Source organism: Rutidosis leptorrhynchoides, chromosome 2 (genome assembly GCF_046630445.1).
Source record: "Rutidosis leptorrhynchoides isolate AG116_Rl617_1_P2 chromosome 2, CSIRO_AGI_Rlap_v1, whole genome shotgun sequence".
In the NCBI taxonomy this organism is placed as follows: domain Eukaryota; kingdom Viridiplantae; phylum Streptophyta; class Magnoliopsida; order Asterales; family Asteraceae; genus Rutidosis; species Rutidosis leptorrhynchoides.
In genome coordinates, this window is record NC_092334.1 from 428,436,636 (window position 1) to 428,580,814 (window position 144,179).

The window sequence follows — 144,179 nt, forward strand, 5'->3', positions numbered from 1 at the left end:
AAACTATGAACTCACCAACTTTTGTATTGACACTTGTTAGCATGTTTATTCTCAGGTTCTCTAGAAGTCTTTCGCTGTTTGCTTATATGTTAGACAAGCTATGTGCATGGAGTCTTACATGGCATATTTGTAGAGACCCATCCTAATCCATCCGGACGAAGTCCATATCGATTATAAACGATTCACAATAGTTAATTTCATCGCGAGGTACTTGACCTCTATATGATACATTTTACAAACATTGCATTCGTTTTTGAAAAGACAATCTTTCATTACATTGAAAATTGACAACATGCATACCATTTCGTAATATATCCTACTAATATTGACTTAATAATAATCTTGATGAACTCAACGACTCGAATGCAACGTCTTTTGAAATATGTCATGAATGATTCCAAGTAATATTTCTAAGATGAGCAATTGCACAGCGGAAGATTTCTTCCGTACCTGAGAATAAACATGCTTTAAAGTGTCAACCAAAAGGTTGGTGAGTTCATTAGTTTAACATAAATAATCATTTCATAATTTTAATAGACCACAAGATTTCATATTTCCATTTCTCATAAACATACGTCCCATGCATAGAGACAAAAATATCATTCATATGGATTGAACACCTGGTAACCGACATTCACAATTTACATAAAAGAATATCCCCATCATTCCGGGATCCTCCTTCGGACATGATTTAAATTTCGAAGTACTAAAGCATCCGGTACTTTGGATGGGCTTGTTGGGCCCGATAGATCTATCTTTAGAGTTCGCGTCAATTAGGGTGTCTGTTCCCTAATTCTTAGATTACCAGACTAAAAAGGGGCATATTCGGTTTAATAATCCAGCCATAGAATGTAGTTTTAAGTACTTGTGTCTATTTCGTCAAACATTTATAAAAGTAACGCATGTATTCTCAGTCCCAAAAATATATATTGCAAAAGCATTTAAAAAGGGAGCAAATGAAACTCACGCATATAAATATTGTAAAACAGTTAATAAAGCATTTGCATGTATTCTCAGCCCAAAAATGTAATGAGTAAAAGGGAGCAAATGAAACTCACGCATATAAATATTGTAAAACGATTAATAAAGCATTTGCATGTATTCTCAGCCCAAAAATGTAATGAGTAAAAGGGAGCAAATGAAACTCACCTAATGTATTTTGTAGTAAAAATACATAGAACGACATTGAACAAGTATAGGGTTGGCCTCGGATTCAAGAACCTATATCAAATATATATATATATATATATATATATATATATATATATATATATATATATATATATATATATATATATATATATATATATATATATATATATATATATATATATATTAACACATATACTCGTAGTCAAACAAGTTATATATTAATATATATATGTTATTTCAATTGCTTATATTTTTAGATATACTTTTATATATATATGTGTTATATAAGTATTTTAATAATAATTCTTATTGTAATCATAATAATAATAATATTAATAGAAATCTTGTAAATAATAATAATATAGTTCTTATCACATTAATAATGTTACTAGTAATAGTAAAAATGGTAGTAATGATAAAAATGTTAATAATAATATTGTTGTTAAAGATTATAATAATAATAATAATAATAATAATAATAATAATAATAATAATAATAATAATAATAATAATAATAGTAATAAATATTCATAAAATTAAAAATATTAATAATCATATTCATAAATATTAATAATAAGGATAATAATAATAAAAATAATGATAATTTTAATAATAATACTAATAATAATGATAATGTTAATGATAATGTTAATGATAGTAAAAAGATTAGAAAGGCTACCTTTATGAATAAGGCCTTTAAAAAAAAAACGCCTCTGCATGGACTCGAACCCACGACCTCCCGCTTAAACTCTCAAACCCTTAATCCCTGCTCCGCTTAATATTTTCTGTTTCTAATACCGAATTATCACCATATAACTCATGATTATTTCGGCCCATCAGACTCATCGTTTAAATTTTGATAAGCTTTTTTATTAGGCCCAATAAATAAATAACGGCCCAAGTCTTATTAAAGAAGTCCAACAGATGCAGTTATTAGTTGAGAAAGATAAAAATAACTGTGGTAGCCAAGATTCGAACCCAAGACCATTCGTTCAGCACTTCCCATACCAAACCACTTAACTGCTAATTCATATCTGATTTAGTCTTGCTTTTAATTAAAATATGGGCATTGTTTATCATCATTATCTTATACATAATCATCATCGAAGGATCATCATTAACAGTTTTCATGTTACCATACCAATCACATTATCTTCATTTTGTTTCATAAGATCATAATATTACTACCATCGTGATATCATCATGATCATTATCATCACAAACATAAAACATCACTCGATATCAATCTTCTATCCTAATCAACCTCGTAATCTCTATTCCTCGCCTATAATATCTAATCTTAATCTGGCCCAACTGCTTAACACAAGAACTTTGTATTCGGCCCAACAGTGACTAAGCCCAATTACCATCAAATTACACAGCAATCCATAGTTGTTGTTTGGTTCGGTCCAGGCATAAAATAAAATAAAAAAAAATGTACCAATTTTTCAAGTTACACCAAATTGGTAGGCCATGAATTCTTCAACTTGTTCCTCATGCAATCATTTTGTAATGTGCTGTAAAGTATTACTTTTATCCACTTGACAAAACCTTTAAACAATCGGCCCACTTAATTGTTTTAGTTTACACGACATCTTCACTTCCCATATCATTTCATTACTTTATCTATATATTCCTTTTGATCATTTAATCATCTAGCTTTTATCATGACTGCCACGTTGTTAAACAGAAATATTTTACCGGTTTCGGTTTAACAGAAAAATATCGAGTAGTAACAACAATGAATACAGCAGAAACAATCGTGTAATAGCGATGGTGTTTTGATGTAGGTTTATTGGTTAAATGGGTTAAATTTTGATGAAGATTGGCAGCTGTTTGTGGGTTAAATCGAATATAAAACAGAGCTAGCATGGCAGTAGAAATGACAATAGGCTTGTGGTTTGTAAACGGTTTCGTACAGTAGAGAAAACACAAAAGAGCAGCTGTAACAACGACTTGCAAGTGGTCCTTGGTAAAGGGTGGTGCAAGGTGGTTCTTTGGTCAAGAATAGAAGAGAGAGAAGGAAGAGAAAAGAGAGAGATAGAGTGGTTTTCTTAAAGACTGGATGGTTTTCGATTAACAAAAGGTATGTAAATGTATATCTTTAGTATGTACGTGTATATATATATATATATATATATATATATATATATATATATATATATATATATATATAGAGAGAGAGAAATTGATTTTATGGTGTGAAGGTGGTTTGTAGTTGATAATGATGATGAGTTTGTAAATGGGTCTTGTTTGAGTCACGCTGTAACAAAATTGATTGTTTGTTGTATAGATTGGTTGCAGTCGACAATCTTATTCCAGCCAAAGAGAAGACAACAAAAAAATATAAAGAAGATAGGGATAGCTAACAGATTTGTACGAGTGATATGGACGTGTAGGAAGTAATCAGACAGGAATATCAATCAAGAAGAAAGAACAAAAAAAATTATCATATTGTGATGTGTAACAATATTTGATTCTTTAAACATAATATTAGTAGTTAATAAATGTGTAGTTAATTATAATACTTGTTAATAAATTTGTAATAATAATAGAATTTATAATAAAGATACTAATAATGATAATAATATCAAAATAATACTAATATTATTAATACTTATATTAATAACTAAGATCATAATTTTTAATAATGATAATATTAGTAATAAAAATATAAATGATAGTTTTATAATAATACTTATTTTAATTTAATAATGATGATGAATAAATAATATTAATAACATGGATAATGATAATTATTAATAATGATATTAATAATGATATTTTTAATCACAATAACTAATGACATTTAAATTACAACTAAATTATACTCTTTAATCATTCTTATAATAATATTTATAACTATATATATATATACACACCTATTCAATTAAAATTAATTGTTCGTGAATCGTCGGTAATGGTCAAAGGTTCACTGAATCCACATAAGTAGTTCAAAGGTAGAATGTATGCATGAACACAGTTCAATGTTTATGAGACTTCAATATTACAAACTTTGCTTATCGTGTTGGAAACATATAAAGATTAAAGTTTAAATTTGATCAGAAATTCCCGGGTCATCACAGTACCTACCCGTTAAAGAAATTTCGTCCCGAAATTTGATCGAGGTCGTCATGGCTAACTATAAAAATGTTTTCATGACGAATATGAGTTGATAAATAGAGTTTTATCATCATTGAATAATATAGATAAAACCATTTGATTTTTGTGAAGAGTACAAGTGAAGCTATCACCAAAGAGTGAAATGAGTAGGTATAGATTCGTCATATCTTTTGACATAGATAGGATTGATTTCCAAGTTCAAGAGATTTGGAGAAAATCTTCGTAATAAGATTTGATTCTTTGATAATCAAGGAAATTAGGATCCGCTTTAAATGCGATCATCTGTTCTGATTGCTCTGTCGGATATTTTACTATAAATTCACCCCTGTCGTTTCTTTATTTTCCACAACTCACACCTTCTATTCTTTCTCCCTCAACTCATACTTTAAGTATTCATTAATATGCTACATCCCGTTCTGATCCTGGATATACTCCTAACTTTCATATCTGTCATTCTTCTCTTTCATCTACCACTGGAAGAATCTATTTACTTCTACTATACTCTTGGGTTTATAGTGTTTCTAGTTCTCCCGTGTCTTTATATTGCTATACGCATTAATATACACGGTTTGTAATTTCTAGGTTGTTGCTGGGTTTTATATCTTTCCTTATATTTCGAAGTTCTTTGCCTTTTTATTCCCTTTTTGATCTCTAGTAAAGCGAGTAATGATCCAGAATTCGTACGTATGAAGTTTTGGATGAACATAGTTAATGTTCTAAGAAGGAAATCGTAATGGCACGATCTTGATTCGTCAAATTACCAGAATATCCGAAAAGATAGAATTATCAAGAATATATGTTCTAAATATGTTTGGAGATTGGTCAGAATGTAAGAGTCATGTAAATGGCACATGATGACGGTATGTTCTGTGAATCATCACGTTCCATTAGAAACTCAGCATGACTTACTATAATATAATCACGTTGATCAAGTGTCATTATATTATACTAACTCATGCTTCAGTTCCCAACATTACTTCAATAACATTCATATTTTAAGCTCGAAAGTTTACAGAATATAGAAACTAACAGTTTCTATATGATGTAATACTAATAGCACGAAGAGATTAATGATTTCAGGAAAAAAAAATTATAAAAATATCTCCAGAAACATGGAGGATTTTTTATAATGAACGATACGATAATATCTCGGAATATCTAAGATCAGAGGATGATAGAAACTATTGTCTGCAATGGTTTAGAGTAAGGAGCAAAATATTCCCTAAAGACTTTAGCAGACATTGAATCATTTGAATTCTTTGAAGTCAAACTTATTCTTTGTGATTTGTCCACGGCTTTCTTCATAGTTTCGCATAATCTGCTTTCCGGTACTAAATTTTCTCTTAAATGTTTCCAATATAATGATACACAGGAAGCACGAAGAGGTATATAATTTCGGACGAGAATATTTATGAAAATATCCTCAGAAATATCGAAGATATTGATGATGATATTTTGGAATTTCTAAGTTCGATGGTTGATGGAGAAAGATTTTTCCGTAAGATTTTAACATGACTTCGGAGCAAAATATTCTCTAAGGATTTCAACGGATCCAGAATTATCTGAATTCTTTGAATATAGGGTATGGTCCTTGTATTTGTCCTTGGTCTCCTTCATGAGTAGCTCAATCTGTTTTTCAATACCCAATTTTCTATCGAGCGTTCCTAACACTCCTTTCTTTATCACTAAACTTTTGCTCGTTTAGACCATCTACCATTTTTCTGTTTCCTCTGCATTTAATGCTATGATATCTGAATGATCGGTTATTAATCCGAGGTGGTTTTAGAAAAATTGTGTTTTTAGATGATTAAATGCTGATGGTAATATGGTGGAATATGAAAGGTTCCCTGGTAACAATAAAAGAGCATGCGTATAAATCAACGTTATAATAAGGTTGTTTCGTACGAAAAGTCGAAGTTGTCTTGCTGGAGCCGTGACAAAACTGGCTATCTCGAATAGCAGATGCAAAGTTATTTTCGGTAATAATAACGCTAAAGGAATTAGCATAGCTATGTGTTAAACGTTTACTCAGGTTCCGAGTGTTTTCAGGTGCATAACTATATGCATTAATCTTTTCTCCCGTAAATGAAGTGCGGTTGATTCATCCTCTCGATTGAGATGTTTTCAAGAATCATGAAAGGTTTGAACGCAGATTGTAATCGTCCAGATACAAATGAGGTCTAAGATGAAATCAAGTGGCAAACTTGAAGAATCGTTTAGTTTCATATGTTATAATCAATATTTTAATTCATTTTAATTGTCCAATGTTATTAGTCCACAGTCGATAGTCCACAGTTGACAGTCCAATAATTCTTATACAGTTTAATATACAATATTTGAATTAATTAATGTGTATCGTGACCTGTATACGTCTCAGACTCGATCACAACTCAAAGTATATATATTATTTAAGAATCAACCTCAACCCTGTATAGAGAACTCGATCATTACTGCATATAGAGTGTCTATGGTGATTCCAAATAATATATATAGATGTGTCGGTATGATATGTCAAAACCTTGTATACGTGTCCCGATATTTAAAGTGCGTAAAAAAATAAATAACAGAAATTTAAATGACGATAAATAAAGTGCGTAAAGTAAATAACAGAAATTAAATGACGATAAATAAAATTGCGAGAATGTAAATTGCGATAATTAAATTGCGATAAATAAAATGTAATCAGTTAGCTAGGAACAATTAGCTAGGAACAGTTAGCGTGAATTCTTAACAAAATTTCTCATAGTTAATTTGTTTGTTTCTAACAAATTTTATTTTGTCAAATGTTTTCTTCATTATGCCACTTGTTGGATTCTGATAAATCAAAATTCAAATATGAAATTGGATGAATATGGTTATTCTGTGGTGAACGGATTTGTATATCGGTGGATGTAAGTAGGATAGTATATGACTGTTGAAACAGATTCGAAGAATGTACAATCTAACTTATTAATGTGAAATTTAAATATTCCTCAGGTATTACCTACCCGTTAAAATATTTTCACCATTAACAGTTTGTACAAGAGAATTTTTAATTACAATCTTTATGAAAACATATATACATATATATTTTCTTCAGATGTATTCATGGATTTAATGAGTTAATATGATATTAACTCATTTGCTTTTCGGTTGGAACTAGAATAAATAATCTCTAAAACTTTAGAGATTACATATTCGCCATGTCGAACGAAGATAAATGAGGTAGAACGATACGTAGAACGAAGATCATACTCAAAGTACAGATGATGATATTGAAGTATGGATTGTTGATGGTACTGGTGCTGTTATTGATGGTACTATTGGTGCCGGTGATGTTGCTGAAGCTGGTACATTTTGCACCATATTCTCCGAATTGATTATTCGAGCGTGAAGTTCATTGACTTATTATGTCAGGATGATTGTCGGTCGGAACGAGCGGATGAATAAGGTTCAGAATTGTGGATAGAATATAATCTTGTCGAGTTACCCTGGAAATGAGACTGAAAATGGTGTCTCGAACAGGTTTGCCGGTAAACGCTTCAGGTTCATTGTCAAGAGGTGAATTCGGTTGGTGGAAGGGATTGCCTTCTGCGAGTTTCCATTAATTAAGTCGACTACGAACCCATCATATGAATTGATAATGGCTGATTGGTTGATTCATGCCGATGACGCTGTTTTCGGAGCTTAGGTGAACATCTATGTCGGAATAGCTGTCGGAATAACTATCGGAATAGCTATCGGAATCTGAGGGACTCGAACTGGTTACAGGATTCATCTCGTACGATCAGATGGAGGATTTTCGATAAGAAATAGATTATAGGATGTAGATTAGTACCCTGCAATACATAATTTACATATGCATATATAATACTAAATCTCATAAGTTACGGAGGAATCTACGGAAGTTGTCAGGCAAGGTTACAGTAACAGATATGCTAAGATATAAAGTAGCAGATATGCTAAGATATGAATTTTGTCTATACACTATTCATGCAGTAAAACGTGTCTAGACTAAGAATGATAAGCAAGTGATTCCCTAAGAATGATAAGCAGGAAATTTTTGACACGAAATGATAAGCAAAACTTTTGACATGCAGACACGGTTGGAGTCCAGACTCACTAATGCATCCTAACGACTTATTAGTTAGAAACACTAATGCAGACCTGGTTCGCTAAGACCACCGCTCTGATACCAACTGTAGAGACCCGTCCTAATCCATCCGGACGAAGTCTATATCGATTATAAACGATTCACAACAGTTAATTTCATCGCGAGGTACTTGACCTCTATATGATACATTTTACAAACATTGCATTCGTTTTTGAAAAGACAATCTTTCATTACATTGAAAATTGGCAACATGCATACCATTTCGTAATATATCCTACTAATATTGACTTAATAATAATCTTGATGAACTCAACGACTCGAATGCAACGTCTTTTGAAATATGTCATGAATGACTCCAAGTAATATTTCTAAGATGAGCAATTGCACAGCGGAAGATTTCTTTCGTACCTGAGAATAAACATGCTTTAAAGTGTCAACCAAAAGGTTGGTGAGTTCATTAGTTTAACATAAATAATCATTTCATAATTTTAATAGACCACAAGATTTCATATTTCCATTTCTCATAAACATACGTCCCATGCATAGAGACAAAAATATCATTCATATGGATTGAACACCTGGTAACCGACATTCACAATTTACATATAAGAATATCCCCATCATTCCGGGATCCTCCTTCGGACATGATTTAAATTTCGAAGTACTAAAGCATCCGGTACTTTGGATGGGGCTTGTTGGGCCTGATAGATCTATCTTTAGAGTTTGCGTCAATTAGGGTGCCTGTTCCCTAATTCTTAGATTACCAGACTAAAAAGGGGCATATTCGGTTTAATAATCCAGCCATAGAATGTAGTTTTAAGTACTTGTGTCTATTTCGTCAAACATTTATAAAAGTAGCGCATGTATTCTCAGTCCCAAAAGTATATATTGCAAAAGCATTTAAAAAGGGAGCAAATGAAACTCACGCATATAAATATTGTAAAACAGTTAATAAAGCATTTGTATGTATTCTCAGCCTAAAAATGTAATGAGTAAAAGGGAGCAAATGAAACTCATGCATATAAATATTGTAAAATAGTTAATAAAGCATTTGCATGTATTCTCAGCCCAAAAATGTAATGAGTAAAAGGGAGCAAATGAAACTCACCTAATGTATTTTGTAGTAAAAATACATAGAACGACATTGAACAAGTATAGGGTTGGCCTCGGATTCACGAACCTATATCAAATATATATATATATTAACACATATACTCATAATCAAACAAGTTATATATTAATATATATATGTTATTTCAATTGCTTATATTTTTAGATATACTTTTATATATATGTGTTATATAAGTATTTTAATAATAATTCTTATTGTAATCATAATAATAATAATATTAATAGTAATCTTGTAAATAATATTAATATAGTTCTTATCATATTAATAATGTTACTAGTAATAGTAAAAATGGTACTAATGATAAAAATGTTAATAATAATATTGTTGTTAAAGATTATAATAATAATAATAATAATAATAGTAATAAATATTCATAAAATTAAAAATAATCATAATCATATTCATAAATATTAATAATAAGGATAATAATATTAAAAATAATGATAATTTTAATAATAATACTAATAATAATGATAATGTTAATGATAATGTTAATGATAGTAAAAAGATTAGAAAGGCTACCTTTATGAATAAGGCCTTTAAAAAAAAATAAACGCCTCTGCATGGACTCGAACCCACGACCTCCCGCTTAAACTCTCAAACCCTTACCCCCTGCTCCGCTTAATATTTTATGTTTCTAATACCGAATTATCACTATATAACTCATGATTATTTCGGCCCATCAGACTCATCGTTTAAATTTTGATAAGCTTGTTTATTAGGCCCAATAAATAAATAACGGCCCAAGTCTTATTAAAGAAGTCCAACAGATGCAGTTATTAGTTGAGAAAGATAAAAATAACTGTGGTAGCCAAGATTCGAACCCAAGACCATTCGTTCAGCACTTCCCATACCTAACCACTTAACTGCTAATTCATATCTGATTTAGTCTTGCTTTTAATTAAAATATGGGCATTGTTTATCATCATTATCTTATACATAATCATCATCGAAGGATCATCATTAACGGTTTTCATGTTACCATACCAATCACATTATCTTCATTTTATTTCATAAGATCATAATATTACTACCATTGTGATATCATCATGATCATTATCATCACAAACATTAAACATCACTCGATATCAATCTTCTATCCTAATCAACCTCGTAATCTCTATTCCTCACCTATAATATCTAATCTTAATCCAGCCCAACTGCTTAACACAAGAACTTTGTATTCGGCCCAACAGTGACTAAGCCCAATTACCATCAAATTACACAGCAATCCATAGTTGTTGTTTGGTTCGGTCCAGGCATAAAATAAAATAATAAAAAATGTACCAATTTTTCAAGTTACACCAAATTGGTAGGCCATGAATTCTTCAACTTGTTCCTCATGCAATCATTTTGTAATGTGCTGTAAAGTATTACTTTTATCCACTTGACAAAACCTTTAAACAATCGGCCCACTTAATTGTTCTAGTTTACACGACATCTTCACTTCCCATATCATTTCATTACTTTATCTATATATTCCTTTTGATCATTTAATCATCTAGCTTTTATCATGACTGCCACGTTGTTAAACAGAAACATTTTACCGGTTTCGGTTTAACAGAAAAATATCGAGTAGTAACAACAATGAATACAGCAGAAACAATCGTGTAATAGCGATGGTGTTTTGATGTAGGTGTGACAACCCGGAAATTTCCAACCAAATTTAAACTTTAATCTTTATATGTTTCCGACACGATAAGCAATATTTGTTAAGTTAAATTTCAAGAATTTTAAACTATGTTCATACATTCATTCAACCTCGACCAAGTTCCAACGATTCACGAACCATTAAACAAATATGATTATATATGTATATGTGTATATATATTATGACTTGAAACGTAAACAAAATATTAGATTAAATACTTTATATGATTGTATCTGTTTCAAAATGTTTATCAATGGAATTAGAAGATACGATCAAATGATTGAATTATCAGATATATTGATTTATGATTACAAGTCTCTATTGAAAGGCCCACGTTGATTTGAGAAATCTTTTCATTTTAACAATATTCGGAAAATGGTAAAGTGATTTATAAATATGAACAAATTGTCAATCATTGAGAACTAGACAAAGGATAGTGGAAGACTGAATCTCATAAAGACTCGATTAATCTATTTAGTTTCAAACGTACAAAAACGTTTTCAGTTTAAAAAGAACTTTATTATTAAAACGTATATAACTTTTATAAATATCTAGAACCACTTTTGACAACTCATTACTTAACTAGTATGATAAAGATAACGATATTTATATTTTATTTTATTAAATATATATAACGATTTAAATTAATATTATATATATTTATACGCGTATTATACGTACATAGTTTTATACTTTTACTATACTTAAACTTTACCTTTACTTTATTTTTACTTTACTTTAACTTTAATAATTCATACTTTAATAATTCACTTTAATAATTCATACTTTAATAATTCACTTTAATAATTCATACTTTAATAATTCACTTTAATAATTCATACTTTAATAATTCACTTTAATAATTCAAAAATCTATTATAAATAGAATTCAATAGGTTTCATTATTTCATAGAAACTTGAAAATAGTTTTCTCTAAACTCTCTCAATCGATTTACATATATATATTTACTCCGTATTATCTCAAGATATTATTAGTATACATAAAATATTACGACGGAGTGCTGTCCGAGTGATTTCGAAGTTGTTTTTTCAAGTGGGATAGGATTAAGGAAATTATGGGTTATAGCTATGGAGGTGATTGAGTATGGTTCATGGGTATGCTCGTGAGGTCAATATAGTGTTTATCATCTCCGTTGCGTTTACGTACCTTTCCTGCAATATTGAATCTCAATATTGATATGTGAGTACTCATAATTTAATTTTTACATACTAATAGTGTATCCCTGACTAGTGCTCGAGTATATAGGATTATGCATGCTTGTACTTTTGATATTGCCATTAGATAGGTTATGTTGATTACTGAATTAGTTACATATACGATTGAGATAAGGTATAAGATATGCATGTCGTTGGAAAGCTAGCGAAAAATAGTTGAATTTTGGTTTAAGAATCACTTGAATCCAAGTAACGGTTAGAAAGTTATGAAATAAACAAATTGCATAATTAATTTCGTAATTAAAATTGCTGATGATAATTAGTGAACTAATTTTCTGGGTTATAAAAAGTGGTTATTTGGATTCTACTCGTCGAGTAGATGAATTTTCATATAAAGCACGTCTCGTTTCGTTGAACGGTTGTCAAGTTATGGACAAAAGAAGTTTTGCAAATTTTGATGAAATGTCGAAACGGGAACTGAAATTCTCGCTGATCTGCGTTGTTTCATATATAAAAAAATACCACTGAATTCTTTGCTGTAAGGTCTAACAAACGACTCTATCCGTTTGTCAATTCGAGTCTCGACGATTTTTCTAAAAATCATCAAAGTTGACGGTTTGGTCACATTTTAAAATTCTAAAGAGCTGAAATTTTTTTATTTAAAAATGTCAGTTTTGTATCAGTTGTCATGGTCGGCCTGATATGTGTTTACTCTTGCCAAAAATCATGTTATATCTTTGTGGTAACGAGAATTTGCAGGCTTTGACCGTTTGTCAATACGAGTTTTGAGGAATTTTCTAAAAATCTCCAAAGTAGGCTACTCGGTCACTTTTGTAAATTTATTAAAGCTGAAAAATTAACTTTGAAATGCCGAAAACGCGTTGGCAACTACGAGTTGTCTAGGTTTAGTTTACTTCTGTAATATTTATGCTTAATCTTTTTGGTAATGTATAACTTTTATCTTTGGCCGTTTATCAATCGGAGTTCCGATAATTTTTCTAAAAATAGCTGAAGTGACCCGTTTAGTCATGTTTGACCGAAAATCATTTTTGTATAAGTTATTATATATTTGCATGCGACCTCATTTTTACTTTGACCTTTGACTTTTGACTTTAACCTTTGACTTTTGACTTTGAACTTTGACTTTTCCTGTTAACTTTTCAGTTAACTTTTTTTGTTGATTTTCTCAAAAAAAAAAAAAAAAAAAAAAAAAAAACTAAAATACTATTTTATGATTATGAAACCATTTGTATTACGTTGTTTCACACGTCACCTTTTACTAGAATCTTAATTGAGCATGAGTAATATAACATGTTACTATACTGTAGAGTCAGACTCGAGCTATAGGATAGGATTACACTATGACCTGACCTAAATTGCTATACAAATATTGACCAACATATAAATATATATAATTAATATAGGTTCGTGAATCCGAGGCCAACCTTGCACTTGTTCAATGACGTTATATGTATTTTTACTACGAAATACAGTATGGTGAGTTTCATTTGCCTTTTTACCCTTTATATTTTTGGGACTGAGAATACATGCGCTTTTATAAATGTTTGACGAAATAGACACAAGTAATTGAAACTACATTCTATGGTTGAATTATCGAAATCGAATATGCCCCTTTTTATTAAAGTCTGGTAATCTAAGAATTAGGGAACAGACACCCTAATTGACGCGAATCCTAAAGATAGATCTATTGGGCCTAACAAACCCCATCCAAAGTACCGGATGCTTTAGTACTTCGAAATTTATATCATGTCCGAAGGAGGATCCCGGAATGATAGGGGATATTCTTATATGCATATTGTTAATGTCGGTTACCAGGTGTTCACCATATGAATGATTATTTTTGTCTCTATGCATGGGACGTATATTTATGAGAACTGGAAATGAAATTCTTGTGGTCTATTAAAATGATGGAAATAAATGATTATGATAAACTAATAAACTCACCAACCTTTTGGTTGACACTTTAAAGCATGTTTATTCTCAGGTGTTAAAGAAATCTTCCGCTGTGCATTTGCTCATTTTAAAGATATTACTTGGAGTCTTTCATAGCATATTTCGAAGAACGTTGCATTCGAGTCATTGAGTTCATCAAAGATTATTATTAAATCAATTTATAGTTGGATAGTGGATATTATGAAATGGTATGCATGCCTGTCAATTTTTGATGTAAAGAAAGATTGTCTTTTAAAAACGAATGCAATGTTTGTAAAATGTATCATATAGAGGTCAAATACCTCGCAATGTAATCAACTATTGTGAATCGTTTATAATGTATATGAACGGGTCCTTTCAGTTGGTATCAGAGCGGTGGTCTTAGCGAACCAGGTCTGCATTAGTGTGTCTAACAGATAAGTCGATAGGATGCATTAGTGAGTCTGGACTTCGACCGTGTCTACATGTCAATAGTTTTGCTTATCATTTTGTGTCAAAAATTAACTACTTATCATCCTCAGGAAATTACCTGCTTATCATTTTTAGTCTAAGACACGTCTTGCTGCATTGATTGCATGAATAGTGTATAGACAAAAATTCATATCTTAGCGTATCTGCTAAATCATATCTTAGCGTATCTATTACTGTAAACGTTGCCTGATATATCCCGTAAATTCCTCCGTAATTTACGAAATCTTTTGTTCTATATATATGGATATTCTATGTAATTAGAATACCATCCGATAACCGAAAAAATCCTTATTCAATCGTACGAAATGGAATTCATCATTAATTCAAGTTCCTCGGATTTCGAAATGGAATCCCACTCCATCTCCGAAAGCAGTGTGACCGGAATAGATCAACCAATCAGTCATCACCTATTCTGGATGAATTGGGAATGGGTTCGTAGCCTCCTCAATCATTGGAGACAAGAAGAAGGTGATCCCTTCCATCCACCACATTGCCCTCTTGACGAAGAACCTGAAGCACTTACCGGCGAACCTGTCCGAAACACCATTTTCTCGCTCATTTCCAGAGCATCTCGTCACGATTATATATTACATCAAATTTTAGATTTTATTTATCCGCTCGTCCGAACCGACAATCACCCCGGTGTAATAGAAGAAGTCAACGAGCTTCGCGCTCAGGTAGTGGCTTTGGAAAATATGGTGCAGAGATTACAAACACCAGCAACAGCATCAGCAGCATAACCAGTAACACCATCATCAACGCCAATAGTACCATTACCACCCCAACCACAACCACGTCGTAAACCTCAACTTTACACAATGTCCCACGAGCACCAATGTCATACGCCCTGTAGATACCAAGGAATACCAACAACAATAACCGACGAAGTATTAATTCATAACTTCATTGGAGAAACATTCCGCGCAGATTATGTAATCTCTAAAGTCTTAGAGATTATCTAATCTAGCCCTAACCATAAATCAGTTAAGCGAACCAAAATGATAGAAGGAAGAGTAGAAACCCTGACAAAAATGGTGTGTGATTAACAAGCTAAACTTGTTTTACCAACAGCATCAACAGTACCGTCAGCGTCACCAGCATCATCAGTACAGTCAACATCAGAATCAACAACACCTATAACATCACAAACTCCGCCAGCTCAAGAATCACTATGGACATCATTACGAATCAATAACCCGTATATTGTATCAACGAGTTATGAAGAATTAACTCATTCCCTTTGAAGAAATTATATGTATATTTTATATATTTTGAAATAAAAATAAATCTTTCCATGCTAAGCTATTGTGTGTGAATCTTAACTACTCGGTTAATTCATATTACAAATATGCAATAATGTACGTCCTTCGGCCGCAACTTAACCAGCGTTAACTACAATCTCTGTCGCAATTCAACAAATTCCAATTCATAATAAATCAGGTATATATTTGATTTTACACTTTCATCATCGATGTACCCGAAACTTTTCAGATAACATCATTCGTACTTTGCGAAATTCACAAGAATTCCACGAACCGAACATCATACATCAACAAATAACGAAGTATTGATTAATAATTTCAATGTCATTAAAGAAATACTGCGTAAAAGTTATGTACTTTTTAAAGCCTTTAGGGATTATTCAATTCTAGTTTCAACCGTAAATCAAATGAGTTTAATTTAACATTAACTCATTAAATCTATGTTACATCTGAAGAAAATATACATACATATATTTTCATAAAGACTGTAATAAAATTCTTTTGTACAAAATATTAATTGTGAATTTTTTTTAACGGGTAGGTAATACCCGAGAGATATATAAATTCACAATTAATATATTACATTCTTCGAATCTGATTCAGCAAATCATCCATTATACTCCCTACTTTCACAACAATATACATTCTTTTATAGAAATCAAAACAACCATACTCATTCAAAATTTAATTACATATTCTGATTTTGAAATCTCAAAAATTCAACTTGAGATATGACCAAAATCATCACTCTTAGATCCTTACATCTTTCACAAGCTATATTTTGACTTCAAAACTGTGTTAGAACATCAAATGTATGTTAACGATTACAATCTGTGTTCAAACCCTTCGAAAATTTCTGAAGACACTTCGAATGATGAGCAATCGAGATGATGATCCAACCACATGTTACCCACAGTTATGTACCTGAAAAACTCTTGAAACCAAAGTAAAAGTTTAAACAACGTATCCGCGTCAGATTCTTTAGCATTTATTAGCAAAAATAACTTTGCGACTCCTATTCAAAGTAGCCAGTTTTGTCACAGCTCCAGCAAGTCAACTTCGACTTTTCAGTCAGACTAACCTTATTATAACCTTGAGATATACACCATCGTTACCAGGGAACCTTTTACATTCCACCACATTATTAACAGATGTATCAACAACTTCATTACCCTTTGACTTTAGCCTCTCCAAAATGTCATTATAATTATTCATTGAAACCCCATCATTTACTCATTCGCATCTTGAAATGAGAATTTCCATACGAATCATTGGGAATTAGCAATCAGTATTTTGAAATCTCGCAGCATGTCTACGCCAACAGTTATATGTGTATATATAACGTCTATCTTCTGGACTTAGTTTGAATGTGAAGATTCTGAAAAACACTTCGAACTACGAATTGGTTCTTCGAAAATGGAAAAATACTGATGAAGCAGCAAAAAAAAAACTATAAACGACCTTAACAGTAAAAGTTTGATGATAATGAATAGGTGTGCTGGCAAAGCGCAGAAAAAGAGAAGTCTTGGAACTGGAAAACGGATTGAGCAAAGTAGGAAGGAGGCTGTGGACAAATTACAAAGACTGAACCTGACTTCAAAGGATCCAAATAATTTAGTATCTGCTGAAGTCATTAACGAATACCTTGCTCCTGACTCTAAACCCTTGCGGACAATATTCTTCATCATCCTCTGATATTAGAAATTCTAAAATATCATCATATCTTTCATTATAAATATCCTCCATATTTCTGAAGATATTTTCTTAATTTTTCTTATTTGAAATCATTTACCTCTTCGCGCTATCTGTATTACATCATAAAAGAAACTATTTTAGTTTCTAAATTCTGAAACATTCAAGTTTAAAATAGGAATATTTTGAAGTAGTGTTGGGAACTGAAGCATGAATTAGTATAATATAATGACACTTGATCAATGTGATTATATTACAGTAAGTCATGCTGAGTTTCTAAATGGAACGTGATGATTCACTAATCATAACATCATCATGTGCCATGTTATACGACTCTTGTATTCTATTTAACCTCTAAAATATCAAGAAAATATTTCTTGATGATTCGGCCTTTTCCAAGGTATTTTAGTAATTTGACAAGTCAAGATCGTGCCATCACAATTTCCTTCCTAGAACATTAACAATGTTCATTTCGAAATTCGTATCTGTGAATTCTGGACCATTACAAGCGGTGCTTAATCGCAAGAAGAAGAAACGAAAGGACAAAACTCCGAAATAGAAATTGGGGTATAAATTGCAGCAAATAAAAGAGAGCATTAACTGTGAATGATAATGATTATAGAAGACAGAAGCAGAGACTTTGAAATATAAGGGAACATATAAAGCCCAACGACAAACCAGAAATTATAAACCATATATATCGATGCATATAGCAATATAAAGACACATGAGAACTAGGAACACTATAAACCCAAGAGTATAGTAGAAGTAAATAGATTCTTCCGGCGGTAGATGAAAAAAAGAAGAATGACCGATATGAAAGTTAGAAGTATATCGAGAATCAGAACTGGATGGAGCATATTGATGAATACTTTAAAATATGAGTTGAGGGGGAAAGAATAGAAGGTGATGAAACATGACTAGGAACTTAGAAATCAATAGATTTAACTCACACAATGGCAGAATAAGTGAATCAAACCCTCTAGTGAATAGTTTAAGTTTTTTTTTTTGATTAATTTAGTCAAACCACAACTAAATCAAGTGTGATTAGATCAACACCTAGAGCTATTATTCACCACCTGGGTGATTTGGACTGAGAGAGAATCGAAGGAGCTCACTAGATCTGAGTGTGTGTAACAAATGAGAGGCTTAACCTAAAATGAAGAACATAAGACTTTATATACCCCTGCTGTTGACACACCCATACGATTCATTCATCACACGTACGAGTTGGCTTCATCAACCGTACGGGTGATCACTCACTCGTGTCTTATCATTTAGGTTGTAATTGTGACTTAGCTCAGCATCAACCATGCGTATGAGCCTGTCAGCCGTACTAGTGAGGCTTCACTCGTTCGTCTGACTAAGTCTAACATAGTCAAACATCTAAATCTCGTTCCTGCAGTTCCTGTAACCACATACAAATACGGATAGGATAATAACGAGCAATCATGGTGGCCTGTAAACTGTTGTGCCTGCAATGGACGTGGGTAGATGTCTAGGGACTTGCATAAAATGCATCAACAGATGGTGTGAGTTGTAAGGAAACGAAGGAGGTGAATTTATAAGAAAATCTTCGACAGAACAATTAAAATGGACGATCGCATTTAAAGCGGATCCTAAATCCCTTGATTACCGGAGAGTCAAATCTTATTAAGAAGATTTTCTTCAAATCCCTTAAAATCTGGGAATCAATCATATCTACGTCAAATGATAAGATGAATCTACACTTACTCATTTCACTCTTCTATGTTAGCTTCATTCGTACTCTTCATATAAATGGATTGTTTATCCAAATTATTCGCTGATGATAAAACTCTAATTTTCAGCCCGTATGCATCATGAAAACATACTTATTATCATTCACGACCTTTCCACTCAAATTTCGGGACGAAATTTCTTTAACGGGTAGGTACTGTGACAACCCGGAAATTTCCAACCAAATTTAAACTTTAATCTTTATATGTTTCCGACACGATAAGCAATATTTGTTAAGTTAAATTTCAAGAATTTTAAACTATGTTCATACATTCATTCAACCTCGACCAAGTTCCAACGATTCACGAACCATTAAACAAATATGATTATATATGTATATGTGTATATATATTATGACTTGAAACGTAAACAAAATATTAGATTAAATACTTTATATGATTGTATCTGTTTCAAAATGTTTATCAATGGAATTAGAAGATACGATCAAATGATTGAATTATCAGATATATTGATTTATGATTACAAGTCTCTGTTGAAAGGCCCACGTTGATTTGAGAAATCTTTTCATTTTAACAATATTCGGAAAATGGTAAAGTGATTTATAAATATGAACAAATTGTCAATCATTGAGAACTAGACAAAGGATAGTGGAAGACTGAATCTCATAAAGACTCGATTAATCTATTTAGTTTCAAACGTACAAAAACGTTTTCAGTTTAAAAAGAACTTTATTATTAAAACGTATATAACTTTTATAAATATCTAGAACCACTTTTGACAACTCATTACTTAACTAGTATGATAAAGATAACGATATTTATATTTTATTTTATTAAATATATATAACGATTTAAATTAATATTATATATATTTATACGCGTATTATACGTACATAGTTTTATACTTTTACTATACTTAAACTTTACCTTTACTTTATTTTTACTTTACTTTAACTTTAATAATTCATACTTTAATAATTCACTTTAATAATTCATACTTTAATAATTCACTTTAATAATTCATACTTTAATAATTCACTTTAATAATTCATACTTTAATAATTCACTTTAATAATTCAAAAATCTATTATAAATAGAATTCAATAGGTTTCATTATTTCATAGAAACTTGAAAATAGTTTTCTCTAAACTCTCTCAATCGATTTACATATATATATTTACTCCGTATTATCTCAAGATATTATTAGTATACATAAAATATTACGACGGAGTGCTGTCCGAGTGATTTCGAAGTTGTTTTTTCAAGTGGGATAGGATTAAGGAAATTATGGGTTATAGCTATGGAGGTGATTGAGTATGGTTCATGGGTATGCTCGTGAGGTCAATATAGTGTTTATCATCTCCGTTGCGTTTACGTACCTTTCCTGCAATATTGAATCTCAATATTGATATGTGAGTACTCATAATTTAATTTTTACATACTAATAGTGTATCCCTGACTAGTGCTCGAGTATATAGGATTATGCATGCTTGTACTTTTGATATTGCCATTAGATAGGTTATGTTGATTACTGAATTAGTTACATATACGATTGAGATAAGGTATAAGATATGCATGTCGTTGGAAAGCTAGCGAAAAATAGTTGAATTTTGGTTTAAGAATCACTTGAATCCAAGTAACGGTTAGAAAGTTATGAAATAAACAAATTGCATAATTAATTTCGTAATTAAAATTGCTGATGATAATTAGTGAACTAATTTTCTGGGTTATAAAAAGTGGTTATTTGGATTCTACTCGTCGAGTAGATGAATTTTCATATAAAGCACGTCTCGTTTCGTTGAACGGTTGTCAAGTTATGGACAAAAGAAGTTTTGCAAATTTTGATGAAATGTCGAAACGGGAACTGAAATTCTCGCTGATCTGCGTTGTTTCATATATAAAAAAATACCACTGAATTCTTTGCTGTAAGGTCTAACAAACGACTCTATCCGTTTGTCAATTCGAGTCTCGACGATTTTTCTAAAAATCATCAAAGTTGACGGTTTGGTCACATTTTAAAATTCTAAAGAGCTGAAATTTTTTTATTTAAAAATGTCAGTTTTGTATCAGTTGTCATGGTCGGCCTGATATGTGTTTACTCTTGCCAAAAATCATGTTATATCTTTGTGGTAACGAGAATTTGCAGGCTTTGACCGTTTGTCAATACGAGTTTTGAGGAATTTTCTAAAAATCTCCAAAGTAGGCTACTCGGTCACTTTTGTAAATTTATTAAAGCTGAAAAATTAACTTTGAAATGCCGAAAACGCGTTGGCAACTACGAGTTGTCTAGGTTTAGTTTACTTCTGTAATATTTATGCTTAATCTTTTTGGTAATGTATAACTTTTATCTTTGGCCGTTTATCAATCGGAGTTCCGATAATTTTTCTAAAAATAGCTGAAGTGACCCGTTTAGTCATGTTTGACCGAAAATCATTTTTGTATAAGTTATTATATATTTGCATGCGACCTCATTTTTACTTTGACCTTTGACTTTTGACTTTAACCTTTGACTTTTGACTTTGAACTTTGACTTTTCCTGTTAACTTTTCAGTTAACTTTTTTTGTTGATTTTCTCAAAAAAAAAAACAAAAAAAAAAAAAAAAAAAACTAAAATACTATTTTATGATTATGAAACCATTTGTGTTACGTTGTTTCACACGTCACCTTTTACTAGAATCTTAATTGAGCATGAGTAATATAACATGTTACTATACTGTAGAGTCAGACTCGAGCTATAGGATAGGATTACACTATGACCTGACCTAAATTGCTATACAAATATTGACCAACATATAAATATATATAATTAATATAGGTTCGTGAATCCGAGGCCAACCTTGCACTTGTTCAATGACGTTATATGTATTTTTACTACGAAATACAGTATGGTGAGTTTCATTTGCCTTTTTACCCTTTATATTTTTGGGACTGAGAATACATGCGCTTTTATAAATGTTTGACGAAATAGACACAAGTAATTGAAACTACATTCTATGGTTGAATTATCGAAATCGAATATGCCCCTTTTTATTAAAGTCTGGTAATCTAAGAATTAGGGAACAGACACCCTAATTGACGCGAATCCTAAAGATAGATCTATTGGGCCTAACAAACCCCATCCAAAGTACCGGATGCTTTAGTACTTCGAAATTTATATCATGTCCGAAGGTGGATCCCGGAATGATAGGGGATATTCTTATATGCATATTGTTAATGTCGGTTACCAGGTGTTCACCATATGAATGATTATTTTTGTCTCTATGCATGGGACGTATATTTATGAGAACTGGAAATGAAATTCTTGTGGTCTATTAAAATGATGGAAATAAATGATTATGATAAACTAATAAACTCACCAACCTTTTGGTTGACACTTTAAAGCATGTTTATTCTCAGGTGTTAAAGAAATCTTCCGCTGTGCATTTGCTCATTTTAAAGATATTACTTGGAGTCTTTCATAGCATATTTCGAAGAACGTTGCATTCGAGTCATTGAGTTCATCAAAGATTATTATTAAATCAATTTATAGTTGGATAGTGGATATTATGAAATGGTATGCATGCCTGTCAATTTTTGATGTAAAGAAAGATTGTCTTTTAAAAACGAATGCAATGTTTGTAAAATGTATCATATAGAGGTCAAATACCTCGCAATGTAATCAACTATTGTGAATCGTTTATAATGTATATGAACGGGTCCTTTCAGTTGGTATCAGAGCGGTGGTCTTAGCGAACCAGGTCTGCATTAGTGTGTCTAACAGATAAGTCGATAGGATGCATTAGTGAGTCTGGACTTCGACCGTGTCTACATGTCAATAGTTTTGCTTATCATTTTGTGTCAAAAATTAACTACTTATCATCCTCAGGAAATTACCTGCTTATCATTTTTAGTCTAAGACACGTCTTGCTGCATTGATTGCATGAATAGTGTATAGACAAAAATTCATATCTTAGCGTATCTGCTAAATCATATCTTAGCGTATCTATTACTGTAAACGTTGCCTGATATATCCCGTAAATTCCTCCGTAATTTACGAAATCTTTTGTTCTATATATATGGATATTCTATGTAATTAGAATACCATCCGATAACCGAAAAAATCCTTATTCAATCGTACGAAATGGAATTCATCATTAATTCAAGTTCCTCGGATTTCGAAATGGAATCCCACTCCATCTCCGAAAGCAGTGTGACCGGAATAGATCAACCAATCAGTCATCACCTATTCTGGATGAATTGGGGATAGGTTCGTAGCCTCCTCAATCATTGGAGACAAGAAGAAGGTGATCCCTTCCATCCACCACATTGCCCTCTTGACGAAGAACCTGAAGCACTTACCGGCGAACCTGTCCGAAACACCATTTTCTCGCTCATTTCCAGAGTATCTCGTCACGATTATATATTACATCAAATTTTAGATTTTATTTATCCGCTCGTCCGAACCGACAATCACCCCGGTGTAATAGAAGAAGTCAACGAGCTTCGCGCTCAGGTAGTGGCTTTGGAAAATATGGTGCAGAGATTACAAACACCAGCAACAGCATCAGCAGCATAACCAGTAACACCATCATCAACGCCAATAGTACCATTACCACCCCAACCACAACCACGTCGTAAACCTCAACTTTACACAATGTCCCACGAGCACCAATGTCATACGCCCTGTAGATACCAAGGAATACCAACAACAATAACCGACGAAGTATTAATTCATAACTTCATTGGAGAAACATTCCGCGCAGATTATGTAATCTCTAAAGTCTTAGAGATTATCTAATCTAGCCCTAACCATAAATCAGTTAAGCGAACCAAAATGATAGAAGGAAGAGTAGAAACCCTGACAAAAATGGTGTGTGATTAACAAGCTAAACTTGTTTTACCAACAGCATCAACAGTACCGTCAGCGTCACCAGCATCATCAGTACAGTCAACATCAGAATCAACAACACCTATAACATCACAAACTCCGCCAGCTCAAGAATCACTATGGACATCATTACGAATCAATAACCCGTATATTGTATCAACGAGTTATGAAGAATTAACTCATTCCCTTTGAAGAAATTATATGTATATTTTATATATTTTGAAATAAAAATAAATCTTTCCATGCTAAGCTATTGTGTGTGAATCTTAACTACTCGGTTAATTCATATTACAAATATGCAATAATGTACGTCCTTCGGCCGCAACTTAACCAGCGTTAACTACAATCTCTGTCGCAATTCAACAAATTCCAATTCATAATAAATCAGGTATATATTTGATTTTACACTTTCATCATCGATGTACCCGAAACTTTTCAGATAACATCATTCGTACTTTGCGAAATTCACAAGAATTCCACGAACCGAACATCATACATCAACAAATAACGAAGTATTGATTAATAATTTCAATGTCATTAAAGAAATACTGCGTAAAAGTTATGTACTTTTTAAAGCCTTTAGGGATTATTCAATTCTAGTTTCAACCGTAAATCAAATGAGTTTAATTTAACATTAACTCATTAAATCTATGTTACATCTGAAGAAAATATACATACATATATTTTCATAAAGACTGTAATAAAATTCTTTTGTACAAAATATTAATTGTGAATTTTTTTTAACGGGTAGGTAATACCCGAGAGATATATAAATTCACAATTAATATATTACATTCTTCGAATCTGATTCAGCAAATCATCCATTATACTCCCTACTTTCACAACAATATACATTCTTTTATAGAAATCAAAACAACCATACTCATTCAAAATTTAATTACATATTCTGATTTTGAAATCTCAAAAATTCAACTTGAGATATGACCAAAATCATCACTCTTAGATCCTTACATCTTTCACAAGCTATATTTTGACTTCAAAACTGTGTTAGAACATCAAATGTATGTTAACGATTACAATCTGTGTTCAAACCCTTCGAAAATTTCTGAAGACACTTCGAATGATGAGCAATCGAGATGATGATCCAACCACATGTTACCCACAGTTATGTACCTGAAAAACTCTTGAAACCAAAGTAAAAGTTTAAACAACGTATCCGCGTCAGATTCTTTAGCATTTATTAGCAAAAATAACTTTGCGACTCCTATTCAAAGTAGCCAGTTTTGTCACAGCTCCAGCAAGTCAACTTCGACTTTTCAGTCAGACTAACCTTATTATAACCTTGAGATATACACCATCGTTACCAGGGAACCTTTTACATTCCACCACATTATTAACAGATGTATCAACAACTTCATTACCCTTTGACTTTAGCCTCTCCAAAATGTCATTATAATTATTCATTGAAACCCCATCATTTACTCATTCGCATCTTGTAATGAGAATTTCCATACGAATCATTGGGAATTAGCAATCAGTATTTTGAAATCTCGCAGCATGTCTACGCCAACAGTTATATGTGTATATATAACGTCTATCTTCTGGACTTAATTTGAATGTGAAGATTCTGAAAAACACTTCGAACTACGAATTGGTTCTCCGAAAATGGAAAAATACTGATGAAGAAGCAAAAAAAAAACTATAAACGACCTTAACAGTAAAAGTTTGATGATAATGAATAGGTGTGCTGGCAAAGCGCAGAAAAAGAGAAGTCTTGGAACTGGAAAACGGATTGAGCAAAGTAGGAAGGAGGCTGTGGACAAATTACAAAGACTGAACCTGACTTCAAAGGATCCAAATAATTCAGTATCTGCTGAAGTCATTAACGAATACCTTGCTCCTGACTCTAAACCCTTGCGGACAATATTCTTCATCATCCTCTGATATTAGAAATTCTAAAATATCATCATATCTTTCATTATAAATATCCTCCATATTTCTGAAGATATTTTCTTAATTTTTCTTATTTGAAATCATTTACCTCTTCGCGCTATCTGTATTACATCATAAAAGAAACTATTTTAGTTTCTAAATTCTGAAACATTCAAGTTTAAAATAGAAATATTTTGAAGTAGTGTTGGGAACTGAAGCATGAATTAGTATAATATAATGACACTTGATCAATGTGATTATATTACAGTAAGTCATGCTGAGTTTCTAAATGGAACGTGATGATTCACAGATCATAACATCATCATGTGCCATGTTATACGACTCTTGTATTCTATTTAACCTCTAAAATATCAAGAAAATATTTCTTGATGATTCGGCCTTTTCCAAGGTATTTTAGTAATTTGACAAGTCAAGATCGTGCCATCACAATTTCCTTCCTAGAACATTAACAATGTTCATTTCGAAATTCGTATCTGTGAATTCTGGACCATTACAAGCGGTGCTTAATCGCAAGAAGAAGAAACGAAAGGACAAAACTCCGAAATAGAAATTGGGGTATAAATTGCAGCAAATAAAAGAGAGCATTAACTGTGAATGATAATGATTATAGAAGACAGAAGCAGAGACTTTGAAATATAAGGGAACATATAAAGCCCAACGACAAACCAGAAATTACAAACCATATATATCGATGCATATAGCAATATAAAGACACATGAGAACTAGGAACACTATAAACCCAAGAGTATAGTAGAAGTAAATAGATTCTTCCGGCGGTAGATGAAAAAAAGAAGAATGACCGATATGAAAGTTAGAAGTATATCGAGAATCAGAACTGGATGGAGCATATTGATGAATACTTTAAAATATGAGTTGAGGGAGAAAGAATAGAAGGTGATGAAACATGACTAGGAACTTAGAAATCAATAGATTTAACTCACACAATGGCAGAATAAGTGAATCAAACCCTCTAGTGAATAGTTTAAGTTTTTTTTTTGATTAATTTAGTCAAACCACAACTAAATCAAGTGTGATTAGATCAACACCTAGAGCTATTATTCACCACCTGGGTGATTTGGACTGAGAGAGAATCGAAGGAGCTCACTAGATCTGAGTGTGTGTAACAAATGAGAGGCTTAACCTAAAATGAAGAACATAAGACTTTATATACCCCTGCTGTTGACACACCCATACGATTCATTCATCACACGTACGAGTTGGCTTCATCAACCGTACGGGTGATCACTCACTCGTGTCTTATCATTTAGGTTGTAATTGTGACTTAGCTCAGCATCAACCATGCGTATGAGCCTGTCAGCCGTACTAGTGAGGCTTCACTCGTTCGTCTGACTAAGTCTAACATAGTCAAACATCTAAATCTCGTTCCTGCAGTTCCTGTAACCACATACAAATACAGATAGGATAATAACGAGCAATCATGGTGGCCTGTAAACTGTTGTACCTGCAATGGACGTGGGTAGATGTCTAGGGACTTGCATAAAATGCATCAACAGATGGTGTGAGTTGTAAGGAAACGAAGGAGGTGAATTTATAAGAAAATCTTCGACAGAACAATTAAAATGGACGATCGCATTTAAAGCGGATCCTAAATCCCTTGATTACCGGAGAGTCAAATCTTATTAAGAAGATTTTCTTCAAATCCCTTAAAATCTGGGAATCAATCATATCTACGTCAAATGATAAGATGAATCTACACTTACTCATTTCACTCTTCTATGTTAGCTTCATTTGTACTCTTCATATAAATGGATTGTTTATCCAAATTATTCGCTGATGATAAAACTCTAATTTTCAGCCCGTATGCATCATGAAAACATACTTATTATCATTCACGACCTTTCCACTCAAATTTCGGGACGAAATTTCTTTAACGGGTAGGTACTGTGACAACCCGGAAATTTCCAACCAAATTTAAACTTTAATCTTTATATGTTTCCGACACGATAAGCAATATTTGTTAAGTTAAATTTCAAAAATTTTAAACTATGTTCATACATTCATTCAACCTCGACCAAGTTCCAACGATTCACGAACCATTAAACAAATATGATTATATATGTATATGTGTATATATATTATGACTTGAAACGTAAACAAAATATTAGATTAAATACTTTATATGATTGTATCTGTTTCAAAATGTTTATCAATGGAATTAGAAGATACGATCAAATGATTGAATTATCAGATATATTGATTTATGATTACAAGTCTCTGTTGAAAGGCCCACGTTGATTTGAGAAATCTTTTCATTTTAACAATATTCGGAAAATGGTAAAGTGATTTATAAATATGAACAAATTGTCAATCATTGAGAACTAGACAAAGGATAGTGGAAGACTGAATCTCATAAAGACTCGATTAATCTATTTAGTTTCAAACGTACAAAAACGTTTTCAGTTTAAAAAGAACTTTATTATTAAAACGTATATAACTTTTATAAATATCTAGAACCACTTTTGACAACTCATTACTTAACTAGTATGATAAAGATAACGATATTTATATTTTATTTTATTAAATATATATAACGATTTAAATTAATATTATATATATTTATACGCGTATTATACGTACATAGTTTTATACTTTTACTATACTTAAACTTTACCTTTACTTTATTTTTACTTTACTTTAACTTTAATAATTCATACTTTAATAATTCACTTTAATAATTCATACTTTAATAATTCACTTTAATAATTCATACTTTAATAATTCACTTTAATAATTCATACTTTAATAATTCACTTTAATAATTCAAAAATCTATTATAAATAGAATTCAATAGGTTTCATTATTTCATAGAAACTTGAAAATAGTTTTCTCTAAACTCTCTCAATCGATTTACATATATATATTTACTCCGTATTATCTCAAGATATTATTAGTATACATAAAATATTACGACGGAGTGCTGTCCGAGTGATTTCGAAGTTGTTTTTTCAAGTGGGATAGGATTAAGGAAATTATGGGTTATAGCTATGGAGGTGATTGAGTATGGTTCATGGGTATGCTCGTGAGGTCAATATAGTGTTTATCATCTCCGTTGCGTTTACGTACCTTTCCTGCAATATTGAATCTCAATATTGATATGTGAGTACTCATAATTTAATTTTTACATACTAATAGTGTATCCCTGACTAGTGCTCGAGTATATAGGATTATGCATGCTTGTACTTTTGATATTGCCATTAGATAGGTTATGTTGATTACTGAATTAGTTACATATACGATTGAGATAAGGTATAAGATATGCATGTCGTTGGAAAGCTAGCGAAAAATAGTTGAATTTTGGTTTAAGAATCACTTGAATCCAAGTAACGGTTAGAAAGTTATGAAATAAACAAATTGCATAATTAATTTCGTAATTAAAATTGCTGATGATAATTAGTGAACTAATTTTCTGGGTTATAAAAAGTGGTTATTTGGATTCTACTCGTCGAGTAGATGAATTTTCATATAAAGCACGTCTCGTTTCGTTGAACGGTTGTCAAGTTATGGACAAAAGAAGTTTTGCAAATTTTGATGAAATGTCGAAACGGGAACTGAAATTCTCGCTGATCTGCGTTGTTTCATATATAAAAAAATACCACTGAATTCTTTGCTGTAAGGTCTAACAAACGACTCTATCCGTTTGTCAATTCGAGTCTCGACGATTTTTCTAAAAATCATCAAAGTTGACGGTTTGGTCACATTTTAAAATTCTAAAAAGAGCTGAAATTTTTTTATTTAAAAATGTCAGTTTTGTATCAGTTGTCATGGTCGGCCTGATATGTGTTTACTCTTGCCAAAAATCATGTTATATCTTTGTGGTAACGAGAATTTGCAGGCTTTGACCGTTTGTCAATACGAGTTTTGAGGAATTTTCTAAAAATCTCCAAAGTAGGCTACTCGGTCACTTTTGTAAATTTATTAAAGCTGAAAAATTAACTTTGAAATGCCGAAAACGCGTTGGCAACTACGAGTTGTCTAGGTTTAGTTTACTTCTGTAATATTTATGCTTAATCTTTTTGGTAATGTATAACTTTTATCTTTGGCCGTTTATCAATCGGAGTTCCGATAATTTTTCTAAAAATAGCTGAAGTGACCCGTTTAGTCATGTTTGACCGAAAATCATTTTTGTATAAGTTATTATATATTTGCATGCGACCTCATTTTTACTTTGACCTTTGACTTTTGACTTTAACCTGTGACTTTTGACTTTGAACTTTGACTTTTCCTGTTAACTTTTCAGTTAACTTTTTTTGTTGATTTTCTCAAAAAAAAAAAAAAAAAAAAAAAAACTAAAATACTATTTTATGATTATGAAACCATTTGTGTTACGTTGTTTCACACGTCACCTTTTACTAGAATCTTAATTGAGCATGAGTAATATAACATGTTACTATACTGTAGAGTCAGACTCGAGCTATAGGATAGGATTACACTATGACCTGACCTAAATTGCTATACAAATATTGACCAACATATAAATATATATAATTAATATAGGTTCGTGAATCCGAGGCCAACCTTGCACTTGTTCAATGACGTTATATGTATTTTTACTACGAAATACAGTATGGTGAGTTTCATTTGCCTTTTTACCCTTTATATTTTTGGGACTGAGAATACATGCGCTTTTATAAATGTTTGACGAAATAGACACAAGTAATTGAAACTACATTCTATGGTTGAATTATCGAAATCGAATATGCCCCTTTTTATTAAAGTCTGATAATCTAAGAATTAGAGAACAAACACCCTAATTGACGCGAATCCTAAAGATAGATCTATTGGGCCTAACAAACCCCATCCAAAGTACCGGATGCTTTAGTACTTCGAAATTTATATCATGTCCGAAGGAGGATCCCGGAATGATAGGGGATATTCTTATATGCATATTGTTAATGTCGGTTACCAGGTGTTCACCATATGAATGATTATTTTTGTCTCTATGCATGGGACGTATATTTATGAGAACTGGAAATGAAATTCTTGTGGTCTATTAAAATGATGGAAATAAATGATTATGATAAACTAATAAACTCACCAACCTTTTGGTTGACACTTTAAAGCATGTTTATTCTCAGGTGTTAAAGAAATCTTCCGCTGTGCATTTGCTCATTTTAAAGATATTACTTGGAGTCTTTCATAGCATATTTCGAAGAACGTTGCATTCGAGTCATTGAGTTCATCAAAGATTATTATTAAATCAATTTATAGTTGGATAGTGGATATTATGAAATGGTATGCATGCCTGTCAATTTTTGATGTAAAGAAAGATTGTCTTTTAAAAACGAATGCAATGTTTGTAAAATGTATCATATAGAGGTCAAATACCTCGCAATGTAATCAACTATTGTGAATCGTTTATAATGTATATGAACGGGTCCTTTCAGTAGGTTTATTGGTTAAATGGGTTAAATTTTGATGAAGATTGGCAGCTGTTTGTGGGTTAAATCGAATATAAAACAGAGCTAGCATGGCAGTAGAAATGACAATAGGCTTGTGGTTTGTAAACGGTTTCGTACAGTAGAGAAAACACAAAAGAGCAGCTGTAACAACGACTTGCAAGTGGTCCTTGGTAAAGGGTGGTGCAAGGTGGTTCTTTGGTCAAGAATAGAAGAGAGAAAATGAAGAGAAAAGAGAGAGATAGAGTGGTTTTCTTAAAGACGGGATGGTTTTCGATTTACAAAAGGTATGTAAATGTATATCTTTAGTATGTACGTGTATATATATATATATATATATATATATATATATATATATATATATATATATATATATATATATATATATATATATATATAGAGAGAGAGAGAGAGAGAGAGAGAGAAATTGATTTTATGGTGTGAACGTGGTTTGTAGTTGATAATGATGATGAGTTTGTAAATGGGTCTTGTTTGAGTCACGCTGTAACAAAATTGATTGTTTGTTGTATAGATTGGTTGCAGTCGACAATCTTATTCCAGCCAAAGAGAAGACAACAAAAAAATATAAAGAAGATAGGGATAGCTAACGGATTTGTACGAGTGATATGGACGTGTAGGAAGTAATCAGACAGGAATATCAATCAAGAAGAAAGAACAAAAAAAAATATCAGATTGTGATGTGTAACAATATTTGATTCTTTAAACATAATATTAGTAGTTAATAAATGTGTAGTTAATTATAATACTTGTTAATAAATTTGTAATAATAATAGAATTTATAATAAAGATACTAATAATGATAATAATATCAAAATAATACTAATATTATTAATACTTATATTAATAACTAAGATCATAATTTTTAATAATGATAATATTAGTAATAAAAATATAAATGATAGTTTTATAATAATACTTATTTTAATTTAATAATGATGATGAATAAATAATATTAATAACATGGATAATGATAATTATTAATAATGATATTAATAATGATATTTTTAATCACAATAACTAATGACATTTAAATTACAACTAAATTATACTCTTTAATCATTCTTATAATAATATTTATAACTATATATATATACACACCTATTCAATTACAATTAATTGTTCGTGAATCGTCGGTAATGGTCAAAGGTTTACTGAATCCACATAAGTAGTTCAAAGGTAGAATGTATGCATGAACACAGTTCAATGTTTATGAGACTTCAATATTACAAACTTTGCTTATCGTGTTGGAAACATATAAAGATTAAAGTTTAAATTTGATCAGAAATTCCCGGGTCATCACAATATTTTTCAAGGAAACATTGCATTCACCAAATTATCACCATGTATCTTATTTTGACTGCATTGTCAACGGAAGTACCATTGTAAACTATTATTTACGGTGATTGTCTATATGTAGATATCATCAGATGTCGAAAACCTTTGATTTAAATATTCATTTATGGTGTGCCTTTTCAAAAGAATGCAATGTTTACAAAACGTATCATATAGAGGTCAAATACCTCGCAATGAAATCTATGAATGATGTGTTCGTCCATATGAATTTGGAGCGATTGTCACAGTTGGTATCAGAGCGTTGGTCCTAGCGAACCAGGTCTTGCATGAGTGTGTCTAACTGATAGTTGTTAGGATGCATTAGTAAGTCTGGACTTCGACCGTGTCTGCATGTCAAAAGTTTTGCTTATCATTTTTTTCGGAAATTACCTGATTATCATTCTTAGTCTAGACACGTTTTACTGCATTGATTGCATGAATAGTGTATAGAAAAAATTCGTTTCTTAGCGTATCTGCTAATTCATATCTTAGCGTATCTGTTACTGTAAACTTTTCCTGACATCTTCCAAAAATTCCGCCGTGATTTATGGAATTTTGGTATTATATATACATATGTAAATTATGTATTGAAGAGTACCAATCTAAATTCTATAATCTATTTCATATCAAAAATCATCTCTCTAATTATACAAGATGGATCCCGTATCTAGTTCAAATTCCTTAAACTCCGACAGCTATTCCGATATGGATATTTACCTGAATTCCGAAGACAGTGTAACCAGAATGGATCAACCAATTAGCCATCATCTATTCTAGATGAATTGGGGATGGGTTCGTAGCCTACTTAATTATTGGAGACAAGAAGAAGGCGATCCCTTCCATCCACCACATTGCCCTCTTGGCGAAGAACCTGAAGCACTTACCGGCGAACCTGTTCGAGACACCATTTTCTCTCTCATCTCCAGAATATCTCGTCATGATCATATACTCTCTTAAATTCTGGATCTTATTCATCCGCTCGTCCGAACCGCCAGTCATCCTGGTGTAGTAGAAGAAGTCAACGAGCTTCGTGCTCTGGTAGTGGCTTTGGAGAATATGGTGTAAAGGTTACAAGCACCAGCAGCATCACCGGCATAAACAGTACCACCGACAACAACACCAACAGTACCATTACCACCACCAACAATATTCGCATCGCAAACCTCAACTTCACAATCTGTTCCACGAGCATCAATGTCATACGCACCGTAGTTACCAAGAAATACCAGCAACAATAACCGATGAAGTATTAACTCATTTCCCCTGAAGAAATTTTATGTATATTTAATATATATGAATTTTGAAATCAAAATAAATCTTTTCGTACTAAGCTATTACGTGTGAATCTTAACTGGTAGGTACTACTCAGTTAGTTCATATTACTAATATGCAATGATGTACATCCTTCCTTAACAACTTAACCATTGTTAACTACAATCTCTGTTTCAACTTAATGAATTCCATTTCATAATAAACCAAGTGTATTATTCAATTACATAATTGATTTTACATTTTCATTTTCGATATACTCGAAACTTTCCAGAAAACATCATTTTTACCTTGCGAAGTTAGCAAGAGTTCCATAAGCACCAACATGATTCACTGAGGAAATATCAATAAAACTGAATAACGAAGTATTGATTACATTAGTAAAATACTCCACGAAGATTATGAAATCTTTAATGTTTTAGAGATTATTCATTTCTAATCCAGCCAAAAATTAAATGAGCTTAATATGATAGTAACTCATTAAATCTGTGTTACATCTGAAGAAAATATACATACATATATTTTCATAAAGACGGTAATAAAAATTCTTTTGTACAAAGTATTAATTGTGAAATCTTTAACGGGTAGGTAATACCCGGGAAATATATAAGTTCGCAATTAATATGTTACACTGTACATTCTTCAACTTTGATTCAAAAATTATTAACAATGCTCACGACGATATACAATCGTTTTCATACAAATTCAATTACATATTCTGATATTGACGGATCAGAATCCAAGTCATAACTCTGAACCGGTGACATCATTCTTAGATCTCTACATCTTTCAAAGCTATACTTTGACTTCAAAATTGTGCAAGATCCTTTAGCATTGTTTTTACCGAAAATAATCTTACAATTCTTTTCAAAGTATCCAGTTTTACCCCACTTCCAACCAGTCAACTTCGACTTTTCAGAATAACTTTATTGTAACCGTGGCATATACGTTTTTGCTACCGGGGAACCTTTTATGTTCCACCACATTAGCAGTAAATTTACCAACAACTTCATTGATCCTTGACCTTCCAAAAAATCATAATACTCATTGAAACCTTATCATGTACCATCCACATCTTGTAACAATAATTGTCATACCAACTACCGGGAATTAGCAATCAGTATTTTGAATTTCGCAGCAATTCTACGCCAACAGTTTTATATATACATATAATGTCTATCCTCTAGACTTATGTAACAACCCGTCCTAATCCTCCTGGACGAAGTCATCAACATTTAGTTCCATTGCAATGATCGATTCCAAGATATGTCCTTAACATGAGCAAATGCACAGCGGAAGACTTAATTCATACCTGAGAATAACATGCTTTAAAACGTCAACATAAAGTTGGTGAGATATATAGGTTTGATGCTAGCAGCGTTATAACAATGGAACACAAGATTTCATATATAAACATTTTAATAAAAATATTCTAAGTGGTTGAGCACTTGGTAACCATACTTAACATTTAATCACGTCGCATATTCCCTTTATTATGAAATCTTACTACACCGTACCAAGTGTAGTCACGAAACGAAGTACTGTGCAACCGTTGAATACTGGTCGTCCAGTCCGGTTGGGGTTGTCAGGCCCGATAGATCTATCAACAGGATTCGCGTTTACAATACCGCTGTAAATAACAGTTACCAAGCTACAGGGAAGTATGCCAGTGGTACAACTCAACGTAGAATATATTTTTCAGTTACTTGTGTCCATAACGTAAAACATAAAATACATGTATTCTCATCCCGAAATATTTAGAGTTTAAAAGTGGGACTATATACTCACCTAATGTATTTTGTAGTAAAAATACATATAACATCGTTGATCAAGTATAAGGTTGGCCTCGGATTCACGAACCTATATCAATTTTATATTTATATTAACACAGGTAATCGTAATCAAACAAATTATATATAATTGTTAATTGTTACTTTGGTAACTTATATATTTCATTAATAACTTAATTGACTATATTTATTTCATATATTTTAAATAAATAACTAGTATTTATTATAAAAATATTAATATAGTTATATAATATGTAATAATTATATTTCTCTTATGTATACAATATTTATTTAGCAAATTAATAATAATAATTTTAATGGTGATAATGGAAATAATAATTTTTATATTGATAATAGCTATACATGTAATAATAATTAATGATAGTAATAATATTAATTCTAATAATAATAACGAATATAATGATAATTAAAATGTTAATATTTATAGTAATATTAGTGATGATAAAATATTAATACTAATGATAATACTAATTTAATTATAATGTAAATTTTAATGATAATAATAGTAATAATATTAGTTACAATAATAAAGATAACATTAGTTATACCTTGTAGTGTAAAAAAAATAATTAAACTGCCCAAAGTGGGACTCGAACCCGAGACCTCTTGAAACCCGACACAATCCATTAACCATCCAGGCTAGAGCCTATTTTCTGATTTATACTCCTCCTTTAATTCTTATAAACCGTGTTATAATATCATATTCTTCTTCTTCCTCATCGTTTAAATCGACCAGAATCAGATCAAACCCAACTTTTAACAGTTATTAACTAGTTTTAGGATTCAATAATGAACAACAACGATTACAGTTTGTTTTGAATTAATTAAAACTGAAAGAAAAGAAAACAAATAGCTGTAACAGCGGTTTATATAAATCGTTTGAACTCAAACTCAATTTATGATTTTCAATTCGTTTCAGACTAAAGTTATAACATGGAAGATGTATTAAAACGTTCCTAGAATCTTTATAGGCTTTTAATTTCATCTGAAACATCAAGATAAACTCCAATTTTTTTGAAATCAACACGTTTGATTTTTTTTTTAAATTATACATTGACTCGAAATTAGAACTCGGTAGTACAGATTGAGCATTGAAACTCTACAGGAAGTTTAAATGGAACGTTTTTAATATTACAGCATTCATACAATTTGAAATTGGTTACAAAATCGTCCAGTTTGAAGAAAGGAGTAAGAACAAAGCAGTGCACCTGTTTCCTTAATTCTTCTTTGATTAATTTCGATTACAAGGAAGCTGTTAAAGCTTTTTGTGGTTCGTGAATGATAATGCGAAAATATAGGATATCAGTTAACCACTAGATTAGATTTATATTGAGGTAAAATTTACAGTTCCTTCAATTACGGGATATTATGAATCAATTAATCAGATATAAACAAAAATATAAAAGATTCGATGTGGACATGAACAGAGATTTATTTTGTATCTAGTGCTAAAAAAATCCGTGGTTATATCTTTTTTTTTTTTTTTTTATCTAAATCTATATTTTATAAATGTATTTATATAAATCTGTATTTATATAGTTATATATCCTTAAATATTAAACAAGTTCTTATTTTTTGGTAATTAACTAGTATAATACAATTAATAACTAATAATACTAATAATAATAATATTACTAATAATAATAATAAAGTCTGATAAAATAGTAATATGATAATTTTTAATAATTTTTAATGATAATAATATTATTGATAATAATAGTAATAATTTTATCATCTATACATATTAATAACCATAATAATAATGAAAGCAATAATATTAATATAGAAATTATATTTTTTTTAAACCTCCAATTACATTTAATATTACATATTATTAATTATGTAATACTTATTTTATAAAATAAAAATATCAAATATTTAATATTTTACCACATACATATAGTATTAATTGTGTTTAAAAAAAATTTTATATATATATTCTCATTTGATAATAACCTAATAATTTTATATATTATTTTGTATTCTCTAGTTCTAGTTGGTTAAAGTGTATTTATTTAATTCAAATTATTATATATATATCCTTGTATTTATTTATATATATATCTATGTTTATATTTTCAATTATAGGTTCGTGAATCGTCAGGCTTGGTCAAAAGGTAACTGATTATCCGAAAATAGATTTCAAACTTTCTAGACTCAATATTACAGATTTTGCTTATCGTATCGGAAGTATATAGAGAATAAGGTTTAAATTTGGTCGAAAATTTCCGGGTCGTTACAGTACCCACCCGTTAAAGAAATTTCGTCCCCGAAATTTGATAGAGGTCGTCATGGATAACAATAGGAATGTTTTCATGACGAATATAGGATAATAATGGAATTTTATCATTATTGAGAGATATAGATAAAACGATTCGATTATGTGAAGCGTACGAGTGAAGCTATCACAAAAGAGTGAAATGAATAAATAAATGTATTCGTTTCAACCGATGACGTAGTTACTATTGATTTCCGGTATTTAAGGGATTTAAAGAAAATCTTACGTAATAAGATTTGGTTCTTCAGCGATTTAGGAAACAGGATCTCCTTTGATTAAATAAAATAATCTGTTTCGATTGCTCTGTCGGATATTTCACTATAAATCTACCCCCTTCGTTTCCTTATTTCCATATCTCACATCCTATTCTTTCTCCTTAATTTCTACTTTAAGACATTAGCCAATATGCTCCATTCCATCCTGATTTTTTGAGATATACTCTTAATTTTCACATCTGTTATTCTTCTTTTTCATCTACCACCAGAAGAATCTATTTACTTCTACTATATTCTTGTGTTTATAGTGTTTCTAGTTCTCCCGTGTCTTTATATTGCTATATGCATCGATATACACGGTTTGAAATTTCTGGGTTGTTATCGACCTTTGTATTCTTCATTATTTTCCAACGCTTCATGCTTTCGTGTTCTCTCCCCGACTTCGAGTCAAACGAGTAATGGTCCGGAATTCGTAGGTATGAAATTCGGAATGAACATAGCTAATGCTCTTAGAAAGAAATGGTAATGGCACGAGTTTGATTTGTCAAGTTTCCAGAATATCTTGGAAAAGATAGAACTATCAAGATGATATGTTCCTAATATGTTTGGAGATTAGATAGAATGTATGAGCCGTGTAACATGGCACATGATGATGGTACTGTGAATCGTCACATTCCATTAGAAACGCAACATGACTTACTGTAATATAATGAAGTTGATCAAGTTTCATTATATTATACTAATTCACGCATCAGTTCCCAACACTGCTTCAAAACATTCATATTTTAAACTTGAAGATTTCAGAATTTAGAAACTACCACAGTTTCTTTTATGTTGTAACGCAGATATTACGGGGAGATAGATGATTGCAGATAGGAATAGTTGTGAAAATATCTTTAGAAATATAGAGAATATGTATAGCGGAAAATATGAAGATATCTTATAATATCTAAGATAAGATGATGATGAATAATATCATCTGAAAAAGTTTAGAATAAGGAGTAGGGTTCATACTGACGGTTTCAACAGACACTGAATCATTTGCATTCTTTGAAGGCAGGTTCATTCCTTGTATTTGTTCTTTGTTTCCTTCACGGTTAGCTCAATCCATTTTTTTTTTTTCAGCACTAAATTTTCTATCGAGCGTTCCTAACATTCCCTTCTTTATCATCAAACTTTTGGCCATTTAGGCCATCTAAAATTTTACTGTTTCCTCTGCATTTAATGCAGTCATATCTGAATCGTCGATTATCAATCCGAGGTGTTTTTGGGCGAATTGTGTTTTTAGATGATTAAATGCTGATGATAAAATGGCGGAGTATGAAAGGTTCCCCGGTAACGATGAGGAAAACCAATCGTATATATCAAAGTTATAATAAGACTTTTTTTTCGAATGAAAGGTCGAAGTTGTTCTGCTGAAGCTGTGACAAAATTGGCTACTTTGAAAAGGAATCGTAAGGTTGTTTTTGCTAATAAATGCTAAAGAATTCGTCGCGGTACGTGTTGAACTATGACTTTTGGTTCAAGAGTTTTTCATGTGTATAGATCTTTTCTTCTGTAGATGAAGTGCGGTCGGTTTAACTTCTCGATTGAGGTATTTTCAAGAATCCTGATAGGTTTGTACGCGGATTGTAAACGTCGTGATACAAATGAGGTTTAGGATGAAATCAAGTGGCAAACTTGAAGATTAGTTTAGTTTCATATGTTATAATCAATATTTTAATTCATTTTAATTGTCCAAAGTTAGCAGTCCAATAGTCCGATTGTACAATGATCCAATATATTCATATATAAATTAAATATATAATATTTGAATTAACTAATACGTATCGTGACCCGTGTACCAGTCTCAGTGTCGATCACAACTCAAAGTATATATATATATTTTGGAATCAACCTCAACCCTGTATAGCCAACTCCAACATTCACATATAGAGTGTCTATGGTTGTTCCGAAATATATATATAGATGGGTCGATATGATAGGTCGAAACCTTGTATACGTGTCCCGTTATTTAAAGTGCGTAAAATAAATAACAGAACTTAAATGACAATAAACTAAATTGCGATAAAATGTAATACGGAATTAACAGTTAGCTGGGAACAGTTAACTAGGAACAGTTAGCGTGGAATCCTTAACAGATTTCAATTAGTTAATTCGTGTGTTTCTAACAATTTTTAATTTGTCCAATGTTTCTTCTTTATGCCACTTGTTGGATTCTGATAGATAAAAATCCAAATTTGAAATTGAAACGGAAATGGTAAATCTGGGGTGAACAGATACGTATATCGGTGATTGTAGGTGAGATAGCAAATAACCGTTGAATCAGATTCGAAGAATATACACTGTAACTTATTAATGTGAGATCTAAATATTCCTCGGGTACTACCTACCCGTTAAAATATTTTCATCATTAACAGTTTGTACGAAAGAATTTTTAATTACAATCTTTATGAAAATATACTTGTATATATATTTTCTTCAGATGTAATCATGGATCTAATGAGTCAATAAGATATTAATTTTTTTTTTTTTTTTTTGATTTATCGTTAATACTTGATTACATGATCTCTAAAACATTAAAGATTACATAATTACCATGTCGAACGAAGATAAATGAGATAGAACGATAAGTAAAGCGAAGATAATCGATATAAAATGATATGTAAAACGAAGATCATACTCGAAGTACAGATAGTGATATTGAGGTGTGTGATGTTGATATCCGAGGTACAAATTGTGATGTTGAGGTTTACGACGCGGTTGTGGTTGAGGGTGATATGGGTACTGTCGGTGTTGATGATGGTGGTACGGATTATGCTGCTGGTGCTGCTGCTGGTGTTTGTAACCTTCGCACCATATTCTCCAAAGCCGTCACGCGAGCGCGAAGTTCGTTAACTTCTGCTAGTACACCGGGATGATTGGTGGTTGGAGTGAGCGAATGAACAAGATCTGAAATATGGGATAGTATATAATCGTGACGAGATACTCTAGAAATGAGAGAGAAAATGGTTTCTCGAACAGGTTCGCCGGTAAGTGCTTCAGGTTCATCGCCAAGAGGGCAATTTGGTGGATGGAAGGGATCACCCTCTTCATGTCTCCAGTGACTTAGTATATTACGAACCCACCCCCAATTCATCCAGAATAGATGATGGGAGATTGGTTGATCCATTCCGGTGATGCTGCCTTCGGAGCTTGAATGAAAATCCATATCGGCATAGCCGTCATAATCTGAGGAATTCGAACTAGATGCGGAATCCATCTTGTATAATCGGAAAAATGAATTTTTGGTATGAAATAGATTATAGAAGTTAGATTTGGTACTCTTCTATACATACTTTACATATGTATATATAATACCAAAATCCCGTAAATTACGGAGAATCTTTGAAAAGATGTCAACTAAAGTCCAAAGTAACAGATATGCTAAGATATGAATTTTGTCTATACACTATCGATGCACTAAATGCAGTAAGACGTGTCTAGACTTATGAATGATAAGCAGGCAATTCCCTAAGGATAATAAGCAAATAATTTACGACTAGAAATGATAAGCAAAACTTTTTGACAGGTAGACACGGTCAAAGTCCAGACTCACTAATGTATCCTAACAGCTACTAGTTAGACACACTAATGCAAGGCCTGGTTCGCTAAGACCAACGCTCTGATACCAACTGTAACAACCCGTCCTAATCCTCCTGGACGAAGTCATCAACATTTAGTTCCATTGCAATGATCGATTCCAAGATATGTCCTTAACATGAGCAAATGCACAGCGGAAGACTTAATTCATACCTGAGAATAACATGCTTTAAAACGTCAACATAAAGTTGGTGAGATATATAGGTTTGATGCTAGCAGCGTTATAACAATGGAACACAAGATTTCATATATAAACATTTTAATAAAAATATTCTAAGTGGTTGAGCACTTGGTAACCATACTTAACATTTAATCACGTCGCATATTCCCTTTATTATGAAATCTTACTACACCGTACCAAGTGTAGTCACGAAACGAAGTACTGTGCAACCGTTGAATACTGGTCGTCCAGTCCGGTTGGGGTTGTCAGGCCCGATAGATCTATCAACAGGATTCGCGTTTACAATACCGCTGTAAATAACAGTTACCAAGCTACAGGGAAGTATGCCAGTGGTACAACTCAACGTAGAATATATTTTTCAGTTACTTGTGTCCATAACGTAAAACATAAAATACATGTATTCTCATCCCGAAATATTTAGAGTTTAAAAGTGGGACTATATACTCACCTAATGTATTTTGTAGTAAAAATACATATAACATCGTTGATCAAGTATAAGGTTGGCCTCGGATTCACGAACCTATATCAATTTTATATTTATATTAACACAGGTAATCGTAATCAAACAAATTATATATAATTGTTAATTGTTACTTTGGTAACTTATATATTTCATTAATAACTTAATTGACTATATTTATTTCATATATTTTAAATAAATAACTAGTATTTATTATAAAAATATTAATATAGTTATATAATATGTAATAATTATATTTCTCTTATGTATACAATATTTATTTAGCAAATTAATAATAATAATTTTAATGGTGATAATGGAAATAATAATTTTTATATTGATAATAGCTATACATGTAATAATAATTAATGATAGTAATAATATTAATTCTAATAATAATAATGATTATAATGATAATTAAAATGTTAATATTTATAGTAATATTAGTGATGATAAAATATTAATACTAATGATAATACTAATTTAATTATAATGTAAATTTTAATGATAATAATAGTAATAATATTAGTTACAATAATAAAGATAACATTAGTTATACCTTGTAGTGTAAAAAAAATGATTAAACTGCCCAAAGTGGGACTCGAACCCGAGACCTCTTGAAACCCGACACAATCCATTAACCATCCAGGCTAGAGCCTATTTTCTGATTTATACTCCTCCTTTAATTCTTATAAACCGTGTTATAATATCATATTCTTCTTCTTCCTCATCGTTTAAATCGACCAGAATCAGATCAAACCCAACTTTTAACAGTTATTAACTAGTTTTAGGATTCAATAATGAACAACAACGATTACAGTTTGTTTTGAATTAATTAAAACTGAAAGAAAAGAAAACAAATAGCTGTAACAGCGGTTTATATAAATCGTTTGAACTCAAACTCAATTTATGATTTTCAATTCGTTTCAGACTAAAGTTATAACATGGAAGATGTATTAAAACGTTCCTAGAATCTTTATAGGCTTTTAATTTCATCTGAAACATCAAGATAAACTCCAATTTTTTTGAAATCAACACGTTTGATTTTTTTTAAAATTATACATTGACTCGAAATTAGAACTCGGTAGTACAGATTGAGCATTGAAACTCTACAGGAAGTTTAAATGGAACGTTTTTAATATTACAGCATTCATACAATTTGAAATTGGTTACAAAATCGTCCAGTTTGAAGAAAGGAGTAAGAACAAAGCAGTGCACCTGTTTCCTTAATTCTTCTTTGATTAATTTCGATTACAAGGAAGCTGTTAAAGCTTTTTGTGGTTCGTGAATGATAATGCGAAAATATAGGATATCAGTTAACCACTAGATTAGATTTATATTGAGGTAAAATTTACAGTTCCTTCAATTACGGGATATTATGAATCAATTAATCAGATATAAACAAAAATATAAAAGATTCGATGTGGACATGAACAGAGATTTATTTTGTATCTAGTGCTAAAAAAATCCGTGGTTATATCTTTTTTTTTTTTTTTATCTAAATCTATATTTTATAAATGTATTTATATAAATCTGTATTTATATAGTTATATATCCTTAAATATTAAACAAGTTCTTATTTTTTGGTAATTAACTAGTATAATACAATTAATAACTAATAATACTAATAATAATAATATTACTAATAATAATAATAAAGTCTGATAAAATAGTAATATGATAATTTTTAATAATTTTTAATGATAATAATATTATTGATAATAATAGTAATAATTTTATCATCTATACATATTAATAACCATAATAATAATGAAAGCAATAATATTAATATAGAAATTATATTTTTTTTAAACCTCCAATTACATTTAATATTACATATTATTATTAATTATGTAATACTTATTTTATAAAATAAAAATATCAAATATTTAATATTTTACCACATACATATAGTATTAATTGTGTTTAAAAAAAATTTTATATATATATTCTCATTTGATAATAACCTAATAATTTTATATATTATTTTGTATTCTCTAGTTCTAGTTGGTTAAAGTGTATTTATTTAATTCAAATTATTATATATATATCCTTGTATTTATTTATATATATATCTATGTTTATATTTTCAATTATAGGTTCGTGAATCGTCAGGCTTGGTCAAAAGGTAACTGATTATCCGAAAATAGATTTCAAACTTTCTAGACTCAATATTACAGATTTTGCTTATCGTATCGGAAGTATATAGAGAATAAGGTTTAAATTTGGTCGAAAATTTCCGGGTCGTTACAACTTACATACTCCGAATGTGAAGTTTCTGAAAAATACCCAAACTGCGAAACTAGTTCTCCGAAGTTTTTGAAAATGCTGATAAAGCAGCAAAAACTGTAAACGACCTTAACAGTCAAAAGTTTGATGATAATATGGTGGTAAAGCTGAGAAAAAGAGAAGGTTTGGAACTGAAAACGGATTGAGCAGACCATGAAGGAGGCTGTGGACAAATCATAAAGACTAAACCTGCCTTCAAAGAATGCAAATGATTCAGTATCTGCTGAAGTCATTAACGAATACCTTGCTCCTGACTCAAAATCCGTTACGAACAAATCTTCTTCATCATCCTTCGATATTAGAAATTCTAAGATATTATCATATCTTTCATTATAAATATCTTCGATATTTCTGAAGATATCTTCATAACTATTATCATCCGAAATTATTAATCTCTTCGCGCTATCTGTGTTAAATCATAAAAGAAACTATTTTAGTTTCTAAATTCTGAAAATTTCAAAAAATGGATGTTTTTGAAGTAGTGTTGGGAATTGAAGCATGAGTTAGTATAATATAATGACACTTGATCAACGTGATTATATTACAGTAAGTCATGCTGAGTTTCTAATGGAACGTGATAAAGGTTCACAGATCATACCCTCATCATGAACCATGTTACATAACTCTTTCATTCTATTTAACCTCTAAACATATCAAGAAAATATTTTTCTTGATGATTCAGTTTTTTTCGAGGTATTCTGGTAATTTGACAAGTTAGATTATGCCATTACCATTTCTTTCTTAGAATATTAATTATGTTCATTCCAAAATTCATACCTACGAATTCTGGACCACTATTCGCTTGACTTAAAGTCAGGAAGAGAAAACGAAAGCATGAAGCTCCGAAATATAATGGAAAATATAAAGCCCAAAAACAACCCCGAAATTACAAACCGTGTATATCAATGCGTATAGCAATATAAAGACACGGGAGAATGAAAAACAATATAACCCCAAGGTAATAGTAGAAGAAAATAACCTCCTCTGGTGGCAGATGAAAAAGAAGAATGAATGATATGATAGCCAAGAAAATATCAAGAATAAGAACTGGATGAAGCATTTTCACAAATCTTTTGTAAGTATGAAATAATGAAGAAGATTATAGGAGTGGTGAAAATAAATGAAACGGAAGAGGTCAATTTATAGCAAAATATCAGACAAAGAAATCGAGGCAGATTACGCATTTAATCAAAGGAAATCCCAATTTTCTTAAATTTCGAAGAATCAAATCTTATTTAAATTATGAAGATTTTCTATTCCTTAAATTCCGGAAATCAATCGTTACTACGTCAAGAGATAAGACGAATCTCTATTCTCCATTTCACTCTATTACGATAACTTCCCTCATACGCTTCGAGTAATTGGATTTTTTTTTATCCATATTATTCAACGGTGATAAAAATTCTATTTATCAACACATATTCGTCATGAAAACATTTTTATTGTTAGCCATGATGACCTCACTCAAATTTCGGGACGAAATTTCTTTAACGGGGAGGTACTGTGATGACCCGGAAATTTCTGACCAAATTTAAACTTAATCTTTAACGTTTCCAACACGATAAGCAAAGTCTATGAAGTTGAACCCTAAAATTCTTGAACTATTCAAATACCCTTCGATTTTTCTCAACGATTCGCGAACAAATATATGTAAATAGATACATATATATACTATAATTTGAAAACGTAACAAAGTGTTATGAAAACGATACTGTGCATTAACCTTATTGGTTTGATTATCTGATTGATATATTAAACTACGAAGTTAAAAGATTATGCCAAACGATTGAATTAAAAGATATTTATTGAGTCCCTTAAAGATTATGATATTATTACGAGTCTCTGTTGTGAGGTCCACGTTGATTTGGGAAATCGTTCATTTTTAACGATATTCGAAATAAATGGTAAAGTGTTTGTTTAAATAACGTAATTTGGAGACATACAATAATAAGGAATATTAACTGTTGGAATTTGATATATGAATAACTTTTTATATGTATTTTAAAACGTATATATTAATATTGAAAATATATAAAATATAATATTAAACTGGTCATAAAACGAATTGTTATTATATATATATATATATATTAGCAAATAGCGAGACAATGATTTATAGAAGTAAATGACCAAAACACTCGAAAGTTTAAGATATACTTTGAGTGGTATAGTTTAGGGATAATTTAAGGCTATATTTTGACAAAGGTACATGACACGAAACGTAAAATGCAAGTTTTCTAAGCGTACAAAAATGCGTTCGAGAAACCGGAACCAGGACATGAGTCGAGTGATGACGTACGACTTATTGGAACAAAAATAACAAGTCAACTATGCACGTGAATTTAATATAATATATAATTAATTATTTAAATTAAATATATTATTAATAATATGTCGACGAGCTAAAAGTTAAACAATTGTGAGCTGTCCCAGGGTGCCATGCGATCGTATGGCCGTGAAGCACAAATCCCATGCGATCGCATGGGGTACTTTTTTAGGAAAGGTTCTATAAATTGTTCGAGTTCTGGCTTAATTCATACACACACATATTTATCTATATTACTCCGTATTATATATTATTATTTATTATTATTATTATTATTATTATTATTATTATTATTATTATTATTATTATTATTATTAAGATTAATTTTATTATTATTATTAATCTTATTATTATTATCAAGATTAATATTATTATTAATCTTAATTAGTAGTATTAGTATTATACATAAAATATTACGACGAGGTTATGAGCGTGCCACTTTCAAAATGGGTTTTCAAGCGGGATAGAGCTAAGGAAATTATGGGTAATGTTCGGGGGTATATTTATGAATCAAACCTAGTATTTATCATCTCCGTTACGTCTACGTACTTTTCTGAAATATTGAATCACAATATTGATACGTAAGCATTTATATTTTATCTTTTATATACTAATAGTGTATCCATGTCTAGTGCTCGAGTATATATATTTATACAAGCTTGTATGCTAAATTTCGTCATATAACAGTTTATGATGAATCACAAATTAAATACATATATTACTGGTAAAAGGTATATGATATACATGTTTTTGGAAAGCTAACGAAAAATCAATAACTTTTCATTTAGATATCGAATAGTTTCGATGAACGGATTAAAAGATATGATCAACTGAATTATGATTGACGTTAATTGAAATTTCTTTTGAATCTGCAATTAAGATTTAAACAACTTGTTTACGAGATTGATAAAATGGATTTTTAAATATTACCAGCCGAGTAAATGAATTCTTATATAAAGCACGTCTTGTTTTGTTGAACTATTGTCAAAATTGACTTTTTGAAACAACTTTGGATAACTTTTGTATGTCGATCTCGAGCATTAGGATTGTTATACACTATAACCTGACCTAGCTTGATACACATTTATTGACCAACATATGTTCTCTAGGTTGAGATCTACGATTATTTGGTAATTCGAGTTTCAGTCACATTTTGGTGAACGACTTTATATGCTGCTAAGGTGAGTTTCATTTGCTCCCTTTTTAATTGCTTTTGCAATCTATATTTTTGGGTTGAGAATACATGCACTTTATTTTAAACGCAATGGATACAAGTACATACTAAATTCTACATCGAGTTTGAACCAAAAATCCCTTAGCTTTGGTATCTAGTAACTGCCGGTTATAAGAACTGGTGGGCGCGAGTAGTTGTATATGGATCCATAGGGCTTGACATCCCCGTCTGTTCCAGGTATAGAAACCCTAGCCTAAATTATTAAACAGACTATGCTATTTGAGTTTAGTACACGTTTGTTTGCGTGTATTGTACATGTTGGTTGCATGTATGTTAAAACAGGGGTACTTATTATATAGACGTTAAAGTTTAGTTACCAGGGTGCTCAATCTTGTAGAATATTTTGATAAACGTTTTTGGATGAAACAATTGAAATCCTGTGATCCACCTTTATGTACAGATTATGCAAAACATTAAAACTATGAACTCACCAACCTTTATGTTGACACTTGTTAGCATGTTTATTCTCAGGTTCTCTAGAAGTCTTCCGCTGTTTGCTTATATGTTAGACAAGCTATGTGCATGGAGTCTTACATGGAATATTTTTTAAGGAAACGTTGCATTCACCAAATCATCACCATGTATCTTATTTTGACTGCATTGTCAACGGAAGTACCATTGTAAACTATTATTTACGGTGATTGTCTATATGTAGATATCATCAGATGTCGAAAACCTATGATTTAAATATTCATTTACGGTGTGCCTTTTCAAAAGAATGCAATGTTTACAAAACGTATCATATAAAGGTCAAATACCTAGCAATGAAATCGATGAATGATGTGTTCGTCCATATGGATTTGTAGCGATCGTCACACTTCGACTTCGCATTTATCTATTTAAACGATTATAACTTAAAAATGGAACAATTACAACTAAAAACTTTACATATTGGGATGATATTGCGACTAAATATATGTTCATTTTGAAATGTCCCGTTCTTATTGATTAAAAACGTTCCATATTAATTGATTTCGTTGCGAGATTTTGACCTCTATATGAGACATTTTTCAAAGACTGCATTCATTTTTAAAACAAACCATAACCTTTATTTCATAAATAAAGGTTTAAAAAGCTTTACGTAGATTATCAAATAATGATAATCTAAAATATCCTGTTTACACACGACCATTACATAATGGTTTACAATACAAATATGTTACATCGAAATCAGTTTCTTGAATGCAGTTTTTACACAATATCATACAAACATGGACTCCAAATCTTGTCCTTATTTTAGTATGCAACAGCGGAAGCTCTTAGTATTCCCCTGAGAATAAACATGCTTTAAACGTCAATAAAAATGTTGGTGAGTTATAGGTTTAACCTATATATATCAAATCGTAACAATAACCACAAGATTTCATATTTCAATACACATCCCATACATAGAGATAAAAATCATTCATATGGTGAACACCTGGTAATCGACATTAACAAGATGCATATATAAGAATATCCCCATCATTCCGGGACACCCTTCGGATATGATATAAATTTCGAAGTACTAAAGCATCCGGTACTTTGGATAGGGTTTGTTAGGCAAAATAGATCTATCTTTAGGATTCGCGTCAATTAGGGTGTCTCTTCCCTAATTCTTAGATTACCAGACTTAATAAAAAGGAGCATATTCTATTTTGATAATTCAACCATAGAATGTAGTTTCACATACTTGTGTCTATTTTGTAAATCATTTATGAAACCTGCATGTATTCTCATCCCAAAAATATTAGATTTTAAAAGTGGGACTATAACTCACTTTCACAGATTTTTACTTCGTCGGGAAGTAAGACTTGGCCACTGGTTGATTCACGAACCTATAACAATATATACATATATATCAAAGTATGTTCAAAATATATTTACAACACTTTTAATGTATTTTGATGTTTTAAGTTTATTAAGTCAGCTGTCCTCGTTAGTAACCTACAACTAGTTGTCCACAGTTAGATGTACAGAAATAAAGCGATAAATATTATCTTGAATCAATCCACGACCCAGTGTATACGTATCTCAGTATTAATCACAACTCAAACTATATATATTTTGGAATCAACCTCAACCCTGTATAGCTAACTCTAACATTCACATATAGAGTGTCTATGGTTGTTCCGAAATATATATAGATGTGTCGACATGATAGGTCGAAACATTGTATATGTGTCTATGGTATCTCAAGATTACATAATATACAATACAAGTTGATTAAGTTATGGTTGGAATAGATTTGTTACCAATTTTCACGTAGCTAAAATGAGAAAAATTATCCAATCTTGTTTTACCCATAACTTCTTCATTTTAAATCCGTTTTGAGTGAATCAAATTGCTATGGTTTCATATTGAACTCTATTTTATGAATCTAAACATAAAAAGTATAGGTTTATAGTCAGAAAAATAAGTTACAAGTCGTTTTTGTAAAGGTAGTCATTTCAGTCGAAAGAACGACGTCTAGATGACCATTTTAGAAAACATACTTCCACTTTGAGTTTAACCATAATTTTTGGATATAGTTTCATGTTCATAATAAAAATCATTTTCCCAGAATAACAACTTTTAAATCAAAGTTTATCATAGTTTTTAATTAACTAACTCAAAACAGCCCGCGGTGTTACTACGACGGCGTAAATCCGATTTTACGGTGTTTTTCGTGTTTCCAGGTTTTAAATCATTAAGTTAGCATATCATATAGATATAGAACATGTGTTTAGTTGATTTTAAAAGTCAAGTTAGAAGGATTAACTTTTATTTGCGAACAAGTTTAGAATTAACTAAACTACGTTCTAGTGATTACAAGTTTAAACCTTCGAATAAGATAGCTTTATATGTATGAATCGAATGATGTTATGAACATCATTACTACCTCAAGTTCCTTGGATAAACCTACTGGAAATGAGAAAAATAGATCTAGCTTCAAAGGATCCTTGGATGGCTTGAAAGTTCTTGAAGCAGAATCATGACACGAAAACAATTTCAAGTAAGATTTCCACTCGAAATAAGATTGTTATAGTTATAGAAATTGAATTAAAGTTTGAATATGATTATTACCTTATATTAGAAAGATAACCTACTGTAAGTAACAAAGGTTTCTTGATCTTGGATGATTACTTGGAATGGATTTAGAAAACTTAGAAGTAAACTTACAATCTTGGAAGTATTCTTGATTTTATGAAACTAGAACTTTTGGAATTTATGAAGAACACTTAGAACTTGAAGATAGAACTTGAGAGAGATCAATTAGATGAATAAAATTGAAGAATGAAAGTGTTTGTAGGTGTTTTTGATCGTTGGTGTATGGATTAGATATAAAGGATATGTAATTTTGTTTTCATGTAAATAAGTCATAAATGATTACTCATATTTTTGTAATTTTATGAGATATTTCATGCTAGTTGCCAAATGATGGTTCCCACATGTGTTAGGTGACTCACATGGGCTGCTAAGAGCTGATCATTGGAGTGTATATACCAATAGTACATACATCTAAAAGCTGTGTATTTTACGAGTACGAATACGGGTGCATACGAGTAGAATTGTTGATGAAATTGAACGAGGATGTAATTGTAAGCATTTTTGTTAAGTAGAAGTATTTTGATAAGTGTCTTGAAGTCTTTCAAAAGTGTATGAATACATATTAAAACACTACATGTATATATATTTTAACTAAGTCGTTAAGTCATCGTTAGTCGTTACATGTAAATGTTGTTTTGAAACCTTTAGGTTAACGATCTTGTTGAATGTTGTTAACCCATTGTTTATTATAAAAAATGAGATGTTAAATTGTTATATTATCATGATATTATGATATATAATATATCTTAGTATGATATATATACAGTTAAATATCGTTACAACGATAATCGTTACATATATGTCTCGTTTTGAAATCATTAAGTTAGTAGTCTTATTTTTACATATGTATTTCATTGTTAATACACTTAATAATATATTTACTTATAATTTAACATAATTAACCAAGTGTATCAATATCTTAATATGATTCATATGTACCTAGTAAGACGTTGTTATAACGATAATCGTTATATATATCGTTTTCGAGTTTCTTAAATTAATAGTCTCATTTTTATGTATATAACTCATTGTTAAAATACCTAATGAGATACATACTTATAATAAAATCATGTTAACTATATATATAACCATATATATGTTATCGTATAGTTTTTACAAGTTTTAACGTTCGTGAATCACCGGTCAACTTGGATGGTCAATTGTCTATATGAAACCTATTTCAATTAATCAAGTCTTAACAAGTTTGATTGCTTAACATGTTGGAAACACTTAATCATGTAAATAACAATTTCATTTAATATATATATAAACATGGAAAAGTTCGGGTCACTACATATTTGGAGCACTATCAAATATCCCCGCACTTGAACGTTGCTTGTCCTCAAGCAATACAGAACTTGAAATAAAATCACACTTCACTCGAATCACTTTTTTATTCTCACACTTTATACATCAGTGATTTTTATACGGCGGTATAAACAATGATAGTAACGATAGAACCATGGTTAAAGGAAGGGTGTGCCATCCACAATTGCCTCGGGTTCAGGTCAATGACACTTGCAATCAAATAGCCGATTTACTTTCGGTTTCCAAAGCAAAGTGCATATTTGAAAGGCGGTTTAAAGTCCTACGTGACTATAAAAATTTAGATCCTTAAAGAAATTGGATCTTTATGAAAACATTTGATCTTTTGAAAATTTAAGCTAGATTTTACCCTAGACAAGTTTTCCGGAATAACCCTTCACCGGTGTTTGCAAAATATTTTTGTGGGTTTTGTGGGTTTTATATTTTAAAATTTTAGCTCAAAACTTTCAGTTTTGTGTCACCCACTTGCTAACCTTGTATTAGGAAAGCAACACGTCTAGTATACTTGCTCCGTATATTACCTTTCGGTAAACTACCGTCCGGTTGTAAAGGAAAGCGTTGAACAAGTAACTGTTAAGGCAATGTCTAATGACATGCAGATGTTCATGGTCCACAACGTGTCGGATGCAATTACTATCCTTTGTAGGAGAAATAGTAAAGATTACCCTATAATTTTTGGCACAAGGTCCTGTCTTTGATCATGCTATACAACCACCGTTCTTATGGTTGACACCCGATTTGGTTTAGGTGACCTAATGAATTTCGGTGAATTCTTAGGATTTTAAGTTCAATGGTAATGAACACATTGAAAATAGATTTTCAGAAAACAAATCGGTTTTAATTTGATCAAAAATATTTTCTCGTTCAAGCTCGAGTTTAGATATCATTGAATTCCATGAGTTTGTAATTCTCAATCTTTAAGGTCATTCTCAAGGATTGAGTAATATCAGGCTTAAAAGCTGATTTTTAATCTTTAATGAGATTATCCTTTCTGGGGGTCTGATTCATTAGTCTTATCAAGCTAATTTGCACGGCGCCCTCTTCATTTTACGAGACAGATCCTCTCATGGTTAGGATAAGTTTGACCACATGGCGATCCTGTTTGATGCTGAGGTCCGTGGATTTCCTGCTGATTTTAGAGATGACTTTTCTAGATTTTTCGTCAACCTACAGCTGGTCTGGACGACAACTTCCTGACCTAAATCAAGAAGCGCGTGTCTTTTTTTGGAAGACTTTACTTCCTTTTAATGATGGAATTGATTCATCGTGTAGATCCATCTTTCTTTCGAATATATTACAGTAAATCGGGTAAAACTGTTAATTTTGTCCAAAACAAAAGCACCTGCAATAACTTTACAAAAACATGTGATAGATAGTTTTTAATTGAAAAACTTGGTACATTCTCCCCACACTTGGCTTTTATTTATTTCTTTCTTTGCCTTTTTTTCTCTTCTATTCCATTTTAAATGAATTCAAGCATTTTAGGTTGTTTCTCAATTTATGTCCTTTCCGAGATAACGACAATTTTGGTATTAACACCTAGTTTTTATCGTTCATAAATATGTATAAACATGATTTTGAATTCATTTAGTTGAAATTTTTTCAAATTTTCACAAAATTTGGCAAATAAACCAAGTGCAAACCCGAGAGAATTTATAACTCTTCCCCACACTTGAGATCATGCAATGCCCTCATTTGCATGAAATCAGACTATAATTATAAATTTATTAGGGTGATTAGTGTAGAAAAGTGATTAAAAATACCCAGTTTGTAATTACTAAGCTCGTCGAATGATAAATGGCGCGCCTCATCGTTCATTCCTTTAGTCATATGCTTTGCGTCTTATCGTCAAAATTAGTAGCTTTTGCTGAACTTACTGCCAGTCTTTGAAAGTGCGCTGTTTTACCCTTTTTGTATATAACATAAAATACAAACATATATGTACATATTTTTGAAGTTTGGTATATAACCCCACGTTCATATAATATTTTTGGCATACTTTAGATCAAAAATATTAAAAAATAATGATAACAAAATTTTTCGCCCTGTCTTTGGGTAAAGCAATTTCGATTCTATGATCTAGTCTTTAACACACGACGAATTTTAGAAATTATTTTTTTAAACTTAATGAAATAAAGTAAATTTTGTTTTTAAATTTACACAAAACATAAATTTAAAAAACGTATTAATTTTATACAAAACCTACAAAACAAAACACAAACAAAATTTAGAATGGGGGGAGAAAACTAGTTCTTTAGTGTCTGCTAGTGGAAAAGAATAATCGGATTCCATTCTCGGAACTACACGAGAACAGAACATCTAACTCTAGACAGCATTTTTTTTTTCTTAGAACATTTGAATCTCCTCACACTTAGGTAGTTGTGGTGTCGAATTTGTGATTAACTTCATTGTCAATTTCTTTTGGACCATAATCAACTTGCATATCTGTGACTTTTACTTTAAGTCATTGGTCGGATTCCTGTGTAATATCCACAAATTCAACTAGTTTCACCTTTTCTTTAGGCGATAGATTGGATACTAACCGGTTACATAACTTAAAGTTCCCCATGGTTCTAGCATCGCGAATCCGTTTGATAAGTTTCTTCATTGAACTGTTAATAACGAGATCATTTAATTTTGTATCAATAACGGGGTTCTTTGTTATTAGGTCATCATTAGGTGTTACTTCATCTTCCCCACACTTAGGCGTTTTATTATTGTTAAGCACTACCGTTGGAGTTGGTAAAACAATATGGTTTTAACCAATCGTTTTTATTGGTTCAACGGTTTTGGTTGGTGGAGATTTAGACATTCGAATTACAAAGGTGACCGATTTTTCACCATCACTAAGTGTCATTCTACCCTCTCTTACATCAAATAACGCCCCGGTGGACGCTAAGAATGGTCGACCTAAAATTAGAGGAATGTTTGAGTCCTCTTCTATGTCAATGACAATAAATTCTACTAGAAAGGTTAAATTACCCACTTGAACGGGTAGGTTGTCAGCAATTCCAACTGGGTGCTTAATGGTTTGATCAAGGAGTCAAACACTCATTTTCGTTGGACTTAGCTCACCTACTCCTAATCTCTTATATAATGAAAGAGGCATAACACTCACACTCGCACCTAAATCTGCTAGTGCATCATACATGACACAATTACTAAGTAGACAAGGAACAATAAATTCACCAGGATCACCCAACATTGGTGGAAGTTTTGGTGGAACTGTCTTCACCGGGTTTATTTTTACGGTTTTTGTTTCTTGTACCTTCTTATTCTTCTTCTTCTTTCCAAAGGTATCACAAACTTTATTACTTATCACTTGCTCATACTCAACTCCTTTTCTTGGAAACGGGATGGGTGGTCTGTATGGTGCCACCACTGGCTTTACATACTCGGGTGGTGGTGGTGTTGTAACTTCTTCATTGTTACTCACATCTAAACCTTCCCATCTTCTGGTGCTGGTTTTTCAGAATTTATTGACACCATGTTAACATTTTTATTCCGAGGATTTACTTCAGTATTACTCAGTAGCTTTCCTTGTTCCCTCTCACTCATCATGCTAGCAAGAGTACCTACGTGTTTTTCTACATTCAAAATGGAAGCTTGTTGAGTTCTAAATGACTGATCAAACCTCTCATTCGTCTGAGTTTGAGTTGCAATAAATTGTGTTTGAGATTCCATTAGCTTTGCCATCATTTCTTCCAGATTTGGCTTTTTCTCTTCGGTTTGTTGTGGTGGATTATACAAGCTAGGTCTTTGTTGATTGAAAGTGTTGTTTTGAGTTGGTTGGTTATTCGGACCTTGTTGGTTGTACGAGTTATTGTTGGGTCCATTTGGATTGTAAAGAATGTTTTGATTTCGATTGAAGTTTGGCCTTGGCGGTTGATAATTATTTTGATAATTATTTCCCGGCCTTTGGTTCATGTAGGAAACATTCTCACGTTGCTCCATAGTTTGCTCAATGTGACAATCTTTCGTTAAGTGTGATCCACCACATTGCTCACAACTGATTCGTATTGCGTGAATATCTTTAGTCATCTTTTCCATTCGTCTCTCGAAAGCATCTATTTTTGCGAAAACGGAATCAAAGTCATGGCTAGAATCGGCTCTAGCCACTTTAGATGAACGAAATATATCTTTTTCTTGGTGCCACTCATGTGAGTGGGAGGCTGTGTTATCAATAATTTTGTGAGCTTCAGTTGCGGTTTTCTTCATAATGGAACCACCAGCTGCTGTGTCGATATCTTTTCGTGTAGCAACGTCGACACCTTGGTAGAATATTTGTACTATTTGATAAGTGTCTAAGCCGTGCTGAGGACATCCTCACAACAACTTTCCGAATCTTGTCCACGCCTCATATAATGTTTCATTTGGCTTTTGCGCGAACGTAACAATTTCTCCTTGAAGTCTCACGGCTTTAGATGCCTAAAAGAATCTTTTAAGAAATTTCTCAACTAAAACATCTCATGTATCAATCCCTCCTTCACGTAACGATTCTAACTGATCATATACATAGCATTGTATATGTATATTTTGTTTGCTACAGGCCAAGAGCAGAATTGCGCGGACTTTGAAGCCAAGATATGCAATATTCGCTGAAAATAAGAATAGCAGCTATATATCCGCGCAAATAAAGGACTGCGATTTAATCCGCTGAGTTTCTGCGGACGGTTAGGTAATTTGCAGACCGCGGATATCTCGTATACTATAAATAGAGAGCTTGACCTCTCATTTATAGGTTGTTCATTCTCTGCCATTTTACCCAAGCCTTTGTAATTTCCACTTGTGATCTTGCCCAAGGGATTTTCACATCGCGCAAAGGTGAATTATGCTAATTAACAATCAAGACCGGGTTAGGGTGGTTGATCACTTGATAGTTAATGTGAAAGACGATCATCGGGGCCCAAAATAATCATCAAACATTCCATCCTCCATTACAATCTTATTGCACTCAATCCGTAATTAAGCAACATCATTAATTAAGGATTGATCAATTGGCGCCATTCGTGGGACACGTTTTACAAATTAAACCGAAAATTTTTTATTTCGTGCTATCAAACGATTAATTCTCTGGTTTAATTCCATTCGTGTTTTTATTGTGATGATTTACAGGTGCTTTTGTAATACGCAATCAGTCGATCTGCTCGACAATTATGATGACAAATGCAAAGCAAACTGGCGTTTCTGCGAATGCTGATGCACTGCCTGGTGATTCGCAGAACGTTGTGATATTTTCATTACAAACAAATGCTAGTATAACCGCGGGAAAATCGATTCAAGAACCGATCGCTAAAACATCTGCTGAAAACAATGCTAGTGACTTGCAGCCAGAAGTTGCTGCTGAAAAAATGATTGCGCGAAGAACTTTGCTGCAAAATTGCAATGAAACAATCGCTGATGGGAAGCGACCAAAAGCTTTATCTGGAAAATCTAGTCTGCGAACTGACAAAATTGTTGGTACCGCAATCGAGCAAGCTAAGAGAGATGCTAAGCGTAATTGCGAATCTCGCATACCGCGCACTTACTTATGGCCATTGAATGATTCAGGATCACAAGTTGATCGTCTAGTTCTTGAGCATAATGATAGCGATAGTGATAATGCAGAAGATCGCATTCATTTGAACTCTGCGTACAAATCAAAAATGGCAAAAACACCAAGAGAAGAGAACGAATTTTCTGATGATTTGGACAGCGTAGAAGAGTTTGTTAAAAATCCACAAATTAAGCTAAAGCGACCACCAACACCTTTCCCTCTCTATGGGGAAGAAGGTGACACATCTGACGCTGCTCGCAGAGAAAATGCCCAGAATTTTTTGGCGGATGCTTTCAGAAGCATTGCGCCAAAGTCAATGCAACATAAATTTGACCAACCAAATTTTTTGCAAGACATGCTTACCAAATTTTGTGCGCAGAATGCAGATACTCGCACAAAAAAGGCAACAGAAATCACCACTGCTGCGGACAAGTTTGTCCAGCACATTTCTGATTATCCAATTGTTTCTCCGCCGATCGTGCCGGCAACTCTGGGAGTCTATTCGGGTCTAACCGATCCTTTGGATTTTCTACAACTCTTCGAAGGTGTAGTAAGCACTTATAACTGGGATGAACCAGTCACGTGTAGAGTGTTCCCCATGGCCTTGCAAGGGTCAGCAAGGGAATGGTTTCATAGTTTGCAATCTCGCAGTATCATTGGCTTTGTAGATTTGCGCGAAATTTTTTTGCTGCAGTTTCAAAATCTATTACCGCAGAAAAAGACACACATAGAATGTCACGATATTAAGCAAGGCAACAAGGAGAATCTAAGCGCACTACTTACACGGTACATTTACGAGTGCCAAAAAATTCCACGATTGAATGAAGATCAGAAAATTTCTGGTTTTTTGCATGCTATTAACCCACAGCGACATCCTACTCTTGTACGGAGGTTGCGAAGAGATGTCCCGCTGACTTTTGCAAAAGTTCAACAGGAAACGTATGATTATCTCTGCGGTGGAGAGGATAGCAGTATAACCCCTGCGTGTGGATGGGGTAGAGACAAAAGTTGGCTGGATGACAATGACTCTTTTTGCGATGGTAACAGTGATAATTACCCCGGATCAGGTCTTCCGCGGAGAAATGGCGGCGGTGGATACCTGCCAAATGACAGGTTTCAAGGCCAAAATGATAACCATGGATATGGCCGCCGTGATCGCTATTCTACGCGAAAGTGGAGCAATGAATCTGTGACGATCGCTCCAAATCCATATGGACGAACACGTCATTCATTGATTTCATTGCGAGGTATTTGACCTCTATATGATACGTTTTGTAAACATTGCATTCTTTTGAAAAGGCTGTAGTGACCCGAACTTTTCCATGTCTATATATATTAATTGAGATTGATATTTACATGATTAAATATTTCCAACATGTTAAGCAATCAAACTTGTTAAGACTTGATTAATTGTAATATGTTTCATATAGACAATTGACCACCCAACTTGACCGGTGATTCACGAACGTTAAAACTTGTAAAAACTATATGATGACATATATATGGATATATATATAGTTAACATGATACTATGATAAGTAAACATATCATTAAGTATATTAACAATGAACTACATATGTAAAAACAAGACTACTAACTTAATGATTTTTAAACGAGACATATATGTAACGATTATCGTTGTAAAGACATTTAATGTATATATATCATATTAAGAGATATTCATACATGATAATATCATGATAATATAATAATTTAAAATCTCATTTGATATTATAAACATTGGGTTAACAACATTTAACAAGATCCTTAACCTAAAGGTTTCAAAACAACACTTACATGTAACGACTAACGATGACTTAATGACTCAGTTAAAATGTATATACATGTAGTGTTTTAATATGTATTTATACACTTTTGAAAGACTTCATTACACTTATCAAAATACTTCTACTTAACAAAAATGCTTACAATTACATCCTCGTTCAGTTTCATCAACAATTCTACTCGTATGCACCCGTATTCGTACTCGTACAATACACCGCTTTTAGATGTATGTACTATCGGTATATACACTCCAATGATCAGCTCTTAGCAGCCCATGTGAGTCACCTAACACATGTGGGAACCATCATTTGGCAACTAGCATGAAATATCTCATAAAATTACAAAAATATGAGTAATCATTCATGACTTATTTACATGAAAACAAAATTTCATATCCTTTATATCTAATCCATACACCAACGACCAAAAACACCTACAAACACTTTCATTCTTCAATTTTCTTCATCTAATTGATCTCTCTCAAGTTCTATCTTCAAGTTCTAAGTGTTCATATATTTTACAAGTTCTAGTTACATAAAATCAAGAATACTTTCAAGTTTGCTAGCTCACTTCCAATCTTGTAAGGTGATCATCCAACCTCAAGAAATCTTTGTTTCTTACAGTAGGTTATCATTCTAATACAAGGTAATAATCATATTCAAACTTTGGTTCAATTTCTATAACTATAACAATCTTATTTCAAGTGATGATCTTACTTGAACTTGTTTTCGTGTCATGATTCTGCTTCAAGAACTTCGAGCCATCCAAGGATCCATTGAAGCTAGATCCATTTTTCTCTTTTCCAGTAGGTTTATCCAAGGAACTTAAGGTAGTAATGATGTTCATAACATCATTCGATTCATACATATAAAGCTATCTTATTCGAAGGTTTAAACTTGTAATCACTAGAACATAGTTTAGTTAATCCTAAACTTGTTCGCAAACAAAAGTTAATCCTTCTAACTTGACTTTTAAAATCAACTAAACACATGTTCTATATCTATATGATATGCTAACTTAATGATTTAAAACCTGGAAACACGAAAAACACCGTAAAACCAGATTTACGCCGTCGTAGTAACACCGCGGGCTGTTTTGGGTTAGTTAATTAAAAACTATGATAAACTTTGATTTAAAAGTTGTTATTCTGAGAAAATGATTTTTATTATGAACATGAAACTATATCCAAAAATTATGGTTAAACTCAAAGTGGAAGTATGTTTTCTAAAATGGTCATCTAGACGTCGTTCTTTCGACTGAAATGACTACCTTTACAAAAACAACTTGTAACTTATTTTTCCGACTATAAACCTATACTTTTTCTGTTTAGATTCATAAAATAGAGTTCAATATGAAACCATAGCAATTTGATTCACTCAAAACGGATTTAAAATGAAGAAGTTATGGGTAAAACAAGATTGGATAATTTTTCTCATTTTAGCTACGTGAAAATTGGTAACAAATCTATTCCAACCATAACTTAATCAACTTGTATTGTATATTATGTAATCTTGAGATACCATAGACACGTATACAATGTTTCGACCTATCATGTCGACACATCTATATATATTTCGGAACAACCATAGACACTCTATATGTGAATGTTGGAGTTAGCTATACAGGGTTGAGGTTGATTCCAAAATATATATAGTTTGAGTTGTGATCAATACTGAGATACGTATACACTGGGTCGTGGATTGATTCAAGATAATATTTATCGATTTATTTCTGTACATCTAATTGTGGACAACTAGTTGTAGGTTACTAACGAGGACAGCTGACTTAATAAACTTAAAACATCAAAATATATTAAAAGTGTTGTAAATATATTTTGAACATACTTTGATATATATGTATATATTGTTATAGGTTCGTGAATCAACCAGTGGCCAAGTCTTACTTCCCGACGAAGTAAAAATCTGTGAAAGTGAGTTATAGTCCCACTTTTAAAATCTAATATTTTTGGGATGAGAATACATGCAGGTTTTATAAATGATTTACAAAGTAGACACAAGTACGTGAAACTACATTCTATGGTTGAATTATCAAAATCGAATATGCCCCTTTTTATTAAGTCTGGTAATCTAAGAATTAGGGAACAGACACCCTAATTGACGCGAATCCTAAAGATAGATCTATTGGGCCTAACAAACCCCATCCAAAGAACCAGATGCTTTAGTACTTCGAAATTTATATCATATCCGAAGGGTGTCCCGGAATGATGGGGATATTCTTATATATGCATCTTGTTAATGTCGGTTACCAGGTGTTCACCATATGAATGATTTTTATCTCTATGTATGGGATGTGTATTGAAATATGAAATCTTGTGGTCTATTATTATGATTTGATATATATAGGTTAAACCTATAACTCACCAACATTTTTGTTGACGTTTTAAGCATGTTTATTCTCAGGTGATTATTAAGAGCTTCCGCTGTCGCATACTTAAATAAGGACGAGATTTGGAGTCCATGCTTGTATGATATTGTGTAAAAACTGCATTCAAGAAACTTATTTTGTTGTAACATATTTGTATTGTAAACCATTATGTAATGGTCGTGTGTAAACAGGATATTTTAGATTATCATTATTTGATAATCTACGTAAAGCTTTTTAAACCTTTATTGATGAAATAAAGGTTATGGTTTGTTTTAAAATGAATGCAGTCTTTGAAAAACGTCTCATATAGAGGTCAAAACCTCGCAACGAAATCAATTAATATGGAACGTTTTTAATCAATAAGAACGGGACATTTCAGTTGGTATCCGAGCGTTGGTCTTAGAGAACCAGAATTTTGCATTAGTGTGTCTTATTGAGTTTGTTAGGATGCATTAGTGAGTCTGGACTTCGACCGTGTTTACTTGAAAAATGATTGCTTAACAAATTTTGTTGGAAACTATATATTTTTAACATGTGAATATTATGTGATATATTAATCTCTTAACGCGTTTGATATTATGTGATAGATGTCTACCTCTAGAACAAGTCCCATTGACTCACCTAATAATAATGAAGAGTCAAATGTAAATTGGAATGATTCGTGGACTGATTCACAAGTTCCCGAAGAGGAACCGGAAGAAGAGTCGGAACCGGAAGAAGAATCGGAACCGGAAGAAGAATCGGAACCGGATGAAGAAATAGAACCGGTGGGGGAAATAATAAAACGGTTAAGTAAAAGAAAATCTTCAACCAACCGACCAAGGTTAATTATGGTCAATGGTGTTTCCGCCAAGGAAGCAAAATATTGGGAGGATTACCAATTCTCCGATGAATCGGATTCCGACGAGAATTCCGATGATGTTATAGAAATCACCCCAACTGAATTTAAAAAGGCAAAAGAAAATAATAAGGGAAAGGGCATAAAAATAGAGAAATCTAATTCCAACCCCGATGAACTTTATATGTATCGTCAACCCCCGAAGTCCTTAAGTTGTAACAATGACCCGGGAACCTCTAAACCACCAGGTTTTTCTAAACCAATGTGGAAAATTACGGCTCGTATTAGGGGAACATCATATATCCCTAGAAACCTAGCAAAACGAACCAAAACCGAAGAAGAAGAAACGAGCGAGTCGGAATAAGATAGTTGTACTCGTGTGGTGTAATATATGTAATATAGTGTGCTTATGCTTTATGATATATGTAAAAATTGCTTGTATTAATAAGTATTTTTTTATGAATCTAACTCTTGTCTATTTTACAGTTTAAAAACACAAAATGGATAGACAACCCAATATTTTAAGAGACCTACCCGGAGACATGATTGATGAAATCTTGTCTAGAGTCGGTCAGAATTCCTCGGCACAACTATTTAAGGCGAGATCAGTTTGTAAGACATTCGAAGAACGTTCCAAGAATGTCTTGGTTTATAAGAGACTTTCGTTTGAAAGATGGGGGATATCACATTGGGAAACCCATAAGTTACGATGTGTTTACTTTGACGCATATATTGCGGGGAACCCAAATGCTATTTTACGCAACGGGTTAAGAAATTATTTTGACTCAATATATCCGAATATTGGACTTCGTGATTTAGAAAAAGCGGCTAACATGCAACATAAAGAAGCATGTTATGCTTATGGATTAGTAATGTTCGCTTCTCACCAAAGTGAGAACAAGAACATCGGGCTACAACTATTAAACAAAACGTTTCCACAAGTGACGGAGTCGGTAATTGGGGTAAGAAATGAGGTTTTTAGATTGTTACGGGACTGTTGGACATTACGTAACCCTCGTCCCTTTGACGACGTTACAACACGCTGTCTTATCAACGGCCATAACGGTTATGTTCCACAAGACCAAGGATGGGAAGTAATCCTAGTAAAACCAGAATGCATGACTTGTTTCTGGACGTATGAATTACGTGTCTTTATTGCCTTTGCTGAACGACTTGTGTACTAGCTAGAATTATCTTCACAACTATCTTGTATCAAAGTTATTGTGTGCTATATTTCATGCTTTATGTAAAATAAGCGGTATTGTAAGTTTGTAAAATATTGTATAAAAGTTTGAACGCGAAATATTATTATAATCAGTTTTTCATATAGAATTGTAGTAGTTGAATTGTATATTAGCTACTAAGTATGAACTTAACGGGTAGGTACTACCCGAATTTAAACTTATAAAACGCTAATATGAAGAAAAAGCTTTTATAAATGAGTTCATATTATGCTACGAAATACTATTAACTACTCTTAATATTCTGTATGATTAACTTGTTCCATTTGACTATTTTGAAGGAAATGGCACCGACTACTCGACACACCGTGAATATGAATGAAGAGGAATTCCGTACTTTTCTAGCTTCAAACATAGCCGCAGTACAGGCTGCGCTACATACCAACAATAACCTTGGATCTAGCAGTACAGGAAATCGTGTAGGATGCACCTACAAAGAATTCACTGCCTGCAAACCTTTGGAATTTGATGGAACCGAAGGACCGATCGGATTGAAACGGTGGACCGAGAAGGTCGAATCGGTGTTTGCCATAAGTAAGTGTACTGAAGAGGACAAAGTGAAGTACGCTACGCATACCTTCACAGGTTCTGCGTTAACATGGTGGAATACCTATCTAGAGCAAGTGGGACAAGACGATGCGTATGCACTACCGTGGTCAGCATTCAAGCACTTGATGAACGAGAAGTACAGTCCCAGAACCGAGGTCAATAAGCTCAAGACAGAACTTAGAGGGTTACGAACCCAAGGATTTGATATTACCACGTACGAAAGACGATTCACAGAATTGTGCCTATTGTGTCCGGGAGCATTCGAAGATGAAGAAGAGAAGATCGACGCGTTTGTGAAAGGATTACCGGAAAGAATCCAAGAAGATATAAGTTCACACGAGCCCGCCTCCATACAACAGGCATGTAGAATGGCTCACAAACTAGTGAACCAGATTGAAGAAAGAATTAAAGAACAGACTGCTGAAGAGGCCAATGTGAAGCAAGTCAAAAGAAAGTGGGAGGAAAACGGTGATAAGAATCACCAATACAACAACAACAGCAATTACAACAATAATCGCAACAATTATCCCAACAATCGCAACATCAATCGAAACTACAACAAACGGCCCAACAACAACAACAACAACAACAAGAACAACAACAACAACTACAACAATCATCCCAACAACAATAATAACCGCAACAACAACAACAACAACAATCAGAAGCAGCTATGCCAAAGGTGTGAAAAGAATCACTCGGGGTTCTGCACCAAATTTTGCAACAAGTGTAAAAGAAATGGTCATAGCGCGGCGAAGTGTGAGGTCTACGGACCAGGGGTTAATAGAAGGAAAGGAACAAATGGTGTCGGAACGAGTAATGGCGGAGCAAGTAGTGTCGGAGCAAGTTATGCCAATGTAGTTTGTTATAAATGTGGAAAACCGGGCCACATTATTAGAAATTGCCCGAACCAGGAGAACACGAATGGCCAAGGCCGCGGAAGAGTTTTCAATATTAATGCGGCAGAGGCACAAGAAGACCCGGAGCTTGTTACGGGTACGTTTCTTATTGACAATAAATCTGCTTACGTTTTATTTGATTCGGGTGCGGATAGAAGCTATATGAGTAGAGATTTTTGTGCTAAATTAAGTTGTCCATTGACGCCTTTGGATAGTAAATTTTTACTCGAATTAGCAAATGGTAAATTAATTTCAGCAGATAATATATGTCGGAATCGAGAAATTAAACTGGTTAGCGAAACATTTAAGATTGATTTGATACCAGTAGAGTTAGGGAGTTTTGATGTGATAATCGGTATGGACTGGTTGAAAGTGAAAGCAGAGATCGTTTGTTACAAAAATGCAATTCGCATTATACGAGAAAAAGGAAAACCTTTAATGGTGTACGGAGAAAAGGGCAACACGAAGCTACATCTTATTAGTAATTTGAAGGCACAAAAACTAATAAGAAAAGGTTGCTATGCTGTTCTAGCACACGTCGAGAAAGTACAAACTGAAGAAAAGAGCATCAATGATGTTCCCATTGCAAAAGAATTTCCCGATGTATTTCCGAAAGAATTACCGGGATTACCCCCACATCGATCCGTTGAATTTCAAATAGATCTTGTACCAGGAGCTGCACCAATAGCTCGTGCTCCTTACAGACTTGCACCCAGCGAGATGAAAGAACTGCAAAGCCAATTACAAGAACTTTTAGAGCGTGGTTTCATTCGACCAAGCACATCACCGTGGGGAGCTCCTGTTTTGTTTGTCAAGAAGAAAGATGGTACATTCAGGTTGTGTATCGACTACCGAGAGTTGAACAAACTTACCATCAAGAACCGCTACCCACTACCGAGAATCGACGACTTATTTGATCAACTACAAGGCTCGTCTGTTTATTCAAAGATTGACTTACGTTCCGGGTATCATCAAATGCGGGTGAAAGAAGATGATATTCCAAAGACTGCTTTCAGAACACGTTACGGTCATTACGAGTTTATGGTCATGCCGTTTGGTTTAACTAATGCACCAGCTGTGTTCATGGACCTTATGAACCGAGTGTGTGGACCATACCTTGACAAGTTTGTCATTGTTTTCATTGATGACATACTTATTTACTCAAAGAATGACCAAGAACACGGTGAACATTTGAGAAAGGTGTTAGAAGTATTGAGGAAGGAAGAATTGTACGCTAAGTTTTCAAAGTGTGCATTTTGGTTGGAAGAAGTTCAATTCCTCGGTCACATAGTGAACAAAGAAGGTATTAAGGTGGATCCAGCAAAGATAGAAACTGTTGAAAAGTGGAAAACCCTGAAAACTCCGAAACACGTACGCCAGTTTTTAGGACTAGCTGGTTACTACAGAAGGTTCATCCAAGACTTTTCCAGAATAGCAAAACCCTTGACTGCATTAACGCATAAAGGGAAGAAATTTGAATGGAATGATGAACAAGAGAAAGCGTTTCAGTTATTGAAGAAAAAGCTAACTACGGCACCTATATTGTCATTGCCTGAAGGGAATGATGATTTTGTGATTTATTGTGACGCATCAAAGCAAGGTCTCGGTTGTGTATTAATGCAACGAACGAAGGTGATTGCTTATGCGTCTAGACAATTGAAGATTCACGAACAAAATTATACGACGCATGATTTGGAATTAGGCGCGGTTGTTTTTGCATTAAAGACTTGGAGGCACTACTTATATGGGGTCAAAAGTATTATATATACCGACCACAAAAGTCTTCAACACATATTTAATCAGAAACAACTGAATATGAGGCAGCGTAGGTGGATTGAATTATTGAATGATTACGACTTTGAGATTCGTTACCACCCGGGGAAGGCAAATGTGGTAGCCGATGCCTTGAGCAGGAAGGACAGAGAACCCATTCGAGTAAAATCTATGAATATAATGATTCATAATAACCTTACTACTCAAATAAAGGAGGCGCAACAAGGAGTTTTAAAAGAGGGAAATTTAAAGGATGAAATACCCAAAGGATCGGAGAAGCATCTTAATATTCGGGAAGACGGAACCCGGTATAGGGCTGAAAGGATTTGGGTACCAAAATTTGGAGATATGAGAGAAATGGTACTTAGAGAAGCTCATAAAACCAGATACTCAATACATCCTGGAACGGGGAAGATGTACAAGGATCTCAAGAAACATTTTTGGTGGCCGGGTATGAAAGCCGATGTTGCTAAATATGTAGGAGAATGTTTGACGTGTTCTAAGGTCAAAGCTGAGCATCAGAAACCATCAGGTCTACTTCAACAACCCGAAATCCCGGAATGGAAATGGGAAAACATTACCATGGATTTCATCACCAAATTGCCAAGGACTGCAAGTGGTTTTGATACTATTTGGGTAATAGTTGATCGTCTCACCAAATAAGCACACTTCCTGCCAATAAGAGAAGATGACAAGATGGAGAAGTTAGCACGACTGTATTTGAAGGAAGTCGTCTCCAGACATGGAATACCAATCTCTATTATCTCTGATAGGGATGGCAGATTTATTTCAAGATTCTGGCAGACATTACAGCAAGCATTAGGAACTCGTCTAGACATGAGTACTGCCTATCATCCACAAACCGATGGGCAGAGCGAAAGGACGATACAAACGCTTGAAGACATGCTACGAGCATGTGTTATTGATTTCGGAAACAGTTGGGATCGACATCTACCGTTAGCAGAATTTTCCTACAACAACAGCTACCATTCAAGCATTGAGATGGCGCCGTTTGAAGCACTTTATGGTAGAAAGTGCAGGTCTCCGATTTGTTGGAATGAAGTGGGGGATAGACAGATTACGGGTCCGGAGATTATACAAGAAACTACCGAGAAGATCATCCAAATTCAACAACGGTTGAAAACCGCCCAAAGTCGACAAAAGAGCTACGCTGACATTAAAAGAAAAGATATAGAATTTGAAATTGGAGAGATGGTCATGCTTAAAGTTGCACCTTGGAAAGGCGTTGTTCGATTTGGTAAATGAGGGAAATTAAATCCAAGGTATATTGGACCATTCAAGATTATTGATCGTGTCGGACCAGTAGCTTACCGACTTGAGTTACCTCAACAACTCACGGCTGTACATAACACTTTCCACGTCTCGAATTTGAAGAAATGTTTTGCTAAAGAAGATCTCACTATTCCGTTAGATGAAATCCAAATCAACGAAAAACTTCAATTCATCGAAGAACCCGTCGAAATAATGGATCGTGAGGTTAAAAGACTTAAGCAAAACAAGATACCAATTGTTAAGGTTCGATGGAATGCTCGTAGAGGACCTGAGTTCACCTGGGAGCGTGAAGATCAGATGAAGAAGAAATACCCGCATCTATTTCCAGAAGATTCGTCAACACCTTCAACAGCTTAAAATTTCGGGACGAAATTTATTTAACGGGTAGGTACTGTAGTGACCCGAACTTTTCCATGTCTATATATATTAATTGAGATTGATATTTACATGATTAAATGTTTCCAACATGTTAAGCAATCAAACTTGTTAAGACTTGATTAATTGAAATATGTTTCATATAGACAATTGACCACCCAACTTGACCGGTGATTCACGAACGTTATAACTTGTAAAAACTATATGATGACATATATATGGATATATATATAGTTAACATGATACTATGATAATTAAACATATCATTAAGTATATTAACAATGAACTACATATGTAAAAACAAGACTACTAACTTAATGATTTTTAAACGAGACATATATGTAACGATTATCGTTGTAAAGACATTTAATGTATATATATCATATTAAGAGATATTCATACATGATAATATCATGATAATATAATAATTTAAAATCTCATTTGATATTATAAACATTGGGTTAACAACATTTAACAAGATCCTTAACCTAAAGGTTTCAAAACAACACTTACATGTAACGACTAACGATGACTTAACGACTCAGTTAAAATGTATATACATGTAGTGTTTTAATATGTATTTATACACTTTTGAAAGACTTCATTACACTTATCAAAATACTTCTACTTAACAAAAATGCTTACAATTACATCCTCGTTCAGTTTCATCAACAATTCTACTCGTATGCACCCGTATTCGTACTCGTACAATACACCGCTTTTAGATGTATGTACTATTGGTATATACACTCTAATGATCAGCTCTTAGCAGCTCATTTGAGTCACCTAACACATGTGGGAACCATCATTTGGCAACTAGCATGAAATATCTCATAAAATTACAAAAATATGAGTAATCATTCATGACTTATTTACATGAAAACAAAATTTCATATCCTTTATATCTAATCCATACACCAACGACCAAAAACACCTACAAACACTTTCATTCTTCAATTTTCTTCATCTAATTGATCTCTCTCAAGTTCTATCTTCAAGTTCTAAGTGTTCTTCAGATATTTTACAAGTTCTAGTTACATAAAATCAAGAATACTTTCAAGTTTGCTAGCTCACTTCCAATCTTGTAAGGTGATCATCCAACCTCAAGAAATCTTTGTTTCTTACAGTAGGTTATCATTCTAATACAAGGTAATAATCATATTCAAACTTTGGTTCAATTTCTATAACTATAACAATCTTATTTCAAGTGATGATCTTACTTGAACTTGTTTTCGTGTCATGATTCTGCTTCAAGAACTTCGAGCCATCCAAGGATCCATTGAAGCTAGATCCATTTTTCTCTTTTCCAGTAGGTTTATCCAAGGAACTTAAGGTAGTAATGATGTTCATAACATCATTCGATTCATACATATAAAGCTATCTTATTCGAAGGTTTAAACTTGTAATCACTAGAACATAGTTTAGTTAATCCTAAACTTGTTCGCAAACAAAAGTTAATCCTTCTAACTTGACTTTTAAAATCAACTAAACACATGTTCTATATCTATATGATATGCTAACTTAATGATTTAAAACCTGGAAACACGAAAAACACCGTAAAACCAGATTTACGCCGTCGTAGTAACACCGCGGGCTGTTTTGGGTTAGTTAATTAAAAACTATGATAAACTTTGATTTAAAAGTTGTTATTCTGAGAAAATGATTTTTATTATGAACATGAAACTATATCCAAAAATTATGGTTAAACTCAAAGTGGAAGTATGTTTTCTAAAATGGTCATCTAGACGTCGTTCTTTCGACTGAAATGACTACCTTTACAAAAACAACTTGTAACTTATTTTTCCGACTATAAACCTATACTTTTTCTGTTTAGATTCATAAAATAGAGTTCAATATGAAACCATAGCAATTTGATTCACTCAAAACGGATTTAAAATGAAGAAGTTATGGGTAAAACAAGATTGGATAATTTTTCTCATTTTAGCTACGTGAAAATTGGTAACAAATCTATTCCAACCATAACTTAATAAACTTGTATTGTATATTATGTAATCTTGAGATACCATAGACACGTATACAATGTTTCGACCTATCATGTCGACACATCTATATATATTTCGGAACAACCATAGACACTCTATATGTGAATGTTGGAGTTAGCTATACAGGGTTGAGGTTGATTCCAAAATATATATAGTTTGAGTTGTGATCAATACTGAGATACGTATACACTGGGTCATGGATTGATTCAAGATAATATTTATCGATTTATTTCTGTACATCTAATTGTGGACAACTAGTTGTAGGTTACTAACGAGGACAGCTGACTTAATAAACTTAAAACATCAAAATATATTAAAAGTGTTGTAAATATATTTTGAACATACTTTGATATATATGTATATATTGTTATAGGTTCGTGAATCAACCAGTGGCCAAGTCTTACTTCCCGACGAAGTAAAAATCTGTGAAAGTGAGTTATAGTCCCACTTTTAAAATCTAATATTTTTGGGATGAGAATACATGCAGGTTTTATAAATGATTTACAAAGTAGACACAAGTACGTGAAACTACATTCTATGGTTGAATTATCAAAATCGAATATGCCCCTTTTTATTAAGTCTGGTAATCTAAGAATTAGGGAACAGACACCCTAATTGACGCGAATCCTAAAGATAGATCTATTGGGCCTAACAAACCCCATCCAAAGAACCGGATGATTTAGTACTTCGAAATTTATATCATATCCGAAGGGTGTCCCGGAATGATGGAGATATTCTTATATATGCATCTTGTTAATGTCGGTTACCAGGTGTTCACCATATGAATGATTTTTATCTCTATGTATGGGATGTGTATTGAAATATGAAATCTTGTGGTCTATTATTATGATTTGATATATATAGGTTAAACCTATAACTCACCAACATTTTTGTTGACGTTTTAAGCATGTTTATTCTCAGGTGATTATTAAGAGCTTCCGCTGTCGCATACTTAAATAAGGACGAGATTTGGAGTCCATGCTTGTATGATATTGTGTAAAAACTGCATTCAAGAAACTTATTTTGTTGTAACATATTTGTATTGTAAACCATTATGTAATGGTCGTGTGTAAACAGGATATTTTAGATTATCATTATTTGATAATCTACGTAAAGCTTTTTAAACCTTTATTGATGAAATAATGGTTATGGTTTGTTTTAAAATGAATGCAGTCTTTGAAAAACGTCTCATATAGAGGTCAAAACCTCGCAACGAAATCAATTAATATGGAACGTTTTTAATCAATAAGAACGGGACATTTCAAAGGCACACCATAAATGAATATTTAAATCAAAGGTTTTCGACATCTGATGATTTCTACATATAGACAATCACCATAAATAATAGTTTACAATAGTACTTCCGTTGACAATTCAGTCAAAATAAGATACATGGTGATGATTTGGTGAATGCAACGTTTCCTTGAAAAAATATGCCATGTAAGACTCCATGCACATAGCTTGTTTAACATATAATCAAACAGCGGAAGACTTCTAGGGAACCTGAGAATAAACATGCTAACAAATGTCAACACAAAGGTTGGTGAGTTCATAGTTTTAATGTTTCGTATAATCTGTATATAAAGGTGGATCACAAGATTTCAGTTGTTTCATCCAGAAACGTTTATCAAAATATTCTACGAAATTGAGCACCCTGGTAACTAAACTTTAACGTATATACAATTTATACCCTTTGTATAATCATCTTAATAATACACGCAAACCAACGTGTACGCTTCTCAAATAGCATACGTCCGTTAAAAGGCTAGTGCCCTAGCTCGGACGGGGATATCAAGCCCTATGGATCCATATACTACTACTCGCGCCCACCAGTTCTTATAACTGGCAGTTAACAGTTACCAAAGCTAATGGATTTTCGGTTCAAACTCAGTGTAGAATTTAGTATGTGCTTGTATCCATTGCGTTTAAAATAAAGTGCATGTATTCTCAGCCCAAAAATATATATTGCAAAAGCAATTAAAAAGGGAGCAAATGAAACTCACCTTAGCAGCATATAAAGTCGTTCACCAAAATGTGATCGAAACTCGGATTACCAAATAATCGTAGATCTCAACCTAGAGAACATATGTTGGTCAATAAACGTCTATCAAGCTAGGTCAGGTCATAGTGTATCACAATCCTAATGCTCGAGATCGACATACAAAAGTTATCCAATGTCGTTTCAAAAAGTCAATTTTGACAGTTGTTTAACAAAACGAGACGTACCTTATATAAGGATTCATTTACTCGGTTGGTAATATTCAAAAATCCAAATTATCAATCTCGTAAACGAGTTGTTTAAATCTTAATTGTAGATTCAAAAGCAATTTCAATTAACGTCAATCATAATTCAGTTGATCATATCTTTTAATCCGTTCATCGAAATTATTCGATATCTAAATGAAAAGTTATTGATTTTTCGCCAGCTTTCCAAAAACATGTATATCATATACTTTTTACCAGTAATATATGTATTTAATTCGTGATTCATTATAACTGTTTAACAAAAAAATTTAGCATACAAGCATATATAAATATATATATACTCGAGCACTAGACATGGATACACAATTAATATATAAAAGATAAAATATGAGTGCTTACGTATAAATATTGAGATTCAATATTGTAGGAAAGTACGTAGACGTAACGGAGATGATAAACACTAGATTTGATTCACAAATATACCCCCGAACACTACCCATAACCTCCTTGGCAATAACCCATAATTTCCTTAGCTCTATCCCGCTCAAAAACCCATTTTGAAGGTGACACGCTCATAACCTCGTCGTAGTATTTTAGGTATATATACTACTAATAATAATATTATAATAAGATTAATAATAATAATATTAATCTTAATAATAATAATAATAATAATAATAATAATAATAATAATAATAATAGTAATAATAATAGTAATAATAGTAATAATAATAATAATAATAATATAAAAAATAATAATTCGGAGGAATGAACGGAGCTTTTATAGTATGTGGCCTGCTACAGTACCTCATGCGATCGCATGAGTTTTCAGTGTTTTTGCCATGCGATCGCATGGCCGCCTTATCTGTTTTTGTTTGCTAGTTCGTCGACATCAAATAGTGTTACTGTAGCAAATAGTGTTTTACTGCAGCAAATAGTGTTTACTGTCGCAAATAATATTTTACTGTAGCAAATAGTGTTTACTGTAGCAAATAGCGTTACGATTGGGATTGTTACGTACGATTATTACTAACGATTTTCTTGAAAAACTTGGTGTGATTCAAATAGAGGCTTATGTTCACAACAAGCATGCAGAGCGAATTATGGGACAATCGGAATTCATTACTATGGGTTTGCGTGGGTTGTTGTCTTTTCAAGGAAGAGTGTAGGTGCCTAAGATGGATGATTATCGACAAGTACTACTTGATGAAGCACATAAGTCAAAGTATTCCATTCATCCGGGCGCGACGAAAATGTATCATGATTTAAGGAAAGATTATTGGTGGCCGAGTATGAAACGTGATGTTGTGAAGTATGTGGAGCAATGTGTCACGTGTTTGCAAGTTAAGGCCGAGCACCAAAAGCCGTATGGTAAGTTACAACCGTTAGAAATCCCGAAATGGAAATGGGAGCACATTACCATGGATTTCATTACAAAGTTACCTAAAACGGCGAGAACCCAATTTGATTCGATTTGGGTGATTGTTGATCGATTAACGAAAAGTGCTTTGTTTCTTCCCATTCGGGAAGTGATATCGTCGGAGACCTTGGCTAAGTTATTTATCAAGGAAGTCATCTCTCGACATGGAGTTCCTATATCTATTATTTCGGATCGAGATACCCGTTTTACATCTCGATTTTGGTAAAAGTTTCACGAAGATATGGGTACACAATTGAAGTTGAGCACGGCATACCATCCTAAAACGGACGGTCAAACTGAAAGTACGAATTAAACTTTGGAAGATATGTTACGAGCGTGCATTATTGATTTAGGTGGTAGTTAGGATGAGCATTTTCCTTTGGTGGAATTCTCGTACAATAATAGTTATCATACTAGTATCGGGATGCCACCATATGAGATGCTTTATGGGCGTAGATGTCGAACCCCGATTTGTTGGGGTGAAGTGGGACAAAAGGAAATCGGGAGTACCGATTTGGTTTTAGAGACTAATAGCAAGATCGATACGATTCGGGAGCATTTGAAAAAGGCTCAAGATAGGCAAAAGTCGTATGCCGACAAACGTACGCGAACGATCGAATTTCAAGAAGGTGACAAGGTGATGCTTTAGGTTTCGCCATGGAAAGGTATTATTCAATTTCGAAAACGGGGAAAGTTAGCTCCTCGGTTTATTGGACCGTTTAAGGTTTTAGCTCGTGTTGGTGAAGTCGCGTATCGTTTGGAATTACCTGAAAAGCTTGCGGGGATCCATAATACATTTCATGTTTCCCATCTCCTTAAGTGTCTTGCGGATGATTCATCTTGGGTGCCATTAGACGAGATCGAGCTAAACAATAAGTTAGAGTACATTGAGGAACCGATTGCCATACTTGATGAGAAGGTCAAAAGGTTGAGACATAAAGAGGTTAGGACTTTTAAAGTTCAATGGCGTCGTAGTAAGGGTTCCGAGTTTACTTGGGAGCCCGAAGAATTTGTTTTGGTTTATCTCCCGGCTTATCATGCGGCTTGGATCGCGAGGACGCGCTCCGATTCAAGTAGGGGAGAGTTGTAACATCCCGTTTTTCCCGTACCCAAAGGTACATACTTAATCATTTGTACGTTTGTAACTCATTAGATTATGCGTAATCGTATAGATATATGTGTATATATATATATATATATATATATATATATATATATATATATATATATATATATATATATATATATATATATATATATATTTGATAATGGGTGCATATACAAGTTTATACATGGGTTTCGATAGCGTTAAGTCTTGTGAGACCATTGTTAAGGGTTAGGTGAATATAGGAAGCAGGATTTAAGTGTACGAATTAAATAAAATCAAAATTTGTTTAAGGTTGTCGAGGTGTCCAGGTAATGGCTAAGGCAGCGCCGCGATAAACTGGGCCGCGCTGCGACACATAAAGCATTTCCAGATCAGAAGTCAGGTTAACAAGGGTCATTTTTCCTTCGATATGTCGCGCCGCGACCAATGGGCCGCGCCGCGGCAATGCTGCTGGACAGACTCCGGTTTTAGCTCAATTTAAATGACTTTAAGGGGCAAATTAGTAATTTGGCATATAAATCTGATGGGAGCATTAAATCCCAACCACTCATTCATTTCATTTAATTTCTTTTCTCTTTTCTTTCCAATTTCTCTCCCAAAACTTAAAACCCATTTGGATTAAAAGTGAGATTTGAGAGTGAAGGATTAAGGGTTAATCTTTGAAGCAAGAATTAAAGTTGTTCCTTGCGTCTCTAGCTATACGTTAATAGTCTCGGTAAGTTCTAACTCTAAGTTTTGAGTTTTAATTGGTTAATGGCTAGGGTTTTGGTTACTAGAGACTTGCATGACCCATTTGAGGGTAAAATGGGTGAATTTGGGTTATGTTGTTGTAATGAAACCCTAATGGCCACAAACTAGGGTTTTGTTCTTGTGATTTGAGGTTGTAAGTGTCAAATGGTATTGCTAGTCACTAATACACTTTTGGATTTATGAAAGAAGTGTTAATGGGTAAGTTTGACTTGATTGTGTGGCTAAGTATTTAAAATGGGTCAAATGGGTACTAGTTGACCTAATTGGGTGAAATGGGTATGAATTACCCTAAGTTATGTTAATTAATATTAGTAGACTTTAAATCACTAGCCTTAGTGATTTAATATGGGTCTTGGCCAATTATGGGCGGTTGTGGTGTAGTTGAGTCATTTAATGCAAATTGGGTCATTAAATGCTCAAGTGTAAGTATTGTGGTTAATTCCACTAGTTGTGTGATTGAATGTGTACTTAATGAATTAGGTACATTGCCTTGAAGTTCGGACGTGCATAATTATCATCCTTGTGTCAAGGTGAGTGGAATAAGTATACATGTACGTATATGATGTGTTTACTTGTAGAAATGGATATATGTTGTCCAAGTTAGTGATATATGCGTTGTACGCTAACGGTTTTAAGAACGGATATATGTTGTCCAATTTAGTGTTATATGTGTTGTACACTAATGATTTATGAATGGATATGTGTTGTCCGATTTAGTGTTATATGTGTTGTACACTAATGATTTTATAAACGGATATGTGTTGTCCAAGGGTTAGTGATATATGTGTTGTGCACTAATGGTTGTTATGAACACCAACGGGAAATTAGAGTACCATTCCTTTTACGATTGGTTAACCATGGTTGTATGAATTGTGCATTAGCATACTTAAATATGAACTACATGCTTTTGTTATTGCTAGCTCAATGTGAATTGCGGTTATTGGTATATGCATAATGTTTTGCATGGTTGTCGAATTGCTAGCTTGTGTACGGTATTGTGTAAGTGTTTGCAAGTAGATATATTATATATGTGTATGTATAATTATTGCATTCACTAAGCATTAGCTTACCCCTCTCGTTGTTTATCTTTTTAGATGCAGGTGTGGATAAGGGAAAGGGGGTTATTGGGCATTAGGCGCCCTTTGATGATGTTTTGTTGGAGCTTTTGGAAGTTGGCCTAGCGTTTTGCATAGTTTAGTCCCAAACCATGCTCGATGTGTTGTTTGGTTTAAAACTATCATTTTTGTATTGGTCAAACTTGTATCCCATTCGTTAATGGCCTTTGTGCCTTTTGTAAACACTAAAACTTGTTGTATGTTCCAACAAACGTGTGGAATGGTTACATATTTAATTGGCGCGTAAATGTGTATTATTTTAAAAAAAATTATCGTATGGAATACGGGTTGGGTTGTTTCAAGTGGTATCAGAGCATGGTCTAAGGGATTTAGGCGACTTGAGATAGGTGCCTAGACTTGGAGTTTATTGTGTGAGCGCTTTATGCGGGACTTGTAGGACTTTGGGTCTAATCGGGAATTGTTAGTGCTTTGGTTTATGTGAACTAACCTGGTGCTAATTGTTTTGTGTTGTGTTAAGTAATCATCAAGCAAGACGGACGTTGTACTAGCAAGTTAATGAAACGTGTTCGCGTAACAATGATTAGCTACCATTGTTACGGGTGCAAATCGTGTCAAACAAGTAATGTACGACGATTGTTGAGTAAGATGGAGTAGTGTGGGGTATACGTATATGCATACGTGTTATGTCCTTTTGTTTCGTTCGTTGTTTAATCTTTTCCGTTTTATAGAATGAAGATGAGAAACGGACACGACACCGAAAATGGGGGTACGAGTGAGGACGTTGAGTTCACGGCCAAAGTTGAGGCCATCTTTAAACGTCAAATGGCGGAGTTCCTCGAGGATGTTAAGAAAATGTTTCTAGATACGATTGACGAGCAATTAGTCAATGTAGTCAAGAAGCAAGTGAAGGCCGTTCATCAAGAGGATAATGTGGGGAGACGGGACTTCTTTTATAAGAATTTTAAGGATTCTCAACCTCCCACCTTTGAAGGTGAACGAGACCCTCTCAAGAGTGCCCGATGGATCTCCGATATGGAGAGGGCTTTCCGTACTTGTGAATGTCCTCTTGATAAGAAGACAAGGTATGGTTGTAGCATGTTAAGGGGTGACACCAAGCTATGGTGGGATGCGAAAATCCAAGTTTATGGTGAAGAACAATGCATGGATTTTACTTTGGATGAATTCAAGGTAGAGTTTTTCGATGAGTACCGAACTTCGGCCGATCTAACTAGGCTTAAGGACGAGTTACGTTCCTTGAGGCAAGGGCTGATGGATTTGAACACTCTCAAATCCGTGTTTTTGTCTAAGACCCAATTTTGCCCGGAGTATGTCGGGAACGATAAGATGTGGAAGGAAGATTTTTATAGGATCTTGAATGATAATTATCAAGAGAAAATTAGTGTGAACGTAGTGAAGAGCTTTGATGAATTGTTCAATATGGCGAAGGGTTTTGAAGCGCTTGTGTTGAGAAAGAGTAGTTTTACTTTTGGAAAGAGGAAGTTCGAGAATTCGAGTCAATCGAGCTTTTCCAACAAAAAGAACAAGAAGGGCTCCGAAAGTGTTAACAGTGTGAAGAAAGGTAGCTCCGGTGGTCATGTACCCACTTGCTATACTTGTGGGCAAAAAGGTCACATCTCTCGTGATTGCCCCAACTCACCTTCCACACCCAAACTTACTTGTTTCAATTGTGGTAAAGAAGGGCACAAGAGGCCCGAGTGTCCCGAGTTGCGCAATGATAATGTTAAGCGGTTAGAAAAGGCGGCGGGTACGGCTAGGGGTCAAAATTATTTTATGACCAATGATGAAGCCAAACAATCGAACGAAGTTGTCTCAGGTACTTTCATGGTTAACTCTAATCCGGCAAGGATTCTATTTGATAGTGGTGCAAATTTGTCTTTTGTGTCACCTCAATTTGTACCTAAACTTAATAAGCTATTAGCTAAGTTAAGTCGTCTGGTAGAATTCGAAATAGCGGACGGCAAGACGGTGCTAGTGGTTGACGTATGTAAAAATTGTGATGTTGTGTTTGGTGCCGAAAACTTTAAAATTGATCTCATTCCTATGACTTTGGGCGATTTTGATATCGTTGTGGGTATGGATTGGCTTGATCATAATAGAGCCGAAATTGCATGTCACGAAAAATTTATTCGTGTAAAGGCCCCAAGTGGGGGAGAGTTAATTATTCATGGCGATAAACGAAGAAGACTTGTGCCGATATGTTCTTTTGCACGGGCACGTCGTTTTATTTTTAGTGGTGGCATGGCTTATCTTGCCCATGTTGTGGATACTCGTGATGAGCCACCACCCATTCGTGAAATTCCGGTAGTTAGTGAATTCGAAGACGTTTTTCCGGACGAGTTACTGGGTGTTCCGGCGGAAAGACAAGTAGAATTTCGCATTGAGTTGGTTCCGGGGGCTACCCCCATTGCTATAACTCCTTATCGTTTAGCACCGATGGAAATGCAAGAGTTGTTAAATCAAACCCAAGAGTTGCTTGAAAAGGGTTTCATTCGACCGAGCTCCTCGCCATGGGGTGCTCCGGTCTTGTTTGTGAAAAAGAAAGATGGAAGTATGCGGATGTGCATCGATTATCGGGAGTTGAACAAAGTGACGATCAAGAATCGCTATCCATTACCTAGGATTGACGATTTATTTGACCAACTCCAAGGCACAACGTATTTTTCTAAGATTGACTTACGGTCCGGCTATCATCAAGTGCGGGTCCGTGAGGAAGACATAGAGAAAACGGCTTTTCGAACGCGTTATGGGCATTTTGAGTTTGTAGTTATGCCTTTTGGTCTTACGAACGCACCGGCGGCATTCATGGATCTTATGAACCGAGTGTGCCAACCTATGTTGGACAAGTCGGTAATTGTGTTCATTGACGACATACTTGTTTATTCTAAGAGTATGAAGGAACATGAACACCATTTGCGTGAAGTATTGAAGACATTGCGAAAGGATAAATTGTATGCTAAGTTCTCCAAATGTGAATTTTGGCTAAGGGAAGTTCAATTCCTTGGCCATATTGTGAATCAAGAAGGTATTCAAGTAGATCCGGGGAAGATAGAAACGGTGAAGAGTTGGGGGCGACCGACTACGCCTACGAAAATCCGAAGTTTTCTCGGACAGGCCGGATACTATCGTCGGTTTATCCAAGACTTTTCTAAGATTGCTTCTCCTTTGACGAAGTTGACGAGGAAGAACGTAAGGTTCAATTGAGAGAACGAGCAAGAAATTGCTTTTCAATTGTTAAAAGAGAAGTTGTGTCAAGCTCCGGTGTTGGTATTGCCGGAAGGGGTAGAAGACATGACAGTTTATTGTGATGCTTCTCTAAATGGGCTCGGGTGTGTTCTTATGCAAAGGGGTAAATTCATCGCTTATGCCTCTCGACAATTAAAGGAACACGAGATGAGATATCCGACTCATGATCTTGAGTTGGTGGCAGTTGTACATGCGTTGAAAATTTGGCGCCATTACTTGTATGGTGTCAAAAGTACGATTTATTCGGATCATAAGAGTTTGAAACATCTCCTTAATCAACGAGATTTGAATTATCGTCAACGTAGGTGGATGGATGTGGTAAAAGACTATGATTGTGAGATACTTTATCATCCGGGCAAGGCGAATGTGGTCGCGGATGCGTTAAGTCAAAAGAGTCATCACCCGGCGTTACGATTGGGATTGTTACGTACGATTATTACTAACGATTTTCTTGAAAAACTTGGTGTGATTCAAATAGAGGCTTATGTTCACAACAAGCATGCAGAGCGAATTGTGGGACAATCGGAATTCATTACTATGGGTTCGCGTGGGTTGTTGTCTTTTCAAGGAAGAGTGTGGGTGCCTAAGATGGATGATTATCGACAAGTGCTACTTGATGAAGCACATAAGTCAAAGTATTCCATTCATCCGGGCGCGACGAAAATGTATCATGATTTAAGGAAAGATTATTGGTGGCCGGGCATGAAACGTGATGTTGTGAAGTATGTGGAGCAATGTGTCACGTGTTTGCAAGTTAAGGCCGAGCACCAAAAGCCATATGGTAAGTTACAACCGTTAGAAATCCCGAAATGGAAATGGGAGCACATTACCATGGATTTCATTACAAAGTTACCTAAAATGGCGAGAACCCAATTTGATTCGATTTGGGTGATTGTTGATCGATTAACGAAAAGTGCTTTGTTTCTTCCCATTCGGGAAGCGATATCGTCGGAGACCTTGGCTAAGTTGTTTATCAAGGAAGTCATCTCTCGACATGGAGTTCCTATATCTATTATTTCAGATCGAGATACCCGTTTTACATCTCGATTTTGGTAAAAGTTTCGCGAAGATATGGGTACACAATTGAAGTTGAGCACGGTATACCATCCTCAAACGGACGGTCAAACCGAACGTACGAATCAAACTTTGGAAGATATGTTACGAGCGTGCATTATTGATTTCGGTGGTAGTTGGGATGAGCATTTGAGTTTGGTGGAATTCTCGTTCAATAATAGTTATCATACTAGTATCAGGATGCCGCCATATGAGATGCTTTATGGGCGTAGATGTCGAACCCCGATTTGTTGGGGTGAAGTGGGACAAAAGGAAATCGAGAGTATCGATTTGGTTTTAGAGACTAATAGCAAGATCGATACGATTCGGGAGCATTTGAAAAAGGCTTAAGATAGGCAAAAGTCGTATGCCGACAAACGTAGGCGAACGATCAAATTTCAAGAAGGTGACATGGTGATGCTTAAGGTTTCGCCATGGAAAGGTATTATTCGATTTCGAAAATGGGGAAAGTTAGCACCTCGGTTTATTGGACCTTTTAAGGTTTTAGCCCGTGTTGGTGAAGTCGCGTATCGTTTGGAATTACCCGAAGAGCTTGCGAGGATCCATAATACATTTCATGTTTCCCATCTCCGTAAGTGTCTTCCGGATGATTCATCTTGGGTGCCATTAGACGAGATCGAGCTAAACAATAAGTTAGAGTACATTGAGGAACCGATTGCCATACTTGATGAGAAGGTCAAAAGGTTGAGACATAAAGAGGTTAGGACTTTTAAAGTTCAATGGCGTCGTAGTAAGGGTTCCGAGTTTACTTGGGAGCCCGAAGAGTTTGTTTTGGTTTATCTCCCGGCTTGTCATGCGGCTTAGATCGCGAGGACGCGCTCCGATTCAAGTGGGGGAGAGTTGTAACATCCCGTTTTTCCCGTACATATTGAAAGGTACATACTTAATCATTTGTATGTTTGTAACTCGTTAGATTATGCGTAATCGTATAGATATACGTGTAGATATATATATATATATATATATATATATATATATATATATATATATATATATATATATATATATATATTTGATAATGGGTGTATATACAAGTTTATACAAGGGTTTTGATAGCGTTAAGTCTTGTGACACCATTGTTAAGGGTTAGGCGAATATAGGAAGCGGGATTTAAGTGTACAAATTAAATAAAATCAAAATTTGTTTAAGGTTGTCGAGGTGTCTGTAACATCCCGCGTTTTTCCGTTAAATTTATTTTTAACACCGTCTTTTTTTTTAAATAATATCTTTCGCTATTTAAATTCCCAATTTCCGTTGACTAACGTTTATAATATTCTCATTATTTAATTATAACATCACTCGTCTACTCGAGCGTTTTTTTAAAATATTTCGTTTGGTTAATTCCCGCACCCGACTACAAACATGAGGGACTTAAGTTGACAAGTGGGCAAAGTGGTGACTAGGTCAACTAGTCAACCACTTCACCTCCTCCATTCATTTCCACCAACACCTTCCACATTTCTTCCTCTTTTTCTCTCTACTTCTCTTTTATGAACATAAAGACCAAAATCACAAAATCATCATCTAAATCCGATTGGAGAAGCAAACATCAAAACAAATTGTACTTTTGGAATCCTCGTTTCATCCTCTTCGATTTGATACTAGTCTCATGGCATGGGGTAAGAATTTCTCATGAAACCCTAACTTGTTAAATTCGTTTTTAGACTTGTCAAGTGGTTAATTAGTGTCTATGGCTCGTAGGGATGTCGTGTATGTAATTTGTATGCTCGTTCTTCGTGTTTTGAAAATATGACATGAACACCCAAATGGGTCTAGCTTAATCTTGAGTTTTGGTTGCTCAAATGATGTTATAAGATAAAGTGTATGTGTTAAAAGTGTTAGTTACTTCATTAGCTTCGTTTTGATATGTTGGATGATGAAAAACTAGCTCATTAACATGAAATGTGTTTTTGGTGAATCGATTATCGTTTTGGTAGGAACTTGATGCGGTTGAATGCTAGTTGAGACACTTGTTTGAATGTATGCTAGTTAACTAGTTAAATTGTATGCGTAAATAGCTTCGAAATGGTGTGATGTATGCTAGCGTTTGATTAGTGAATCATAAGTCTCATTTGTGTCGAAATTGATTTTGAAACGATAACGTGGCTAGTGATTTTGACGTAGTAAATGTTTATTGAAACTTGGAATATGCGTCTAGTTGCAATGTATGCGTTATTACCTTCAAAACGTCATATCATTTGTATGTTAAAAGTTCCCGAATCATAAAATGAGTTTCTTTGATTTTTGGTTGAAAATGATGAACTTTGATGAAGTTTTCGATTTGGAAATTGTCGGTTATGATCTATGAAAAGTGTTTAGTTGTATTCCTTGTTAAAATACCTTTCCAACGATATAAGATACATGTTTAGGAGATTTGCGGTTTGTGAGTTAGGAATTTTTGAAGTTGGATTCGTGCATAAGTTGAAAACTGCAGAAAATAGCTGAACAGCATGGTGCGCGGCGCGCACCTCACCCCGCGCGGCGCGCAAATGGGTCTGGCCAGATTCTGCTCACTTTGTCACTTTTCACGCGAAATGTTTGACTAGCTATCGACCTCCGATTCACATGAAACTTGTTTTAATATACTTGTATATGAATAATTAGCATAGAAAAATAGTCCGGGGCCCGACCCGAACATGTTGACTTTTTCGTTGACTTTGACCAAGTTTGACTTTTAGTCAAACTTAACCAAACTTTTATACAATCATTCTAACATGCTTTTATACTTGTTTCTTGTATGAAACTTGACAACGTGATTCACATGCTATACTTAATCGAGTCGTAACGAGCCATAGGACTAATTGAACACATTTCACCCGACCTTGTGTCGTAACCGGTTAATTGATATAACTTACTTGTTTAGGTCAAGGCTAAGCAACTTTCATGCACACGTTTACTTGTTGAAGTACCTTTATACTCGTGCACTCGAGGTGAGATCATAGTCCCACCTTTTCAACAACTTTTATACTTTTAAATCGTGGGCTGAGAAAACATATACTTTGTTACATCTCGTACTACTTACTTTTATGTTTTGAACACAAGTGTGAAAAACAAACATTCCACGTGCGAGTTAGAACAAAAATGCCTCAATTCGATTATCATTAGTTACACTTGCAGGGTGTAAGCGACAACTTATATTGTGTGGCCATACGGGTTTAACAAACCCTCATTCGGACGGTTCGCTACCGTTATGCGGATGAAATATATTTTTGTGTTTTAGTGTGGGTTCTAGCACTGTGTGATGGGGTAACGTTGGTTAAGTTTTGATAATTGAGTGCTCGCGTATAACAAAACTTTTGGAATGCAAATGATTTGGATAATCTACGTTATGGAAATACAAAATCTTGTGGTTCAAAAACAACGTTTAATACTTACTAAACCTATGATTTCACCAACGTTTTCGTTGACAGATTCTTCTATGTTTTCTCAGGTTTTGAATGCTTAGTGATACATGCTTCCGCACTCTTTGATTACTTGATTGGAGCCAACCATGCATGCATACGCTAGGGATAGCACTTTTGGATTCAAACTTTTGTTTACATACTTACGCTATTTATAGCAACTGTGTTTTTAAACTAATTATGTCGCAAGTTATTTCATTTATACTTTATGACTTTTGCAAACTTAGACTTGTTGTCGAACGGTTTTGTAAACTAAACTTGCAAGTCTTGCACCTTTCGAATGAATGCGACATAATTTTGGTCAAACGAGTCTCATATAGGGACTATGACCACGCAACGGGACCTAAGTTAACGGCGCCGTCAATGACGATTTGGTCGGGTCGTTACAAGTGGTATCAGAGCGTTGGTTGTAGGGAACTAGGATGCATTAGTGTGTCTAACAGAGTCGTTAGGACGCATTAGTAAGTCTAGACTACAACCGGATAGTTAGCATTTGCATTCTGACATACATTTGCTATAGATAGCACTTACTTGACTACTTGTGCATTATACTCGAATCATTCTTAGGCAAACTTCTTAATGGTACCAAGTTTTCATCATACGAACTCGTATTCTGCAACTTTCTGGTAACACGCGTAAATTCAGGATTCATACCCGTATGGATGACGACGACTTCATTAGTCACACTTGTTCGGGAACTCTGTCTCCCGGATTGTTATTTGCCACCGTTTCAACTTACTATCGGTTTCCCACTGGTGTTTCTTACTATCTACTTTTTGGTGTTACTACCATCACTACTCTAGGTGAGTATCGTCATCAACATTTATCACTACGGTTGCATGCTACTCGTTATCATGACTCGTTACTCTTTTCATACCTGAATACCTTATTGTCTGACTCGAACCACATTGACGTGAACAATCATTTATACACTTCCCTCGGGGAACACTTCTTTATAGTTGCACTAATTCTTTCGATTCAATACGAATCACGTTAGAGACGTCGTTACACTTTGTTTATTTTAAACTTCACGATTACACGAACTTGAATCTATGGAGTGATGTGGGAATGGAGGTATGAGTTAGCGTAATATAACGACACTCGATCAACGTGGTTATATTACGGTAAGACATACCAAAGTTCTAATGACTCGTGATGGTGATTGGACTCGATCAACCTAATCACCACCATGTGCCATGTACATGACTTCATCTTTTCAGGTTTGGACATCCGAAAACTCCGAGAATATTTATAACAACCATAACGGGGACACACCTTCAATTATTGTCAAATTATATTTATGCTTCCGAATGAATTACCGATTCCATTCGACTTCAACCGTATGTCACACGGGTATACTAGCTCGTCCTCGCGCACTCTTATTGACTAACTACAATTTACTCGTTATGCTCACATCGGGGCGGAAACTTCTCTTGCATCACCCTCGTACTTCCGGTTCAGGAGGTCCTTATTCTAAATTCTCAATGGAGAGCGACTCTTCACGTCATACAAGTATTCGCCGCGAGGGTGGATAGTCCTAACAATCGTTTTCAAAACCCGATAAGAACTTGCCCCGACGAACGTTTTTGGAAACCGATAAATCTTCCGCGGCGCGAAATTCTTGAGAAACAGAAACTTGTTCCAACAAACGTTTTCACGTCCTAACAAACTTGTTCAAATATACCTTAAAGAGATGTACCTCGTTTCGGATCGAGATCCTCGTTTCACTTCTAGATTTTGGAGTGCCTCACAAAAAGTCTCGGGACCACGTTTAGACATGAGTACCGCGTACCATCCAAAACCCGACGGACCGAGCAAACATACGATTCAAACCTTGGAAACCGTAATACGAATTTGTGTTATCAATTTCAAATTTACTTGAGAAAAGTTTTTGCCTTTAACCAAATTCTCTTACAACGATGGTTATCATTCAAGTCTTAACGTCACACTTTTCGAGGACCCGTATAGCCGTAATCGTCGTTTTCTTAATTTGTTGAACCGAAGTAGGTGACAAGCGAACCACCGGACCCGAAATCATTCATGAAACAACCGGAAAATTTTTCAATTCCAAGAAAGGCTCAAGGCGGATCGTAGTCGCCAAAAGAACTATGCCGATGTTAGACGCAAACATTTCAAATTCCACGTGGGAAACCGCGTCACGTTAAGAGTCGCACCTTGGAAAGGTGCAATCCGTTTCGGGAAACGTAGGAAGCTAAATCCGCTATATTTCGATCCTTTTTGAAATCTTGGAGCGTTTTGGACCCGTTGCTAGCCGTTTAGATTTTCCGACTCATTTTGAGTCTCCGTTTATCCTACATTCGATGAATCAACTTAAAGACGTGTTTTGCGAAACAAGAACTTGTTATCTTCTTTGATGAGCTTACTATCGACGATAAACTTCACTTCCTAGGAGAACCGGTTGAAACCATGAATCGTGAAACAAAAACCTTCAAACAACATACGACCCCGACCTTCAAGTTCGTTGAAATGCTCAAGGACGTACCTTCACTTATTCGTAGAATTTACAACGCAAGATCTCGAGTAAGATTCAACAACTACTACTTCCAACTAAATTTCGGGACGAAATTTCTTTTGAGGTGTGGATAATGTAACATCCCGCGTTTTTCCGTTAAATTTATTTTTAACACCGTCTTGTTTTTTAAATAATATCTTTCGCTATTTAAATTCCCAATTTCCGTTGACTAACGTTTATAATATTCTCGTTATTTAATTATAACATCACTCGTCTACTCGAGCGTTTTTTTAAAATATTTCGTTTGGTTAATTCCCGCACCCGACTACAAACATGAGGGACTTAAGTTGACAAGTGGGCAAAGTGGTGACTAGGTCAACTAGTCAACCACTTCACCTCCTCCATTCATTTCCACCAACACCTTCCACATTTCTTCCTCTTTTTCTCTCTACTTCTCTTTTATGAACATAAAGACCAAAATCACAAAATCATCATCTAAATCCGATTGGAGAAGCAAACATCAAAACAAATTGTACTTTTGGAATCCTCGTTTCATCCTCTTCGATTTGATACTAGTCTCATGGCATGGGGTAAGAATTTCTCATGAAACCCTAACTTGTTAAATTCGTTTTTAGACTTGTCAAGTGGTTAATTAGTGTCTATGGCTCGTAGGGATGTCGTGTATGTAATTTGTATGCTCGTTCTTCGTGTTTTGAAAATATGACATGAACACCCAAATGGGTCTAGCTTAATCTTGAGTTTTGGTTGCTCAAATGATGTTATAAGATAAAGTGTATGCGTTAAAAGTGTTAGTTACTTCATTAGCTTCGTTTTGATATGTTGGATGATGAAAAACTAGCTCAATAACATGAAATGTGTTTTTGGTGAATCGATTATCGTTTTGGTAGGAACTTGATGCGGTTGAATGCTAGTTGAGACACTTGTTTGAATGTATGCTAGTTAACTAGTTAAATTGTATGTGTAAATAGCTTCGAAATGGTGTGATGTATGCTAGCGTTTGATTAGTGAATCATAAGTCTCATTTGTGTCGAAATTGATTTTGAAACGATAACGTGGCTAGTGATTTTGACGTAGTAAATGTTTATTGAAACTTGGAATATGCATCTAGTTGCAATGTATGCGTTATTACCTTCAAAACGTCATATCATTTGTATGTTAAAAGTTCCCGAATCATAAAATGCGTTTCTTTGATTTTTGGTTGAAAATGATGAACTTTGATGAAGTTTTCGATTTGGAAATTGTCGGTTATGATCTATGAAAAGTGTTTAGTTGTATTCCTTGTTAAAATACCTTTCCAACGATATAAGATACATGTTTAGGAGATTTGCGGTTTGTGAGTTAGGAATTTTTGAAGTTGGATTCGTGCATAAGTTGAAAACTGCAGAAAATAGCTGAACAGCATGGTGCGCGGCGCGCACCTCACCCTGCGCGGCGCGCAAATGGGTCTGGCCAGATTCTGCTCACTTTGTCACTTTTCACGCGAAATGTTTGACTAGCTATCGACCTCCGATTCACATGAAACTTGTTTTAATATACTTGTATATGAATAATTAGCATAGAAAAATAGTCCGGGGCCCGACCCGAACATGTTGACTTTTTCATTGACTTTGACCAAGTTTGACTTTTAGTCAAACTTAACCAAACTTTTATACAATCATTCTAACATGCTTTTATACTTGTTTCTTGTATGAAACTTGACAACGTGATTCACATGCTATACTTAATCGAGTCGTAACGAGCCATAGGACTAATTGAACACATTTCACCCGACCTTGTGTCGTAACCGGTTAATTGATATAACTTACTTGTTTAGGTCAAGGCTAAGCAACTTTCATGCACACGTTTACTTGTTGAAGTACCTTTATACTCGTGCACTCGAGGTGAGATCATAGTCCCACCTTTTCAACAACTTTTATACTTTTAAATCGTGGGCTGAGAAAACATATACTTTGTTACATCTCGTACTACTTACTTTTATGTTTTGAACACAAGTGTGAAAAACAAACATTCCACGTGCGAGTTAGAACAAAAATGCCTCAATTCGATTATCATTAGTTACACTTGCAGGGTGTAAGCGAGAACTTATATTGTGTGGCCATACGGGTTTAACAAACCCTCATTCGGACGGTTCGCTACCGTTATGCGGATGAAATATATTTTTGTGTTTTAGTGTGGGTTCTAGCACTGTGTGATGGGGTAACGTTGGTTAAGTTTTGATAATTGAGTGCTCGCGTATAACAACACTTTTGGAATGCAAATGATTTGGATAATCTACGTTATGGAAATACAAAATCTTGTGGTTCAAAAATAACGTTTAATACTTACTAAACCTATGATTTCACCAACATTTTCGTTGACAGATTCTTCTATGTTTTCTCAGGTTTTGAATGCTTAGTGATACATGCTTCCGCACTCTTTGATTACTTGATTGGAGCCAACCATGCATGCATACGCTAGGGATAGCACTTTTGGATTCAAACTTTTGTTTACATACTTACGCTATTTATAGCAACTGTGTTTTTAAACTAATTATGTCGCAAGTTATTTCATTTATACTTTATGACTTTTGCAAACTTAGACTTGTTGTCGAACGGTTTTGTAAACTAAACTTGCAAGTCTTGCACCTTTCGAATGAATGCGACATAATTTTGGTCAAACGAGTCTCATATAGGGACTATGACCACGCAACGGGACCTAAGTTAACGGCGCCGTCAATGACGATTTGGTCGGGTCGTTACAGTGTCCAGGTAACAGCTAAGGCCGCGCCGCGATAAACTGGGCCGCGCCGCGACACATAAAGCATTTCCAGATCAGAAGTCAGGTTAACAAGGGTCATTTTTCCTTCGATATGTCGCGCCGCGACAAATGGGCCGCGCCACGGTAATGCTGCTGGACAGACCCCAGTTTTAGCTCAATTTAAATGACTTTAAGGGGCAAATTGGTAATTTGGCGTATAAATCTGATGGGAGCATTAAATCCCAACCACTCATCCATTTCATTTAATTTCTTTTCTCTTTTCTTTCCAATTTCTCTCCCAAAACTTAAAACCCATTTGGATTAAAAGTGAGATTTGAGAGTGAAGGATTAAGGGTTGATCTTTGGAGCAAGAATTAAAGTTGTTCCTTGCATCTCTAGCTATACGTTGATAGTCTCGGTAAGTTCTAACTCTAAGTTTTGAGTTTTAATTGGTTAATGGCTAGGGTTTTGGTTACTAGAGACTTGCATGACCCATTTGAGGGTAAAATGGGTGAATTTGGGTTATATTGTTGTAATGAAACCCTAATGGCCACAAACTAGGGTTTTGGTCTTGTGATTTGAGGTTGTAAGTGTCAAATGGTATTGCTAGTCACTAATACACTTTTGGATTTATGAAAGAAGTGTTAATGGGTAAGTTTGACTTGATTGTGTGGCTAAGTATTTAAAATGGGTCAAATGGGTACTAGTTGACCTAATTGGGTGAAATGTGTATGAATTACCCTAAGTTATGTTAATTAATGTTAGTAGACTTTAATTCACTAGCCTTAGTGATTTATTATGGGTCTTGGCCAATTATGGGCGGTTGTGGTGTAGTTGAGTCATTTAATGCAAATTGGGTCATTAAATGCTCAAGTGTAAGTATTGTGGTTAATTCCACTAGTTGTGTGATTGAATGTGTACTTAATAAATTAGGTACATTGCCTTGAAGTTCGGACGTGCATAATTATCATCCTTGTGTCAAGGTGAGTGGAATAAGTATACATGTACGTATATGATGTGTTTACTTGTAGAAATGGATATATGTTGTCCAAGTTAGTGATATATGCATTGTACGCTAACGGTTTTAAGAACGGATATATGTTGTCCAATTTAGTGTTATATATGTTGTACACTAATGATTTATGAATGGATATGTGTTGTCCGATTTAGTGTTATATGTGTTGTACACTAACGATTTTATAAACGGATATGTGTTGTCCAAGGGTTAGTGATATATGTGTTGTGCACTAACGGTTGTTATGAACACCAACGGGAAATTAGAGTACCATTCCTTTTACGATTGGTTAACCATGGTTGTATGAATTGTGCATTAGCATACTTAAATATGAACTACATGCTTTTGTTATTGCTAGCTCAATGTGAATTGCGGTTATTGGTATATGCATAATGTTTTGCATGGTTGTCGAATTACTAGCTTGTGTACGGTATTGTGTAAGTGTTTGCAAGTAGATATATTATATATGTGTATGTATAATTATTGCATTCACTAAGCATTAGCTTACCCCTCTCGTTGTTTATCTTTTTAGATGCAGGTGTGGATAAGGGCAAGGGGGTTATCGGGCATTAGGCGCCCTTTGATGATGTTTTGTTGGAGCTTTTGGAAGTTGGCCTAGCGTTTTGGGTAGTTTAGTCCCAAACCATGCTCGATGTGTTGTTTGGTTTAAAACTATCATTTTTGTATTGGTCAAACTTGTATCCCATTCGTTAATGGCCTTTGTGCCTTTTGTAAACACTAAAACTTGTTGTATGTTCCAACGAACGTGTGGAATGGTTACATATTTAATTGGCGCGTAAATGTGTATTATTTAAAAAAAAAATATCGTATGGAATACGGGTTGGGTTGTTTCAATAGTAGGCATGATAGATCAAAATTTTGTGTTTTCCATGACGATTACGGTCATGACACCAATCGTTGCAGAGATTTGGCGGAATTCATTGCAGAAGCATACGAGCAAGGCAAGCTGGACCATTTAATCGCACAAAACACCGCGAATGCAATTATAATGCCTACAGAAGCTAACACCTCGAATGCGTCAAATGCGGTTGAGCGAAAGTCTCCCGCAGTAAAAAATCTGGGAGTAAAAATGGTGAGCACAAAAGAAAATCAGCGCGGAATTCAGGTGATCAACGTGGTAGAAGTGCAGGGCGAAACGTCGGTAATTCAAATTTCATAACAGATTGTCAGTTGGAAATGTCCCTCTATTACATTTCCACCTGCAAGCTTGACTACGGATGTTGATAAACCTGTAGTGGTTTCATGTCGCGTTGCAAATACTGGAATAATGATAATGAAGGTACATGTGGACACTGGTAGCAGTGTCGACGTCATGTACGAACAATGCTTTAGCAAGTTGCCCGCGAACATTCAAGCTTTGATGAAACCTACTGCGGTTTCACTTGTCGAGTTCTCAGGAGAGTCATCCTGGCCCGTTGGCCAGTTGAAATTACAAATGGAGTTAGTTGATGACAGCGATGAGTCGCTAAGGTGCCAAGCTTTATTGAATCTGTACATAATGCGAAATCAATCGCGATTCAATATGATACTTGGACGCACAGCTTTGCGCATGTTTGGCGCTATACCATATACTATACATGGTATGCTAAAATTTTCTGCTAACAAGGGCATTGGCACGCTGATTTCTGCAGAAGTGGAACCATTCTGCGCCATGATTATGGCAAATGCGAATTTGGGTATTGAAGGACATTCAGTTAATCCTGAGTAGTGCGGAAATTTAAAAGTTGAAAATAAGATGCGAAGGTAAAATTCATCAATAAATGATATAATGATGCGAATATGATAGTTGTGTTTATGTTTCGAATCTTGTAATGCGAAATAATAATGAATAAAGCAAAGTTAATTTCAGTGTGAGTAATTGTTTCTTTACAAAGCGAAAACACTGCGTGTGGCCACGCGTAGTGCTTATTTTGCAGAATACAATTATTTGTCTTTTATAACACTAATTTAATGTTTGCTCTGCGGATGCTTTAAGTAAGGTGGAATGATTTTCGCTAAGCATAGCCTGCTTAAATGTTATGAAAATGCAAAAATGCATTGCGGAATAAGTTGATAAAAACTAGGTGATGAAATTGCCCACTTGTGTTAATTTGAAAATAATTGCGAAAGGATAAAATTTCCTAAGTGTCTGATCTTGCCAACACTTAGATGCTTCGCAATGCTAAAATTTGCCTAAGGATCGATGTGTCGGACTTAGAAGATTCATAATGTTAAAAGATTGTTTCGCATAAACAAGAACTCCTTTTAACCCCACTCACCTTCACCACTCACCACCTACTCCATTTCACTTCCAATTTTCTTCCCAATTCTCTCTCAAAACACACACACTCTTCCATGAACATCTAAGTTACTATTTTTCCAGCAAAAATCATCAAATACAAGCTTTGGTTATTACCTATAATCATCATAAAAACAATTACTCAAGAACACATCAAGAACACTTCCAAGTTTACAAGTTTACTTCTAAGTTTCCTAATCCATTCCAAGCAATCATCTAAGATCAAGAAACCTTTGTTATTTATAGTAGGTTATCTTTCTAAATCAAGGTAATATTCATATTCAAGCTTTGATTCAATTTCTATAACTATAACTATCTTAATTCGAGTAATAATCTTACTTGAACTTGTTTTTGTGTCATGATTCTATTTCAAGAACTTTCAAGCCATCAAAGATCCTTTGAAGCTCATGTTATTTTTTCATCATTTCAAGTAGGTTTACCTACTAAACTTGAGGTAGTAATGATGTTCATAACATCATTCGATTCATATATGTATAACTATCTTATTCGAAGATTTGAACATGTAATCACTAGAACATAGTTTAGTTAATTCTAAACTTGTTCGCAAACAAAAGTTAATCCTTCTAACTTGACTTTTAAAATCAACTAAACACATGTTCTATATCTATATGATATGCTAACTTAATGATTTAAAACCACAAACAGATCTATCTCATGTTTATGGTTTAATGAAGTTGATCGGTTTACTTCACTCCATCAGTTAAGCTTTGGATATACTTTCGTGAAATTGAAGAGAACAAATCCAGATAAATCGTTGGTGCTACATATGTTTAAGGTAACTTTAGCTTGACATGTTCTGAAGAATTTGTGAATTTAAGATTTGTTTTAACATGTATACATTTTTTTTTTACTTAATTGACTATCATATTAGGACTGTGAGCGCAGAGCAATCACAAAGCTCTTTCATCATAGAAATTCTGACTGATGGCCATTGCGCGATGCTGTGAAATTCTCCACAGTTCGTTTTCTCTTTGTTTCTTCTTCCTTCCTTTACCACACATATACAATTGTTTTCATGATAGATCTAGAGGCATTTAATGGGCGGGTCGGGCGTGTTGGGTATTGGCTAAAGATATGTGTTAGGTTGGGTTGACCCGAAAAACATTATGTCCGCAAAATTTGTTTTTGTTATGATTTGTAAATAGTCTGTCAAATACAGTATATGATTAAAAAGATTGTATATTAATATAAATACAATCTGTTTCTGCAAATAAAATGAATTAGGAGGTGTTAATAAAAAATACACTTGGTCCTCTTTGAACCTGTTTGACCCATTTGACGTTAACTTTTTAAGCTTGTTTTTGTTTTGTTTACTTGACCCGTTAGAGATTAAACATTGCCGGAATTGATTAAGGACTGAAGTCATTTCTTTACTATCTTGCAGTTATAGAAAAGCTGGTTCTTTTGGAGCTATGTCTTGAATCTTACAGATCATAATTGAAAAGCACTTGTTTTAGTGGAGAGAAATGGTGATATATTTCACTCTTATCTGCAAAAGATACCTTAGTTAATGAAAACACACAATCAATTTAGGCTCCATTTTTTGATGTAGGTCTAGTGACCTATGGATCCTTGCATTAGTTTAAAGGATTTGTGCTATAGTTTGTCGTGGTATGTGGATAATAAATCAGGTTTCTTGTGTAGTAGATGAGGGCCATTATGAAGCGCAAGCTTAAGATGGAAGTATAGATGATGCGTATAAGAGCTACAAAAGCATATCATTAGGAATTTTGTAATCGTAGTATTATGTTGATTGATGAATACACAATGATATTGATATATAACTACACAAAGGTAATAGGGAGGTGATATACACATTTGATTCATGTGAACATCTCATGTATCAATCGCTCCTTCAGGTAACGATTCTAACCAATCTTTGGCTTCTCCCTTTAAAGTCCAGGGAAACAACATGAGATAGATCTATTCATCCTCAACTTCTCTGATTTTGAATAGAGTACAGATCCTATTAAAGGTTCGAAGATGTTCGTTTGGATCTTCTTTCGGCGTACCACTATATTGGCATTGATTAGTTACCATGTGTAGGATTTGTCCTTTGATTTCATAATCTGGCACATTAATGTCTGGTCGCGTAATGGCATGTCCTTGGCCAGTGCGTGTAGCTCTCATTCGATCTTCCATACTTAAAGGTGGTGAACATTTTGCTCGGTGCATTAACTGAATATCATATTAGTTATAAATATAAAAATTATATAAGTTATCAAATTAATAGACTTTTCTGATTTTGCCCACGTTTCGAATAACCAATAGATGCAGCAGGTAGCCAGGACCCTTTAAATCGGAAGCCCACAACTCGCCACTAACAAATCCAACTATTACTACGAACCAGAAAATTTTGGATGTCTATCAATTTAATTGCTTAAAATAATTTTTCGTCGAAATTTAAAGAAGATAAAACTCTATATCCTAAAAACTAGAGCGTAGAAATGAAAAAGAAAAAGCGCGTCGAAAAATAAGAGGTCAAAAAACAAACCGTCGAAAAATAATAAAAAGAAAGTAAAGTGTCGAAACTTAAAAGTATAAAAACCAAATATTAAAACTTGCGTCTAAAGGTATTAGAGCTTAAAAGGAATTCTAAACGCAAAATGGCAATTACTTAATTAGGTACTAACATCTTAAAACGGCGTCGCAAAATTCTAAAGCACCTAAATCTTAATCTAAAGAAAAAACACTTAAAGGGTTTTACGGCAAAGCCTAAAAATTTAGAAATATAAAATAACTACGGTAAAATACTATAACTTAAAACTAGTTACGAACGATAAATATACAAATTACGAACTAAACGAATAAAAAGATACAAAATATAAAAATAAAACTTAAAGTTATAAAAATACAATTTTTATAAAAATATTATTTTTATATTATTTATTAAAAAGGTACTAATTTATAAATTAAGAGAACTAATTAAAACTTAAAATACAAAATTAACTAAAACTAAAACTAATTATTAATTTAATTAAACCCTAATTAATAATAATAATAATAATTAAATAACCCTAATTTCGTAATAAATGCAGTCTGAGGTTTGACCTATCTGACAGCTCCGCGACTGCGGTATCCAGGCCCAGAAGTGCTCCACGACTGCGGAGGTATGCAGTCTCAGATGATTGCAGGTTCAAACTGGTTCGAGCAGTTTTAGATTTTTTTTTTATATTTTGATTTTTTATTTTCTTTTTCTGATTTTAATTTTTAGAAAATATAATTTAAGTATAACTTATATTTTAACAAAAAATTACTTATTAGTTTTTGTAACTAAAAAAAATAAAAACTTTTTAATTTAACACTTAAAAATATAGATATATATTTTTCTTTTTTTATGTTTTTATATTTTTTTAAAACTTATATATTTTTACAAAAAAAGCTTAAAAACTAATATTTTTTTTTTTAGAATATAGCGTTTCGCTTTCGCTTCTCCGGCAGCGGCGCCAAAAACTTGATGTGTGCAGCGGGGTGTAGTAAGAAATAGTATTATTTTTAATACAAAATTACACAAGTTTTATTTAATTTATACAATGGGATATACCTAAACTTTGCTACAACACTATAGGCAGTATACCTAATCGTAGAGTAGTGTAGTTTTTAGTAAGTCCAGTTCGTTTCACATGGAGCTAGCGATTACGTACTATATTTTTAACAACTATATTTATATAAAATATATATAATTATATGTAGTAACAATAATATATAAAAGTGGGGTTTTACCGTTTAATGACCGGTTTGTCGATTTTAAATAAAGCGTAAAGATAAATGACGATAATTAAAATACGTAAAATAAATGACGATATATAAAATTGCGAATAATAAAATGACACTAATTAAAAGTACGATGAGAAATACGATAAAAGAATTATGCTTATTTAAACTTCCGTAACCATGATGTTTGACGTTCTGATTTTAATTTATTACTCTGGGTTAATTGTCCTTTGTCCTGGCTTATTTGATACCTATCTGGGTTTTGCCCATAATAGTCCATCGGTCATATTTATAAAATGCTCGTCAAATTAACCTTATTCCCGAAGTCAAATATTCCAACTAATTAGGGATTCGAACTATAACAAGGTTTTAATACTTTGTTAATAATTACACCAGGTTATACTATAACAAGGTTTTAATACTTTGTTAATAATTACACCAGGTTATCGACTGCGTGTAATCCAAGGTTTTAATACTTTGTTAACAATTACACTAATTATCCTTGTATGTAATCCACCCCTGTTTTAATTAGTCCATGATACATTAATTTATTCACTTGGCCATAATGAATAATAATCAATTACCCAATCCAATTGATTAATTAAATGATTGTAACGATATCGTATAAACGTCACTAAATAGGACATTCGTAATCAATTTAATAATTATTAGATTAACTAATTTGAAGATAGGTTCGACAGGTTCCAATGAGTTGTCATTAGACAATACCCCCCCCACCTATTAATATTCCATAGTCCAATGTTCACAAGTGTCGGTCTTTTGTCCAACCCTAATTATGGTACAAAATCCAATAACCTCGTCTTAATATTTAGTCCAACATCACGATTACTTCGGCTCAAATAAGCATAATAATAACTTAGTTATGAGACATTAATTTAAAAAGGAAGAACATAGCTTACAGTGATTATTTATCGCGTAGCGTTACACGGATAGAGTTTCGAATTTAAAACTCGTAAAACATTTCTTACAATAACCTTATTATTATTATTATTAAATTAAACTTAAAATTATATATATATATATATATATATATATATATATATATATATATATATATATATATATATATCGATAGATTGAAAGAAAGGAAAAGAAAAAGGTGTACAAAACTCGGCAGATTTCGTGACCTTTTATAGGCGAATTGTGACACTGTGTGCTCCGCGACTGCGGTAGTTTTGTGCCTTGCTCCTCCGTGATCGCGGAGGTCCTGATTCCAGCTCATTTCTTAGACAAAACGTGGGTTGCTGTTAATATTATAATATATAATATATATAATTATTTATATATTATATTATATTCTTGTGCATAGTTGACTTGTAATTTTAGCTCCGTTTAGTTGTACTTTGATAGTTGTTTCATGTCTCCGTTCCGGATTTTCGAACGCCTTTTCGTACGCTTAGATATCTTGAACTTTATGTTTCGCAACTTGTAATTTGCACAAAAAATAATTTTTCTTAACTCCCAAAATCCGCGCAAGTCTTTAATTCACTTTTAGTGGCACTTTTGAGTGCACTATGGCTTTAGTGGCACTTTTTCAGCTGTAGTGGCACTTTTTCTTCAATTCTTTAATCTTCGTGCTTCGACTTCGCATTTATTTATTTAAACGATTACAACTTAAAAATAGAACAATTACAACTAAAAACTTTACATATTGGGATAATATTGCGACTAAATATATGTTCATTTGGAGCACTATCAGTTTACGTCTAAGAATCACATGTTTTCAATACACTATTTGTTCGTTATGATTAATTAAAGTTTTTGGTTTGCTTGATGTGTATAACAGTTTTCTGGGTTGTTTGACTTGTGTTATGGAATATTAAATGGTCATAAACTTATAGCTTGTGAAAAACTATGCAATTTACACTTAGATATTGCCCGAATCGAATATGTGAATCATAAGTTATGCTTGTTTGAATATTTGTAACGATTATTGTCGAATGCAACTTAAAACAAGCCTCACTGGTATTTTATTATGACTTTCGAAACAGGGGCACTTGAAATCTGGAAAATTAATGTTTAGCAAATAACTTTTCATGAGGATATGTGTTATGAAAATTTTACTTCTTGAAAAAATCGTATGCGAAAACGGACACTCGAACTTGGACCGAATCTGTCCCGAGTCAATAGAAAATGTTATAAAGTGATTTTATTTTGATATGGGAATTGCACTTTAGGAAAATGAATAATTACATGTTTAGGAACATTTGGTTATTGTGTCCAGTGTTGTAAATCTCCCGAGATCTCCCCCGAGATCTCGTTTTAAGAAGGCAACCGAGACGAGATGTTCATCTCCCTAGATTTCTCAGTCAACAGGGTTAAACTTAGTCAAAGCCATGATTTATCGGGTTTTCTTGCTAATTTGTAAGATTTTCTTGTAAAATTCGTAATTTCTAATATTTTCTCGCTCATTTCTCAGATATTTTTGTAAAATCTCATAAAAACGTATATAAATATACATTTATTTATGTTTTTATGTATATTTTTATTAAAAAAACTATAAAGTCAACGTAAGTTAACGTCCGAGATCTCCCCGAGATTATTCCGAGATGCCGAGATCTCCCTAAAAAGTCCAAATGAGATGTCTCCGAGATCCGAATTCTCCAACCTTGATTGTGTCAACTTGTGAAACCCACTACATTAGGAGCTATAAGGGTCAAAACATGATAACTCTATAATCTGACCGAATCAGTACACCAGACCTCTGAGGCTAAACTGTATGAATTGGCTGCATAAAATGTTTAGCAGTTTTTACAGATAAAACTGGGACGTTCTTGATCACCTCCCACTGTTCTAGTATGTTTTTCATTTTTCTAGAATTATTTATAGAATTTACAAAACTGACGCGCATGCTGAAAAATGATGTGTGCAATATGAACTGTAAATGTGTTTCTGTAAATGCGTTGACTATATGGTCAAGGTTCTAGAAGGGTATAAAGCATACCTACTGACATGTAAAGCACCATATGCATAACTTACTTACTTTGTGTTTTATGGAACTATATTTGGTCATTGGTGGACTAATTATACGACACATAACTCTGAAACTAGAATTTGAAAGTGGTCAATTGAACCCAGTTTGAAATATTGACCAAGAATGAAAACCTACTGATGTGTTTGACTTAAGTTGACCATCATTGACCAAGTTTGACTTTTGTTGACTTACTGAGTTTCGTTGACTATGTGTTGACTTTCACCGTATATTCGAGTCGGACTGAGCAATAGGAAAACTTATACTATGGATCAACTACTATTTAGAATATACTTATGTGAAAACCTATAAATATATCCAATTTACTTGTTGCTTTTTGCATTACATAACCGAGCACTCAAGGTGAGTATACAGTCCCATTTCCACTTCTACTTTTGGGATGAGATAACATGCTACTTTCAAATTGTTTTACAATTTAGACATGAGTAATAAACCTATACATATGAGTTGTGTTCAGAAAGCCCTTAGCTTGAATACGATAGTTACTTTTGTAAGCGCGAATCATAGGGACAGATCTGTTAGGTTTGACAGCCTCACTGTTACATACTGTGGTGCTTATTACTTCGAAACTGTACACATGAACCAGTTTATACTAAGATGGGGTAAAGTAAATCGCGTAGTTCTAAACTGCTCGTAGTGTTAAGCTTTGTATTCAAGTGCTCATAAGAATGTATATGCTTTTACAACTGGGTTGTATGAAACCTCATGGTCTAATGCTGATAATGGATTTCTGATTTTTGATAACTGATTTCTGATTACTAATTTCTGATTACTGATAACTGATTTCTGAAAACCGATTTCTGAAACATACTCGCATTTGATTGCTAAAACCTGGAGATTCACCAACATTATGTTGACGTCTTTTGCATGTTTTATCTCAGGACCATAGACGCTTAGCTACTACTTGTTCTAGAAGGTGCATGACATTACTTGCTGGAGTCTAGCATGCTTTTTCAAAGACTTCATTTATCATTCGCATTTAAAAAATATTTCATTTATTAAATATTGTTGGTTGTTTACTACGGTTACTGTTGGTATTTAATTTTGTTAGAGACTTACATTTTAAGTCAAATGTTTTATTACAAAAAATGCGAATACTTTTGGAAAACATCTCATTTAGAGGGCGTAACTGTTACTGTGGGACCCGATGATTAACACACCGTCAAATGGAATTTGGCTGGGTGTTATATACGGGTATTAGGTTTATTGATGAGTCTGTTAGTCGATCTATAAGAATTGCTGAGAAATTGATTATTAAGATTGAAGAGTTAGAGTTTTTAGCTGATTTTATGGTTGTGGATTTAAAGGAAGATAAAGTTGTACCGTTAGTTTTGAGTAGACCATTTCTTGCAACTGTTGGTGCCCTGATCGATTTGAAAGTTGAGAAATTAACTCAGAGGGATAGAGTAAGGCATATGAGTTTTCAAACTAGGTATTTGATGCGCCTCCGGTCAACGCGTTCTCTCCCACTGTTACCAGCGGTATTAATATCGGACGGTTGCACCACCCGACACGGCATTTTAGACCGTGCGGGCTGTTTGGTAAAAGTCTTCAAGTTTGTAAATTATAAGTGCAGGGTAAACCAAATCACAATATTATTACTAATTCTCTTTAATAAGGGTTTGTAACGGATAAGTATGACTCAGGTGTCGTTGTTTTTAAACTAACGTTTTAATCAAAATTAATCTTTTATTATTATAGATTTTTATATCTTTTGGTATTTGTTATTTCCTAAGTTACTAAAAACAATAGAAAAATAATAAACTAAACTAATAGGGAGGTACTTTATATGATGAAAGCGTGGCTATTAAATCTGTAAGCTGCATCCCGGATTACGATATTATTGTTTCGTGAAATATTATCACTTTTATTCTATCAAATATATATTTATCCATTAATTTATTTCCAAGAAACCTAATTCAAGCACAAATAATTAATGTGTCACGTGATAAAAATATAGGATTTTTTTATAAAATAGAGTTTCCATTATAATAAAATATAGAGCAACCCAACAACCACCCTCGAATCTTAATTCTCTTATGGAAATTCCTGCAAGGGTGAAACAAGAAAGATTACACCTGTTGACAACACCGGTCAGAAATAAGAATGTTATTCCTACCGAATTAAGGTGGTAATGGTTAATTTAAACAATTGAGAATGACCTACGGCTATGAATAAAGTAATAAATATTCGACGTTTAGATTTAAAACAGATGTTAATGACTACTACTTTATTAAAATCTAGACTTCAAATATAAAATTATAGACTTGTACAAGTTGACTGAAAACGACATCGGCTGCGTATCAAGCCAGTTATACAAAGACCACAAGTCCATAATGTTAAACTTTGTCAATTGACTGAAATCGACATCGGCTGCGTGTCAAGCCATTTGTTGAAAGAGTGCAATGTTATTTAGTTTCATAGATCATAAATACCCTGGATTCTCCAACATGGTATTTATCATAGTTTTTGAAAACACGTCTATCTCGAGTCTTATACCCCGTGCCCGGCCTAATCTGTCTCAATTTTCGGGACTCCGGCCATATGCTTTTTAGACGTAGAATACCTAAATATACTTTACATATATTTAGGCACGGTACAAGTTGGATAGACTTTATATAAGTTGAAAAAAACTCACTCCATTTATGAAGCATTGAATCAAACACTTATAATGATCTAAACGACAATAATAGTAAAACATCCTAAACTTACATTTTTAATAGACACAAGAAGTAATTTACCTCATTATAATGAGCTCAACATTCATTATAACATTTTGATATAATACAAATGGAGTCAAAGTTGATACCTGAAATGTTGAGTAGATAATCTTCTTGATAAGGCTTTCTAATAAGTACCTCCTTTATTACTACGTAACTAAACTACTAGAGGCACTAACAAGATTTCGTTGCCTCTAGTTATTACATCATAATAACTACTAAAAGCTAGAAACTAGAGAGTATTTGGACAAAGTCTCTTTGAATTGAATTGAAATAGAAATGAAGTGTGTGTAAAAATGAACAATCAGGGTCTCCTTTTATAGTAAATAGAGTCACCATGTTTGATGCACGGGTCGCCAGTTTCATGGCCTGGGTCGCCAGTTTTGGATTTTGAATCGCCAGTTTCAGATTCCGAGTCTCCAGTTCGTAAACTGGGTCGCCAGTTTTAGCTAACTGGGTCGCCAGTTAGCTAACTGGGTCGCTAGTTTACTAAACTGGGTCGCCAGTTTATGATCTCGAGTAGCGAGTTTGATTTCCTGGGTCGCCGGTTTTAGTTCTGAGTCGCTAGTTTTTGTAACCGGGTCGCCAGTTTAGAGTAACTGGGTCTCCAGTTAGGTAAATGTATCACCATTTTTGAGTAACTGGGTCGCCAGTTGCCTAACGTGGTCGTCAGTTTGGTGTCTCGCACTCCGTGTTTGTCGTATACGGATTCTTGATTACGTTTTGTTTTGAATTTCAGCGGAGTCTCTTTTTTGAGGTTTCTTAGACTGATATTAGTCACACACTATCCCTTGAATCATCTCTGGAGGTTACTTGCGGTTGTATCTGAAGTTATGTGGGATTAGGGTTTAGTGTGCGTTTCTAGTGTGTGTAAGCCTTGTAACCTCTTGATTTCTTTAACCGGGTACACAGAGGATCTAGGTCATGTTTAGATCTTCATAATAGGGCTTCAGTTAAGTGCCGGTAAGTCTGCTAGTCTTCTTGATCTTTCGAAGTAATGTTTTAGTGTGATCTCTGAAATTAGGGTTTCGGTAAACCCTAATTTTTCCTTTGCCTTGTTCATCGGTTTAGCTTGTGGATTCGGACTCCAAGAGTTCTCCATGAATGTTTATGAGTCAAGAATACTTATTTTAAGGCTAAGTGGGTAGAGTATACCTCTTGGATAGAAAAAGTGCTAAAAACCTTGTTAAAAATCATATTTTGGCCTTATTTTGGCAATTTTACATTTTGACCCCTTAATATTATAATTTGTAGGATTTAGCATGTTTATAGATCATTTTATTAATATTAAGGTTAAAATATGGATGATATCACTAGTAAAAAAATGAACATTTTGAGTGATATCAGTATTCCAAAAACTCACCACCCACACCGTAGGTTCTTTGAATGTTGTTGCTAGTGTTAATACCATTAAGGATAAGACGGGTGATAGTAAGGATGTAAAAACGACTAAGTGTGGGTGGAATGAGAAGGAGTTAGTGAGTACGCCACCTGATGATGAAGTATTAGATTGTTCAATGAAAAAGCTTTATAAGAGAATTCATTCGAATACATCTAAGGATGAGTATAGAGTCAGAAATAGGTTAGTATCGAATTTTTCAAAGAAAGAAAAGGAGAAGTTATGTATATTTGTGGAGATGACTTGGAAAATGGACAATTGGTTGATGTCCAAGATTAGTAATGCTGGTGGCTACCATAGTAAGAAGAATGGTGGAGTTTTTCATCTGGGCATTAGTTGAGAATGGGGTCGAGTCGAGTGCACGACTCGTGAATAAACATGCACATGTACGTTTGTATAATTTGTATATATATATTTTTTTTTGTTATTTTCAAATTATTTTTGCATGTTTTGTTTGAAAAAATAAAAATCCCATAAAAAATAATTCAAAAGTCTTAATTTTTTTTAAAAACTTAAAAATATGTGCAGTATAATTGCAATTGCAAGAATGCGTTTGCAAGGGCTAAATATATTTTTGTAGGTTTTGTCTTGTGTTTTTTTAGTTTTAAATTTTAACAATGAAGTTACATTATTTTTTGCCCAGTAAATAACATTTTTAATGAATTTTAACCATTTTCGCTCAAAATGTTATTATTCGTTTCAAAGAAGTAATACTCTTATTGGAAATTATTACCATTTTTTGTCGAGAAAGTAATTATTTTTTTAAACAATAAGATTCTTATTAAAAAATATTACTAATTTAAGCCCTACGAATAATATTTTTCTAAAGAATATACTAAAATACAATAAAAGAATTGAATAGGGAGTGTTACTATTATGTTGTTAGAAACAGTGTATAATAATAATTCAAAAGAATAATGTAACTAAAAATATTATATTTTTACACATAAAAGTTCATTTAAATTGTTTTAAAATCATATTAATTAAAATATGTATAATATTTATGTAAATCGGAGAGATACAAGTCATATATTAATGCAAAAACAATACATATATAAAACATACGTATTACAATACATTCGTGTGTTATATTATTACTTATTATGTTGTTAAAAATGGTAAATGGTATGTGATGAATATTATTTTTAAAAGAACAATATTATTTTAAATACAATATGTATTTTGATAACTCATATATTGATAACTAGTGAAATGACCCGTGAAACTACTGGTTTGTCTAAACGAAACAGTTTAATGAAATGTTTTAGGTATTAAGTGAACGTAAATGTTAAAGTCATTTAGTTTAATGACCCGTGGAACAACGGAGTCCGACTAAGAAACTTGTCCGCTGAACATTTCATCAAACACCTAAAGTGCATATCAAACAATCTACATCCAATCATAAGAGATAATATTGGTTGTCATTTATTTTAAAAGTGTAAATCAAAATATAAATTTAGAATTTGTTTCCTTCTGCCTAGCTTTTATACCTTCTCGTACTCAATTCAAAATAATTAATTAAAACAATTCAAAATTATTTAATTTTAATAGTTAAAATAATTATTAATAAGATTTAATAATAATAATTAAATAAGATTTAATTTTAATTCAAAATTATTTATATTAATGACATCACCCACCATGCTTAGATTTTTTTCTTTTTCTTTTTAATTTTTTCTTAATAAATGAATTAGCCTAATAATGACATCATCATTATAGAATTTTAATATTAACTATATTAGATATCACTTAATTAACAATAGCAACATATTTATAGATAACTTCTCATATTATAAACCATATACTATATACTATATACTCATAAATTAATGCTTATAAGTCATATATATTAGTAATTGACTCAAAGATTACGTTGTTAAAATACAGTATATATGAAATATGAAATATGTTTCAAAAATATTAATTTTTTTTATTATTTAATGAATTGTACAAAAATGTAGAAAAATGACGTGGTTGATCCGTAAAATATGTCACAAATTGCACGGATAACCTTTTTCTTTAATTTTGATCTAGATGACTTTAAAATTTACAATTGTAACACATATAACTTTGGCGTTAATTTTGTCCATTTAAAATATGTTGCCATGTGCCTTACATATTAGGGTATTTTCGTCAATTCAACTGTTATACTCTAGAAGCCACCATTCCCTTTCACCCATCTACCTAAAATATTTTCCAGAATCCTTTTCTCTATCATCAATTCATTATCATCATCATCCAATAAAAATAATTAATTACACATACCCAATTCTACCTAATGCAGATCATTCGTCCTGACCCCTTTTTCTTCATTTTCTTTCTCAAAACCCACCCTTTTTTCTACTGTTACCTACCCCTCTCAAATACCAATAAACTCAAGAAAGTATGAATTTAAATACAGTATAGAAAAGAAAATGAAAGATCTAAACTCAAATTTATGAACAAAAACCTCAAATTCAACCGTATGAATATTATATGTACACATATTCAAAAACTCGGTACATTTATTCAAAAACTCAGAACACATATTTAAAAAACTCAGTACACATAATCAAAAATTCATAGTTCAAAATATTAATCGTGCCCGTTTCATCTACTTCGTCCTCATCAATCGTATCATGTGGTACTATCGCGAAACCTTTGCAAACATTCGACGATGAACTTCCGGCAACAAGTAAGTAAAAAGTCGGATTTAACATAAAAAAAACGTGCGGTTTCGATATACCGATTGCGAATCCAAAAGTCGCATTTCGAATTCGATTTTTGTAGTTGCGCCGTTAGCTCTTTTTTAGTTTTTTGTATTCGTTTAAATTTGAGGAGATATGATAATTAATCTAGGTGTTTCTTTGTGCTATTAAGTTGTTAGGTGTGCAGCGACTAATAAAATTGCTACATAATACGTAGTAAATTTTTGAGTTCGATTATTTATGTATTTTTTGGAAACATTATAGCATATTATAATTCGAAGTTCATAGATAATGAAATAAATATTGCCTTTCAAAAAAAAAAAAAAAAGATAATGAAATAAATTTATATTGAAAATTTTGGGTTTGTTGATATAAGCATTAGATTAGATGAGATTGTAATTTAAATCATGTGGGGAACACTCGGGGAAGATGAAGATCAAAGGGTAACTAAAAAAAAATGTAAGAATATGTAAATAGGTTAAAAGAGATAAATTCACGAAAATACCCGGCCACATGGTAGGTTCTAACGGAAATAATTAACGATAGTTAGTGTTCGGGTCATTCGTGTTACAATAGCAAACTTTAAGGTCATCAAACCACGCATTTTTGTCAAAATGTTATGCTTCTTGACGATATGCCCTAATCATAAATCTTTAATTTTCGCATTTAATTATGTTATAGAAATTGTGTTTAAAACATAGAGTCAAACCATTATCCGCACCAACACACGAGTACATTCCGAACCATTACTTTACCAAAAACCACATGTTACATAACTTGCTGCCATAACAAATTGTTCATAATTGGGAAAGCAAACATCACATATACAAGTGTACAATATTGTTCTAAATATTACTATTAATATTAGTATTAGTAGTATACTATATATGTTAGACAAAAGTTATGAATAGTATCGAGGGCGTTTTCGTCCTTTTACTTTTTTCCCTTTCAAAAAAGCCCTCCACACTTTGTTTAAAAATTAGTATACTATCTATTAGACAAAAGTTATGAACAGTACCGAAGGCGTTTTCGTCTTTTTACTTTTTTTTCTTTCAAAAAAGCCCCCCACACTTTGTTCAAAAATTAAAATCGACCCCCCAAACAGGGTGTAAAGTGTCAAATCAACATTTTCATAAAAAAAATTTAAATAAACTCCACTCAAATATTCAACGGGTCATATCCTCTCGCCCGCAACGAGTTTGTAACATCCCGCATTTAATCGTTAAATTATTTTAACGTCCGTCTTTTTCTTAGATAATAATCTTTCGTCATCTATATTCGTACCTTCCGTTAACTAGAGTTCTTAACATTTCCGTTGTTGGATTATAACATCTCCCGTTTACTCTCGCGTATTTAAAATAATTCGTTGGTTAATTCCCGCACCCGGCTCCAAACTTGAGGGACTAATCTTGTCACATGAAAAATCTTGGTTAACTAGTCACCCACCACCACAGCTCACTCATTCATCACCTCCTCATCTCATTACTTCCATCTTTTTCTCTCAAACCCCAACATCAAATATTTATCATCTAAATCCAATCTAACAAGCTTACAACAAAACAAATTACATATTTAGAATCCTTTCTTCATCCTCTACATTTTGATATTAATTTCATCTCATTTGGGTAACTTTCTAAAAACTCTAGATTTCATATTCTTAGTGTTTTTGACTTGAAATGGTGTTAATTAGTGTCTATGGCTCATTGTGATGTCGTGTATGTAATTTGTATGCTCGATCTTGTTATTTGACATAACTAGTGAAGCGACCTGTCCTAATCCATCTGAACGAAGTCCATATCGATTATAAACGATTCACAATAGTTGATTACATCGCGAGGTATGATATGGCCGAAACGGACGGTTTTTATTTGCGCGGTGTTGTTAGGCCGCGGCTCACCAGGATCAGCCACTCGTGGGAGAGGGTACTGTTTTAAATTTATATTTAGCGGGGCCTAAATCTTACTACTCCTTATAAGTAAGGGAAGTATGACCTAGAGTCGTATTTTTGAGATATCAGTAACATCGAACCTATATTGTAGCCTAAGATAGTTAGGGAGTAGTGAATATTTATTTTGGGATTTTCTAATTTATAAGATAGATAAAGTAAATGCGATAAAATTTGTAATCCAGATAAGGTTAAAGTAAGTGCATACTATGACTTCATCAGTTATTCTGCCGAGATTATGGAATGCTGGCTCATGAATAGACAGAGGCCTTGTATTCATTACACTGGTCCTAAACGCCCCTGTCATAAGACATGTCACTGGGTACTGCGTTAGGCTTGAAGATTCTGAATAGACAGCAACGTCCCTTACCCCCGACGCCCGTGCAGTCTGACTACAGGCATACACGTTCAGACGGCTCATCCAATTGAGCGACTCGGTTGGGTGACGTATTAACATTCCAAAATGTTAATAGAATACATGGTTTACCATATTCGAGAGACGTGATGTGCCTCAATACTTTCGTTAATGATTGGTAAAAGATAGTTAGGCCCTTAAAAAGAGTTCAACCATAAAGAACACCATGGCCAAGTCAAGTCTGAATTCCATGAACACGTTCGATTATCCTAACGGTCCAATCCTTTATGTGTCTAAACAAACAGTTCCTTAATTAACTAAGAATCCCTTAAACGGGGTGTAAGGCTTGAGATCGCGTTATGGTGCAGTGTACTGGTCAACACTAACCGTGTTCCATGGCCTTACTTAGCAGAGGTACAGCTTACAACAACCGCTGTGCTTCAGCGTGCACGTACGAAGTTTATATGCTTGGTGACTACACTAGCATGGTCTAGGACCGACAATGTACTAGGGGTCTAGTCAGATGTTTCACTACGAAAGAGTCCTCAGTCGGAATCCAAAGCTCGATAGACTTACTACAACCGGTGTGCCTCGGTCGATCTTACGTTGTATCCGAGAGACTTCTCTTACCAAGGGGTGACACAGATAGTGTACTCTGAATCGGGGTTCGCGACTTCCCAATAACAGAGCCTATAACTACGTTCTATTAGTTGGAAAAGCGATTGAGTTTAAAGCATAATCGGAAAGCATTTCAACAGCATACACAAACCATAATATTATTTCGGCATTATAACTGCTTACATCATAGCATACACTAAAGATAACTACTCGCTAATCATGGCAATAATATCATAAAACATTATATAAGATAAAGGATAGAAGTACCAGTAGATTAAACGAGTTCCGAATACAAAAGTGACAACTTCAAGACTCCAGACCGCTCCTAATACAATCTTCAGCGTTCGCCTCCGGGTACTTAATTTCCCGCTCGGAGATGAGAAGGCCTTGAAAGTATGACTAATATTGTACAAGAGAGAGAAAGAAGTGAATTGAAGTGTGTGTTGGAATGAATGACAAAGACCCTTTAAATAGACTTGGAATTTGCCAGCATACGCATGGCAGGGCGTATGGCAGGGCGTATGGCAGCCCGTTTTTGACAGCCCGTTTTTGGCAGGCCGTATGCAAGGCAGGCCGTATGGTGACTCGTGTGGTGGAACGTATATGGTAAGCCGTTTCCATACTGACAGGCCGTATGGCTTGCTGGTCAGCCTTGATTCCTTGGATCGTCACTTGATTTCTTGTCTTTCGCCGTTTTCGCTCTAGAATCTTCGTTTTAGCTCCGATTCTCTTGATTCTTTTTGCACCGCCTTCGTAATTACTTGTTCTTCAATTCTTACCGACGAAGTGGGTATTTTGCCGACAAAGTTCGAATCTTTCTTGTTTTTAGGCCTTAATACCGGGTTGAAAACGTGACTTTTTAGCCGATATCAAATATCTCACACTTAGACTTTGCTTGTCCTCAAGCAAACTCTCATTTTAAAGAATATTTTCGGCGTTTCTTTTCTAATAGCCTAAGCGGTTTGCTTTTATTATAAGAGCAAAAAGATAAGGTAAGTCATCTATGTTAGGATTGAAATAATCTCTGCAAACATGCGAGGAGGTTACATGACATAGGCTAGCTTTCACGGGTCACTCAAATCACTCAAGTGTTTAGGGTTCCCTATAGATCTAAGAAATGAATACACTCATAGCCAGTCATGCTGCACCCATCGTCATAGGCTTGATAAAGACTCAAATCCTTACTGCTAACGCGAGAACGGTAGTAATCTCAGCTTTATGGGTTATTTGTCAATGATGGAGAAGGAATTTTGAAGTGGTAGTGAAGTTGTTTTTGAAGGGTGAGATAAAAGGATAATATAGTCTTTATACAGACTTTTATTCGGATAGATAGGAGTGCTAAAGTATTTTGAGAAGCACTTTTGAACTTTTTCTTCATTTGATAATCATTTTCGGTCGAGTTCTCTTCGGCATTTCTCTTATTTAGTTCTGCTCCTTCATCATTTTTTTTTTGGAGACTTCATCTCGAGAAACTTTTTGCCTGTAAACTTTTTCAAGACCTTTGCCATGATACTTGAGAGGTTTAAAACATTGGATTTTCGGAAGGAATCTCATTTTCTGGGTTTTCTGAGAAATAGTAAAGGTGATATGGATGTGATGGTGGAGGTGTGGAAGGCTTACGTTTGACAAATGGGTATCTATTTTGATTACAACTGAACCACGCTTTGCTGCTTGGAGATGTAGATCTAAAGCAAGTTCTGATTCTGAGCACAGACATCGGCACTCTCAACGGAAAATAGTGAAGCATTAAAGATGAATGCTGGTCTTTTTTGGGTGCCTCACCATAATCAATTTAGGTCGATAATGCCTTAGTCATGCAATGCTCTATTAGAGATTTCAATCTAACAAGATTTCCACCTTTCTTAAGCCTTATTTTTATTGACAAACGTTTTAGGTTTTCAAAAGTACTTTTTCGAAAAGGATTTCTTTTGCAAAAAATTTGAAATTTGGCTTAAGGACTTGGAATCTTTGTAATGGTTTATTATGATATAGCATAAAAAGATACCAACATCCCACACTTAGACGAACATTGTCCTCAATGTTCCTAGTGTATCCCACACTTAGGAGTTTTAGTTGAAGATTTGGGAGTGTTTGTCTAGTGTTTTAATTGGGTGTTATCCCACACTTAGTGATAAGCTAGGATGCGGTATAGTTTGAATCTTGAGCTAGTAGCGAAAAGAAAGAAATACCCCTAGCAGATGCGGCTGGCTTCCTTGCTTCTTTATCGGCTCATTTGTCATCCTTTATTCTTCTACTCTACTTTATTGCACGGGTTGCCTCCCGAGAAGCGCTTTTGTTTAAGGTCGTTGGCTCGACCGTAGTGATTCTTCAAAAAGCAAACATTCCTCGTTGATGGTTGTGATCTTGGTCTTCTTGAGGGAGTGTGAGTCTTGGTGGATAAGTTCTAAGAAAGTGTCGAACCAATAGTGGTAACAAGTCCGGTACTTCTCTTGAAGATCTTCTGAACGATAAGTAGTGCGCAGTTTCGGCTCTTGATAAGTCTTGAAGTCCGATGAGAATATGATCCACAGCTCTGCTGGTTGACCCATGAATGTCAATCATGGTCACAGTGCTGGTATTGATGATTTCTCTGACTGGATGCTCATTTCGGAGGTCTTCAAACAATGTAAGAAACTGTATCTTTAGAATTTCGAAGTCTTCGGAACGGTGATCTCTACAGTAAGAGTCTGTAGCTTTGCACAGATTAGTTAAGAGACGAAGCTGGAAAGAAGTGAACATCAATCCTGATCCGAGTATTAATTTCACCGTCTATGAATATATCTCCCGACATCCAGCTTTAAATATGAAACTAGGATCTGTGAATTCGTGGAAGATACGTGATAGCTGCTTCGTAACATAGGTAGCAATGTCGACTCGATCTGGTTCAAGATGAGAGAACGGATTGTTCTATCTTGCTTCCTCCATAACAGCGTCTTGTAACTCTTTGATAATCAGATCAGCATGGTGATCAATTGTTACGTAAATCACTAGTCTGTCTGGTGTGCTTTCAAAGTTATCTCTATCCAGAAGAGCGAAAAGACTGTGAATATCCTCGATCATTTGCAAATCAGAGTGATAAGTCGGACGGCCGGTGGAAAGATCCATATGCTTCCGGATGAGAGTCAGTAGTGCTCGTTCGTTTCGTGAGAAAGGAAGTGCAGATCCGGCTAAGGCATTATAAACCTTAGAGTAAATGATCTTCTGATCTCGACAGAATCTTGTCTCGAGAATAGTGCGAACTACTGAATTATGCTCTCGTTGCCTTTCTTCGTGATAGATATGATCGTGAAGAGAGTTGATAAAGTCTTGAAAGCTTTCTTCTAGGATTTCAACATCATTGTCTTCTCTTCGGAGATAGAGGTGGTGCTCTTCTCTAATAGCCATGATTCGTTCTGTTAAGCGTAGCGAAAAATCAATGGTTGACTTTCGGATGGCTTCGAGAATGTCTTCAAATTCATCGGTATCATTGATGAAGGTAAACATGTCTGCATGTGTGGATATAACCGGAATTTGATCTGAAGAAGAGTCCGGCTCCCCTCGATCTACTTCGGTTGGAGAGTGTGAGTTAGTCAGAATGTCTTCGTGATGCTCTTCCTCGTCATCATCGGTATCCGGTTCCTTTGAGGATGCGTCTGATGAACGGGTTTCTTCAGTATTCTGATTCTCCACTTTGATACTTACAGGATCAATTTCTATATCCTTAACCTCAGCCTTGTCGGTCTTCTTCTTGAAGCGAATGATTAAACTGTGATCTGCCGTTTCAAGCCTCATTATTTCTTCATGACGCTCAGTGCTTGGAACGTGTTTTGTCGCAGTTTCTTTTACGTCTTCCATTTCCTCTTCCTCTTCAGATTCCTCCTTTTCCTCTATTTCTTCGATGGGATCCTCTTCTTCCATTTCTGGGTCGTCTACAGACTGTGATTCGACACCCATCTCGATATCGTCGGCTGGTGGTAATGACTCATCATCGGAAGTGATCCGTCTGGTGGAAATAGCAAACATCTCTGCCTGTCCAGAAAGATCGGTTGGTTCGTCAATTTTGAAGGTAACGCTCTCCCCATGTGATCGTAAGATCATGGTTTGATTGTATACATCAATGACAGTCCTAGCCGTATTCATGAAAGGTCTTCCTAACACTATTAGGGTGTGTAGGTCTTCCTTAATATCCATTACTACGAAATCCGTGGGATACAAGAATTTGTCGACTTTCACCAAGACGTTCTCAACTATGCCCTTAGGATATCGAATTGTATGATCGGCAAGTTGGATTGTCATTTTAGTTGGTGACAAGTCTCCTAACTCTAATCTCTTGTAGAGAGAGTAGGGGATTAGGTTGATACTTGCTCCTAAATCTGCTAGCGCATGAATGGTTCCAGATTGGTAGATTGAACACGGGAAAACGAATCGACCCGTATCTCCTAGCTTAGGTGGTAGAGAGTTTCTGAGTAATGCAGAGCATTCTTCATTCAGTGGAATTTTGTTAGAGTCTGGTATCCTCTCCTTTGTAGAAAGAAGCCTTCGGATGTATCTCTTCTGGTTGGGAACTTTGTACATAGTGTCCAAGAATCTTCCATCTAGTTTGAAGGAATCAAGCTTGGATGGTTCTTCTTGTAGCCTTCCAGGATAAGGTATGTGAACTGGAGTTTCAGGGGCCAGCTTCTGAGTATATGTTGATTTGTTCTTGAGCCTAGTTGACCTTCTCCGTGGTTCTTCCTCTGGGATTACGGAATCCATTTGCTTTGTTTCTTCTATGTGGGGATTCTGGATAGTATTACTTGGCAATCTTCCATGCGGTCGGGTTTCAAGGCGTTGTGATAACTGTCCGAGCTGCATTTCCAAACTTTTGAGCAGAGCCAATTGATTTCTCATTAGTATCTCCGTCTGATCTTGTCTAGTTGCAGTTCTCTGATTTAACTGTTGTTGTCCTTGGATGAAATGAGTTAACTGATCATCAGCTCCGAGAGTGGGGTTAGCTGCTTTTGTAATCTGGGTGGTAGGGGAATTCTCCTCAACTGTGGGACCAGTGAGTGGAAGTGGTTGATCATAGGTCAATTGATATTGTTGGGCTGGATAAGGTGGATAGCGATAGCGGAAAGGTTGATTGCTTTGCTGAAATTGATTAACCCTTGGTGGTTGATTGAATTCGGGATTTGGTGGACGAGCTGGGTATTGAACGTAACAGACTGAACCGTCAGGGTTTTCGTACTCAACTTGATAGTCTTCAGTAGGTTGTGGGTTGGTATAATTAACATAAGCCTGAGCTTGGTTAACCTGCTGCGGTTGCATCTTCAATTCTCCGAGTTGTTTGGCAAGAGATTCCTTCTTGTCCGTGAGGGATTTGATGGCCTCTGTTTGATTGTTAAGTGCAGAGAGTGGGGTAGATGATGAAGTTGTTTCACCACTGTTCCAGTCATGATGATGCATCGTCATGTCCTCGAGCAATTCCCATGCTTCATCTGCGGTTTGGTTCATCAGATTCCCTTGAGCTGCTGCATCGATCGTCGTCCTATGATTTACCGTAAGACCATTGTAGAAGGTACAGATTTGGGCTGACCGTTCTAACTGGTGATTAGGGTACTTCTTCAGCAGGGTTTTGAAACGCTCCCATGCAGTGTAAAGAGATTCATCATAACTTTGTTTGAAGTTAATGATGTCATTCTTCAGTTTGGTTTGTTTAGAAGGAGGGAAATATTTGGTTAGGAATTTAGTCGCCATCTCTGTCCATGACGTGATGGAATCTTTTTCCAGTCCTTCAAACCAAGTTTGAGCATGATGAGTGAGAGAATAGGGGAACAAGTATAGCCGGACTATATCTTGTCCTATCCCTGTGAAGCGTCCGCGACTAATCCTCCCAGACGAAGTCTTCAACAGTTGGTCCCATTGCGATGATCGACTCCAAGTGAGGTCCTTAATATGAGCTATTGCACAGCGGAAGACTTAATTCGTATCTGAGAATAACATGCTTTAAAAGGTCAACATAAAGTTGGTGAGATATATAGGTTTGATGCTAGCAGCGTTATAACTATAGACCACAAGATTTCATGTTTATACATAATACACTCCTCGTGTATGGAAAAGTCGTTGAGCACTTGGTAACCATACTTAACATTTAAATCACAGCAGCATATTCTTAAATAAACCCTACACCGTACCAAGTGTAGTAACGAAACGAAGTACTGTGCAACCGTTAAATGCTGGTCGTCCAGCCCGGTTGGGGTTGTCAGGCCCGATAGATCTATCAACAGGATTCGCGTTTACGCTCCTCACGTAAATATTAGCTACCAAGTATAAAGAGATATGCCATGGTACAACTCAACGTAGAATTTATATTTTTGATCACTTGTGTCCATAACGTAAATCATTTATAAAAACACCGCATGTATTCTCAGCCCAAAATATTTAGAGTTTAAAAGGGACTATATACTCACCATACTGTATTTTGTAGTAAAAATACATATAACACCATTAATCACGTATAAGGTTGACCTCGGATTCACGAACCTATATTATCCATATATTTATTAACACACATAGAATTGTAATCGAATAAATTTACAAATGTTTATTAGTGATATACTTGTTTTATTTAATAATTTATAGGTTTTATTAAGTAATTAAGTATGTTTATTTTATATATACACTTTTAAATAACTAATTAACATTTATTTATAAAAATATTAATATAGTTATGTTATGTGTATTAAATATATTTTTAAGTAAATAATATTGATAAAAATAAAAAAAAAATTGTTTCCTTTTATAATAATAATAGTTCTTATGATAATTTTTCTAAAAAAAAAATGTTTTTAATAAAACGATAGTTTTTCTATTAATGATCTTTTAAAAAAAAATATTTTTTTTTAATAATAACAATTCCAATTATGATAATCATGTTAATAATAATAATGATAATCTAATTAATAATACTTATAGTTATAATACTGATATTAATGATAATAACAATAGTAATAATAAAAATGCTACCTTAAAAGACTTTGAAAAAAAAAAATAAACTTCTCGACCCTGGATTCGAACCCGCAACCTCCCATGTACACAACACACTCCCTTCACTATTGAGCTACTAGCTCGATCTTAGTTGAAACTCCATATTTAATTTATTTAGCTCATCTCTCCTGCTTTAACTATATCTCTAATAAAAAACTATATCTCTAATAAAAATAATAAATGTCGCCCCTCCCATGTCTCGAACTTGGGACCTCTCGTTCCACTCCACCACACTCAACCACTCGTCTGCTTTCATGTATTTGAATTAAAATACGGGTTTAATTCTTTTATCCCTTTTAATTTCGTGTTCCTCTTGTTAACACTATTTGAATCGACCAGGCCATCTCAAACATTCAGGCCCATCAGAAAATTAAGAACAAATCTCGGCCCAATTGTAGTAGTAATAGGAATCGGCCCATGCAAAGATTATAAGTTAGTCCACTAACTAATGAAATTGGACAGAGTATTCTATTACCTCATCTCCATTTCGATCAAACAATACACCACATGTACCGACCCCACTCTCCACTATCATCACCATATTTCTAATTATATAACACGTTTGAAAACGATTTACCATCATCCTCATCGACTTTTCATCATGAATCATAATTATAACATAATTATCATCATAACCTTGGATCCTTGATCACCATCGTCTAGCTCATTATCAAAGGAACATCACCATCATCATCAAACACGCTGTTTAGTAACAAGGCAGGAAAACCGAAAGAACATGAGAGGGAAAGAGGAAGATGTGGTAATGGCGGTGTAGAACAGAAAAGAGGAAACAATTGTGATGGTTACTAATCATGGTGATTGGTTTCGATGGGTTGCAAACAGAAACATGATAGTTGCAAGAGTCACGTATAGTAGTTTACATTTGAGATTCAGAGAGAGAAAGAGGAGAGAGAGAAAGAGATGTGGGTGGTGTTGCGGTGAGGGTTGTAGGGTGAAGGTGCCCGACGGTTGGTGATTTATGTCGATGTGGTGGTGATTGTTATGGTGGAGATGGAGGTTCTTGTTCATGTTGGTGGGACTGGCGGTTTATGGGGTAAACAAAAGAGTGGTGATGATCGATAAGGTTGTAGTGGTTTTGGGTGATGAAGGTGTGGATTCGGTTGTCCTTGTTCCTGTGAACCGTCCCAAAACATACACATATATATCGTAGCAGTGGTAAAGAAATTTTAAGGTAGTGATGGTACTTAAATGGGTCTTGGTTTGTGGGGTGATTTAAGTTAAATGGGTTGTGGTGATTGCTAGATGGTGATGATATAGGTGGTTTAGAAAGTCGATAGTAGTGGTGCAAAGTGGTTCATGGTAGTGAGGAGTGGCCGTCGGTTGTTCTAGCTCGATGGCGGTCTTTCACGATAGAAGCAAGAAGGAGATAAAGAGAGTGGTAGTTCGGGTTGAAATACTACACATGTATATATATATTAATTTGTATGTTCATATGAGGAACCAAAACAAACACAGTGAAATATTAATAATAATTTAATAATAATAAACGTGTTTAAAAACTAATAGCAGCCCTTATTATTAAAATACACTGCCGACAGTTTTTAAGGGTTAGATTTCGTGTCCATTGCTAAACCGCTAACGTATAAAAGTGTTCCTAAAATTCCCAAATTTTTAGATTAATTACGTTTTATTATTTCACTCATTACCTAATTGAAACCTGATGAAAAAGGTTCGAAAATTATTTATTTTCTGTTCCAATTTATATGTACAGAGTACAAAAACTTAGTTCGAAAAGGTAAAAAAAAATATTTATCAAAACTATTATCTATTCAAAATTTGGAACAACTTTTATTTTAAAATTTCATATATATATATATATATTAGACCTATTTTAGAAATAATTAAACGTCAACCGAAAGTTACAGACATTTACCATTTAAACTCAAAATCAACTATTTTTAATATATATATACTATGTATATATATAAACAGTTTAAATAACAAAATTTACTACACAAATAATTATATATATTAAAAAAATTAAATTAAATATAACAATATATATATATATATATATATATATATATATATATATATATATATATATATATATATATATATATATATATATATATATATATATATACAAGAAATATACATATAAAATAATAGTTTTTATTACGATGTATTTTATTGTACATATTTATTTATAACAATAAGTGTATATAATAGTTTATTAATGTTCATGTCATTATATATTATACATATATTTATATACACATATTTATATATATCCACACATTTACAAGCAATGGTTCGTGAATCATCAGGCATGGTCAAAGGGTAATTAATTATCCAAATATAGATTTCAAATTTTTTTTAGACTCAACATTAAGGTTTTTGCTTATCGTGTCGGAAACATATAGAGTTTAAGGTTTAAATTTGGTCGGAAATTTCCGGGTCGTTACAGTACCCACCCGTTAAATAAATTTCGTCCCCGAAATTTGGTAGAGATTGTCATAAATAACAATAGGAATGTTTTCATGACAAATATGAGGTAATAATAGAGTTTTATCATTATCGAAAGATATGGATAAAACGATTCGATCATGTGAAGCGCACGAGTGAAGCTATCACAAAAGAATGAAATGAGTGAATATGAAATTGTTTTAACCGATGACGTGACTAGAATTGATTTCCTGAATTTTAAGGGATTTAGGGAAAATCTTACGTAATAAGATTTGTTTCTTTGGCGATCAGGATCTTCTTTGATTTAATGCTGCAAATCTGTTTTGATTTCTTTGTCAGATATTTCACTATAAATTCACCCCTTCATTTCCTTATTCTCCATACCATCTATTCTTTCTTCCTCTACTAATTCCTTAATATGCTCCATCCAATCCTGATTCTCATTATACTTCTAACTTTCATATCTTTCATTCTTCTCTTTCATCTGTCGCCAGAAGAATCTATTCAGTTTTATGATTTCCTTGGAATTATATTGTTTCTAATTCCCCCGTGTCTTTACGTTGCGATACGTATTGATATACACGGTTTGTAGTTTCTGGGTGGTTGTTGGGTTTTATATATTTCCTTATACTTCGATGTTATTGCTTTTGTTTTCTATAATCATTGTCATCCACAGTTAATGTTCTTTCCTAATTGCTGCGATCTTTACTACAATTTTTATTTCGGAGCTTCATTCTTTTTCTTTTCCTCCTCTTCAACTAAGCATCTTTTGTAATGGTCCGGAATTCGTAGGTATGAGGTTTGGAATGAGCATAGCTAATGTTCTAAGAAAGAAAGGGTATTGGCACAATTTTGATTTGTTAAATTACCAGAATACCCTGGAAAAGATAGAACTATCAAGACGATATGTTCCTAATACGTTTGGGGATTAGATAGAATGTAAGAGCCGTGTAACATGGCACGTGATGACGGTACTGTGAATCATCATATTCCATTAGAAACTTAACATGACTTACTGTAATATAATGAAGTTGATCAAGTTTCATTATATTTTACTAATTCATGCATCAGTTTCCAACACTTCTTCAAAACATTCATATTTTAAACTCGAAGGTTTTAGAATTTAGAAACTAACACAGTTTCTTTTATATTGTAACGCAGATATTACAGAGGAATAAATGATTTCAGATAAGGATAGTTGTGAAAATATTTTTAGAAATATTGAGGATATTTATAATGAAAGATATGATAATATCTTGGAATTTCTAATGTCGAAGGATGATGATGAAGATTGACCCGTAAGGGTTTAGATTCAGAAGCAAGGTGTCTGCTACAGAATCGTCATGATTCTTTATGTACAAGTTTAGTCCTTGTAATTTGTTCAGAGTCTCCTTCACGGTTTGCTCAATCCGGTTTTCAGTACCAAATTTTCTATCGAGCGTTCCTAACACTTTCTTCTTTTATCATCAACTTTTGGTCATTAAGACCATCTACAACATGCTGCTTCGTCAGCATTTTCAAAGTTATCGGATCTGGGTCATCGGTTATCAAACCAATATGGTTTCAGGAGAATTGTATTTTTAGATGATTAAATGCTAATGGTAATATGATGGGGTATAAAAGGTTCTCCGGTAATGATGGTGAAAGAACAACGTATATATATCGAGGTTATACTAAGAGTAATCTTACTGAGAAGTCGAAGTGGAGCTGCGACAAAATTGACTACTTTGAAAAGGGATTGCAAGGTTATTTTGGGTAATAATAACACTAAAGAAATTAACACTGCTGCGTGTTAAACGTTGACTCAGTCTCCGAGAGTCTTACAGGAGCATAAGTCCTTTCTTCCGTAGATGAAACGCGGTTGGTTCATCCTCTCGATTGAGGGGTTTTCAAGAATCATGAAAGATTTGAACACGCTTTGTAATTGTCGAGATACAAAAGAGGTTTAAGATGAAATCAAGTGGCAAGCTTGAAGAATTATTTAGTTTCATATGTTATAATCAATATTTTAATTTAATTCATTTTAATTGTCCAAAGTAAGCAGTCCAATAGTCCGATGGTTCAATGATTCATATATAATTTAATATATAATATTCGAATTAAATAATACGTATCGTGACCCGTGTACCGGTCTCGGTGTCGATCACAACTCAAAGTATATATATATTTTGGAATCAACTCCGACCCTGTATAGCCAACTCCCACCTTCACATATAGAGTGTCTACGGTTGTTCCGAAATATATATATAGATGGGTCGATATGATAAGTCGAAACCTTGCATACGTGTCCCGTTATTTAAAGTGCGTAAAAGTAAATAACAGAAATTAAATGACAATAAATAAAATTGCGAGAATGTAAATTGCGATAAATTAAATGTTAATCAGTTAGCTGGGAACAGTTAGCCGGAACAGTTAGCGTGAAATCCTATCACAATTCCAATTAATTAATTCGTTTGTTTCTAACACTTTTTATTTTTGTCCAATGTTTTCTTCGTTATGCCACTTGTTGGATTCTGATAGGTCAAAATCCAAATATGAAATTTGAATAGAAATGGTTATTCTGTGGTGAACGGATACGTATATCGGTAGTTGTAAGTAGGATAGTAAATGATCGTTGAATCAGATTCGAAGAATGTACAGTGTAACTTATTAATGTGAATTCTAAATATTCCTCGGGTACTACCCACCCGTTTAAATATTTTCATCATTAACAGTTTGTACAAAAGAATTTTTAATTACAATCTTTATAAAAATATACTTGCATATATATTTTCATCGGATGTAATCATGGATTTAATGAGTCAAAAACTCATCTGATTTACCGTTAATACTAGATTACATAATCTCTAAAACTTTAGAAGTTACATATTCACCATGTCGAACGAGGAAAAATAAGGTAGAATGATACGTAGAGCGAAGATAGCCGATGTAAATCGATGTGTAGAACGAAATTCATACTCGAAGTACAGATGGTGATATTGAGGCGTGTAATGTTGATATTCGAGGTACAGATTGTGATATTGAGAGTTACGGCGCGGTTATGGTTTAGAGATGATAAGGGTACTGTCGACGTCGATGATGGTGGTACTGATTATGCTGCTGGTGCTGCTGCTGGTGTTCGTAACCTTCGCACCAGGTTCTCCAAAGTCGTCACACGAGCGAGTAGTTCGTTAACTTCTTCTAGTACTACGGAATGATTGACGGTTGAAGCGAGTGAATGAATAAGATTCGAACTATGGGATAGTATGTAATCGTGATGGGATACTCGGAAAAAGGGGAGAGAAAATGGTTTCTCGAACAGGTTCGCCAGTAAGCGCTTCAGGTTGAAAAGGGCAATTTGGTGGATGTAAGAGATCTTCGACGTGAAATGATTTTCGGATATCGGATGATATTATAACTATATAGAATATCTATATGTATTTCGTAGACTACAGAGGAATTTACGGCATATGTCAGGCAAGGCTACGGATGCGCTAAGATATGGATTTTTCCTATACATTATCGATGCACTAAATACAGTAAGATGTGTCTACACTTATGAATGATAAGCAGGAAATTCCCTAGGGATGATAAGCAGATGATTTCCGACTAGAATGATAAGCAAAACTTTTTGACAGGCGAACACGGTCGAAGTCCAGACTCACTACTGTATCCTAACAACTACTAGTCAGATACAATAATGCAAGGCCTGGTTCACTAAGACCAACGCTCTGATACCAACTGAAGCGTCCGCGACTAATCCTCCCAGACGAAGTCTTCAATAGTTGGTCCCATTGCGATGATCGACTCCAAGTGAGGTCCTTAATATGAGCTATTGCACAGCGGAAGACTTAATTCGTATCTGAGAATAACATGCTTTAAAAGGTCAACATAAAGTTGGTGAGATATATAGGTTTGATGCTAGCAGCATTATAACTATAGACCACAAGATTTCATGTTTATACATAATACACTCCTCGTGTATGGAAAAGTCGTTGAGCACTTGGTAACCATACTTAACATTTAAATCACAGCAGCATATTCTTAAATAAACCCTACACCGTACCAAGTGTAGTAACGAAACGAAGTACTGTGCAACCGTTAAATGCTGGTCGTCCAGCCCGGTTGGGGTTGTCAGGCCCGATAGATCTATCAACAGGATTCGCGTTTACGCTCCTCACGTAAATATTAGCTACCAAGTATAAAGAGATATGCCATGGTACAACTCAACGTAGAATTTATATTTTTGATCACTTGTGTCCATAACGTAAATCATTTATAAAAACACCGCATGTATTCTCAGCCCAAAATATTTAGAGTTTAAAAGGGACTATATACTCACCATACTGTATTTTGTAGTAAAAATACATATAACACCATTAATCACGTATAAGGTTGACCTCGGATTCACGAACCTATATTATCCATATATTTATTAACACACATAGAATTGTAATCGAATAAATTTACAAATTTTTATTAGTGATATACTTGTTTTATTTAATAATTTATAGGTTTTATTAAGTAATTAAGTATGTTTATTTTATATATACACTTTTAAATAACTAATTAACATTTATTTATAAAAATATTAATATAGTTATGTTATGTGTATTAAATATATTTTTAAGTAAATAATATTGATAAAAATAAAAAAAAATTGTTTCCTTTTATAATAATAATAGTTCTTATGATAATTTTTCTAAAAAAAAAAATGTTTTTAATAAAACGATAGTTTTTCTATTAATGATCTTTTAAAAAAAAATATTTTTTTTTAATAATAACAATTCCAATTATGATAATCATGTTAATAATAATAATGATAATCTAATTAATAATACTTATAGTTATAATACTGATATTAATGATAATAACAATAGTAATAATAAAAATGCTACCTTAAAAGACTTTGAAAAAAAAATAAACTTCTCGACCCTGGATTCGAACCCGCAACCTCCCATGTACACAACACACTCCCTTCACTATTGAGCTACTAGCTCGATCTTAGTTGGAACTCCATATTTAATTTATTTAGCTCATCTCTCCTGCTTTAACTATATCTCTAATAAAAAACTATATCTCTAATAAAAATAATAAATGTCGCCCCTCCCATGTCTCGAACTTGGGACCTCTCGTTCCACTCCACCACACTCAACCACTCGTCTTCTTTCATGTATTTGAATTAAAATACGGGTTTAATTCTTTTATCCCTTTTAATTTCGTGTTCCTCTTGTTAACACTATTTGAATCGACCAGGCCATCTCAAACATTCAGGCCCATCAGAAAATTAAGAACAAATCTCGGCCCAATTGTAGTAGTAATAGGAATCGGCCCATGCAAAGATTATAAGTTAGTCCAATAACTAATGAAATTGGACAGAGTATTCTATTACCTCATCTCCATTTCGATCAAACAATACACCACATGTACCGACCCCACTCTCCACTATCATCACCATATTTCTAATTATATAACACGTTTGAAAACGATTTACCATCATCCTCATCGACTTTTCATCATGAATCATAATTATAACATAATTATCATCATAACCTTGGATCCTTGATCACCATCGTCTAGCTCATTATCAAAGGAACATCACCATCATCATCAAACACGCTGTATAGTAACAAGGCAGGAAAACCGAAAGAACATGAGAGGGAAAGAGGAAGATGTGGTAATGGCGGTGTAGAACAGAAAAGAGGAAACAATTGTGATGGTTACTAATCATGGTGATTGGTTTCGATGGGTTGCAAACAGAAACATGATAGTTGCAAGAGTCACGTATAGTAGTTTACATTTGAGATTCAGAGAGAGAAAGAGGAGAGAGAGAAAGAGATGTGGGTGGTGTTGCGGTGAGGGTTGTAGGGTGAAGGTGCCCGACGGTTGGTGATTTATGTCGATGTGGTGGTGATTGTTATGGTGGAGATGGAGGTTCTTGTTCATGTTGGTGGGACTGGCGGTTTATGGGGTAAACAAAAGAGTGGTGATGATCGATAAGGTTGTAGTGGTTTTAGGTGATGAAGGTGTGGATTCGGTTGTCCTTGTTCCTGTGAACTGTCCCAAAACATACACATATATATCGTAGCAGTGGTAAAGAAATTTTAAGGTAGTGATGGTACTTAAATGGGTCTTGGTTTGTGGGGTGATTTAAGTTAAATGGGTTGTGGTGATTGCTAGATGGTGATGATATAGGTGGTTTAGAAAGTCGATAGTAGTGGTGCAAAGTGGTTCATGGTAGTGAGGAGTGGCCGTCGGTTGTTCTAGCTCGATGGCGGTCTTTCACGATAGAAGCAAGAAGGAGATAAAGAGAGTGGTAGTTCGGGTTGAAATACTACACATGTATATATATATTAATTTGTATGTTCATATGAGGAACCAAAACAAACACAGTGAAATATTAATAATAATTTAATAATAATAAACGTGTTTAAAAACTAATAGCAGCCCTTATTATTAAAATACACTGCCGACAGTTTTTAAGGGTTAGATTTCGTGTCCATTGCTAAACCGCTAACGTATAAAAGTGTTCCTAAAATTCCCAAATTTTTAGATTAATTATGTTTTATTATTTCACTCATGACCTAATTGAAACCTGATGAAAAAGGTTCGAAAATTATTTATTTTCTGTTCCAATTTATATGTACGGAGTACAAAAACTTAGTTCGAAAAGGTAAAAAAAAATATTTATCAAAACTATTATCTATTCAAATTTTGGAACAACTTTTATTTTAAAATTTCATATATATATATATTAGACCTATTTTAGAAATAATTAAACGTCAACCGAAAGTTACAGACATTTACCATTTAAACTCAAAATCAACTATTTTTAATATATATATACTATGTATATATATAAACAGTTTAAATAACAAAATTTACTACACAAATAATTATATATATTAAAAAAATTAAATTAAATATAACAATATATATATATATATATATATATATATATATATATATATATATATATACAAGAAATATACATATAAAATAATAGTTTTTATTACGATGTATTTTATTGTACATATTTATTTATAACAATAAGTGTATATAATAGTTTATTAATGTTCATGTCATTATATATTATACATATATTTATATACACATATTTATATATATCCACACATTTACAAGCAATGGTTCGTGAATCATCAGGCATGGTCAAAGGGTAATTAATTATCCAAATATAGATTTCAAATTTTTTTTAGACTCAACATTAAGGTTTTTGCTTATCGTGTCGGAAACATATAGAGTTTAAGGTTTAAATTTGGTCAGAAATTTTTGGGTCGTTACACCCTGGCTGTTTGTAGGAGTTCGAAAGAGATATGAATTTATCAAGGTGAGAATTAGGATCGTCATTCGGTAATCCATGAAACTGACAGGTATTCTGAATGAGCTGGATGATGTGATGTTTTAACTCGAACGAGTGTCCTTGAATCTCTGGAAATCTGATTGGTCCTCCTCGACCTTCAATCGAGGGTTTCGTGTTTTCTGCTAAAGTAACGCGTAACGCCATTTGGTTTCTGATTCGTGCTTCCTTGCGTGCTTTAGAGATTATTGCGTCTGGATCAGGTACGAATAACAATGGCCCTGGTCTAGATCGGGTTTGGGTCATACACTAGGTATGCCTTTTTAATTTTCGCAAATAAGCTAAATTATAATAAGCTAAACTAAACTAATCTAATTCTAAGGTAATCTAATTTAATCTAAGGCAATCTAAGGTAAACTAGAGTAATCTAAAGTAATCTAATCTAATTAACTAACTATCCTATGGTGGAATATGTTTTTGGTTCTGGCTACTGATTCCCTGGTATTTCGATAACAAAGTTCAGCACAAACTATTCAACAAACCAAGTGGCCAGGCCGACTACGGAGAGGCAGGATCCTTTTGGTCCTAATATAATTGGCGACTGTTTGAAAAATCCAATAACCAAGTCCGTGTATAATTGTCTTTCTTAGACACCACTAAATGCTTGTGAATAAGTTTGATTGAAAATAGTATTGCCTGATACCAGTTCCCCGACAGCGGCGCCAAAAACTAGTAGGTCTCTTGATATGGCCGAAACGGACGGTTTTTATTTGCGCGGTGTCGTTAGGCCGCGGCTCGCCAGGATCAGCCACTCGTGGGAGAGGGTACTGTTTTAAATTTATATTTAGCAGCGCCTAAATCTTACTATAAGTAAGGGAAGTATGACCTAGAGTCTTATTTTTGAGATATCAGTAACATCGAACCTATATTGTAGCCTAAGATAGTTAGGAAGTAGTGAATATTTATTTTGGGATTTTCTAATTTATAAGATAGATAGAGTAAATGCGATAAAATTTGTAATCCAGATAAGGTTAAAGTAAGTGCATACTATGACTTCATCAGTTATTCTGCCGAGATTATGGAATGCTGGCTCATGAATAGGCAGAGGCCTTGTATTCATTACACTGGTCCTAAACGCCCCTGTCATAAGACATGTCACTGGGTACTACATTAGGCTTGAAGATTCTGAATAGACAGTAACATCCCTTACCCCCGACGCCCGGGCAGTCTGACTACAGGCATACACGTTCAGACGGCTCATCCAATTGAGCGACTCGGTTGGGTGACGTATTAACATTCCAAAATGGTCTAAACTTTCTTAAGCATAATAGAATACATGGTTTACCATATCCGAGAGACGTGATGTGCCTCAATGCTTTATTTAATGATTGGTAAAAGATAGTTAGGCCCTTAAAAAGAGTTCAACCATAAAGAACACCATGGCCAAGTCAAGTCTGACTTCCATGAACACGTTCGGTTATCCTAACGGTCCAATCCTTTATGTGTCTAAACAAACAGATCCTTAATTAACTAAGAATCCCTCAAGCGGGGTGCAATGCTTGAGGCCGCGTTATGGTGCAGTGTACTGGTCAACACTAACCGTGTTCCATGGCCTTACTTAGCAGAGGTACAGCTTACAACAACCGCTGTGCTTCAGAGTGCACGTACGAAGTTTATATGCTTGGTGACTACACTAGCATGGTCTAGGACCGACAATGTACTAGGGGTCTAGTCAGATGTTTCACTACGAAAGAGTCCTCAGTCGGAATCCAAAGCTCGATAGACTTACTACAACCGGTGTGCCTCGGTCGACTTATGTTGTATCCGAGAGACTTCTCTTACCAAGGGGTGACACAGATAGTGTACTCTGAATTGGGGTTCGCGACTTCCCAATAACAGAGCCTATAACTACGTTCTATTAGTTGAAAAAGCGATTAAGTTTTAAGCATAATCGGAAAGCATTTCAATAGCATACACAAACCATAATATTATTTCGGCATTATAACTGCTTACATCATAGCATACACTAAAGATAACTACTCGCTAATCATGGCAATAATATCATAAAACATTATATAAGATAAAGGATAGAAGTACCAGTAGATTAAACGAGTTCCAAATACAAAAGTGACAACTTCAAGACTCCAGACCGCTCCTAATACAATCTTCAGCGTTCGCCTCCGGGTACTTAATTTCCCGCTCGGAGGTGAGAAGGCCTTGAAAGTCTGACTAATATTGTACAAGAGAGAGAAAGAAGTGAATTGAAGTGTGTGTTGGAATGAATGACAAAGACCCTTTAAATAGACTTGGAATTTGCCAGCATACGCCTGGCAGGGCGTATGGCAGGGCGTATGACAGCCCGTTTTTGGCATGCCGTATGCAAGGCAGGCCGTATGGTGGCTCGTGTGGTGGAACGTATATGGCAGGCCATTTCCATACTGGTAGGCCGTATGGCTTGCTGGTCAGCCTTGATTCCTTGGATCGTAACTTGATTTCTTGTCTTTCACCGTTTTCGCTCTAGAATCTTCGTTTTAGCTCCGATTCTCTTGATTCTTTTTGCACCGCCTTCGTAATTACTTCTTCTTCAATTATAACTGACGAAGTGGGTATTTTGCCGAAAAAGTTCGAATCTTTCTTGTTTTTGGGCCTTAATACCGGGGTGAAAACGTGACTTTTTAGCCGATATCAAGGTACTTGACCTCTATATGATACATTTTACAAACATTGCATTCGTTTTTAAAAGAAAAAATTTCATTTACATCGAAAGTTGATGGCATGCATACCATTTCATAATATATCCAACTATAACTGACTTAATAATAATCTTGATGAACTCAACGACTCAAATGCAACGTCTTTTGAAATATGTCATGAATGACTCCAAGTAATATCCTTAAAATAAGCAAATGCACAGCGGAAGATTTCTTTCATACCTAAGAATAAACATGCTTTAAAGTGTCAACCAAAAGGTTGGTGAGTTCATTAGTTTATCATAAATATTCATTTTCATCATTTTAATAGACCACAAGATTTTCATTTCTATTTCTCATAAATATACGTCCCATGCATAGAGACAAAAATAATCATTCATATGGATTGAACACCTGGTAACCAACATTAACAAGATGCATATAAGAATATCCCCTATCATTCCGGAAAATCCTTCGGACATGATAAAAACAACATCGAAGTACTAAAGCATTTGGTACTTTGGATGGGGTTCGTTAGACCCAATAGATCTATCTTTAGGATTCGCGTCAATTAGTAGACTGGTTTACTAATTCTTAGGTTACCAAGTAAAAAGGGGCATATTCGGCTTCGATCATTCAATCATATAATGTAGTTTCGATTACTTGTGTCTATTTTGTAAAACATTTATAAAACTTGCGCATGTATTCTCAGTCCCAAAAATATATATTGCAAAAGTATTTAAAAAGGGAGCAAATAAAACTCACAATACTGTATTTTGTAGTAAAAATACAGATGACGATATTGGACAATGCAAGGTTGGCCTCAGATTCAGGAATCTATATCAATTGTATATCCATTAAAACATATGATGGAAATCACATAATTTCCTTTATTATATATTATTTATGTGTTTGTAGTTTATATAATTTATATTAAATTCCCTTTAAAAAAAATTATATACTTATATTATATCTTAAAGTATATGTTATATGTATTCATTTTATATATATTTAAAATGATTAACATCTATATATTTAGTTATATTATTATTATTATTATTATTATTATATATATATATATATATATATATATATATATATATATATATATATATATATATATATATATGTTTAGTATTATATTAAAAATATCTAATTTGTTGTATGTAAGTATTTATATAAGAAATGTTAATATGTCTTATATATATTTAGTTATATGGAATATTAATATAATTGTAGTATATATAATAAGTAGGTTTCATGTATCGAATATTTATTTGTAAAAAAAAAATGATAGTTTTGATTTTAATGATTTACTAATAGTAGTCCTACTAATAATAACTTTAATAATAACGATAATACTAATAATAAAAATGATAATGATAATAATGATAATACATATGTTACTAATGATTCTAATAATACTAATAAATACATAATGATAATAATACTAATAATAATAATAATAGTTTGTGTTATTTTGATAATAATAATAATCTTAATCATAATAATAGTAATAATACATATATTAGTAATAATAATAATGATAAAAATTATAATTTTTGTAACAATAATAATAATAATAATAATAATAATAATAATAATAATAATAATAATAATAATAATAATAATAATAATAATAATAATAATAATAATAATAATAATAATAATAATAATAATAATAATAATAATAATTGTGGTAATGAAATCTACCTTCCAAAGCTTTTCTAAAAAAAATATGTCCTGAACCGGATTTGAACTCGAGACCTCTCGCTCACCCGCAAACACACTTAACCATTCCCTTTGCCTTGTCTTTCTTACTTATTATGCAACCCATATATACTTATCTAATACTTCCTAAAACCATGTTCATCATCTTCTTCATCCTTGAATTAAAATCAAACGGAGGCAAATTAACAACAACAATCAAAAGGGTTTTGAACTTAGGATTTATAAACAATATGAAACAAAAAAAATAAAAGTGTTCTTGTAATTAATAAAATTCAAAAAAACTGAAAAAAAAACTTACTGCTTGCTCCTAACTCTAAAAAAAAATTTTATTTTCAATTTTGAATTCGTTTTGGACAATCTTTACAACATGAAATATGTTTCAAATCATTCCTAAAAACTTTGTGAATCATTAATTTCAACAGAAACATCAATTAGAACTCGAATTTGATTGTAGAACAATAGTTGACTTTTTAAAATTGAAACTTTGACTCGCAAATTTGAATTCGTTATTAAGAATTGGAACTTGAGATTTTACAGGAAGTTTAAGTAAATGATTCCTAACAACTCTGCATTTTTAGTTTTTGAAATTTGTTTTGAATTCAAGTTAGTGTATATCACTGTCAAGAACTCATGAACTCAAAAATTGATTTTTGAGATTAAGAATGTTATAGGTTATGATTACAACATGAATGTGTTGCAAATCTTTCCTATAATCTTTATGGATCATCAAATTAACTGAAAACATCAAAACAAACTCGAATTTGATTCAAGAACACTTAGTTGACTTTTAAAACCCAAAACTTTGACTCTCAAATTAGAGATTAATAGAAAGAATTGAGGATTGAAAACTTACAGATAGTTTAGATAGACGATTCCTAACAAGACTGTATTATTACATTTTGAAAATTCATTCAAAATAAAAATATGGTTAAAAAGGTGAAGAACAGAGGTTACGGTTTGTTTTTCTTGAGTTTTCTGTCTTAATTGATTCTCAATTGCATATGTATATAAACGAATTTTGCTTGACAATGATAACTCCGACATAGACAAAAATTAACAACAGTTTGGATGGGTATGTAAAACTGAATTGGAATCTCATTGTACCATTTTTGATTATATAATTATTATAAATATAAATATATTAATAATAATAATACTTTATATTATTAATAAAAATAATAATAATATAAATAACAAAAATAATGATTTTTATTAATAATAATGTCAATATTAATATTAATAATCATAATGACATTAATGATAATTATAATAAATTTAAAAATAACAATACTTATTTTAATAATCTCAGTAATAATAATAATGATATTAATAATATTAATATTGTTAGAAACACTGATATTATAACAAATTATGCGTATCATATTTTATATCTATATGTTTAATATTACTGTTACTAATATTGTTATTAATATTAATAATGAACGTAATAATATTAATATAGCCATTATATTCAAACTTGTAACTTAATTCAATATTTTAATATTATATTTTATTAATTATGTCATACCTAATAATTATATAATATATTCTATAATATCACATATATATATATATATATATATATATATATATATATATATATATTCACATATCTATTTACAATTAATTGTTCGTGAATCGTCGGGAATGGTCGAAGATCAATTGAATATATGAAACAGTTCAAAATTTTTGAGACTCAATCTTACAGATTTTGTTTATCGTGTCGAAACCATAAAAAAGATTAAGTTTAAATTTGGTCGAAAATTTCCGGGTCGTCACAGTACCAACCCGTTAAAGAAATTTCGTCTCGAAATTTGATCGAGGTCGTCATGGCTAACAATAAAAATATTTTCATGGCGAATATGAGTTGAGAAATAGAATTTTATTACTATAGAGTAATATGGAAAAATAGTTTTGATTACTCGAAGCAGGTGAGTGAAGCTATTACAAAAGAGTGAAATGAGAAAGACAAGTTTCATCATAACTTTTGACTAGTCATGGTTGAATTCCGGAATTCAAGGGATTTAAAGAAAATCTTCGAAATCCGAAAGATTTGATTCTTTGGCGAATAAGGAAATTAAGATTTCTATAATTAAATACGGTGATCTGTCTCGATTACTCTGTCTGATATTCCCATTATAAATTAAACTTTTTTTTTCAATCCATTATTCTCACCATTCCTATACTTTCTTTCTTAGTTCATACATCCAAAAGATTGTAAAAATGCTTAGTCCAGTTTCTAATCCTTGATATTTTCCTAATTATCATTTCTGTCATCCTTCTTTTAAATCTTTCACCAGAAAAATCTGTTCACTTCTACTATTACCTTGGGGTGATACTATTCTTAATTCTACTGTGTCTTTATATTGCTATTCGCATTAATATTCACGGTTTGTAACCTCCGTGTTGTTATTGGGCTTTATATTTTCTCTTATATTTTTAAGTCCCTGCTTCTGTCTTCTATAATCATTGTCATCCACAGTTAATGCTTTCTCCTATTTGCTGCGATTTATACCCCCCATTTACACTTTGAAGCTTTATGCTCTGTTTTCTCTTCTATCCATTAAGCACATCAAGTAATGGTCCAGAATTCGCAAGTATGGATTTCGAAATGAACAGAGTTAATGTTCTAAGAAAGAAATGGTAATAGCACAATCTGACTTTTTAAATAACCAGAATTCAAGAGAAAAGATAGAACTATCAAGAAAATATGTTTTTGATATGTTTTTAGATTAGATAGAATGTAAAAGTCGTGTAACATGGCACATGATGACGTTATAATCTGTGAATCATCACGTTCCATTAGAAACTCAGCATGACTAACTGTAATATAATCACGTTGATCAAGTGTCATTATATTATACTAACTCATGCTTCAGTTCCCAACACTACTTCGATATCATTCAATTTTAAGCTCAAAGGTTTACAGAATATAGAAACTAAACAGTTTCCTTTTTGATATAATATAGATAGCACGAAGAGATAAATAATTTCGGACAAGAATATTTATGAAAATATCTTCAGAAATATCGAAGATATTTATGATGATATTTTGGAATTTCTAAGTTCGATGATTGATGAAGAAAGATTTTCCGCAGGATTTTAACATGACTTCGGAGCAAGATATTCTCTAAAGATTTCAACGGATCCAGAATTACCTGGATTCTTTGAATATAGAGTATGATCATTGTATTTGTCCTTGGCCTCCTTCATGGTTAGCTCAATCCGTTTTCCAGTTCCAATTTTTCTGAGCTTTTCCAACATACCATTCTTTATCGTCAAACTTTTGGCTTTTGAGGTCGTTTATAGTTTTTGCTACTTCATTCAGCTTTTTCAACATTCCGAGTATTTATTCGCAGACTAGGTGCTTTTCAGAATTTCAGAATGGAAGATCATAATTCTAAAAGATAAATGTTATATGTGTACATATAACTGTTGATGTAGTAACGCTGCGAGAGTTCAAAATACTGATTGCTGATTCTCGATAATTGGTATGGCAATTATCGTTACAAGATGTGGATAGGGTTTCGATAAATATAATGATTTTTCGGAAGGTCAAAGATCAACGAAATTGTTGGTAAGTTTACTGCTAATGTGGTGAGATATAAACGGTTTCTCCGGTAACGATGATGAATAAGGCAATCATATATCAAAGTTATAATAAAGTTGATTCGAACGAAAAATCGAAGTTGGTTTGCTGGAGCTGTGACAAAATTGGCTACTTTGAAAGGAATTACCAAGTTATTTTGGGTAATAATAACACTAAAGAAATTAGCACAGATATGTGCTAAACGTTTGCTCAGGTTCCGAGTGTTTTCAGGTGCATAACTATATGCATCAATCTTTTCTTTCGTAGATGAAATGCGGTTGGTTCATCCTCTCGATGGAGGTGTTTTCAAGAATCATGAAAGGTTTGAACGCAGATTGTAATCGTCAAGGTACAAATGAGGTTTACGATGAGATCAAGTGGCAAACTTGAAGAAATGTTTAGTTTCATATGTTATAATCAATATTTTAATTCATTTTAATTGTCCAATGTTATTAGTCCACAGTCGATAGTCCACAGTTAACAGTCCAATAATTCATATATAGTTTAATATATAATATTCAAATTAATTAATACGTATCGTGACCCTTGTACGTCTCAGACTCGATCACAACTCAAAGTATATATATTATTATAGAATCAACCTCAACCTCGTATGGCTAACTCCAGCATTACTGCATTTAGAGTGTCTATGGTTATTCCAAATAATATATATAGATGCGTCGATATGATATGTCAAAACCTTGTATACGTGTCCCGATATTTAAATGCGTAAATAACAGTATTTAAATGATGATAAATAAAGTGCGTAAAGTAAATAACAGAAATTAAATGACGATAAATATAATTGCGATAATTAAATTGCGATAAATAAACTGTGATAAATAAAATGTAATCAGTTAGCTAGGAACAGTTAGCTAGGATTTTTGTTAGCGTGGATTCTTAATAAAATTTCTCATAGTTAATTTGTTTGTTTCTAACAAATTTTTATTTTGTTCAATGTTTTCTTCATTATGCCACTTGTTGGATTCTGATAGATCAAAATCCAAATATGAAATTGAATGAAAATGGTTATTTTGCAGTGAACGGATACGTATATCGGTGGGTGTAAGTAGGATAGTAAATGACTTGTTGAATCGGATTTGAAGAATGTACCGTGTAACTTATTAATGTGAAACTAAATATTCCTCAGGTATTACCTACCCGTTAAAATATTTTCACCATTAACAGTTTGTACAAAAGAATTTTTAATTACAATCTTTATGAATATATACTTACATATATATTTTCTTCAGATGTAATCATGGATTTAATGAGTCAATATGATATTAAACTCATTTGATTTACCGTTAGAAGAAGAATATATAATCTCTAAAACATTAGAGATTACATAATCGCCATGTCAAACGAAGATAAATGATATAGAATGATATGTAGAATGATGATCATACTCGAGGTACAGAATGGGATGCTGAGGCATGGATTGTTGATAGTACTGGTGTTGTTACTGGTGGCGCTGTTGATGTCGGTGATATTACTAAAGCTAGTAAGTTTTGCACCATATTCTCCAAATTGATTACTCGAGCGTGAAGCTCGTTGACTTCTTCGATTACTCCGGGATGATTGGCGGTTGGAATAAGCGGATGAATAAGGTTCAGAATTTTAGATAGAATATAATCGTGGCGAGATAGTCTGGATATGAGTGTGAAAATGTTGTTTCGAATGGGTTCGCCGGTAAGTGCTTCAGGTTCTTCGTCAAGAGGACAATGTGGTGGATGGAAAAGATCGCCTTCTTCTTGTCTCCAATGATTAAGTAGGCTATAAACCCATCAGATGAGTTGGTTGATTCATTCTGGTGATACTGCTTTCGGAGCTTAGGTGAAACTCCATATCGGATAGCTGTCAGAATCCGAGGAATTTGAACTGGTTGAGGGATTCGTCTTGTACGATCAGATGAAGGTTTTTCGATAAGAAATAGATTATAGGATGTAGATTAGTACCCTGCAATACATAATTTACATATGCATATATAATACTAAAATCCCATAAGTTACGGAGGAATCTACGGAAGCTGTCAGGAAAGGTCTATAGTAACAGATACGCTAAGATATGAATTTTGTCTATACACTATTCATGCAATCAATGTAGTAAGATGTGTCTAGACTAGGAATGATAAGCAGGTAATTTCCTAAGGATAATAAGCAGATGATTTCCGACTAGAAATGATAAGCAAAACTTTTGACATGCAGACACGGTCGAAGTCCAGACCCACTAATGCATCTAAACAACTATCAGTTAGTCACACTAATGCAAGACCTGATTCGCTAAGACCACCGCTCTGATACCAACTGAAGTGACCCGTCCTAATCCATCTAAACAAAGTCCATATCGATTATAAATGATTTACAATAGTTGATTACATCGCGAGGTACTTGACCTCTATATGATACATTTTACAAACATTGCATTCGTTTTTAAAAGACAAAATTTCATTTACATCGAAAGTTGACGACATGCATACCATTTCATAATATATCCAACTATAATTGACTTAATAATAATCTTGATGAACTCAACGACTCGAATGCAACGTCTTTTGAAATATGTCATGAATGACTCCAAGTAATATCCTTAAAATAAGCAAATGCACAGCGGAAGATTTCTTTCATACCTGAGAATAAACATGCTTTAAAGTGTCAACCAAAAGGTTGGTGAGTTCATTAGTTTATCATAAATATTCATTTTCATCATTTTAATAGACCACAAGATTTTCATTTCTATTTCTCATAAATATACGTCCCATGCATAGAGACAAAAATAATCATTCATATGGATTGAACACCTGGTAACCGACATTAACAAGATGCATATAATAATATCCCCTATCATTTCAGGAAATCCTTCGGACAAGATAAAAACAACATCGAAGTACTAAAGCATCTGGTACTTTGGATGGGGTTCGTTAGGCCCAATAGATCTATCTTTAGGATTCGCATCAATTAGTAGACTTGTTTACTAATTCTTAGGTTACCAAGTAAAAAGGGGTATATTCGGCTTCGATCATTCAACCATATAATGTAGTTTCGATTATTTGTGTCTATTTTGTAAAACATTTATAAAAGTTGCTCATGTATTCTCAGTCCCAAAAATATATATTGCAAAAGCATTTAAAAAGGGAGCAAATGAAACTCACAATACTGTATTTTGTAGTAAAAATACAGATGACGATATTGGACAATGCAAAGTTGGCCTCAGATTCACGAACCTATATCAATTGTATATCCATTAAAACATATGATGGAAATCACATAATTTCCTTTATTATATATTATTTATGTGTTTGTAGTTTATATAATTTATATTAAATTCCCTTTTAAAAAAAATTATATACTTATATTATATCTTAAAGTATATATTATATGTATTCATTTTATATATATTTAAAATGATTAACATCTATATATTTAGTTATAATATATATATATATATATATATATATATATATATATATATGTTTAGTATTATATTAAAAATATCTAATTTGTTGTATGTAAGTATTTATATAAGAAATGTTAATATGTCTTATATATATTGAGTTACTAGATTTATGAGCCCGTCCGTTGGACGGGTACTAATCCGAAAAAATTATGTACTATTTTTCGGTCATTTTCGTAATAAAAGGTCTACGTATAATTTGAAGAGGACAAAGAGTAAATATAACTAAAACGTGCCAAATATGTTTTTCCTATAAATGTTCATAACACAAGGTTTCATGAATGTTAACTAAAAACATTTAAAAGATAAAAAGCACGTTCCTTGTAATAGTACTTGAATAACCAGTTTGTGCCTGGCTTTAGTCGATTTTCTTGTTTGAATTGCTTGACTCCATAAGACACACATAGATTTGGTTTTTTTTCTTCGACTTCTCTTGTTTCAACTTCCATTTGAACTTAACTTTCTCCATATTGAAGCATGACACTCTTTTACCACTTCGTAGACCCGGAAGGTTCATCAATTTGTTTGGAAGACGCAACAAACAAAAAATACAATTACAAAAATTTAATAATAGGAACACCACTTAAGTGTATTACATTAAGCAGACACATTATTATCTAATAATAGTGATAATGCTAAAAAAGAACATATATTTCATAGCATTATTCCCCAAGAAAGACAAGCTTTTAGTTGCAATTGTTCTATTTACAAGTGATATTCGTTTAAATATTAAAAGGTGAAGACAAAAGACAGATTCGACGAATTGAAGACGCAAACGACCAAAAAGCTCAAAAGTACAAAATACAATCAAAGAGGTTCCAATTATTGATAAGAAACGTCTCAAAATTACAAGAGTACAAGATTCAAAACGCAAAGTACAAGATATTAAATTGTACGCAAGGACGTTCAAAAATCCGGAACCGGGACCAGAGTCAACTCTCAACGCTCGACGCAACGGACTAAAAATTACAAGTTAACTATGTATATAAATATAATATAATATATAATTAATTATATAAATTATATATATTATATTTATATAATAAACCGTCGGTAAACAAAGAGCCAAAATGGAGTGAGCTGTAATTACAAACTCCGCGACTCGCGGAGTTTGAAGAGCAAAAAGGGCGCGAGTCGCGGAGACCCCCTGAACTCAATTCCCTATAAAAGCAAATGCAGTTTGATCGCAAAAACATCCAAATTCAATCTCTCTCTATATATGTATACGTAAATATATTTATATTTATATTTTAATTTTAATTTTAATTATAATTCTAATAATAAGGGTATGTTAGTGAATGTTGTAAGGGTGTAAGTCGAAATTCTGTCCGTGTAACGCTACGCTATTTTTAATCATTGTAAGTTATGTTCAACCTTTTTACATTAATGTTTCGTAGCTAAATTATTATTATGCTTATTTAAAATGAAGTAATCATGATGTTGGGCTAATTACTAAAATTGGGTAATTGGGCTTTGTACCATAATTGGGGTTTGGATAAAAGAACGACACTTGTGAAAATTAGACTATGGGCTATTAATGGGTTTTATATTAACTAAACAATACCTTGTTAATTTAATATACAAACTTATAATTCGACATATTTATATATAACCACATACGCTTGACTGGGTACGGTGTGAAATGTCCCGTTCTTATTGATTAAAAACGTTCCATATTAATTGATTTCGTTGCGAGGTTTTGACCTCTATATGAGACGTTTTTCAAAGACTGCATTCATTTTTAAAACAAACCATAACCTTTATTTCATCAATAAAGGTTTAAAAAGCTTTACGTAGATTATCAAATAATGATAATCTAAAATATCCTGTTTACACACGACCATTACATAATGGTTTACAATACAAATATGTTACAACAAAATAAGTTTCTTGAATGCAGTTTTTACACAATATCATACAAGCATGGACTCCAAATCTCGTCCTTATTTAAGTATGCGACAGCGGAAGCTCTTAATAATCACCTGAGAATAAACATGCTTAAAACATCAACAAAAATGTTGGTGAGTTATAGGTTTAACCTATATATATCAAATCATAATAATAGACCACAAGATTTCATATTTCAATACACATCCCATACATAGAGATAAAAATCATTCATATGGTGAACACCTGGTAACCGACAATAACAAGATGCATATATAAGAATATCCCCATCATTCCGGGACACCCTTCGGATATGATATAAATTTCGAAGTACTAAAGCATCCGGTACTTTGGATGGGGTTTGTTAGGCCCAATAGATCTATCTTTAGGATTCGCGTCAATTAGGGTGTCTGTTCCCTAATTCTTAGATTACCAGACTTAATAAAAAGGGGCATATTCGATTTCGATAATTCAACCATAGAATGTAGTTTCACGTACTTGTGTCTATTTTGTAAATCATTTATAAAACCAGCATGTATTCTCATCCCAAAAATATTAGATTTTAAAAGTGGGACTATAACTCACTTTCACAGATTTTTACTTCGTCGGGAAGTAAGACTTGGCCACTGGTTGATTCACGAACCTATAACAATATATACATATATATCAAAGTATGTTCAAAATATATTTACAACACTTTTAATATATTTTGATGTTTTAAGTTTATTAAGTCAGCTGTCCTCGTTAGTAACCTACAACTAGTTGTCCACAGTTAGATGTACAGAAATAAATTGATAAATATTATCTTGAATCAATCCACGACCCAGTGTATACGTATCTCAGTATTGATCACAACTCAAACTATATATATTTTGGAATCAACCTCAACCCTGTATAGCTAACTCCAACATTCACATATAGAGTGTCTATGGTTGTTCCGAAATATATATAGATGTGTCGACATGATAGGTCGAAACATTGTATACGTGTCTATGGTATCTCAAGATTACATAATATACAATACAAGTTGATTAAGGTATGGTTGGAATAGATTTGTTACCAATTTTCACGCAGCTAAAATGAGAAAAATTATCCAATCTTGTTTTACCCATAACTTCTTCATTTTAAATCCGTTTTGAGTGAATCAAATTGCTATGGTTTAATATTGAACTCTATTTTATGAATCTAAACAGAAAAAGTATAGGTTTATAGTCGGAAAAATAAGTTACAAGTCGTTTTTGTAAAGGTAGTCATTTCAGTCGAAAGAACGACGTCTAGATGACCATTTTAGAAAACATACTTCCACTTTGAGTTTAACCATAATTTTTGGATATAGTTTCATGTTCATAATAAAAATTATTTTCTCAGAATAACAACTTCTAAATCAAAGTTTATCATAGTTTTTAATTAACTAACCCAAAACAACCCGCGGTGTTACTACGACGGCGTAAATCTGATTTTACGGTGTTTTTCGTGTTTTCAGGTTTTAAATCATTAAGTTAGCATATCATATAGATATAGAACATGTTTTTAGTTGATTTTAAAAGTCAAGTTAGAAGGATTAACTTTTGTTTGCGAACAAGTTTAGAATTAACTAAACTATGTTCTAGTGATTACAAGTTTAAACCTTCGAATAAGATAGCTTTATATGTATGAATCGAATGATGTTATGAACATCATTACTACCTTAAGTTCCTTGGATAAACCTACTGGAAAAGAGAAAAATGGATCTAGCTTCAATGGATCCTTGGATGGCTCGAAGTTCTTGAAGCAGAATCATGACACGAAAACAAGTTCAAGTAAGATCATCACTTGAAATAAGATTGTTATAGTTATAGAAATTGAACCAAAGTTTGAATATGATTATTACCTTGCATTAGAATGATAACCTACTGTAAGAAACAAAGATTTCTTGAGGTTGGATGATCACCTTACAAGATTGGAAGTGAGCTAGCAAACTTGAAAGTATTCTTGATTTTATGAAACTAGAACTTTTGGAATTTATGAAGAACACTTAGAACTTGAAGATAGAACTTGAGAGAGATCAATTAGATGAAGAAAATTGAAGAATGAAAGTGTTTGTAGGTGTTTTTGGTCGTTGGTGTATGGATTAGATATAAAGGATATGTAATTTTGTTTTCATGTAAATAAGTCATGAATGATTACTCATATTTTTGTAATTTTATGAGATATTTCATGCTAGTTGCCAAATGATGGTTCCCACATGTGTTAGGTGACTCACATGGGCTGCTAAGAGCTGATCATTGGAGTGTATATACCAATAGTACATACATCTAAAAGCTGTGTATTGTACGAGTACGAATACGGGTGCATACGAGTAGAATTGTTGATGAAACTGAACGAGGATGTAATTGTAAGCATTTTTGTTAAGTAGAAGTATTTTGATAAGTGTCTTGAAGTCTTTAAAAAGTGTATGAATACATATTAAAACACTACATGTATATACATTTTAACTGAGTCGTTAAGTCATCGTTAGTCGTTACATGTAAATGTTGTTTTGAAACCTTTAGGTTAACGATCTTGTTAAATGTTGTTAACCCAATGTTTATAATATCAAAAGAGATTTTAAATTATTATATTATCATGATATTATGATGTAAGAATATCTCTTAATATGATATATATACATTAAATGTCGTTACAACGATAATCGTTACATATATGTCTCGTTTCAAAATCATTAAGTTAGTAGTCTTGTTTTTACATATGTAGTTCATTGTTAATATAATTAATGATATGTTTACTTATCATAATATCATGTTAACTATATATATAACCATATATATGTCATCATATAGTTTTTACAAGTTTTAACGTTCGTGAATCACCGGTCAACTTGGGTGGTCAATTGTCTATATGAAACATATTTCAATTAATCAAGTCTTAACAAGTTTGATTGCTTAACATGTTGGAAACATTTAATCATGTAAATATCAATCTCTATTAATATATATAAACATGGAAAAGTTCGGGTCACTACAGTACCTACCCGTTAAATAAATTTCGTCCCGA